Below are 130,561 nucleotides of genomic sequence, written 5' to 3' on the forward strand. Positions count from 1 at the left end.
TCTCTTAGACATATTTTGTAACACATAATAAGACCTTTATTGGCAACAAAATGTGTGTTAGCATAACTTTTCGAAGGCTATAGAAATATTGAAGGATTTCAGCTGTATTCAAATATCATCTCTTCAGCGGCTTAGAGATGCTTTACTGTGAGATTTGCTTTGGAGTTCTTCGGGGCGTCGGAGCTCAGCGGTGCTCGTTGTTGAGTTTTGTCAAAGAAACTAGATGTGCCGTATCTTTTTCTTTTCTTTTTTTTTTCCTCCCCCTTTCTTGATTCGATACCAGTTATCTCTGTTTGGACTTGTGAGAGGAGGCCTGTATTATAAACTGGGACTCCAAGGCAACATTAATCTCTCTAAACAGATGTCTGGATATAAATATGCAGAATGCTCTTCTGGTATGGAGAGCGTGTCTCGGTGTATGTAAACAGTCAGTGAGGGGAAGAGAAATATGAACAGAGAAATCTACAAACCGCAAAGCCACTGACTGGTTGGGTGGCGACAATTTTAGTTTGATGAGTCGCGCCGAGGAGTACGGCGTGCAGATGAAACAGGAAGTATTCCCCAGAGAAAGAGGTGTAAAATCATGTTTTACTGGTAAGTTATTATATTTGGTGTGTGGCTCTGGAAAGTAAAGTGCATTTTTACAACTCGTTGCATAATATTGGTCAACGGACAGAGCGATGTCTGTAGAAATGAACATGTTTTTTGCTCTTTGATGTGGAACTTTTCAAGCATCGTGGAGTACTTGACTGGGATAAGACAATAGCTGCATTTCCATTGACCATATACTGTAATTGCTCATTTTGACATTTTAAAAATAAATTGGCGCAACGGAAATGGGAAATTTTTCAACAAAAAAGTTTGGTGCAAGGACGAGGTGGCTTTTTCTGGCCGTGTCAGAATTGATTTATTTTGCGAATAAAACACTTGTTTCATCACACGAGTCACGTGATCAGCAACAGGCGCAAAACCGTAAAGAAGACGACAGGAAGCAGTGAGAGGATCGGGGAGCGACATTTTTTTTTTTATTTTTTTTTTTTACGACTTGTCGTGTGAACAAACTTATTAACGTGTGATTTTAATCGCGTTTCTTATTTAATGGAAACACCGCAATTGCGAAATTGTGTTTTTCCGATATCAGCGGAGTATTGATAAAGTTTTGCTCACTTCTACAACAAAAATGCAGCTACTGTTGAAGAATAAAGGATTTTTCTTTTCCTTTCTGACGTCCACAAAGGGTAAATATGATGTCAGTTCATAGTCTAAATTGTACATTGACACAATAAAATGCTCTTAAATGCCTAATTTCTGACTATGGGATATGGGTGTTCTTAATAAATGTTGACTTTTTTTCATGTCATTTATACCTACAACCTAAATTATTCAAACTCCTGGCAGATTCAGGCTCAAAGGAATCTTTTTATTTGACCAACACTTTAGTTCTGAGAACTGTGTGAATAATATTAAGATGACTGTATTTTTTTATATATATATATAAATGTAAGTAAAAAGATTTTTTTAACCCAACAGTTAAAAGTGTTTACCTTTTTTACAAATGCTTGCTTTTTTTGAAAGAGAAATGCACTTACTGCTTAAATGGAAAATAATTTATCTAAATCTGTGAGAGATACTAATAATTCTGTAATTAACTTTGTTTCTTTTGAATTCTTCAGGTTTACACTTGGCAATATTTTTCATGATCCTTGGTTGTGTTTAGGTTCTCTTGTGTTTCTATTTATCTTAGTGTCGCTCCATGTTACTTCATTCATTGGTGTTGAGTTTTGGAGTTGTTTTCTTGTTCTGTGCGTCAAACTTCGGACTCATCTTGGTATTGTTCTTTGGTTTTGGTTAGTTAGGTCCATTCTGTTTCTTCTGTCCCTGTTGTTTTACACTTCTGATTTTCTCTCAGCTCTTCATTCATTGATTAAACTCACCTGGTGTCTCTGACACAATGCCATCTCCGCAGTATTTAATCTCCTTGGTTTCAGTCACTCTTTGTTGGATTCTTAAACTCTTCCTGTCGAATGTTGTTGAGAGGATTTCCCGGAGGCGGAGTTTCAGGAAGAGCAGGAGCTTCTTAAAGAGACAGAGGCCTGATTTCAGAGCATAAGTTTTGAAGCGAAATTTATTTTAAGTCGTATTTAATATGTGAAGCATTTTTATGACAACATTCAGTCACCGTCAGTGACTGACTGTGCTACAAAATGTCTGGAAAATACATAATACTGCCCTCTGTAAATTGTACATTTTCATAAAACCTTACAAAATTCTAAATAATCTGAAAGCATGTTTTCATCTCCAACGCACTCCTACAAAACCCATGTACAAGTTGCTCTATGTCATTTCTCCCAGGAATAAACTGACATCTAAACATATTTGGTCAATAATTTGTGGAAAATGCGAATCGCCCAAAGTTTGAGTCCATTCAGTCTCCTCAGACAGGTGCTTTTTTTCCCCTCTCTTGTCTTTGCACACCTTTTTACCTTCACATCTCTGAACCATCTGAGCATTATCACATGCCCCTCTTTTCAAACCACATCTGGGTTTGAAGAGAGGGGCTCATCTCCGACGTCGCCCCTGTCCAAGCCATCAAGTCCACAGTGCAGGGCTGAGCCGTAAGAGGCCTCCCAGGACCTGGAAGGTTAATATTTGAAGGAGCGATGGCTCATAAATATGAGCAAAGGGACTTTTAATTAAATAAGCACTTCTTAAATATCCTCCTGAGCCCACTGCTTTTGTTTAAAGATGAGTGATCGACTGCTATCTCTCCGGGCAGGACCATTAGTTTCGCCACTCCCCGACATACTCCAGCCGTCCCCACTGTCTCTCTATTTTTCCAGATCTGTCAACATCTCTCCTCCCTTTCTCTCTCAATTCCCCTTCCTGCTCTCATACCTCTCGCTCTCCTTCCTTCCCCGCCCCGTCTTTCCAACCCCCTCCCTCCTTTTGCGTGCGCCTGCTGTCAGCTCCCCTTTCCCTTTTCTGTTTTCATCAGTCCACGTCCCTGAGCCTCTCTCAGGAGGCCCATATTTCTCCGAGCTCGTGACAAGGTAATGAGGCCATGCTAAATCCTGCCACGCCCTGGAGCTACATCAGAAGGTGGAGTGGGGGGGCGGGGGGGGGGGGGGGGCAGGTCGTTTCCCGCCTGGCCTGGCCCGGGCCCTGCCCTGCCCGGCTGAATGTCTGCTTCGGCTTTAGCATCTGTCAGCACCTGCTCTGCGAAGAAAAGTTTTCTCTTTTAATCTCCAAAACTATGAAAAGTAACACACAAAAAAAACTTGAGAAAGTTCTCATAATGAAATAACTTCGTCTTTTTTTTTATTCCTCTCTCTCTCTCTTTCGTTCCCTTCTTCTTCCTCCGGAGCTGTAGTGCAGCAGCAGCCTGCCACGGTCTGCTGATTTCTAGCTGGAAGATGGGGATCGGCAGGGGAGCTCAGTCTGGCTGTGGGCAGCCGAGCCACCCACACACACACACACACACACGTACACGCAAAGAAGCAGGTATGCAAGGCCGCTGTGGGTGTAAATGTGTCTTAACACTTGTACCGTGTCATTCTTTACATTTTTGTCTGAGCGGGTTATTCTTGTGCTTGCATGAAAAACGGAAATCTTCATATTCCAGCATAAACTACTTCTATAGGCAGCAGGAGAGTTCCTTGTGTGGGTGTGTGTGTGTGTGTGTTTGTATTGTTCTGCTATGTATTGAAGCTTCCCATGTTTGACCATGACGTTCTTCCTTAATAATCTATCAAGAATCTGTGAAGTTTTTTAAATATTTGTAGCCGTGAGGGTCAAGATGGGCACACTGTATTTCACACCTTCATTTAATGGAAAGCAGGGAAAATCCTACAAATGTTAATGATACACTTAAAAAACACAATGAATGAATATAGAAACATATTATTGTTATTTGGGGGAGACCCTGGGGGTTTACAGTGAAGCAAATACTGTTGCTGTAACTTTTTATATCGCTGTTGGTTCAACATTGTAATTTAGACCTGGAGGTGACATTTTAGTGTTACAAATGTAGCAAGCGTTACATTTGTAACACAATTGTAAGCATTACAATTGTTACATTTGTATCACATTGAAAGAATGTTAGTGGATAAAACGGGTTTTGTACAATTTAATTTAGCAAAAAAGATATGTGTTGGGTTATCCAGAAGTCTTCTTTTAAACAATCGGTTAGCATAGCTAAACAGAGCAACAGCACTAGCTAAACACTTTTAAAGATTATGTTGATTTACACGACTGCTAGGACGTTAGGAGGGTTTAGATCCCTTTAAAGTGCAGATCAATCAAATTTTATTTGTCTCAAAGTGCTTTACATGATAAAAACACAAGGTCATAGAGCACACAGTCAACAACATTACGTTTTACACATCAGATTATTGATTAAAGTTTCATGACTAGGTTTCAAAAGCAACTCTGAACAGCTGGGTTTTTAGTCTAGATTTAAAGGAACTCAGTGTTTCGGCTGTTTTGCAGTTTTCTGGAAGTTTGTTCCAGATTTGAGGTGCATGGAAGCTGAATGTTGCTTCTCCTCGTTGGGTTCTGGTTCCGTGGATGCAGAGCAGAACCAGAAGACCCGAGAGATCTGGAAGGTTGCAACAACAGCTGTGAAATGTGAGAATGTTCTTTTGACATGAACTTGTTTGAAGAAACGAGGAGCAAGAGCTATGAAATTGTAGACGTACAGACGGCACACGCTCAATTTTCCAATATTTGGCTTCGTTATCTCTAAAACGTATAGCTCTGGTTACAACCGCAGTCTTCCCAACGTGCACGCGCTTTCCATGTTGCCTTCATACTTTGCCTTTTTTTTAACTAACTCCCAGTATGGCTCTGTATAAGTCTCTGGCTCTAATGTGTCACCAAGTACTCTGTGTGTATGTATTCTGTAAATCTCTGCTAAAGCCCTTTTGATTCACCATACACATGTACTGAACAAATACACTGTTGTTTTAAACCTGAATACATATATATGCGGAACTAACGGGCAGAATTTTATGTTCCTGCTAACGCCATCTTTAAAAGGTGACACCAAAACATCAAAAAATACATATATAAAAAAGCGAGGTATGCGGACTCCCTGCCACTAAAGTATGATATTTGGGAACTTTATGGTTTCCCATGCAGCTATAGTGACACAAGAGGCTCAGATTATTCAACCGAATCGGTTCGTTGACCCGGATTAACGGACTCACCAGAAAGCACTGCTGACTCAGATTATTCGGTTGACTGGCTCCCACTTGCTTTGTGTGCCGACTTTGACAATACGAGAGTCTTTCAGAGGGTGGTGCTATACAAATACCGGCCAAAAACAAGCACACGTCCAATCTAGAAGAAGAGATCGGCTGTTTTCCCTTCTGGATGTTGATGTGGGATTATTCAGGACACACTCTAAGGTTCTTCTGACATAAAACAGGATGGCGGATGGTTAAAGGTTGCCATTTTTAGAAGGTTTGGAGGAGTCCTTGCTTCTGAAGATGAGCTCAAATCTAGACCTAGCCCAGCTAAGAATGTCCAAACAGATGAGTTGAGTTGGAACGGACGATGGTTGAGAAAAAGCATTGAAAAGAGACGGGGGGGGGGGGGGGGGGGGGGGAAGATTGCTCGTTGGAATATGAATGTAGTTTTTGTGTCCTTTTTTGTCTCTGAGAGAAATAATGATCCACATTAGGATCTCTTCTCACCATAAAGCTTCCAAACTCATGATGCAAAAATCTACAAGCATACACAGAAGGACCCAGTGGGTGAGTGCAGATGATGAAATTCATTTCACACAAGATTTCTTGTTAACAGTAGCGAAGACTGAGGTATAAATTAGGCATAAACGGGAATGCCGCAGGTTTTTTAGAGTCTGGACAAGTTTCCGTCACCTGTTAGACCACAGTTATGAAACCCCAGTCCTCCAGGGAGATAGTCCTGTAACTTTCAGATGTGTCCCAGGTCAAACACGTGGATCTGATTGTAATGCCACTAACAATACTCCCTAGAATCTAACTGCACCATGAAGAGCTAATTCATCCTTTTGATTCAGGTGTGTTGGACACCCAACAGTTACAGAAACTGAGATTCTTTTGAACACAGTTTTATGAAACCTTTATGTTCATGTAAACACAAGATATATTTTTACTTTATTTTCTATACTGTGTAACTGTGGGGACAAGGTGTTGCTTTTACAAATGTGAGTAGCTGATAAGCATCTAAAAAGCTAAAAAAAATAAAAATAAAAAATAGGTGAACTACAACCTAAAATCAGAGCGGAGTTGAAAAGGACCAAAAAGCAGGACAAAGGACAAAGTTGAAAACATCTCTTCCATCAATCATACTAGGTAAGGTTCATACCACACACCCCAACGTCTCTCTGCCTGGCTTTCTAACTCTATGGGCATGACAGATTTCAAGTGGAGCGGCAAAAGCAAATGAGGTGGATTAGCAATGCTAGCCAACAACTGATGGTGTCATGTCATTAAATGTCATATACTGAGCTGGTAGCATGTGATGACAGTCATGAGATTGTCGTCCAGCAACAGTCTTCAGTCAGAGGCCTCTTCAGATTGCGTGCAATGCGAGGCTGACTGCTATTGGAGGTCCTTCCTGCCCACAGGATCAGCATCCACAACAATCCTTTGAAGATATGAGTTATAACAACATTTAGTTAATAAAGTGTTTTCGAATTTGAATGAAAACCCTGAATCTTTTCAATGTTTCTGGCTTCAAGTAAGAAATATATAAAAACCAAAACATGTAGCCTAATCAAAACTGAACTGAATTATTCTTTCTTTAAAAATAAAAATAATAGATACTACTATTATACCCCTAATAAATAGCAAACACACACACAGCATAAACTGGAAACCAACCAGTTTCAATGAGTTACAATGAGTTGAAAACTACGACAGTGTCTTTGGGCCATAGCACTGTAGATAGAAAAAAAGGAGGGTTAACTTTCTGCCAAACAACTCAAAAATCTTCTAGGAAAAACAAGGGCATTTCAGCGTTTCAAAATTAAAAATTTGCAAGAAATAAAACAAAAAATTTTGAGATTAATTCTCAAAAATTTTCTAGGAAAAAAATAGAAAATTTTTGACTTTTAAAACACACATTTCCATTTTTTTCTGGCAATCTAAAATTGTTGCAAATTTTTGACTTTTCAAGTTTAGAAATTTCCTAGTTTTTTTTTTCTAGGAAATTTCTGAACATAGTCTAGTTTTTGGGCAGAAATGTACTCCCCCTTTTTTCCCCCTCTTATCTACAACGGCCCTAACTCGCCGTCGCAGCAAACAAATTAAGACGGAAACGGGAGTAAAGCTCCTCTGTCCTGTGACAGACCGCGAACCACCGCGTGTTCATTAGCACCTATTGATCCGCGTGTTTACCAAACACTCTTAATGACAGCCATGAAAACTGGAACAGCAAACAGACAGATTGACGCGAACCTATCCGCGTGCGGGACGGAGCCGAAGGAAGGAGGCGAGGAGATGGCGTGATGATGGAGGCGGTGGAGAGGAAACACTCGGGGAGGATATGGAGACGATGGTCAGGGCTCGCGAGTATTGGACGGAGAGGTAAGGCGAAGAAGGTGAATGGAGGAGTAGGATTGTGTGATGAGGAGGAGGAGAGAGTGTGAAGTCGGGGAGAAGGAGAGCAGAGGGGAGCAGCCATATTAAAAATGCAGCAGTGGGGAGCAGGCCGGGGATTCACAGTAATTAGATGACAAAACGGCAGCGGGCTGGAGATGAGAGAGAGGGGTCACACACAATGCCACTGCCGCCGGGTAATTTGTAAGTGTCAATCACTAGCCTGCCAGGGGAAAAGCGAAAGAGAGAGAGGCGGAGGAGAAGTGGGGAGAAGGAGGGATGCAGGCAGAGGTAGTGGGAGTGAGACTTAGCACGAGGGTGCAGGCAAGGCCGAGAGAGAGAGGTGGAGAGGAGCTGATTTTTTTTAATACAAGAAATAAAAAGCAATTCGGAAGGAGTCAGGAGAAAGAAAGTGAAAATTTAAAGACAGAGACTGAAGGTGTGAGAGCAGGTATGGAGATGGAGATCCAAGTTTTACGATTTGGTGTGGAATATATATATATTTATATTTAAATGTTCCTGGTATATTTTCTGGCTTGTCAGTGCTTTGAGAGCGACATTTCTCACGTTCCTCTTTTTTTTTTTCCCCCCTCTCCCCCAAATCAAAACATGTCCAGGTGTTGCATCACATGAACCTGTCACGCGTGATCAGCGGCGCTGTAAAGGGACTGCACCTGCAAGATGGTAGCCTTTTCCATCGAAAAGAGGGAAAAGGACTGCAACGTGTTGGTACTTATTTCAATAAGAATACGCTGACAATAAGAACGTAGCAAAGTGCTGATGAATGCTGAAGAGAAAACAGCAGCTAGTTCTGGATGTTTGTGTTGATGACATCAGAAGAGGTACGGGAATCAATACATTTTGTAGAGTCGATGCGTGCTTTGACTCATTTTTAGGAAATATTGAGCCAGAACAGCCTTACATATTTAAATCAACTTTGACGAATGAGTTACGGGTTGTCCAACATTTTTGATGAAATCCATGCAGTGGTTTTCAAACAATTACTTATTAATGCATCAAAACATAAGTCCGTAACCGCTGGTTGTTTTTACAATAAACATATTAAACTGCGTCATTGTGCTGCCTACTGTCACCTGATGCACTTGTAACTTTGTTTAACCAGATGATTCCCAGATCAAGGCTGATCTAGTGAAATTGTCTGATTGTGATCGCTGATCAATTGGTGCGTTATTAAAGTTATTAAAAATTATTAAACGAGGGAAAAACAATGAGTAGAACTCGCTGTTTTTGGTGCCTTATAACTAATGTTACGTCATCAGGAATGGCCATGTGTAATATCTGAAACTAAGGCTTTAAGATGTCTACACTGGATGAAATATTATAAAATGTGAATTAAAACTTTGTGCCTCTTTCAGGGACATTAAAAATGATAAACATTTATCATCTTTCACTTGCAAGTGAGTCTGGACAGATATAATATTGCCAAGATAAGATAACCAATTACTTTTGGTAAGATTACTGTAGAATGGTGGTATTGATGCATTATGTATGTTTTGAGCTAAAATACCTAAAAAGGTCTTTTTGCTTTTAATTAAAGGGACAGTACCACGTAAAATCGACTTTTTTGTGAGTCAATTTTGTTCCCTCATGAAAAATATATCTCAAGTGTTGCCTTGATTTTTTTCATGCTTGTTTGAGAAATCCTTTAGTCTCCCGTAGCAACGTTTTGGCTGTGCAAAACGCCTGGGTGAACCTAGCCCCGCCTGCGAGACCACTCGGCTCCTTCAGACTAGCCAGCAGCCATTGGCAAACTCCTGGTGGCACTGCGCATCTACTGAGCTCATTAAACAAACTGGGTCTCAGTGAAACGCTGGTAAAAACTTTGTTAATGGGTTAATAGAGGAGCCAAGTTGTGATGACTTTCTGAAGGCGGAGTTTCAGGAAGAGCAGGAGTTTCTTAAAGAGACAGAGGCCCAATTTGAAGGTGTTAAATATCAAAGTAAAATTTCTTTTAAGTCATATTTGATGTGAAAAGTATTTTTTTAACATAAAAACATGATTGTGCTATGAAATGGCATTATGTGCCTGGAAAACACATACTGCCTCTTTAAAACAGAAAAGCAAGTGGCAAAAATGACACAACAGATTATAGTTCTAATCATGTGTTTATATTTATTTATTGCTATTTTGTCACATATGAAATAAACACCAATAGCCTTTATTTCGTATGAATTGTGTTTACTAGGTAAATAAACACAATTCAAAAATATATATTAGATATTGTTTTAATTACATGACATTTTTTGCTGCCACATTATCATCTTCGTTCTTTGCCAGTTGTTACTGCACCAACCTTCTTCCATTTGGTGACAATGTTTTTAGCCACAATTTTTCAGCTTAATTACGTTGATAAGTATTTTCTTAAATAATAAAAAAACTACTCAAATGACATGCATTGTTTAATTGTATATTGTTTTCTGGAGATCCTACCCCCTACTTCCAGTGATTTTTGATTCCTGATTTTCATTTAGGCCAGTTGATTCTAATGACATATGACAGATGATGACCTCAAATGATCATCATACCAAAGTAAATATGGATCAATAGCAGATATTGCTTACTTGAGTCATATACAAAATGAAATTTTAAAAAGATAATGTTACGAAATGCATTCAAGGTACAGAAAAGACCTGCATTTATTTGTTGAAATATACAAGCCAGTGTATGGAGGTTTGACATAGTAAGCCACCTGTACACCCTGTACTCCTTCAAATAAATGAAAAAATCTCTACTATTAATTACTTGAAGTCATCGATGATTCATTTTGGTGCACCTGGATAACCAGGACACACCGACCTTCCTCGGTGAACTCTCCAACGGGGACACGTTCGCCGAAACGAAGGCGAACGAGAAACTGGATTAACCTCTACGGCATCGGCCATTTATGTAAATATTCATCATGTTATAGGCTAATTGTGTGGCGTTTTTGTTGCATGGTATGATGGACGGTTGAAAGTCTGTGTGTGCGCGCGCGGGCGACAGGCCTTTCTTTCTTTTCACAGTGGGTACAATGGGGGGCAGTTGTTGGCATCCAGCCAGAGAGTGAGGATCCAACACAATGAGCAAGCGGCGCCGCAGACGGCCGAGGGTGGCACGGCTAACCCGTGTTTTCTGTGCACGCAGATGCGGCGGCATACATCCGTACAAGCGTGCGCGTGGAGGAAGTTGAAGGCACGTCTTTACACATGCAAAATGCTCATGGCGGTGCGGCATTGTGCGCACGAGGCAGGGCAGTGACAGGACATGACATGACAAACCTGACATAAAGGAATCCTCCAGGGTGGGTGAGCGGAGAGGGGAGGGCCGCTGGCCTCTTTATCTCCAGCCGTCCTCACATCTGGACAAGCATTTACATGCGTACGTGTGTGTACTAGGGAACCTGTACACTTTAAATGGCAAGCCCATGCAAAAGTCTACGCTTTTCAGCTATTTTAAATCAACAAAGTGTTGTCACATTCTTAAAATAATGACCTAAGTAAACATTTTTTGCCAATGAAATTACAACTTATTTCTTTCCAAAAGATGTTTTAGGCAAAAAAGAAAAATCACTTGGCAAAAAAAATGACAAGTCATTATTTTAGTAAGGTGACAATATTCAAATCAAGAAATTTGTGGGGGGGGGGAAAACTGACTTATTTGTCTCGTTCATCATTAAATCAAACTATAACATTTGTTCTCTAGGTCAGTTAGGATTGGGAAAATCATTTCTTTATTAGTTTATTTCATTCATTTACAGTTTAAAATGAACATGTCGCATGATGACATTAACAAAAATTTTGAATAGTCAGTTAGGTCAATTCTCTATACCATAGGCAGATAAACATCAATCTACCATCCATATAGATACAGCCAAAACACTATTATTCAAGAGACACCTGGAAACTCAAAATCCAGCGTTTATCGTATCGTTTATCACTTATCATGATAAAGTTCTTCTCATGATACGATTTCTTATTGTTGCCACAAGTTTCAATTAACAATGTTTAAAAACCTCCCACCCCCAAACTGTCAGTATTGTTGGGAATGTTAGTTTTACTATTTTCTCCACTGTTTTTTTTTTTCCATTGAGTTTATCAATAAGTATCAATAAATTAGAAAATATGATTAAACGCACCCACTTGTGGAGCTATGATTGTTCCAAAAGTCACCTAAAATTACCCAGAAAATGAGTAAGAGATAGTTCATATGGTCACTTTTATACTTATCACAATACTTTAAGATATGGTTATAAAACTTTAAATCCATATCGCTTACCCCTAGCATATATGATTCATCTGTGCCTAAAGAAAATAAGACATTTTATTTTGGGTAATTGGAGTAAAAGGGGGCTGAATCCCAGAACACAACACAGATTATTATTATTATTTTTTAAATGCATACGCCTTTCAGGGAATTTTCCCCCCCGCCTCTTCATAATTACTTCATGTTGGTTTACCTGGTAAAAACTCACTGAAACGCATTGAGGTTGGCGGTGGAAACGTGACAAAGTGAGAAAAAATCAAATTAAAAAATAGATCAAAAGGGGGTGTGAATACTTTTCCACAGCCGTTTGTTCCTGTGCTTCACTCGATCCGCATCTCGGCGAGCAAACAGGTTGTCCTCACGTAGAGAAAAAAAAAGAAAGAAGCTCAAAATCAAATTAAACTCAACCAGTTTCAAAGTTCATACAACTGCAAAGGTGCATTAATTAAATCAGCATGAATAAAGGCAATTAAAACATTCACAGCTGAAATACACAGAATAGAAAAATTCATTAAAATCTTAACTGAGATAAAGATAGACCAGCAACCAGTGTATGTGCCGTAATGAAAAGGAATTTTGATCACTCCAACGCGCACGTACACACGTTAAAAAGAAAACTCCTTTGGAAGTCTCTCAATTGGGAAATGATTAAACTCCTCTTCCTTGTTTATACTTCAGTCAATAATTGGCAGCTTATAATCAATAGTTGAATTATTGTTACTTCTGCTTACCAGAGCTCTTCCAGAGGGAACAATGAAGCTTGAAAGGACATCATGCCGAGACAGCCAGCTGGGGAACACTGGGAGTTTGTGTCCATCAAGGTACCGCTGAAAAAAAAAAAAAAGGATTAACTAAGGACATCTTTGTACTTTTATCCTCATCAACAGCTTATGAGAGAGGTTGTTTGGTTACTTTATTTTCTCATCCGCAGCTTTACCAACCAGTCTCCAAAATGTCAGAAGTTGGAGAAAATTGTTATTCGCAATTCCTTGTGGCCGCAACACGTAGCCCAAATGTCAAATCCTGTAATGATTTTTTGTTTTGCTGTAGGCAAATTAGATTTTTAGATGTTAATTTCTGCAAAGACAGACAGAACAGAATTAGTCGAAATGCTAACATGCTAACAACCCTAGCTAACATGCTGAAATTAGCATTTAAGGATAACCAACAATGGCAAAAATGAACTATCATCCTAGCATTAGCAAACATGCCAACTATAAGTTGGTGGAAAGTGAAATGAAATTAAAGAAGCAATATTATGTAAAATTGACTTTTTCTTCTTAAAAATGTGGGTTAACAGAGGAGCCATGTTGTGATTACTTCCTGAAAACAGAGTTTCAGAAAGAGCAGGAGCTTCTTAAAGAGACAGAGGCCCAATTTCAAGGCGCTAAATGACAAAGTCAAATTTCTTTTAGGCCATTTCCTGTCTGAATATTAAAAATAAACACCACAAGTGCCAGAAAAATAAAAAATAAAAATTTAAACAGCTGAAAATCACCCATTGTCTTGTAGACTATTTAAAATTTAAAGGAGATTTTATGCTAAAAATAAGAGGAAGTGGCTTTTTAAACCTTAAAATAAGGCATTTTAATTATCTGCTAAATGTATCCATTATTCTCTAAGAATAATGTTTTACCTAAAGGCTAAACAACTTATGGCATTCCCACGATAAACCCTCAAACAAGTACAGGTCTGCTGAAACACTTAAATGTTTTTTAGTCAGTTCATAATAGAAACAGAGGCGACATTTGTGTGTTGGGACACCAGATAAAAGTTGCCAATTGCACCTAAAACAAAGTCAGAAATTGATTGACCCAATAAAACACACATCCGATCATTTTCCCAAACAGCAAAGTTTCCGGTTAAAAACCAAACGGCAGCGTCGCCGGAAACCGTGAATTTTGCGTCTCACAGCTGCACAGGACCCCTTCGGTTTCGTCTGTGTTTACGTGGGGGCTTGTGTGTAACCTGACAGCCTGCCACCCAACAGGGGTCCGAGCGAGTGTGAACTCCGCTCGTTCCCACAGCTGCCATTAGCAGACGGAAGGATTGCCTCTTGCTAACAAAGTGAATAAATAAATAAAGCTTAAGAAGCCTTGTTTACCTCCTCGGTCTCTGTTGATTAGTGCTACTTAACGAAAAACAGGATTTTCTGTAAGCGTGGATTAGGGTTTATATATATTTACCCAGGTAATTACAGTCATCTCCGCAATCCTGCCAACTACACTGGAAAAACACAAAAATCTTACAAGTACTTTCTGGTCTACTTTCACGTGCAGATATCTTATTTCATTTGAAGTAAGACAAAACTAACCTATGAGTAACTTCTCAGCAAGATATAGGCTCTTGTTTTACGTCAATAATTTTTGATTATTGATAAAATTACTAGATCCACTGGCAGATTAATTTTTACCTTTATAACAACACATTTTCCCCATGTTATAAGTGAAGAAATCTGCCAGTGGAACTAGTCATTTTTATCAATATTCAAGAATTATTGACTTAAAACAAGCGCCTATTCCTTATGTGAGTAAAACGGCTGCTTAGGGCCCCCACACCAGCAGGGGGCCTCCAAGAGCACAAAGATAGCATGATAAAATATCTATAGATACTTAAAATAACATTGAATAAAACTAAGTCCTATTACACAATGAAAAGCAATCTCTATCTTATTCTTATAGTTACACAAATAATAGTTTGGTTTTCTTCATGCTGCTGCCATTGCTGGGGAAATATAAGACATCAAACTTGTCAACTTGTTTACTGTAAATTTAGTGCTTATCAGCTGATGTTACTTTGAGATCATTAAAATAATACGGCACTCTTAAATACCACTCTGCATCTCAAAATACAATTGGTTTGTTTTTCTTTTTAGTTTTTTTTTTTCCTGTACAGTTAAAATCAACAGCCATTTTAACCGGTACGATGTGAGCTAATTATGAATTATGGTAATGATGGTAGGTATGTTGCACATATAGAGGAGCACAGGAATAATAAAGAATCTGGTGTTTGCACCCCATTCCAGGCCATGCTGCCCTGGGCAGAAACCCATATCGCCCTTAATAAAAACCACCTCTTGAGAAAGATAAACCAAATTTGCTGTTGGTATTTCCTTCGCCTCGTGCCACAACTTTACTTTACACATTGTGTTGTCTTAAGTTTTTTTTTTTTTTCCTGCCTTAAAATGGAGGGGAAAAAAATACCCCTGCTTTGTGTTTAAAACAACAAGGCGCCTGATAACGTATATCTCTGTTATTGCGAGCTAAAGCCGTGAAAACCGAGTCCGTACAGGTCACAGTGTTTAATTTAGTCCCTCCTCTCTGTGTGGCATGGAGCCCAGGGGCCATTTACTCCTGCTGAGGACAGTAAATCTCTACGGCCAGATTACAGATATACTGTTTCGGGTTTTAGCTTTCCACTTATTTGGGAAAAGAAGAGAACTCTGTGATTAGGAAGAACCTAGAGTGATAGATTGACTGAGCTCTGATGACTTAAGATATTCAGTCATTACCATTAAATAAACTTCACTGTGTGAGTGTTAGTTCTGATGAGTAAGCACGGTATCCACGACAACCCTCCAGTTTTTTTAACCATTGGATCATTCAGCTTTTGGGCACACAGGAGTGAAATATTGTCAATATGATTAATGTGTTATTCAAAATTTTAGGTTTTGAAAAGTCTCTCGCGCACGGACTGGTTCCGAGAGCAAGACACAGATTTAACACCAAAAAAAATCCTACAATTTCAATAACGCTGTTTAATGTATAAAATATAAGACATTTATTCAATTACACAAGTCAATAAGTCATTAAGCCACCAGGAATAATAAATATTCATTACATTGAAATAATCTAAACAAATTGTGTCAAGGTAAATGACCTTGCAACTCAAATGCTGAAATTTAATAAAAAAGTGACCAAAAAAAAAAATCTAATAAATTTTCTCACTATAGTTTCAGCAGACTGAAATAATTTTGTTAATTCTACCTGACCTAAAACAAGAGAAGCTTGGTCTGATTTAACTTCAGACAGTGAGAAAAAAAATGTGTTTGTCTTTTTATTGGGTAGATAAAAATATCTGCTTTCAAGGGTAACATTTTCCAAATTTAGGCTTTTGATCAAAAACTGTGCTGTTTGATTTTAAAGCACTTTCAAAAATTTTATACTTTTACACTCAGTATTGTATTTTCCAGGAACAAAGAGCCACTCTATATCATAATCAATTAACTATGGTAACTTCTGTTGTTATAAAAAGCCTGCATATATCAAATTGACTTAAAAGAATTTTTACTTTGTATTTTAACTCCCTGAAATTGGGCCTCTGTCTCTTTAAAAACTCCTGCTCTTTCTGCAACCCCGCCTTCAGGAAGTTATTAAAACACGGCTCCTTTATTAATGACATTTTTATCAGCGTTCCACTGAGAAGTAGTGCCTATAATGAGCTCAGCAGATGCACAGTACCACCAGATGTTTGCTAATTGCTGCTGGCTAGTCTGAAGGAGCTGAGTGCTGGGGGGCGGGGGGGGGGAGGCTGCTCTGCAGCTTTGAGGAGGAGCTTCGTCTCAAAGGCGGAGCTAGATCCACCCAGGTGTTTTGCACAGCTGAATGGTTGCCACGGGAGATTAAAAGATGAGAGAATCACGGCACCACTCTGTTTATGTTTTTGATGAGGGAACAACATTATAACACGATGTAAAGTTTGGAAGTCAATTTTATCTCGTTCTGCCCCTTTAACAGATGCGCTTGATGAAGTGGCTGCTGAGTGCATGTTTTAGTAAAGTAACAGGATCAGTTTGTATTTATCCACTATAGGCCATGGCAGATAAATAGTAAACACACACACACACACACACACACACCGCACTTTCCTCATTTTTGTGAGTACGGTATTAAAAATGTACCGCCATGTTTTACTTCGATTTCAAAAATATGGTTTACTTTGGGTTGGTCTACTCAGTATAAAATTCCACTGCAATAAATTTAACTTTATGGCTGCAATGTGAAAAATACTATATATATATACTGTATATATATAGTATATTGTATATATATATATATATATATATATATATATATATATATATATATATATATATATATATATATATATATATACTGTATATATAGTATACTGTATATATATATATATAAGGCTTCTTGATGCACAATGTTCTAGCTTGTACTGCACAAATGCCAGTCAGTTCCTCTCTATTTGCTGCAGAGAGCTCAGCAGATCGAAGCAGAAAGATCCGCATGGCTTGGCCCCACTACAGATAAGTTTTTTTTTTTTTTTAAGAAAAGAAAAAAGGGGGGGTTGTTTTTCTAACTTGGGTAGACTGACCCTTTTCGCTTTGACATCGCTGCTGCTTTTGGAAGGAAGGAAAACAAAGGGGAAAACAAAAGCAAAACAAGACAAAAAGTGACATTTATGGTCTTCAAGTGCTGATGCAGCTACAAAAGGGACAAAGATAGAAGAGGAGGATCAGCAGGGGGAAAAAAATGTTTAGCTGGTGGATGAAAGACTGTAGAGCGAGGAGAGAGTGAGGGGGAGATAGAGACGGAGGACAGAGGGGTGGGTGGTGGTGGTGGGAGGGTGGTGCAACAAGATGGAGAGAGACTGCCTGCACATACTGTCAAGGCAGTTAATATAAGGCGTGGAGATAAGGCCCCACAGACAAACATTGACCAAATCAGGCATTTCAGCAGCGCAGCCCCAACTGTCAGTCAGCCTGAGAGACAGACCAACAATCAGCACTTTACCGCTGATAAGGGCTCTACTGGGCGCGTGCAGGAAATAGCCAATCTGCGGCCGGGGCCTGGAGGAGAAGAGAGGAGAAGAGGAGGAGAGGAGAGGAGAGGAGAGGAGAGGAGAGGGTAACAGAGGAGAGGAGAGGAGAGGAGAGGAGAGGAGAGGAGAGGAGAGGAGAGGAGAGGAGAGGAGAGGAGAGGAGAGGAGAGGAGAGGAGAGGAGAGGAGAGGAGAGGAGAGGAGAGGAGAGGAGAAGTGGAGTTGGGGGGGTTGGGGAGCGCAGGGTGTTGGAGATGATGGAGAGTGAAATTCAGAGAGAAACGTGGACCGAGAGTTCACAGGCTGTTGAGAGGTTGGAGAAAGCAGACGCGGAGGTGGGGGGAATGGGATGATATTCCTCCACACCCAAACGCTCTTGAGGAGGAAGGGATTCAACGGGGGAATAAAAGTGGCAGGGTTTTCTTTCTGTCTTTTTTTCTTTTTTTTAATGAAAGGAGGGGACCAGAGGTGTGATGCTGGCTCTTAAAATAGCGTCTCTTCCCAGGTTTTTGTCACCTGGGAACAGCTTGCTCAGAGAGGGTGTGAGAACTTGGTTTAGACCAACACCTTCCATTAATGATTTGCCAACAGCTTTGACTAGCTCATTCTTCAGCGCGCTGGTTCGCCTCTGCCTTCGCCTCGCGCGCACAATGGCATCGTTTCATCCTCTCTATTGATTAATGGCGCGTAAGAGTGTGTACAGGAGCAGACCCCGAGAGGAGGATAGCGCCAGCTGCTTTAATGGAAGAATAAGTGCGGGGCTATGAAATTCCCTCCCCATAACAAAATAAACACATCCCAACATTAAAAAAATACAAAAAATCTGGACATGGAATGCCTTTGGAAGTCCAAGGAAGCGGAAGGCCGCGCAGAGCGCTAGCTTAGGTATACACTGACCCCTGCAGGCGGCGTCAGGGAACCGCATTCCCCGGGCTTTTAACTTTTGAAGGAATAAATTCCCAGTCGTTTACCTTTTGTCAAACACATTTAGGCTCCTCTGAGCGAAAACTGCAGCGCTCACCCAGCAGCTGGCGAGTGTTTATTTTCGGAAGCGGGAGTCGGAGAGAGAGAGAGAGGGGAGGGCCGTCTGAGCCTTCCTTGATCATGAACCAAACCGCCATTAGCATGACCGCCGATAAACAGTAGGAATCGTAAACAAGCTAATCACCCAGGGCATATTTGTATTCGCATTTGTGTTCGCACGCACTGATGTACAGGGAGGGAGGAGGAGGAGATGAAAGGGTGACGCGAGTGTGAAAGGGTTAAGTCCCATCCCTGGTTGCATGCTGCTTTCCCTTGCTCTGTCAAGCCCCATTAAACCTGCTACACCACAGCAATATGGCGCCATCAATTACAGGCATGCTGCCATCAACGCAGCGCGCGCGGAGAGGAGAGGGAGAGGCAGGGACACATAAACAGGACAAACGGCCACATAAAAAAGCCCCGCAGCCTTCCTCTGTGTCTCCTCCTCTCCTTCTCTCCTTGCACCTTTCACCTCCGAGGTGTCACTTCGTCTGTCAGTGACCAACCTGCAAACAGCAGCAGCAGCAGAAGAAGGAAGAAAACCAGAACAACTTGACGCGCTTCAAGTTCACTGTCACTCATGACAGAGCTGATTTGTAAAGAAGAAGAAGAAGAAAAAAAAAAGGGCCAAAAACAATTCGACGGTGTTAATTGGAAATGTGCCTCTACTGCCCCCTTGTGATAGAAGTTAAACCGTTCAGGTCATAAGAATCAAAATTCAGACACACACACACACACAAAAACTTATCATCTTCCACTCCTCATACTCGCTGCTTTTATTCTCGTTGCCACAAAAGAAGAAGAGAAAGAAACTGTTTTTTTTTTTTTTAAATCAATAAGATCATAGCAGAGTAAGAGCAGTAGCATTGAGCGTTCTTTGTCAGCAACACTTTGAAATCTGCGCTTCCTCTCCCCACGATGCCGAGGAAAACATTCATTTCTCGAGATGTTCCGAGTTATCGGCCCTTCGAGACGAGAAGGACGAAGCCGCCGCTTGGTTAGCGGAACACAGAGACGTTAAAACGGAGATCCCAACCAGCTCAGAAATGATTCGGCTCTTCCTCCGCCGTTTTGTTGCTGGAGAATCTTCAGCCGAAGCTTGATTTGGAGTCTTGAAGTTAAACAGAAGAAATTTCAAGTATCTGGCTTTCTCGACATCGCAACAGCCTGCAAAAGAAGTGAAATATTTGAATGTTCATTGAATTCACAAGCATGTCGCTTTCACTGTCTCAGGTAGGAGTCAGACTGTAATTTGCACAAGTCAAATTTTGCAAAGGGATTTGCAGTTCAAGGAGAGTGACCTGAAGGAGTTATGTAGCCTGGAAGTGTGGCCCCGACAGCAGAGCTGTGCGCTGAGATAATAAAACTTCTCTGCTTTGGTTTTTCCAAAGGTTTTTCTGGCTCTAGAAATTGAACAGTAATTTGACGGGAAAGAGATGCAGCAAATGCCCAAGACCAGGAGTTGAACCCAGGACAATCATATTGAGGACTACGACCTCTACGCTTTACAAACTACCCTTTCTTTTCTTTTTCTAGTATATTTTAGTGGGGTTTTTTTTTTCTTATTTTCAATCCGTTATTCCAAGCCAGTAGCTTGGCATCTGAAATCTGCTTTTGTCAGTAGGACAGCAATTAGACTTTTTAAAAATGTTTTATTGGATCAAGTGTAACCTCGATAATCGTGATCGCTCAGTTCAACTCAGTCCTGCGTTGTGTGAATAAGGGCCAGGAGACAGGATGAGATGAATTGATTTTTATCTGTATGGAACAGGATAACAACTGATCAGGAATCAGGTTCATCACAGCGGGTACAGCACCTTGCGAGGAATAGTATTTCATGTTAGCATCAAGCTAACATAACATTTTACCAGAGCGTTAAACTCAGTGAACCTACCTCGCGCTCATCTCTCATGAACTGGCAACGAGATATCTGTGTTCAGTATATTTAACACTGCCAACCACCAGGAGGGGGTGCTGTTTCACCCATTACACATGAACCCAAACTTGGGAGTAATGACAAGTGGAATTCTATACAACATTAACTATGTTACACAAGCAGTCTTTATTTTATAGTGGTTAGACAAGAAAGAAGTAATGAGTGAGTGGGAAGACATGCAACAAAGATCATCAGGCCGGGACTCGAACCTGCGACATTCGTGTCGAGGACTCGGGTCTCCATACATGGGTTGTGCTCTACCTCTGTGCCACCACAGCACCCCAGCAATTAGTCTTTGTGAGATTATTGTCCAGAGCCGTCTGTCATTTTCTCTTCTCTTCAGCCACAGATCTCTTCTTCGGGCCGCATTTCTTAAGATTTAGCATTGTGGACTCTGGACGGCTGATTTTGCCTGTGGTGAGGCATTTCTGCCCGAAATCTCAGTCTTGGTGTCGTCTGCTCAAACCTCTTGGTTCTCAGTAAAGATTAGCAGTATCCACATGGCTATGTAAAAAGAAAATTCCCAGACGTATTTGTCAAACAACTGTTTGGCGTGTAATGGTTGTTATGGAGACTTGGTGACCCAGTGATGCAACAATGTGCTGCAGTGACGTCTGTAGAGATTTTTCTTCTGTCATCTACCTTACCATCCTCTGTCATGGTGGAAATGTTGTCACAGTTCCACTTGATTCAAACTTTTTTATTGTTTTTATTATCATTTCCTGTCCAGATTGTAGATGGGGGAAGACGACTCTGGAAGTAAACCTGTTAGACGCAGCAAAAGGCTTGAGATCATGCATGACACAGAGCCTGCATCATGCATGTTTTAGTTTTTCTGGAGGCTTGACAGCTGAATGAAAATAATGGTTCATTAGTAGGCCTCTAGATGTAATTCAACTATTTGAATCTGTTGAGTTCAGGCATATTAAAACACCAGTAGGACTCTGTTGGACGTGCCTTGTTTAGACGAAAATGTGTTGGAACGTCTTCGTCAGAGTCTAAAGACTAGACTAAAAACCAACAGAGTCTTTGGAAAGACTAAAAAAAAGTTCACAGATGCTGTTTGTCCACCCTGACTGAGCTTGAATTTAGCCAAGTCTATAGATGTTCAAAGTTGGTAACAAATCAATGTGAAACATTGCAAAAAGTACGAGTGGTTTTGCCAACACAACAGACCCTTTGTTCTTGAAAGGGCAATCACAGGAAATTCTGCTTATTCAGCTAAATTTGTTTACGACTTCACCGTAAATATTCAACACATTGTGCTTAAATTATTACAGCAGAATTAAGAGGAAAGTGAACTATTGTGTGTTGAGATCTGTCAAACTGACAAAACGGATCATTTGGCTGAAATCGTTAAAAAAAAAAGAAACCAAACACGGCACGTTAATCACAGATTTTATTTATTTGAGTTATATGATATAAAAACATGCACACGTCAATGCATTTGGGTTTTTAAAATACAAAAACATAAATATTTGACATTACTATTAGTACGTCACTTAAGGTAAAAGCTCCATTTGTAAAGCAACAACTATATTAATGGACGGATAAGGAGAAACCTTTTGTTGGCAAAACAATCCATCATCCCTTGTGCTGAAAGCATACTCACTAAAGAGGAACGGTAGTTTTACATGTTTAGTATCATTTGTCAAAATGAATGTCAAGATGAAAAAAGTAACATTTCTTTTGTCGTTGACAAGCCAAACGGACATAAAACACTAAAACAAAGAGCAAATAATTCTAACCATTTGAAACGTAAACAGTGACAGAGTAAAACAAATGATTTACATGAAACTAAGCCTACATATTCACATAAGGTCCCACACTGAAGAGGCTCTCATGACGAGTTTATTTGTGACGAAGAGCTGCTGCTGCCTGAGCTCTTGGTCTTCTGCCCTCTGGTGGCGCTTGGCTGCCGCTGCACCTTCTGGCTGGAGGGCTCTCGACTCTTCTCACTCTGGCTTGCTCCGGGTTTATTGCGCACTGATTGAAAAACAACAAAAACATAACCAATCAAACAAACAAACAAATTAGAGGTTAAAATAAAAATAAAGATGATTTTCTGATCTCTGGTTCCAAGCAACACGGCACTTATGGAGTCAGGGAAGGGACTGATGGAGCGAGATGAGGCGCATGTTGCCAAATTTTGATTAATGCTAAATGAATCCAAAATATACAGAGTCTTTGTATGTCTTTGAAAGTATTCAGATTCAATTTATGAAAATATATATTTTTTATTTTCCAGATGTATAATTTCTATCTGCCTTTGCTTAATCTGATAAAAGGTGATAAATAAAAACGGTTTCTCCCCCCCATTTTTCTTCAACTTTTTTATGCTAACATAAAATATTTACTAACAAATGTTTTAGCATAAGAAAAGTCAGGATAATATTTTGTAAATGTCAAGTTATCATATCATTTTTATGCTAACATGCAAATGTTAGCATAAAACATTTAGGCGCTAGCATAAATGCGTTAGCATTGTAGTCTTTTTAAGTTATTTTAGGGAATTTATGCTTTTGTAAATCTAACAATCTCCATTTTTAACTGTTTCTCCATACATTTCAGCCACTTTGAAAACAAAACAAAATAAAAGAACTGCATGGTGAATACGAAAACACTCACGGACGTTCTAGTTTATACATGCTTGCGCGCACAGACACACACACAAACACACGCACACAAAACTCTTTCCATTCAAAACAATCAATGGGATGAGGAAGTCTCTGGCTTTGTATTGTAAATATGACACGAACTGCTATTTTTGAGAAAGAAACCCAGATGGAAGTGAAGGAGAGGGGACCTTGAGAGTGAGCTGAGCTAGCATCTTGGGGACCGTAGACCGCAATCTTAGTGTTGACCCTTGCGGATCTGGGGGCTGACGCTGAATGGTGGGCTGCGGCGGGCTTGGGGCTTTTCCCAGAGACCAGAGAGTCTTCCTCTTCAGGAAGCAGGGGGCACAGAAAGAAAAGAAGCAATTTGCACAGAACATGAAAGAAATTCGAAGAAGCAGTGGCAAACACAGAGGCTATGCTTGGTCTTCATTTCACCATATGGCTGGAAAGCCCTTATCGGCGAAGTAAACAGGGAGGAATTGGTGTGAGTTTGAACTGAACAACAACTTAAGGAACATGTGCGTTTTACAGATCTGAAACAGAAAGTGAGGAGCAAAGAAAAGATTGCGGGAGGAAACTAGTAATAATAACAACAGCACTTATATTTGCCGGGCATCATCACGTCACCAAGGCACTGCTGAGGTATGAACCAGTAAATAGGATTTTTAAAAACACCAATTATTTTTAGGCTCTCTCTGTTGAGACGCACTGATCCGATGTTAATATCTGTATTGGTCTCGATCCATAAGGGCGGATCTATTCAGTTTTGTTCTACGCTCTGTGCTGTGAGGGACGTCTAATTGCACTGAATGAACAAATAAAAGTGCTGTTGTTTTTCCATGTTTGACCAGGCTTGTGAAGGTATCGGTGTGTCTGAGTGTGTCGTACTGGTGCAGAGTTATCAAATAAATCTCTAATTCAATCTGTGTTTAGAAAAAAACTGTTTTCCATATTTATCTGAACATGGAAAACGATAAAAGCAAACTTCTTCAGACATTTAAAGTCTAGGTGGTTGTAAGGTGACTAGCTGTGACGCAGTTCCAGTGCTGTCAATATTCCTATAAAGTAATGTTTATCTAAACAGGCCCTTCAAGGTATTTTAGTTGAAGTCTTAAGACAGCAGCTCCTTCCTTGTCCGTGCTAACTTTAACAAGCACACTGACCTTTGACCTCTGCAGGTGCTGCGGTCGTGCTCGCTGGGTGCGAGGACTCTGCGGAGCTTTCAGTGACTCTCAGGCCCGCACACATCGCCTTCAGCGTCTGGAAAACTGCTTGAGGGGCCACGTTCATCTTCAGCAGGTCCACGATAATCCTGGTCGGGCAACGACGAATCAGTTCACTTCTCCACCGGCAAAACAAAAAGATTTCACATTTCTGCCGACCGGGGACACTCACTTGAACACTTCCTGATCCAATGTGATCCCTGCAGCTTGTGTCAATTGAAAGAGTTCACTCTCTTCAGCGCTGAGGACCTTTTTTTTCTTTATGGCATATTTCTGCACGTTACTTGTGACGACCATCACGGGAGAGTCAGGGGCCGTGGCCCCCGTCTGCTGGGCCTGCTGAGACATCACTGGTGGAAACCTGAATTATTGGCGATAATAACAACTGGATCAGAAAGTGTTTCTCCCGCCCGATATAAAACCATGGCACGTTCGTGCTCCTTTTTTTAAAAATTTTTTTAGGTATTAACTCATACAGGACTACAACACGTTAAATTAACAAACATACCAAATCACAACGCTTCATTCAATAGGATTATTGTTGTCCTGAAAGGAGTAGTTTACCGCTTGTAACGGCATCAGTTGATGAAACAAGACGCGCCCAAAATGCGTCACTGATGCGAAATAGTGCCGCGCGGGATGATGGGATATGTAGTCAGAGGCGCTTAGACCTTGTAAGAGCTCCTTAGTTTATGCAAACTTAGCTGTAGCGTCTATTTTTATAGTTAGCGTAGCTTCCTTGAACAGTTATATGTAAGCTACAACGTCGCCTAGCAGCACGTTAAATAAAAAAAGATAAATAAGCGTATATAGTTGCTTTGTTTATCACACCGTTTCATATTTCTTTTTACATTTCACAATTATGCGCTACTTTGTGTCGGTCCACCACATAAAGACCCGCTAAAATACGCTGGCTTTTATGGCGTTGACCTGATAAAGTGTGGAACTGTTCAAATGATAAAGTTTACACAGGCTAGCTGCGGATGCTAAAAAAAAGTCCTAGCAAACGAAAGCGGAAGTGCTCGGGGGGCTGTCCTCTCCGCTGTCGTCTGAGAATGGCCGCCGCTGCAGCAGGGATAAACAAGCAGGGCGCTGTGGCGACGATGGAGTCCTGTCTCCGGCACGGGAGGGGAGCGAATGGAGGCGCCGTCAAGGTTGGAATAATGTCACTGGACACGAACGGCCAGACTCGGGTCGCTGTGCGGGGTTTCATCGGCTGGTTTTGATGATAATGAGGAGCTAAGGTTGCTGCGTTGGCGTTGTTGGCAACGGATGCTAAAGGGCAATGTAGCTCTTATAGGAACTGCGTATGCATATGTATTTATTTATTTATTTATTTATTTTATCATTAAAGGGTTGCTTTCTGGTTATTCTTGAAGATGTATGTAGAATGTAAGGTATTGTTGGGAAGCGTTGCTGCACGGTAATAGAGCTCCGTGAGCCATCGCTAGTCGCCGTTTGCGCTGGTTCAGGAGCCCTGCAGCTGTTTGAAACTAAAGCTCAGCAATCACAAGTTCACACGTTGTGGGGATGTTATGGAAAAGATGCGCTTTGCATTTTGCATGAAGCTCACAGGAAAAAACAACAGAGGATTAAAGTGAATTGCAACGTTCTCCTTTGGATTGACACTTCATAACTACATCCCTTGAAAGCATCCTTCCGCTTTGGGTCAAATTAATCACCCCCTCTTTGCAGTTGTCAAAGCGTTAGAGGACGGGCAGTTCATTTTTGCTTCGCCTCTTGCAGGTGTTGGAGTGTGGCGTGTGTGAGGACGTCTTCTCCCTCCAGGGAGACAAGGTCCCACGCCTGCTGCTCTGCGGTCACACGGTGTGCCATGACTGTCTCACCCGGCTGCCCCTGCATGGCAGAGCGGTCCGCTGCCCCTTCGACAGACAGGCCACAGAGCTGGGTGAGGGACCGGGAGCAGCTACATGCTGAGCACTGATGCAGACTTTCTGGAAAAGTAAAATAGCAAGACTAAAGGGGGAAATAGTCTCATATACTACAGAGCTCCTTGACTTTTTTTTTGTTCCTAACATTTTGTTATGTTGCAACCACAAACTTCAGTATATCTTAATGGGCCTATGCGTGACTGATTGACACAAAGTCATGTTCAGGAAATTAAAATATTAATGAAAGGGGCATTTATTACCGTTAATTATTTTTGTGCTAGGTGAAATTGAAAACGACGCCTAGAGATGCGTATCTGACCATTGCTCCAATGGCGGGTGGTCATCATTCCCCCCCCCCCCCCCCCCCTCAGAATTATGTTGTTAACAGAAAATGACCCAACACTCATGAGTCCAAATTTGAAAAACAAAAAGTTTTCTTCTTAATGTTTTAATTAACAGTTAAAATACAAAGAGAGAATTGGTTCCACGGACTCAAACACCATACAGGAGTTATAAAGAAAACCTCAACCATACAGGCTCTTTATATTGAAGTAAACTGAATATGTTTTTTTTTTGGGGGGGGGGGGGGTTGTATTTTGATGCAAAAAGTTTTAGTTTGTTTAGAATTGCATACATTAAAAAAATACAGTGGGGTTCACCAGCCCAGAAGAGGCAGAGCACCCAAAAATTGTACGTACTCAAATAACGGCGCAAAAAGTATCCATTCAAGAAATCAAGGCCAAGTCAAATTTATTCATATAGCATGTTTACAACAGCACAGGGAGCACAAAGTGCTTTACAAGGGAAGAAACCAACCAAAAGGTCAAAAACCAAAGGAATCAAAAGCCAAACTTTAGACAGAGGAAAAAGCTTCAAAGACTGTCAGGCTAACAAAGGCAGGTAGAAAGGAAAAAGAATAAACAAAAAAAAATTTACTCGAGTTAAAGTAGAAAAGTATTTTGTAAAAAGGCTGCTTGAGTAACTGATCAATCCATCAATCATTTAGTATTACTAAATTACATCGCCAGATGGACTGAGATATAAATGAAAATGATGCATACAAATAACAAAATCAGGCAAAACCAACATTTTCCAAATCAGTTACTTTTAATATAAAACTTATCAGACTTTAACAAAAACGGCAGGTCTGTGATGCTGAATTGTTGGTACTTCATTGAGTGAAGTTGCTCATAGTTGGTCAAGTGTCCAGATATTTTTCTCCAAAAAGAGTGGCAATGCTGCATTATAAAATAACTCTAGTAAAAGTAAAAAGTACAGTGTTGTAATAATACTCCTAAAACTACATTTCTCTAAGTATACGTAAGTAGTTACCATCCAGATCTGCACCAGACCCTTGAACACTGGTTGAGTAACCAAAATATGAACACTACACAATGACATTGGAAGGTAAATTGTTCTGTTTTTCCAAAAGGGACAAATAAAATTCGGGTTGTACAGTCGTGATTGAAGTCGCACCTTAATGTGGCCCAACTTGTCCAGCTGGGGTCTTTAGACGGTTCTCTTTCAGCGCCACTGCCTCTACAACAGTTGGGGTCACAAATTAGTTTCCGGAAATGAAGCTTAATAATCCAGAATCTATTGTACAGTTTGCACCCTCTCTCCATTTCTTCCAGTGTGCTGTAAAAAATCTTTTACTCAGTCTGTCTGTGTGTGTGTGTGTGTGTAGGGGACTCTGGAGTTTGGGGTCTAAAGAAGAACTTTGCTCTGCTGGAACTCTTGGAGCGCCTCCAGAACGGAGCAAGCAACCAGTCCGGAATGGCCGAGGACGCTCTGAAAGGCGTGGGAGAAGTAAGGCGGCCGTATTCACAACCACAGAGAAATCTCCACGCATTTTAAAGAAAACAAAAACAAAATCCAATCACCTTCTGCCCCCCCATTCCTCAGTGTATAATCCGTTGCGACGAGGACGAGAGCCACACGGCGTCCATGTACTGCACGGTATGCGCCACGCACCTGTGCGCCGAGTGCTCCCAGCTCACCCACTCCACCCGCACGCTGGCCAAACACCGCCGGGTGCCGCTGGCCGACAAGCCCCACGAGAAGATGCTGTGTCCGCAGCACCAAGTCCACGCCATCGAGTTCGTCTGCCTGGAGGAGGCCTGCCAGTCAGGGCCTCTCATGTGCTGCGTCTGCAAGGAATACGGCAAGCACCAAGGACACAAGGTAGGAGGGGTCAGGTTGCGCCCGCAGACGTCGATGTTTTTTATTAAGTGAAAGACAAACATGTTGTGTATTTTGATGCTTTTCAAAAGTTTTTGACCGTGGTTTGCACACTTCTGCAGATGAGCTCATTTTTAGCTTAGCTCTTTTGCTAACTCCTGAAAACATTTATCTCGCTCAGCTTCATTTCAGACAGAAGAATTATCCAAAAAGTTAGTAAAAAAATAAAGTTAGTTAGCACTGCCCTCCACTGCTTTTTAACAGCTAAAAATAAAACAATTGGCGCGACCAATCAAAATCCAAACAAGAATCCGTGGCAAGGCGTCAACGTTGATATTTACAGCTGCTCCTCGTCCGACAACTCGTGAAAAGGTGCTGCTTCATTAAATATTCCGTCTGAATGCCTTCTGTGCAGCACGCGCTTCTGGAAACGGAAGCCAACCAGATCCGTGCGTCCATCCTGGACATGGCCCACTGCATCCGAACGTTCACAGACGAGGTGTCCGAGTACTCCAGGAAGCTGGTGGGCATCGTGCAGCAGATCGAGGGCGGGGAGCAGATAGTAGAGGACGGCGTCGGCATGGCGCACACGGAACACGTAAGGCTTCTATCTTCCACCCGAATTATGGCGCTTCTTCCTGCAAACTTTTTTGTTTTTAAAACTTTTTTTTTTTTTTTTTTACCCCGGGAGATCCCTGGAACGGCGGAGAGCGCGCGCTCCTGCGTCCGCGCGTACTTCGCCGACCTCCACGAGACGCTGTGTCGGCAGGAGGAGATGGCCCTGAGCGTGGTGGACGCTCACGTCAGGGAGAGGCTCATCTGGCTGAGGCAGCAGCAGGAGGACATGACCATCCTGCTGTCTCAGGTCTCCACCGCCTGCCTGCACTGCGAGAAAACCCTCCAGCAGGTCAGGCACCTTCTTTTTTTAAGCAAACGCGCGCAAACAATAAGACGGATTCAAAGGCGCCCTGGAGTTATCGCGTCGTTTTCCGCCGCAGGACGACTGCCGAGTGGTGCTGGCGAAGCAGGAGATCAACTGTCTGCTGGAGACTCTTCAGAAGCAGCAGCACCAGTTCACGGAGCTGGCCGATCACGTCCAGCTGGACGCCGGCATCCCCGTCACCTTCACTAAGGTACCCACTGCCCCCACCTACAGACACTTAAAAAACAAACACCAGACGGCTGACGGATGTCTTCTCCTCCCAGGACAACAGAGTCCACATCGGCCCAAAGATGGAGATCCGAGTCGTGACTCTGGGGCTCGACGGAGCGGGAAAGACCACCATCCTTTTTAAGCTGAAGCAGGATGAGTTCATGCAGCCCATCCCGACCATCGGTACTGCCTCTTTTTAAAAAAAAACAACACGCCACACCAGGCTGCGATGTCAATGATTAACACCTAAATCAAAGATGTTTCTCCTTCCTGTTTCTCCCAGGTTTCAATGTGGAGACAGTAGAATACAAAAACTTGAAATTCACGATCTGGGACGTGGGAGGAAAGCATAAACTAAGACCTCTCTGGAAACACTATTATCTGAACACTCAAGGTATGTTCAGGTTCAGGTTGAGCATTGAGAAAGTTTACTTGTAAAAACAAAACAAAAAATTACTGTCAAGTGGGAATAGAAAATAAACCTACAGAACAGTCAAGCAGACAAATTGATTTTCTCTTAGCATCTCAACTTGTCGTGGTAAGTCTGAGCGTCGCTGGAGGATTTGGGAAAAGTTAGAAAATGTGTATGAACCAACACACACACAGACGTCTTCATTCTGTTCTCTGACTTCAGGCGGTTGAGGCTACCACTAACTAGCTGCTAATACTTCTAGCTAACGAGCTTGCTAGTTGTTTTTTCTTTTTGTACGTCTGCGTATTGGGGTCATTGTAGGTAGGAGTAAAAAAAAAAAGTGCAGTAAATTTCCACCTAAAACCATTCATGCATGTCTGATTTTCAACTTTTGGAGCTCCAAAACTTTACATGTTTTTTTTTTTCTTCTTGAAAACGTGAAATTAATTGCAAACTTTGAAGTTTTTCTTACAAATTTACGACTTTTTCAGCCTTTTCTTTTTTTGTTAATTTCTGAACTTAATCAAAAAAAGTAGTTTTAATCTGCGATGGTCCTGTATGCAGTTGTATTTTAGCCTCTATCTAATTTATCGTAATCTCGTAAAAATTATCGATACGTTATCTTACCGTTTATCTAATTTACCATAACTGTAAATTCATGGGAAGTTTGTTGGACGACGTTTGTCTTTGCTACTAGCTTACTTCTGTTGCCAAACCACAACGTTGCGTTCATTTTGCATTTTGTGTAAAAAAAAAAAAAAAAAAAGCTTTGCACTGCTACAATAGAAAGTGCAGTTTTCTTTTGTACATTTCTGTCGTGATACAAGCCTTATGATTTATTCATAATGGTTACAAAAGGGTTCTTAAAAAAAACCCTCAAATCTGAGTTTGTGAAACCCGCCGTTTGTTCATGCAGCAGTGGTGTACGTGATCGACAGCTGCCACCGAGACCGACTGATGGAGGCGCACAGCGAGCTGGCCAAGCTGCTGACGGAGAAGGAGCTGCGGGACGCCTTGTTGCTCATCTTCGCAAACAAGCAGGTAGCGATGTAAAAGTTTTTATTGTTGTTCCTTTCAATTTGACCCTGTCCCGGCTTGGAAACGAGCCCCTTCACCCTTACGCGCCGCTCGCCTCGCAGGACGTTCCGGGCGCCGTGTCGGTGGAGGAGATGACGGAGCTGCTGAGCCTGCACAAGCTGTGCTGCGGGAGGAGCTGGCACATCCAGGGCTGCGACGCCCGCAGCGGGATGGGTCTCCACGAGGGGCTGGACTGGCTCTCCAGGCAGCTGGTGGCCGCCGGAGTCCTGGATGTAGCTTAAACATCATCATCTTCATCATTAATCTGCCACCAACGCGTCCTGCACTTACTGACCTTACCCCAATCCTCCAGGATGCGGCTGAAAGGCCAGTCCCTCCGTTTCATCTTTTCTCTTAAGTAAAGATGGAAATGCCTCCCCTGGCTTTATTAAAACTACAGACACCTTCTGAACTTTCAGAATGAACCCCCAATCATTCGTGGTCATCACATTTATTTCAGTAACTAGCCTATTTACTCTGAAACGCTCCTTGTGCTGCGACAGTCTAGACTCTATTCTTTCCATTCAGAGCAGTCCTTGTTGTGATTTTTATTTTTTTTTCAGCTTCAGTTCTGTAAGATTAACTCACTAACCGTTAGCTAGTTCAGGTAAGCGACTACAGTGACCTTGTATTGTAAATCCAGCACATCTTTGCAAATGACGTTATCAACAGAGCTGGTAACCAGTTTTCGCTTCAGTGAGTCCAGTGGCTTCTAGTCGGTGTTGATGTTGCCTCATCGCCTGATGTCAGCAACAGCTGCTGTAGTGCAATCGGCTCGTTTCTAGTCGTCTTAAGCTAGTTTCTCCCAAGTGTGTGAACCTGTTTGATTTTCCAGACTGGACTTGAAGGGGTCGCACTGCTTGTTTCCGGTTGAATGGCTTGCTTTCTGTTACAGAGTAACTGTTTACTGAATTTATTTACAGACAGGAAAGGAGGGAGAGACGTAGAGGGGGGCGTTTCTGTGAGCAGATGAAATGTCAGAATTTAACTTTTTCTCCAGTTTCTTTTTTTGAAATCCATTTCCGCCATGAATGGGGGAGAAAAACAAAAGCCCAACAGAAAGTCATGATTGAGGTTCAATCATGACTTTCCAAGTCGGGATCTTGAAATGCTAAATTGCAATTTTGACTTTTAAAAGTGACGAAGCGTAACGTTCCATCTCATAATTCCGAGTTTGAATCTCACCGCGACTTTAAAAGTCGACATCGACGGAAAAACATTTACGTTCGAAGTCGAAATTGACGTCGGATCTTACAATTATGACTTCGAATCTCATATGACTTCCTGTTGGGCTTTTATTTTTTTCTCTCACGGCAGAAACGAACTTCCGCCAGACGAACCACCTCCTGTTACGTTAACCTCGTTGTTAAAGAGAAAACATAAAAAAAATGTGAAACTTTGCGCGTTGATATGGAAGTGCGTAGAAGACGGCGCGCCGTTTTGATCCGCCGCGTGAATCTATGACGTAAACCGAACACTGACACTTCTTAACGACGAACCACGGTTTGAGTTGGATCTTTTATTCATTGCTATGTAATGTTTATTATTTGTATCTATGTATGAAAAGGAGAAAAAAAAAAAAATCACAATGCACGTGTGAAAAAGCCTTTTCGTGTTGTTTGTGAGAACAGAGACGTGGAAGCACAGCACGCAGTGAAACCTTTGTTACAAGTGGACTTGATGACGGCTTTTGTAAATTATAAATAATGTGATGCTGTAAAAAAAACAAAACATTAAACTGTTTGACATCATTTGTACGGCTGAAGTTTCCTCCGTTCAACAGTTGTGTAACCCAGAACTTGATGAGTTAAAAAAAAAAAGAAGAAAAAGTTACAATCCAAAGTTTTCTTTTGATAAGTCTGTAAAAACGGCCGTCACTGTACAGGGAATTGACAGCGAATCATTTGATGGTGATGTTGATGATGCTGATGTCTTCGTAGGGTTTGTCGGTCTTGGGGTTGACTTTAGCGTTGGAGATCCTCTGCACCACCTCCATCCCTTTGATGCACCGTCCAAACACCGTGTGCTTGTTATCGAGCCACGGCTGCAGAAACGCAAGAGAAAGCGAGGAGAGTTATAGTCAGTCTACAGAGTTTCTGGACGAGTCACCAAATTACATTTAAGACTTTTTAAGTCCACCATGGATGAAATTTAAGACCTGCATCGTGACAGAAATGGCAAGAAAATTGCATATTTTGCTGTTTTCAACATCGTTTACCCCTGTAGAGCCAATATTTGTTCACAGAATGCCGAAACAATCGTTGTCGGCACACTGGTGATTAAATTTGCACCTATCCAAGACAATTGCAAAAAAAAGCCTAGCCAGGTTGCTATCAAGTGTTTATTAGCTAACGGTGGTTAGCGGTAGCCTCAACCACATCGAATCACAGATGTCTTTGTGTGACTCAAACTGTTGCTCGACAGCAAAGTCCTGTGAGAAAAAAAAAATTAAAACTAAGCACAAGTTAAATGAAAAATCTATAGAATATCTTTTTTAAATTTTGTACAATTAGTTGTCAGAATAATCAACAGATCGATTGATTACTAAAGTACTTATTTTACTTTAAAAAGTGACTCAAGAAAAAAAAAATATTTTTAATTATATCATATTAAAATTTTCTGTCAACTTTTTAAAAAATTTAACAAAAACACAATGGGGCGCCGCTACCACTGCACTTAGCTAGTTTTCTAGGGGAAATCCCAGCGTGGATATCTGTCTATTTTTCCATTTTTAAATTTTCAACGTTCTGTCGTCGCCCACATTTAACATGCAAGTAACATCTCCATGAATCTGGATGGGGGCCACTTTCAGGTAGTCAAACGTCAAAGTTGAGAGTCGCCTGCTTGTTCAAAGCTTGACAATACTTCAGCAAGTAACCAAAGAAAAAAGAAGTAAAAGTTGAAAACTTTTTAAAAACTGTTTAAAAATGGCAGTAATTCGTGCTTGGCGAGTCGGCCGTGAACGCGACTTACTGTGGGAACCACGGTGACGAAAAACTGGGAGCCGTTGGTGCCGGCGCCTGCGTTGGCCATACTGAGCGTGTACGGGCGGTCGTGCCTCAGCGTGGAGTGGAACTCGTCTTCGAACTCGCCTCCCCAGATGCTCTCCCCGCCCATGCCTGTGCCGGTGGGGTCTCCGGTCTGGATCATGAAGCTCTGTGGAAAACGAGAGGCTCGACTTGGGTTTTTCTTTTTTTTTTTTCTTTCAGATTTTTGAATCAAAATCGGCTTATTAAAGTCCGGCAATCTCCCAAAAAGCAACAATTGTTCCGCCGCTGGTGGCAAAAGTCTACCTTAATGACTCTGTGGAAAATGTGGCCGTTGTAGTAACCGTTCCTGCTGTGAACGCAGAAGTTCTCCACGGTTTTGGGACACCTAAACACACACACACACACACACACACACACAAAAAAAAGCAGAGATGCTTTCGAAATCCTGAAACGTAGGAAGCAGCTCGGAACGCCTCGTGCTCAGAAGTTGAACCTACTCCACGGGGAAAAGCTTGAGGTGGATGTCGCCCATGGTGGTGTGGATGATGGCGCTGTCCGACACTCTCTTGGGCCCCTCGGCCTGAGTGGCGGCCATCACCTCCTCCTTCGAAGGCTTCTCGTTGAAGATGTCTCTGTCCGAGTCGGCGCTCTTCGTGTCCTCTGGTTCTCTTTTTGTAAACTAACAACAAAAAATCGCAATGAGAGATTAAAAAAAAGAAGAAGAAAAGAAGCTGGCCGTTGAAACGAGCCGTCCTGCCGTCTCACCATGTAGAAGCGGTTCTTCTTGAAGGCGGTGCAGAAGATGGTGGGGTCGGGCTCCACGTTCTGCAGGGCGGGGTTGTCGGAGGCCTTCATCTCTATGGTGGGCGCCACCTCCATGGCCTTGGCCACGCCCTGGAACAGACACAGCTGCACCACCCGGATGTTCTCCTGCTTCCCCAGGATACGCACACATCTGGGACGAGAGGCCAGACAGCAGGTCGGTGATTTTTAAGAAATAATAATAATAACGATAATTGAATTTATGTGACTAAAACATACGAGAAGCAAAGTTGTCTAAATGGAAACTAGTGGATTTAATGTAAAACATACTTTTTTTGCAGTTTAAACTGCCCCTTTCTTTAGATGTTATTATTTACAGTCCATTAATAAAAAAAAAAGTTAAAACGAGAAGTTTACACACACCAAATACAGAGACAAGCATGGCTCCGTTTCCATTGGCCATAGAGTTCCCCAATTTGACATTTTGAAAATAAATGTGGTTTTTGGAAACAACATTTAACAACACAAACCTTTTTCGTAAAAGGTTTTGGCATCCGGTTGAAAGCTGAGTTTATTGGTTTATTGTGCAATGCTGCCATGGAAACGTTTTTTTTTCACATCCCGAGTCACACCGTCAACAACCGGATGTTGCCACCGATGCAAAAAAAACAAAAACGAAGGAGGAGATAGGAGGTGGTCAGAGGATCGCGGCGCGGCACGTTTTTCAAGGACTCATCGCGTGTGATTTTTAATTGCGTTTCTTGTTTAATGGAAACGCCGCAACTCCGATATTGTGTTTCTTCAACGTTAGCGGAAAACTGACAAAGTTCTGCGCACTTTCGTGATGGATACGCAGCAACACTCTGAAGTTCAGTCAGACCAAACATCTCTTGGTTTTTAGGTCAGTCTCTGACAGATTCTCTTTCTCATTATTGTGGCAAATCGAAATAATTTTGGTCATTCGAATTGACCGAAAGCAAAAGAGATTTGGTGAAGACAAAAGTGTACGTAAACTTCTGGTTCTACTTGTGGAAGAGACACGTGTTGAAAAAGATGTGATTCTGTTTGCAGTTTCCCCGACTCACATAAACTCACCGCTCAGCAATAAATCGACTGCATGATGAATTAAAATCAGCGCAACAATTTTAAATTGGACAAAGAGAGCCTCCTCTATAATACTGTTGGAAAGCCGCCATTTTGAGAAACGCTGCACACATTTGACACCCAGTACTAAGTAGTTAGTCTGCACTACCTGCCACTTTTGCCCTGTCTAAGATGAATGATTGTTATTTGTTGAAATGTAACCTTGGTTACCAAAACTTCATAACCCATTTTAATTATTTTGAATATTTGAAATGTCTTCCATTTCCAGTGGTAAAATTAAAAGTTTTACTTTATCTTTGAATGGGTGTAGTTAAGCTATTATTATTATTATCATTATTACTTGATTATAGTCTCTATAACTATATTATCATTTATTGCAATCATTTCTGAGACAATTTATCGTCCAGCTAAATGCATTACCCACCGGTTAGTTTCCACGTTGATGACCTTGATGCCCAGCATGGTCCCATAGAGGACGAAGTGGCCCGTCTCGTCGAAGATGATGTTGGTCAGGCGGACGGCGTCCACCTTCTCCAGCTCTCTCTCCACGGCCATCCGCCGGCCGAACTCCATGTCGGGCAGCTGCGGCCGCATCTGCTGCAGCTCTGTGAACATCTGAGCGCGCACAAAACACCAGCGTGACGTCACTGCATGGGTGCGGCGCGGCCTCCTCGGCGCGGAGGACCTACAAGTCGACTCACCGTCAGCGACTCGTCGAACACTCTCATCAGCTTCCCCGTCAGGAAGCGGAAGATCCGGACTTTCCTGTCGGACGCGATGGTGGCCATCTTCTTCCCGTCGGGGGAGAAGGCCAGGCTGACGGGATAGGTTTTGTGCTTGGCGAATTCGTACAAGTCCGTGTCCGTTTTGTACGCCCAGCCCACGTGTTTGGGGAATTTGAACTCGTTGGGGAGGCCCGTCCAGTATTCCAGCATTCCCGCTTTGTCGGCCGACACGATGACTCTGAATTTGGGGTTCAGGCGGATCTGGGTGAGCGGCGAGGAGTGCAGCTTGTCGAAGAGGTGAAGGGGCTCGTTGCTCCCCCTGCCGTCGTACACGAAGATCTTTCCTGTGGGTTTTTCTGAGCAGGCCACGGTGCAGATGGCGTCGCCCGGGTTGTAGATCCACTCACACTGACCCGGATGAAACCTGCAGGCACAGAGAAGAACTGTAGCACAGTCAAAAGCATCAATGTGTCTTTAACTTTGTGCACATTTTGAAACGTTACGGCCACAAAGCTCCCAGTTTACATTTGAGCTCTTTTTCATGCTGGTTTACAAGACAGAGTAGTAAGGCCAAGGTAGGGAAAAAAGTAATAGGCCATGAGAAGGAAGTCGTAAGAATACGAGAAAAAAAGTCGGAATGATTTGAGATATCATGAAAATAAGGCTGTCAAAATTCAAGAAAAAGGTCGTATTAACTTGACAACAATAAAGTCGTAGTAACACAAGAATAAAGTTGCAATAAGAGAAAAAGTCAAAATAACACAAGAAAAAATGTCGTACAACAAAAAGTCATATTAAGGAAATATTCAATGAAAGTCGTAATGATACGAGAAAGTCACACCAATACAAGAACGAAGTCATAATGATATGCGAATAAAATGGTATAAAGGTAAAGTCGAAATAACACAAAAATAAACTCATTATCTCAACTAAGTAATTGTACGTTTGTGGCTGCAACATGAAAGAAAGAAAAGTTTTACTCCAACTCTGTAAATGCATGTAAAAAAAATAAAAATAAAAAAAATAAAAAAAAATAATTCAATCAACATCTTCTGTGTCTTTGACGTGTCGGACTCACCCCATCTTCAGCATGTTGATCATGTCGAAGTTGACCACGTCGAACACCTTCATGGCCTGATCGTCCCCGACGGAGCAGAGCAGGGCTCCTTCTGCGCTCACCGCGATGCTCTCGATCACAGCTGCACACAGAGCAACGACAGCGGTCAGAACCGGAGCCGGAGCCACGGCGGAGCGGGGTTTGGGTTTCAATTCAGCTCGTACAGAGATGGCTGCGGAAGTGTTTCACAAACTCAATTCCCTCGTCCTCTTTCTTCTTCCAGAATTTCACATGGCCGTCCTGGCTGGCGGTGATGATGAAGTCTGTCCTGGAAACAGGGGGGCAATATCACAACACATGTTGTCTTTTTCCAAAAGATTTTTTTTTCAAACATCTACCAAATAAATAAGACCATAATGTTTATTTTTACAAATAAAAAATAAAAAAATAAATATGTAGATATATCTATATATCTACATATAGATAGATAGATAGATAGATAGATAGATAGATAGATAGATAGATAGATAGAAAGATAGATAAGTTATCAATATCGACCCAAATTTTCATATGTGCATCCCTAAACCAAACTTCTTAATTGGTCTGGGAAAGGTTACAGATTCAATTCTAAGGCTTGCGTACAACAAGTTGTCATTATATAATCATAATCACCATAACTGCCATACAATATGGCAATAATAATATGGCAAAGAACTTTTTGGAGTAAAGTAATTGTTGACAAACATATTTCAAATGAACATTTTGCACACAGATGTAATACTCAGCCATCAACGAGACTCAAAAGAACCCAAAACAATATCTAAAGCACTGCAGGTGTGATTAATCTCAGGTAAGGTCAAAGTTCATGATTTAACAAGATGGTTTGCAGTAGTGCAGTCTATTTAAAGAGACTCTATGCAAAAAAAAAAAACAAAACAAAAAAGTCCCAGAAAGAAAGAAAGTCCCAGATCCAACACAACAAAAAGCCAATTCTTCCATCTGGACTGCCTTTGATCAGCTTAAGATCAGAACTTCAAATACTTTTGAAGTAAGCGTGATCAAAGTAGTCGCTCTTTACTCAAAGTGTCCGATGAGTCCTACTTCAGGAGTGAACTGTTCTTGTAGCCAGTCACTTACTTTGAACAGACCAGGTGTGTGATGACGTCTCTGTGCATGTAGCTCCGCTCATACATGGCAGCTGACGGGAGGTTGTCCAGGTAGACACGCTCAAATTCGAGGACTGATGAAAAACAACCAGCAAAGGGAGCAATAAACAGAAGGGTTCATTAGAGAAGACATTAGAAGTTTTACATGGCCGCCATAATGTTGTTAATTCGCTCCTGAAAACGCCACCTTTTCTCTTTTTTGCTTTCGTGGCCTCGCTTGGCATGGGTCCGACCCAGTCTGCATCTTCTCCATCTCCATCCCCATCAGTACCTCTCTCCTTCTCCTGACTATCATCAGCTTTTCGCTTCATCTCCACACTGTTTTCGGTGGCCGCCATTTCTGCGAAGCTTCCGTCTGGTCCTTCTTTGATTGCGGTACTTCCGGTCGGCTCGGGTTTTCAGTCTATTTCTTTTATAGCTCCAAATAATTCATTATAGTGCACATATATATATTTTTTTGTTTTTCCTAATATTGACTTTAAGCATGCCCTTAAACTGGAATATATTCTAAATAAATTTTCTAATTTAATCTGTGACATCCGGAACCAAAAACACCCGTTGTTGTTGTTTCCGCGTGCCAATTATCACGGAGCATTCAGATTAAACCAATGCTCATCCACAGAGGGGTGCTATTGTATGACATTAAACTAAATATTTTTGTGTATGGTGGGGTTTCTTGCTCTATATTCATTCAAGTTTACAAATAAAGATTAGAAAAATATTCTCAACTTTAATCATAACTAAAAGTCATAAAATTAAAACAAAATAATAATTACACTTATTGAAACTCCCCTTAAACTCGGAAACAAATATTACACTAGCCAACATGGTTGTGGGAAGGGAATCATAATCATTTTCACATTTACGAAAAGCAATTCTCGATTTAAGTATAATTCACTTTCTTGCTACTAATTTTTTTATATGAGCAAAGCGTTTAAAGGTGAACTAACACGGTTCTCCCTATATTACACAACAAACGTATTAGCTCCGCTGCAGAATGAGCAACATTTACATCCAGGAGCCTCCCACGAGTGGAAAGGTGGGCGCTTTTCTTGTTAAACCTGCAAAGTTTATACATTTGCGGGGTTTTGACAAATAGCCGTGGCCTTGTCAACGGAATATAATGTGGGGGAAATGCGGAGTGCAGAGTTTCAGGTTAATATGTCTGTCCCCGTGTTGCGTTTTAGGTCCTGTTGAAGACCACAGCAGGGGAGATTGATATCGAGCTGTGGTCCAAAGAGGCTCCTAAAGCATGCAGGAACTTTGTGCAGCTGTGCATGGAAGGTAAGAAGTTACCTGCAGTCATTGCAGAAAAATCACAACTTTACAGCTAAATGATACGGTATCTAGAATACATGACAGAAAATTGTTGTGTTTATGCTCAGAAATAACGCGCTAAAGTCTATCTAAATAGACTTTAGTGCTATTATTAGACTTTAGTGCTATTTAGATAGCACTAAACTATTTTATTCCTTTAAATAGCTGCCATTTAAATGAATAACTACGGTACATCACCTTGCCGTCCTCACCAATGTGCTCTAATGTTATTATTTTTTTATATTTATGAGTAGGGAGCAAAATAATATCAGGTTTTATGAAGGGAGTAGCATTTGTTCTTTATTTAGAAATAACTATGTCTGTCTTTGCACACACTTTTACTAGATTTTTTTCAAGGTAAGGTTTCCTTAAATTGAGCAGACCTCCACATTTATTTTCAGAAGTCTGAACAACCATTAAAACAATAGAAAAATCCAGCTTTTAATTTTATACATTTAATTTAGTGGCAGTCAAATTCTACATAGAAAAAAAAAGATTTACATGAAGACATACCCACTCATTATTTACCTTTGCTGCTCCTCTGTAAACCTCTGGAGGAATATTAATAATAATAATAACAATTGGACATTTTATTTAAATAAGTATCTCAAATGGAACAGCACAATAAAATAAGATAATCATTTATTATTAGTCCCAAAATTGTGAGCAAAATGTAATTTCTTGATAATCAGAGCACACAGAAAAAATACTGAAAAACTATAAGTGTGACTATAAATGTATTTACACATATACAAGTGTTACTGGTGCATCTAAAACAAAAAAAGTAATAAAATTAAAATCAAAAATCTATAATAAATATCCAAAACTATAATGCTTTTTTTATACAGCGTAGCATTTTTCAGATCTCAGTACATACATTTCAATCTGGAGAGACTCAGATGGAGATAAGAAGACAATTAGAAGAGTTTATTGACAAACAGAATTTAAAGTCTTTGGCGCTCGGGCCCCGGCTGGGGATAACGGTTATCGCCACGTTAGCGATAGGCTTCAGATGAGCATCCCGATGCTGTTAGGAACCTCATCCCCCAGGGCCCGGCACTGGTGGTGGAGGTTGAAGAAGGGTGCGGGCCTCAGGACCGGGCAAATGGAGGAGAAGGGGTGGTGGTGGGTTGAGCTCGGCTGGAGAGCGAAGGACACCATGAATGAAGGTCCTTATCAGCTGGGACTTGGTCAATGATTGGACGTGACGTGGCTTGGTCCAGCGTTGATAGGTCGACGATTGTGGGCTGGTTGCTTCAATTAACGGGTCCCGGTGGGGATAAAAGAGTCTTCCAGTTTGAATTTGCGCCTAGGCTTCATTATATATAAATTTACAAACAGAGACATACATCCAGTAGTAAAGTAAATAGTAAGTTAAAGCTCTAACCAGCTGTACCTATGTCAAAACTCAAAGTGCTGCTGCGTTGTTTTGTAATGCGGTTCTGTCTTATCTAGGGTACTATGATGGGACCATTTTCCACCGAGTGGTTCCGGATTTCATCATTCAGGGTGGGGATCCTACCGGCACTGGAACAGGTGGAGAGTCCATCTACGGCCGCCCATTCAAGGTCGCGATGCTTTTTAAAAAAAAAATTCCTTCACTTTTTATAGACATCTACAAATCAAAGACTGTAAAGAAAATAAACTTCATCCCAAACTTAACTGGCGTCAAAATACTTCTTTCCTCCTGAAACTGTTTAGGATGAGTTCCACTCCCGGCTGCGCTTCATTCGGCGGGGGTTGGTCGCCATGGCGAACGCTGGGCAGCACGACAACGGCAGTCAGTTTTTCTTCACGCTGGCGCGCGCGGACGAGCTCAACAACAAGCACACAATATTTGGCAAGGTGACGTTCGAAGCCTTGCATTTCCCCCGTGTTGGACTCCAGATGGAGGTAACGGCGTGGCCCCTGTTTCCCATCCGTCTGCAGGTCACTGGAGACACGATCTACAACCTGCTCCGGTTGGCGGAAGTCGAATGCGATGCAAACGAGCGGCCGCTGAAGCCGCACAAGATAAGAACAGCCGAGGTATTTCACCGAAACAAATGTGTCTAGTTTTCTTTCGTTTTTTGGGTTTTTTTTCCCCGTAAGTTTTGAAGGGTTTGTTCCTAATACCTCCCAGGTGTTACACTCTCCTTTTGATGACATCACACCTCGGGAAACCAAAAAATCAAGAAAGGAAAAGGAAAAGGAGGAAGTGAAAAAATCCCAGTCCAAAGCCACAAAGTGAGTGTTGAGATTTTCTCTTTTTGCTGCCGATGAAGGCCCACATAGCACTGGAAGCTTTAATGAAACAGACATTTTTTTAAATGAATAATAATCATAGAGATATTAATTTTAAAATAAATACCAAACATTGCCTAAACATGGCGTAATATTCTGTATTGTACAAAAACCGATCTGAAAAATCAATCATTTTGGACGTTATTTTGATCCATGTGAAATGAGGCTTTAATAAACTATTTGATCCTGATGGGAATACTTGAGTTATAGCTTTTTGATCATATTAATTTGATCATTGTGTCTTATTTGTCTTTCTTTACACATATTGCCATTGTTCTATAGTGTTATTCGGATAATCAGACAGGGATGCGCCGATTCACTTTTTTCACTTCCGATTTCGATATCTGCAGCCATTACCGATCCGATACAGAAAAATCGGGCTGATTTGATTTAAATAGCTTTTTTTCCTTTTTAAACACAGACATAAATGTACTGAATTACAAATTTATTTAATAATTTTGCTCCAGTACAGAACACTTAAATACACCCAATAGCTTCACAATATTGGTCAAACATGTAAAAACAAATTGAATTTGTTCAGTCAGTACAGTTCGGAGTATGACAGCCAGCGAAAAATAAATAATAGAGACTGAAGCTTACAAAAGCAACAGGTTCGGGGTGCTGTGGTGGCGCAGGGGTTAAGCATAACCCACATACGTAATGAGGCCTTGGTCCTCGACGCGGCCGTCACAGATTCGTATCCCGGCCTGGTGACCTTTGCCACATGTCTTCCCTTTCTCTCTCTTTACCCTCTTACCTGTCTTAGCACCTTCAAATAAAAGCCACCGGAGCCAAAATGACCTAAAAAAAAAAAGAAAGAAAGATAAACAGGTTCACTATCTCGGTCAAGCATGTAAAAAATTAACTGCAACAGACATTCTTTCAAATGGTTCGGAAAGCTCAGTTAGGCACTCTGAATAATAACAAAGCATAACGTTGCTCAGAGCACAAAGCATAGAAGTAGACTGAATAGATCCTCCCTCTATAGGTCAAACACATTCTGACTGGCACTCAATCTAGATTTTTTTTTTTTCCAATATCATGACCGGTACAGATGTCAATATCGGATCGGTGCATCTCTGCAATCGGATACCTTAAGTAATATTTATCTCCGTCATGTTATGTTTGTTGTCGACGATTCGGTGAAAACCTTTTTTTTTTTTTTTAAACTGTTGTTTTTTTTTTGTTTGTTTGTTTTTTTTTTGTAGGAATTTCAACCTTTTATCATTTGGAGAAGAAGCTGAGGAGGATGAGGAGATGGTGACTCAAGTCAGCCAGGTACAGATTTATTCCTACCCTCATTTCAGCTCCATCTTCAGCTACAGATTTTTATCTGTTAAAGGAGCAGTTTTATGCACAATTTACTTTTTTGAGCTTTATGTCATGTTATAATGTTATTTCCTCATCAAAAATATACCTGGAGTTTTGCCTTGACTATTTCATGCATGTTTGAGAAATCCTTTAATCTCCCGTGGCAACCATTCAGCTGTTTTTTTTTTTTAAAGAGACAGAGACCCAATTGTAAGAAGTTAAATTATGAAGTCAAATTATTCTTAAGTCATATTTGATATATATTCAGCTATTTTATAACAACTGAAGTTAACATAGTTACTTAATTGTGCTATAAAATGACACTTTGTGTCTGGAAAAGACATCATACTGCCCCTTTAATGGGTGGGAATACTTTCAGAAGACATGTAATTGGGACAATTGATGGATAAACTGCTGCTTGGTATTTAAATCACTTAATAGGTGATGTTTTTGTAGCTCAAGAGAATTTTGTGAAGACCAAATGAGTGTTTCCACTTTTCTCAAACGTCGTTTAATCGCTAACCTTTATCTTCATCTTTATTATTTTTCCATCAGACGTTGAAGGGAAAAAGCAAAAGCAGCCACGACCTTCTGAAAGACGATCCCAGACTCAGCTCTGTTCCAGCTGTTAAGTACGTCCATGAAACAATCATTACTGAACCTGTTATTTCTTATTTTAAAAATATGCCTGTGCTTATCCTACTTTTAAAAGAGGAAAGAAGAAAGCCAGACCCGGGAATGCGGCTAATGTAAGTCGGACGGAACTCTAAACGGATAAAGAAAGACGAGTCGTGTATCTCTGATTGTGTTCACTTATGTTAAAAAAAAATAAAAAATTATTATTATTTTTCAGTCAGGCAGCGAGGCAGATGACGGCGATGAGGAATCCGACTCTGAAGAGAAGGAGAGGATGAGAGAGCTCATCAGTAAGAAACTTAAGAAAGAGAAAGATGCCGAGAAAGCGGCTGAACCCGGCGAGGCGGAGACAGAGAAGAAGACCAGCCGCAGGTCATTTTTATTTTCACAATTTTAAACGCAGCTTTTCCTAATTTACAATCCCGTCTGCTCTTGGATTTGGTTCCGAAACATTAAAACGGTTAATTCACTTGTAATGTAAGGCGATGACCTGCAGGCGGTGCTGTTGGAGTGCTTCTGGCTCGAGCTAAATCGTTGCCACTAAAACCTGTTTTATTAGAAAGGAACGTAGATGGTCAGTCCAGGTGAGACCACCAGAAGCTTGAGTTATTTTATTCAGATCAGACTGCTCTCATAATTGTCATCTCAGTTTTCAAACACATTGCTTATCTATATTAAAATAGGAAAAAAAGGATTAAAAAAAAAGAGTTATATTACAATAAGACATCTAAAAATGTCTCATCTTGAGACGATCATAAACTCAACCCCGGGATTGTTTGACAAATTTGATGTAAAAAGGTCTGTAAACTCCCTCAGCGCTACCTTGAAATTTCACAACCACATGAAGGATTTTATGGAGGACTTTGGCAGCTTCTGGGCGAGGCCCTCCTAAAACAATCCTGGAGTCGTATTAAATGTGTCTCATTGTGGCAGGAAATCACTGCAGAACAGCAGTTTTGTTGCGTGTGTCGGTTTCTCCAATGGGTTTGTGGTGGATTTTGTTAAAGCTTTCTTTATTCGTTCTTTTTTTTTGTGTTTTTTGACGTGCAAACAATGAACAAAGGGATGCGCCTTTTATAGTTTAAAAATAGCTTGAAAGAAAATATCTCTGTCATTTAATGTGACGTGGTTGGTTTGTAGTAGAAGTAGAAGATGAAAGCAAGTTCTCCTTCACAGGTTTTCTTACCTGTCAGTTTTGGCTCAGAGAAATGTTAGCCGACATCTTTTTAACTTCTTAAGAGAGCCACGTGTTAGAGACGTTTGATAGCTGGTGGTAAATTTGTCAACCTAGGATAAATGTCTTAGTTAAGCTTAATAGAAGGCAAAGAAATTCTGTAAAGTCAGCTGTCACAGAGAGTGACGTGTCGGCTTTGTATGTTAGAAGTGATGTAAATTAGACATCAATTAAAAAAAAAATATCATGTCAGACCTGGTTTTGTACAGTTGAGGCTCACTTACTCTAATAACTTCCAGACAATTACTATGACGTGTGATATCAGAAATAACTTACATGGGGCGTGCCGTGGTGGCGTAGGGCGTAGCGCGACCCATATTTGGAGGCCTTGAGTCCTCAACACGGCCGTCGCGGGTTCGACTCCTGGACCCGACGACATTTGCCGCATGTCTTCCCCCCTCTCCTTCCCTGTTTCCTGTCAGCCCACTGTCATATAAGGGACACTAGAGCCCACAAAAGACCCCTGGAGGGGTAAAAAAAAAGAAATAATTTACAGGAATTTTATTCATTTCAAAAGAAAAAGCCTCAAATATCCAACCGGAATTATGCCGGTGGCTTGTTGACGGCGACAAAAATGTCATGGTATTTTCTCAAAGTTCCAATTACAAAAAGGCATTTATCCAAATATTAATGGGTGTGCGTTTGTGCATTTGAGCGTGTTCGCTAGCATTAAGGGCAACATTAGGGTTTCCCACCGTGTATTATAAGCCTGGTGGGCCACCAGGCTTTACTTGTGCTCCCACCAGGCGTAGCAGTGCTTATTTTTTTAGTTTTTTTTTTTATCATTGGCTTCTTTTTAAAGACCTTATAGTGGGTGTTTAGGTATTAATCTTTCAGTCTTCCAGTAACACATAACTATCAAATGATATTTTCAAATTTCCTGTCAACTTTATACACGGCGGCCGGGTGGATGACTGCCCTGGCGCCCCAAGCACTGGGTTTAGCAAGTTTTCTGGTGGGGGAAACCTTGTATGCTGAATTATATTATGTATGAATTCTAAAATAATTAGCTTTTAACATTATTTTGGGTGAGCTCCTTATTAAATACTAACCGAATAAACAGAATATTGTGGTTTTCTTGCGTTATTAAACTTAGACATGTTTGCAAAATATAACAAAACAGCAACCTCTTATGTTGCTGAATAAAAAAATAAAAGACGGAAAGAATAAAGTATGTGAAACACAGAGTGTGTGGCTGTTCTTGGAGCAAAGACTCCATGAAGTGCAGTATTTAACATCAGCCCTCAAACTCAACCGTGCTTATCCCATCATGCTTTTTTTTCCATCATGGAACTATTTTTGTCTTAATTATCCCCTCCATTTTTGTAGCACACGAATACATTTTTGTTAAGTTGACGCCGCTCCATCATGAATGAGCGCCATTAAAGGTGAAAACTTAAGGAGCTTGTCGAGTGTTTAGATTTCAAAACAAGAAGTGCATTTTGCATCCCACACCGGACTCTGTTTGGATCGTTTTTCGTTCCCGTTACGATATGGGCTCTGCCGTCTTTAACTCTGTATCAGTATTAGGATGATCAGCGGCGCCAACTGCTGGATGGAGGCCAAACTTCAATAAAAGAAAGTCTAAAACTCTGAAATACTCCAAGATGTCTCAACAGATCTTCCTGACTCTTGCTGTCAACGTCCACTTTCCTGAGCTCCATTTCCATACACATAAAAAAAAAAACCAAAAAAACGCACGCCTCAGTTGTAGCTCACTGGACCAACATCAGTCGGCCTGCTTTTGGAAAATAGGAATGTTGGCACGCAATGCAAATTACTTACTCTGTTGAAGCAAACAGCGAATGTGTCTGAGCCAGCAGTGTGTGTGTTGGGGTGTGCGCACGCGAGTGTGAGAAGAAGGTGATGGTCTGTGGGTCAACGTTAGTCCGAAAATGACCCGAGAAGAACGGATGGCGATTTGTCTTTCATCTCTCTTTGATGATGAGGATCACTCTAGTTATTCCTCCTCCGTATCCTCTGAGCAGGTAGCCCTCAACACGCGTAATGAACATAGCCTTCTCTCATTAGCGCTAAGGGGATAAGGAGCCAGTCCTCACTCGGTGATGTGTGTGTGTGTGTGTGTGTGTGTGTGTGTGTGTGTCCTGACTGACAGCCAGCCCGATGCAGGCAGACTGTAGTATATTAAACACAAGTGCAGATTGTTTTGCCACAAGAACTGCAACCCAACACAGTGGTTTGTCTTGGCAGGAAATCAAAAAGCAGGCTGGTAGGTACGGTGTTAGTCCAGGACAAAGGGGGCATTGTTGCAGGGTGAGCTCCGCTCTCCCACCGCCCTGAGCGCTCAGCTACTCTCCGTGCGAGGACGAACAACGACCGCCGTCTGGTCGTCAAGGTAGAAGGGAAAACAAGATGTCATTGAGTCGTACAGAACTATTCCCCTTTAAACTTTGTACATTTTGTCAAGTTGCAACTGAAAACCCAAATGTGTTCTACTTTGTTTGGAGGTGACAGACGTGGACCGACACAAAGCTTTCCAGAACTGTAAATAGAGTTGAAAAATATCCATGGTTTAAAGGGGCAGTATTATGTAAAAACCAACTTTTTTGAGCTTTATATCATTTTATAAAAACATACCTGGAGTGTTGCATGTTTGAGACATCCTTTAATCTCCCATGGCAACCATTCAGCTGTGTAAAGCACCCTGCTCAGAGCTGCAGTTTACAAGCTTCCGCCTCATAGCGCACTCTTCCCCTGTGACTCCCCAACTCAGCTCCTTCAGACTAGCCTGCAGCAATTAGCAAACAACTGGTGGAATAGCACATCTACTGAGCTCATTGTATGAGCTACTTTAACGATGCTAGTGAAAACATCGTTAAAGTGTTAATAGAGGAGACGTGTTGTGACTTCCTGAAGGCGGAGTTTCAGAAAGACCGGGAGGTTTTAAAGAGACAGAGACCTAATTTCAAAGTGTCAAATTATGAGGTCAAATTTCTTATAAGTGACATTTAATATATACAGAATTTTTATAACAACTGAATGTACCACAGTTACTTTATTGTGCTATAAAATTATAGAAAATACATAATACTGCCCCTTTAAAAAAAATATGACTGGATACAATTATGTGTCACATTTTTTCAGATAGATTTTTTTTTCTAAAAATATTTGAAAACCATGCATCATTTTCATCCTCATCCCTCATATAAATGTTTTTCAATCAGCTGTATCACTCTGATGCAATCCTCTTGCTAGTTAAATTCTCTCTACATTAGAGAGAATTGAATAAAACACAATTCTGTCTAAGCTAGAGAAAAGCTCCAGCTTCTCTCATTTTTCTCATCAAAGTTGGGGAACACCGTGACTTTAAGAGTCCTTCTCAATACCAAATGGTTTTCACATCAGGTCAAATCAATTTTGCTTTGCTTTCCAGCCACCAGGTGATATTCCACTGCATTATGCCATGATTGTGGAAACAAAAAAATTTGGAGAGAATGTTGCCAAGTTATGGTTAACTTCACCTGGGCTGAAAAAAATACATGCACACAATTAAATAAGGAATGTGGTCAAATCCAGTAAGGGTCTTAGGTTCAGGGTTTGACACGCCTTTTGTCCCTCCACTGATCAAGTCTTTGTTTTGTGTTTGGAGACGACCGCTTTAATCGAGAGAGCGGCGCTTTATGAAAGACACCACGGAAACGGAGTCCCAAAAGCGATGTATGCGGTAGTCGGCGCTTTTGTTAAGGCCGACGGGGCATGACTGGGGGAAGCAAAACGCTTCCATATGACTCTGGGACACAATGTGAGCTGCGCCCGGCAGGGCCCGGCTCCGTCTGCCGCTTCTGGTAATCGCTTTTCAGTTTCTGCAGCCGGAGGACGGCGATGTGGCTGCAGAGCTTGTTATTCATACTATCTAGAATAGCATTTTTAATGAAGCTAGTGGAGGATGCTGTAGCCATAAAATACAAGGCGACATCCAGCTTTGAGCATTGTCAAAACGAAGTTCTGTTACGGCACGTTCCGAAATAAAGAAGAAGATCGGTTATGGGAGTCCTTCCTCCTTGGGTGAGAATCGGCTTTTGTCTCATTGAGGCAAAGCATTTTCTTTAAGGTCCAGGTTTGGGGACATGCTTAAAGAGTGAATTCTGGCAAGTTAGAAGACATATTAGGAATGAAAAAACACCAATGAAGATGTCTTCCAGGTAGGGATGAAAATTTGGGCCAATATTGATAATTACTGCGGATACCAGCTAACACCTCAGCGTCTCTATGGCTTGCGACATTTGAGGTCTATCCCAACTTTCTGTTGTAATGATGAGCGAAGTTAACATGGCTTTGATAAAGACATGACTGCGTTCCTTCACCAACCTCGTCACCGAGAACAACAGCTCTGATGGAACACAAGTTGCTCAACTGTCTCAATTTTTTTAACATTTGGGATCAAAAGTTAAAAAGACTTACAGACCATGCGATCAAGGGTACATTCACAAAAGCCCTGTTTAGTCTGCTTTAATCGAACTCTGGCTGATGCAAACCAAAAAAGCTAACTCTGGTCCACCTACAAACCTAGGTCTCGGTCAAGCAGACCAGAGACCGCTCTAAAAGTAGGCAGTAGGCTGTTGTGCAGAGGATTCTGGGTAAATGGAAGCAAAACAAACACACGTCTCTTGCGCTAGTGGGAGAATTGGCTTGTGGCCTTTTGCCACAGACAAAAGAGAAATGATACAAACATTAAAATCTAACGTGTCTCATTTTGTGGAGAAGAAAGTGGTGCTCAGTGTCTTCTTCAGAGGTTTTTGTGTCGTTTTCTACAGTAATTCTTAGTACATCGCAGCAAAGAGGGAAGCAGGTTTTCCAAAGGGTTTAGTTGGCTTGACACAATGCAGAGGACATTTTGGTCCCCAATCGAGCCGGGTCTACCGGACTGTCAGTTGTGAAAACACCCTAAGACTTTGTCATGCAGTATATCTTCTTCTTCTTGGGAATCAATTTGGTGCATCTATCCTGCTAGCCTGCATCCCTCCTAGAAATAGTCTAACAAAAGCCGTTGAACTATCTAATATCTACTGAAGCAGCAACAGACAGCCCATCCACCCAAGTTTAAATTATTTCTTGATATGTTTAGCAATTAGTGGTGTTCCTGAAGTACTTGGCTTTGTTTTTAGCTTGCCTTGTAATTTTTATACTTATTTCAGCTCCTTCTTAAATGGAGCATTGCAGCACCCGAGGTGTCTCAAATCCTTAGAAACCGGTAATTTTCGTTTTTAACCATTTGACCTCTAGGGCACCACTGAAGTTGTGTTTTGCTTTTCAGAACATCTTTCTAACATCCACAGCACTTTCAGAGAGCAAACTTTTATTAGGAAAAAGTGATTTAAAGGGGACATCAAGCCCTAATTATCCTGACCAAGGGGCCATAGCGCAGACAACATCTCACTGCGTATAAATTGGCTGCACCTGTCTCTTGTCATTGGTCATAACCCAGTGAGTTCTCAGGGAAAGGTCGCAGAGATCAAGAAAGCATTCTGTGACACTTTTGTGCAGACAACTACTTGAGATAATCCAGTTCTTGGCAGCTGGGTCGTGTATGTTTTGGAACGGCCAAGTGTACACATCTCCAGACCCTCAAATGTGGGGCACTTACTCAATAGTTCCAGGCAGCAATGCGCAACAATCACATGAAGGTTCCATTGAAAGGACAGATTTTGAGACAAAGAATTAGATGCAGAAATCCCAGTCCAAACACTGCTGTATACTTACTATAAACAAGACTTGAAAGGTAAAACTTTACTTTTAAACATATATTTGACTCATCCGAGTGCCGCAGCTGCCATGTTCAAAGCTTGAGTTCCTTGATTTTTGCCAGTATTTACATTTCTTACTGACAGACAACTGTGTCTGTTTTTTGCATTTTGGAAAAGCTACTGAATTTTTCTTATGAACCGTACAGTCATCACTGTACTATTTTTAAGGTTGTCAAATTCCTGTGTCAGCTGTAGACTCCGAGCAGACGCTGCACGGTTCGGGATCACGAGGGATTTCTTGGTCCACTGCCAGTCACCTTATATGCTTTCTTTATGAAAAGTTAATCATCCACAGCTTTCTGGTTTTCACATTTTTTACATTTTCTGAAGGAGTGACAGTAGCTGGCAGCCGCCAACTAGAATCTGGCTGCCAGCACTAGTTGGGAGTCACAAAAAGGATTCAGAATGGCTTTGCCAGTTTAGGCCTATTTATCTGGAAGCGAATGACAAAACATGAGTGAGGAATGAGAAGACGACAGAGGGGTCGGTAAACAGATGGAAAATCTTTTTGGTAATTGCTGAAACTGATACAACAGAAATGTTATTCTTAATTTAGTTCTGAACTGAAACTGAGTTGCAAGCAACATTTCCTTCACTTTTTAAAGCTGCTAGCATGTTTCAGGCATGTTGGTTCTAATTTCTAATCATGACACCAATCCCAAGTTAATGTTTGACAGCAAAATAAAAATATGACAGGGTGATTAGACCAACTGTTGGCTGAGTACTTAGGCATTTTTACCAAATGAGTTTAAAAAAAAAAAAACATTGTACAGTGACAGCACAGTCAACATTAACAGCCAATACGTTGGTCCGGATGTCGATATTACTTATTTTCATGTCCTGGTTTTTAATTTCTTAAAACATTTTCTATAATTAATTGATATTTTTGTTATTTTCTGAAGAGGACTTCATATCCAACTCTGGTTGGGCAGGTTGTTTGGTATCTAAAGAGAACCTGCGACCATGTGTTTATTTTGTTACTTTTGGCAAAACCATCAAGAAGTTAGCCGGTTAGCACCTATCTACAAAGTAAATATAGTGTTACACCCACCGCTTAGCAAACATGTCCAAAGTTAGATGTTTTAGATGTTTTCTTGCTGTTGCTCAGCAAAGTTGGACAACATATTGGGAAAAAAGTTGCTTGGTTTGTTGAATCTCAACAAGTTGCTAAGTCCAAATTCTACAGCTAGACTTTGGAGTTAGCAACATGAACGTGTGGTGGAAAGGATCATTTGCCTCATTGATGTGAAGCCGGCAAATCTCCAGAAACGATGTGATGCTGTCACGGTCAATATGGACCAAAATGTCTGAGGAAGGTTTCAAACACCTTGTTTAATCTTTATGATACAGAAATAAGGTAGTTCTGAAGAGAAAGGGGGTCCCCAAAATCTGTGTGGCATTACTATCGTGGACACAATGTCTCATAAAAATTTTGTTTTCATCGCCTCTGAACAGATCTTGGGATGCAACTTCCTGATTTGGTTAGAACCTTATTTTCTTGGTTACAATCTTATTTCTGACTGATTCCTTGTTTATTTCTCGGAAAAGCCCAGGAAACTAAAAGAGGAAGAGACATGACTTCAAGTCACACACAGCTGTTAATATTTCCCAGGCCCCAGCAGTTGACACCCCTTGGTAGGATGACTCATTGCTTTTCCTCTGACAGAGTCAGAATATAACCAGTGTAACATGAGCTACAAAGAGACAAATCAAAGCCAAAGATAAAGCAAAGAAAATAATAGAAGCAAATGTCAGTCCAGAGAGGCAGATCTAGGTAACAAAAGCTTCCATTGTTTGTTCTGGAGATGCCTCACATGTTGCTGGGCCAAGGGCCAAGACTCTGCAGCTTACCTGTGCTTTTAGGCAAGTCAATGGGATTACACCAGTAGTTGTCAGGCAGTACAAAAATATTATTATTTTCTGATATAAAATTTCTGCTCTCTACATACAGTAGTATTATTCCCTAATTTATGAAGAGGAACGATACCTGGCATTGACGGTCCTGTTGAGTAGAGTGGAGTCTTTAGCCGAGAGGGACAATATCTTGGATCAAGGATGTGCCTTTGCCTGCCTCTGATATCCTGCTAAAGGTTTCAAAGGAAAAAAAGGCCATGACCAGTCACTATAAATTTTAATGTAGTGTCAATTTGAGCAAAGGAAGTATAACGTTTGTTTACTACCTCTGGCACTAACAGCACTGGAGAACGTTTCTTGTACTGGAGAACATTTTTGTGGTTTACTGCACACAATCAAAGTTTGTTGTACAGATTTACTTGCATATTCGATTTTTTGCCAGTGTTTTTTGAAGGGGTGTGGATTTTTTTTTAAATTGGGACAAAAATATAAAACTATGTGCTAAATAGAAGCCAGAAACTTTGGCCAATGTTTTAAGAACTTAGGTGCTCATAAATTTACATCCCAATGTAAAACACAAGCTTTTTGTTTTTTATATCTGCATGGTCTTTTTCTCCCAATTTGCTTTTGACTTTCGACTTGATGGGCTTAATATGAGACTTGATGTTTTCGACTCTACAATTACTAATCTTGACTTCTATCTCAAGGGTATGTTTACCTTTTAACAATGGCCGAGGGTTTGGACTTAATGATCTTGACAGACCTAGTAATCAAGGCTTTAAGCCAAACGATTTTGACATTAGACCCAATAACCAAGTATGTTGACATGAGACTCAGTGGTCTTGACCTTAGATCTGACCTAGACTTTGGACTTAATGTTTGTGACTTTACATCCAGTAATCTTGGCATAAGACCCAGAGATTTGATCCAATAATATTGATTTTAGACCCAGTGGCTTTGACTTTAGACTCAACCATTTTGGAATTAGACCGATTGATCTTGACGTGAGACCCAGTGATCTTGGTCTCTAACCCAGTTGTTTTGACTTTACACTCAAAGATCTTGAATTTAGACCCAGTGATCTTGGCCTTTCAGTCAGTCATCTTGACTGGGTTACCTTAACTAGACATAGTGGTCTTGATATGAAACTCAGTGATCTTGACTTCTAACCCAGTGGATTTGAGCTTAGACTCAACTATCTAGTGTTTAAACCTAGGGATCTTAACTTTAGCTTCAGTCATCCTCAGACCTCCCAACATTAGAAAGGTGATCTTAACTTTAGATGTAGTGGTTTTGACTTTAGAGCTGACGATCTTTACCCTTCATTTAATCATCTCCAATTAGTCTTTTTGGTAACTGGCTTTTCCACTGAATGTTTTTAATGGTCTTTTCTCACATTTCAAATTACATGAATTCAAATTATTCCAAACATTTTTTTAGAATTTAAGTATATCAGTAATGGCTACATTTTTCTCTGAGATGAATTTGAAGTGAAATATTTTTGCTCTATTCTATACAAATTAGGACTCAAGTTTTCTGGGGGAATACCTTGCCAGTAAAAACATATCCAAATTGTCAAAATATCTCATAAATGTCTGAGACGACTTACATCACCTAACATTGTATTTCCATATTTACAACTTGAGAAAATGAAATTAAACGCTGGTTTTAATTGTTATTTTGTGTCACCTGCAATCTTACCCTCCCTCTTCATTGCAGAACTGGTAGAACTGGTTGCAAGCACTTGCAGTCTGCATGTTGTGTCTGTTTTCTCAAAGTTTGTTCCTCTGCTCGCAGTGATGAATTAAAGAAGGAGGTCCGGCAGCTGAAGAAGGAACTACAGGCCATAAAGCAAAGGAGAGAAGAGCGTTCAAACCCTCCTCCTGCAGAAGAAGTCAAGGAGGGTATGTGCATAGCTTTTATTTGTCTGTATGTACATATAAACGTTTACTAGCGCAAGCCATTAAATGTTGAATTTATTGGCGTTCCAGGACAAACTGTAACTGTACATGCATCCTATAATAACTTAGGTGCCTTGTTTTTAATGGCTTAAAAAGTACGCTGTCATGACTCCAGCTTTCAGTGTGAACACACGCTCTAAGAGGGTGGTCCGTGCTGCATTCTCTGCTAATGTACACCAAGTCAGACAACCCTCTGATTTAGTCAATTAGCTGCAGAAGTTTATCCTCTCCCCAGGGGTCTGCATTTTTGTGTTAAAGTTGCTGAAAATTGCATGGTTAGAAATTGTTGAGTGGCCGCCGTAGTTGCACATCAAAACCATGGTGTGTTTTGTTAGCTTGCAGTTTCGGCCAATGCGATTCTGTAAAAAAATTAAAAATAAATTTAAAAAAAACAAAAAACTGACCCCAAATCTCCTCGGGCTCCTCACCACACTGCAGTCTGTCATGCTCTTGTCAAGTTTTTGCGAAGGGGGGGGGAGGCTTGTGTTGCCTTTTTTTTCTCTTTTTTATGTTGGTGCTGAAACACATTTTTAACATTACAAAACCCACTTAGGCACAGAGGTTAGCCTCAGGTTCTGTGTGTGTGTGTGTGTGTGTGTGTGTGCGCTGTTGTGCAACAGCAGAATAGCTTGCAGGGGGTTCTTCTGGGACCAGCCTAACTGTAGGATTACCATCAGCCAAAATGTAGAGGAAACAACGCAATGATGAGGCGTTTAGTTGCTCAAATGTTGTTTTTCTCTCCACAAACACACATGTTTTAGTTTTTGGGTTTTTTTAGTACAGAAACTGAGACCAATCCGAACTTGTGTGATTTTATGAAATATATTTGGTGAAAGAAAGCAGAGTTGGTCTCAGTGTAATTTGATGATTTTCCTGGATGCACTGATTCTATATTAATATCTGTGTCTTTCCTGATATTGAATTAAATTATAGATAGAGTATCGTAATAATGTGCCAAATCCTTAAGGGCAGATCTATTCAGTCTAATTCTGTGCTCTAAGCGACAACATGCTTTATTATTTATTTTATATAATATTTAGAATTCCCAGTTGCACTTTCTGAACCATTTGTTTGTTGCAGTTTATTTTTGCATGTTCGACCAAGGTAATTGGTCAATTTCTTTATAATTTATTTCACACTGACTGTTCTACTCCTAATTGCACAGACTCAACAAATTAAAGTTGTGTTGTTTTTACATGTTTGACCAAGCTTGTGACTCTATTGGGGTATTTAAGTGTGCTGTACTGCTGCAGAGTGATCAAATATATTTGTAATTAATTTATGTCTGTGTTTAAAAAATTTCAATTCAGCTCCATTTTCCTGCATCGGATCGGTATCGGCCGGTGGTAAACCTCAGATATCGGTATCGGAAGTGAAAAAAAGTGGATCGGTGCAACCCTAATTGTTGCGGTGGCCAGCCTTTACTTGCATCCAGCAAGATACTTTTTCACCTACCTTAAGCTTGCTCTTTGTCATAGAAGGTATCCAACCTACACTCTGTGCCTCCTTACCAGCTAAGCCTGAGGCAGGAGTTGAGTTTAAGAGGCTGTCATTACATCTCTGCGCTGGAAGAAACGGTTAATTCCATTAGATGGAATCCGTAGATGTCTCGGGCCAATGACCACTGCAGGGGAGACGGATGTCTGCCCAAGCGCCGTAAATCTCTGTGCTCTGCTCAGCCGCAGACGAGCACAGTGGCGAGGATTTGTTTCATCTCGTCCCACTGGGGGAAACGGCGAAGCTGAATCGCGGGGCTCATATTGACACCACCGTCGCTCGAGCCCTAAATCTCTCTCCGAGTTCAGCCGTCGTCTCGGCGAAGACCTCTTCCTGTGGTCAGCGCGAGCCATAACGCGCATTCACATTCAAATTTTCATAATTGTTGTTTCCGAAGAGCAGAATTAGTGTGTTGTGTGTGGCCTCCGGTCCAAACCCAGAAATCCATATAATATAAAAATGTTAGAACTAGAATACATTAAAAAGCGGTTCTACAAAGTATTTTTCCAACAGAGCCTGAATACAAATGCATACCACATTATTCAGATTCTTTTTTTCCCCTTTGTTTCTTCAGCTAGTTTTAAATAGTTATTACGTGTGTTTGCTTGTTTTCATTTGTTATTATTAGTTAAATATTGATTAGAATTAGTTTATGTTTTATTAGTTATCGTAGTAGTTTGTTCTTTTATACTTTGGTTAATTTTTTTATAGTTTACGTAGAGTATTGTGATTATATATTCATCCTTTGGGTAATGAATATGCAACAGAGGATACTATTTTCGTTGCTTGTAAGGCTAATAAACAGATTCATAAACACGGAAGCAAAACATATTATATCTACAATATCAGTATGTTCTAGTTAGTTTTATAAATGCACATTATTGTTCCTGTTAGCTTTAATTTCCCCCCATTAATTACCGTTTTTATTTATTTCAGTAAACGAAAATGTTTTCCCAATTTCAGTTTTTGTTATTTCGTTAGTTTTAGTTAACTGTAATGACTTTGGTCCACACAGTCTCCAACAGTTGGTCCAAAGTCAATATTTAGACTTTCAGGCTGATGTGCAAAAAAAAAAAAAAAAAAAAATATATATATATATATATATATATATAGCAATTCATATTCTTCCATCAGGGGGCGCTTGTTGTAGTCCACTATTGTGTACAGATTAACTTTCCTTCATCTGTTGTTAATGTCAGATTGTCTTTTTTTTCCAATCCTGCTTTTATATGCAGTGTGTTATTCTTCCTGTGAATTCATTAGTGATTGTTACAGTTTATAAATAGTTTTCTAATGTGATTTATCCTTATATCCTGTCTTTGCAGGAACGTTATGAGCATATTGTTAAGCTTCTAATTGGACGCTCTTTAACAGATGATAAAGAATATCGTTGCCTCACAGCTTGACCTCAGCCCTCTGTGAATTCCCTTCAAAATTGGTCGATTGTTTTAAGAGATAAGGGACGTTTTCATCTCTCAGAAGCAGCGTTTTGTCATTCACAACGGCCTTCGGTTGCTACAACATTAGCAGCTTGATTTGTTGCCCCCCGGAGCCCAGGTGACAGGAGAGGGGCAGGAATGCGGCTAGAAAGGCCATCGAACTTGAAGATAGTAGCTGCTGACAGCAGCTGGAGACGGTGATGTGTGTTTCTCGTGTGGAACCCGAGGGCGTCATCAGTCAGCATCCAGCGTGTCCCGGGAAGGCAGCTGCAGCGAGAAGGCCCAGTAGCAGAGGTGACCGAGGGTGGGATGGAAGGCGATCACTTGTTGGCCTCGTAAATCAATTTGAAGAAAGTTTCCCCTAAAGCAGCACTGTAGAGATCAGTGCAGCAGACAAACCAAAGTTCAAGGCTTTTTTTTTTTTCCCTTCATCACATGTGACGTTTCTGCACAAAATTGATCTTTAAGGCACTATCTTAAGAGATAGTGCCTTTTTGATATTAGAAGGTCATTTTTTTAATACAGGTAACTTCATGTAGTAAAAACTTCCACACTGAAGAGTGTTGCAGTTGGTCTGATCAATTAGAATTTAGGTGCGGTACACTCAGTAGTCAAAAAATGTCCGCCACCAAGCATAAAGCTGTCACATTCGGGTTGCCAGACCGTTTCTCGGTTCATCTCTAGCAAAGATAACAAAACCCATTACTGTGGAGTTGGACAGCCTGAATTCACAGAGGTTAGCGACCACAACCACCTGCAAATATCTGCAATGCCCAAATACGTGAGACCCCTTCTCAAAATGCTTACAATTTCTTATTTTAATAGTTTAAGCACCGAATATATTACAATATACATTAGTATTCACAGTGGAAATTGTCTTAGCACTACCGCAGAAGGTAATGTCAACAGTCTTCCTTGTCTCCACTGTTGGGTTACATCCAATCAACACCAAGAAAAATGAATGGCGCTCCTGGATTGGCTGCTTTACAAATGTGCCAGCCAGTAGCATGTTAAGGAGCTTTGTGCCTAGTTATTTCAGTTTCTCAAGATGCTTTTTTTTCTAATACTTTAGATATGCTGTATCTCCAAATAGGCAGATTTTCTTCAAATTATTTGATAGTTATGCTGCACAAAAAAAAATCTGTGAATAGGTGCGGTAGCAAAACAAATATCACAGCATGTAGTAAGTGTGTGTTCCCAGGTCATGTCATTCAATCTGCACTTGGACTTGCCTACAACCTCAGCAGATATTACTATAGACTAAAAAAACAAAACAACTACATTGCGTTGTAAGTCAATCAACATTTTTCTCCTCTTCTTTCCTTTTGAATGGACAGTTGACAAATGAGGACATTGTTTCCCTTTATAGAGACGGAGGGAGAACTGAATGCCAACGAGTGGAACACTGTGGTCCAGCTGACCCAAAAATAAAATGAAAATGGTCGCCAAAAAGTCCAAATTCGGTTTGCATGAGCCCTAAAATGACACAGTGTCGCTGTCTAATCTTAACAACTACTAACTTGGAGAAATTATACTTTTAAAAATTAAATAAATAATCAAATAGTCTTTAGAAAGCTCTCAAATATTGATAGTTTAAATGGCTGCAGACGTTTCCTACATCCTCTCCAAAGGAGAGATTGGTTTATTTTTATTTATTTATTTATTTGCTTGATGTTCTATAATAAATTGTCTTTTTTGGTTTATGATGGCCTTAGATTGCATGGCTGGCAGGTCAGAAGTCTTCCCTGGCTGGCTAACTGAGAACACCTGGTGGTGGTGTTTTTGGGTGAGCAGCAGAGGTGGGCTGGGCTTAAAGTTGGCCTCCAGGAAATGACAACACTGTTGCTTTCCTCTACCAATGTTTGCCCCTTACTAAAAGAAAGGATTATGCAGCTGTAAGGAAACATAACTGCTGTGTCTTTGTGTTTAGATCGTTTTTAAATGATATCTGAAATCAACTAGCGGTTTTAGCGGTGCTGGCAGCTGACACTTTTACATTCACACTACAGTATTGTTGCTTTGCCACAACATCTGTGTCCTGATGCTGTGATGAATAACTGACTTAAAATGTGATGCAAGAATTTTCCAATATACCAGTTCCAGTGAACAGTGCTACTTCGTACCACATGCTCAAGCTCAAGTTCTGCTTTGGAAACTGTTTTGGATTTCTCAGCACCAACTTCGAACCAAGCTAAATGAAAGACTTGCCTTCATTTGAACCCGTCATCCTTAAACTCAAGAAGATGCAACACCAACACTAACATACATTGTTTATAGCTGCAAACAGCTCTTGTAACATGAAGCTTTATAGGATATATAACAAAATGAGCCATGACTAAAATGTAATTCACTCTGACACAATTTTCTGTTTTTGGGAAGTGTATAACCCTCAATAGTCTTGGCCCTTTGACTTGTTGACAAACAGACAAATGCTTTTGTGAAGTCTGCTTCTTTCCAACTTAGTCAAATTGCCAAGGTGAAGTCATACCTCCCAACCAAAGACCTTGAAAAAGTGATTCATGCCGTCATCACCTCTCTGTTTGATTATTGTAATTCCTTGCATGTTGGACTAAATAAATCATCTGACATCGCCCACAAACCATCCAAAACGCAGCAGCTTGTCTTTCTTTTAACAAGTGCTAAAATATGAGAACATGTATCTCCATTTCTGGCCCCTCTTCATTGACTTCCTGTTTACCTTAAGATGGATTTTAAGATGGGGTTTTTTTGGCTTGTCCCCAATCATATCTCTGTCCACAGGCCAGTAAGAATACTTCGGTCCACCAACCAGTTTCTCTTAGACCTTCCGAGATCCAGGTTAAAATTCAGACGTAATCGGGCTTTTGCAGTTTGTACACATTGGAACGATTTACCTTTTTTTATACAGACGGCAGAGACTGTCAAGTCTGCTGTGTCTTTGCTTCAAGACCCATTTTTTGATCTATGGCATTTGACTCAAACAGAGTTTGAGTGTCTTTTATGATGACAAGTATGGAGTATATTTGTAAAAAATGTTTAAACTTTCCCTTCATTTATATTTTCTTGTTTTTATCATGATTATCTTGCTTTATTTCATTGAATTTTACAGCCCTTTGGTCAACATTTGTTACTTTCGACGTCCGTTTCGCTTGTGCCATCTCTCCCCAGTCAAATCCTCTGAATAAATCACTTCACGAATACCAACACACAAAACAGAAACACGTGGCATCGAAACTCATACCTTCATAAAACCCAGCAGTCTGGTGTTTACTTTGTAACATCGTCTATTTGGCTTCACCCAAACACGTCAGAGGATCCAGCCACCGTCTGCACATCGCGTCCAGTCAGGTAAAACTCTCCTTGTGCTCGCCGTTGGTGTGACATCACATTTTGTTGTGGAAAGAAAGAGCTCCTCCAGCCAGCAGACAGAGCTCACCGTCTGCCACTCTGACTTCACAGGCTGTGTCGGAGCGCAGATTTACGGTATGCTGCTTGACTGCATGAGCTACCAGGGCCAGCATGCGGATTGTTGCTCCTGAATAGTGTTTCCACTCATAAGTTGGGCTTAATTTTCCTTTTAATTTTGTCGTATTATCTGTGGGGTTGCACGTAGCAACATTCATCCTAGTGTGAAAAAAGAAAACCCAACTGTCTGCTCTTACTTCAAACTTTGGAATTTTCACCAAAGACCCAGCATAAGGTCGCCTCTGTCCTAGACCAGAGAAGTGCTTTTGTTAGCAGCTAGGGGCGGGCTCGCTGGAAACAGCAGCCAATCAAAACATTTTGTTTCAGATCGTTAGAATTTAAAGCACGAAAAAGTAAAACCGCCCCTGAAAATAAATCTGAACGTCCGATTAGCGTCAGAACGTGTAACTCTCGTCTCCCTGCAGTTCATTTTCAAATCAAACCCTCCCAGAGTTTAAGTAGGTCAACGTGCCGCTTATAGCTGAGGATGTTCCGCCAAATCCATAAACTTTATTTCTGACTGTGTTCTCGAGTCCTGTTGGTCTTTCAAAATCACCAGGTGGCGATCATAAATCTCGCTCCGAAAGCTGTGTTTAGCTCCCGTTTCCCAGCTGTTGGCGCCGATGAGAGATTAGCCGATCGGGATTGTGAAGCGTTCACAAGCAGCGCTGGTGGTTTCGAAACAGCTTCACTGAACTGACGCTGTTTCAATTCAGTGAAGCTGTTTCAGTGGTCGGGGATACGAGAGCATCTATTTGCAGGGACACAATGTTAATTCGTGTGGTTAAATTGTCTCCATGCACATGTCTCACAAAAATACAGAATAAAATTAGCAAAATAAAAGACTTATAGTGATGTAATGGCTTTGACTTGGCTGTTGGGTGACGGATAAGTCTTTTGGATCCTCACGATGTCTCTTGGCAAACGAAGGATGAATCCTCGTGGTTTCCTTCTTTGGTCAGTAGTTTTCTGGCCGTACAAGTTTTTGTCTAGTCTCTACCTAATGTGAGACTTGCAAAGATGTTGTTCTTGGTTCTATTTTGACCTCCAAGTTGATTTGTATGTAGCACATTTCAGCAACAAGGCAGTTCAAAGTGCTTTACATCAGTGGTTTATTACCACCACGGACCGGTCAAGGCTTGGGGGGTGGAGGGAGGTGTAAGCAATTTTACTGCACCCCCCCATCCCCATACACCTCCCCCCCCCTGCACTCCCAGACTATCGCAGCCTGTGGGGTTTTCCCTGACAGTGAGCGAGAAGGCAGCCTGTTCAATGTGACAGGCAGCCAATCAGACAGCGCAGTGACGTAAAAACGGAGGGGAATCCCAAACAGCCGACTGAGAGCCCGGTCTTGTGCGAAATTCTGCTCCCCTGTGAAAATCTGTCCCCTCCTGTCGGGAGCGCGCATTGCAGCCAGAGAGGCGAATCTGGCCGATCTGACCATTGTCACGGCTCTTCTGATCGATTTGCCAAAGTTAAAGGAGGGGAACCAAATATTTTAGCCACCTGATATAATCCATTCCCACTCTATAACATGGGATTAAATGAATTTACCAGGAAGTGTTTAACTGTGCTTTGGAAACATTTGCTCGTCATTGCACAAAGGTAAGGGGCCTCGGGATTTAAACTATCTTTCCATTGTTACATTATATTAAAGTCCTGTAAGGATAAATATCAAACATAGTTTTCAAAATGTAATTTATTAACATAATACAACATACATAAACTAGCACACCACAGCAAACTCTGGTACCTAAGGCAAACACACAAAGGACTGATAAGTTTTTTCAATTGGTGGGCTTCCGACACATGCCTGATGGAACCACCTCAGGCACATGTCACACTGGATCTAGGAAAGAAACCAAAAATTAAAAACATTTTTTTAGAAAAATGTCTTTACAATTACAATATACAATCAATAATTTTAGATTCCCTTGTTTTCCAACAGCTGGAGGATCACGAGGGGAAATAACCAAAATACAAACACAAAGGAGTAAGTAGACTAAATCAACCTAAATAGAACAAACAAAAATAACAAGAAACTCGAAATAAACATAATTAGACTCACCAATGAAGAACAGATGTGAAAAATAAGGCAGAATTAAATGGAAACAACAAAGGAACCACAAAAGAATCTGAGAAGGACGCTGGCGGAACAGCAGTCTTGGAAGATGCCGGCGGCAGAGCAGGAACCTGGAGGCCGATGGGACTCACGACGAAGCCCTGGAGGTCAGCCTGGAGAACAATAGGACTCGCTACTAAGCCCTGGACGCAGGCCGCGAGACCGACAGGACTCGCCACGAAGCCCTGGAGGTCAGCCTGGAGACCAACGGGACTCGCCACGAAGCCCTGGAAGCAGGCCGGGAGACCAACAGGACTCGCCACGAAGTCCTTTTAGCAGGCTGTCAGACCGACAGGACTCACTATGAAGCCCTGGTGGCAGGCTGCGAGACCAATATTACTCGCCACGAAGCCCTGGAGGTCAGCCCGGAGACCAACAGGACTCACTATGAAAGCCCTGGTGGCAGGCCTTAAGACCGACAGGACTCGCTACGAAGCCCTGGAGGTCAGCCCAGAGACCAACAAGACTCACTATGAAGCCCTGGAGGTCAGCCTGGAGACCAACAGAACTCGCCACGAAGCCCTGGAAGCAGGCCGGGAGATCAACATCGCCACGAAGCCCTGGAGGTCAGAGCCCGGAGACCAACAAGACTCACTATGAAGCCCTGGAGGTCAGCCTGGAGACCAACGGGACCCGATACGAAGCCCTGGAGGTCAGCCCGGAGACCAACAGGACTCACTATGAAAGCCCTGGTGGCAGGCCTTAAGACCGACAGGACTCGCTACGAAGCCCTGGAGGTCAGCCCAGAGACCAACAAGACTCACTATGAAGCCCTGGAGGTCAGCCTGGAGACCAACAGAACTCGCCACGAAGCCCTGGAAGCAGGCCGGGAGATCAACATCGCCACGAAGCCCTGGAGGTCAGAGCCCGGAGACCAACAAGACTCACTATGAAGCCCTGGAGGTCAGCCTGGAGACCAACGGGACCCGATACGAAGCCCTGGAGGTCAGCCGGGAGACCAACAGGGCTCGCCACGAAGTCCTGGAGGCAGGCTGCGAGACCGACAGGACTCGTTACGAAGCCCTGAAGGTCAGCCCAGAGACCAATGGGACTCACTACTAATCCGTGGAGGTCAGCCGGGAGACCAACAAGGCTCACTATGAAGCCCTGGAGGTCAGCCTGGAGACCAACGGGACTTGCTACAAAGCCCTGGAGGGAGGCCGGGAGTCTGACAGGACTCGCTACGAAGCCCTGGCCCCAAGCTCATCCGACGCCTAACTAAAATAAAAACAAAACTAGAGTTTATAATATAACTCTATGATCCTGGCGACAAAGGAATCGTCTGGTGACGAAGGAGACCTGAGTTTGATGGCCTCAAGTTCCCATGGTACTGCAGTCCTGTGGGCCTCAAACTCTCCTGCCAACATCTTTCAAGCATTAAGCTCTTCCGCCATCAGCCCCCATGTGTCCCTTACACCGCAATCCTGTTGTCCTCTAGCTTTTCTGACACCAATAATCAAGCAGGAAGCTTGAAGCCCTCGTGACTCTTCTTAATTTAGAAGTTCAATCTTTCAAACCAATACCTGATAGTGTCAATACACATTTTCAGTAGTTTATTGGAGAATCCTCCGATCACACGACTCAATATAGACCGCTGCTCCTGTGGCTGGTCTGAATCTGACTGAACCTGAATGTCTTCGTGGATTTCTTCTTCAGATCCCTGCTGGCTCAGCTGTTCCATTCTGTTCCTCAGGCTGTGGTTCAGCTGTTCCACTTCGAGCTCCAGGTCAATGGTCATATTCTCCAAGGCAGCGCTTTTCTGCTCCAGGGCAGCGTGTTCCTGCTCCAAGGCGATGATTATATTCTCCAACGCGATGCTTTTCTGCTCCAGAGCGGTGGTTTTCTGCTTCAGGGCAGTGTTTACCTTCTCCAAGTAGGAGCTTTTCTGTTCATGGGAGATTTTTTCCTTCTCGAAGAAGTTGCTTTCCTCCTCCAAGATGGAGTTTATCTGTTTCAAAGTGCAGTTTTCCTGCTTCAGGGTAAATTTTTCCGTTGCCATGGCAGTGTTTTTCTGCCCCAGGGTGGTGTTGTCCTCCTCCAGGGTGGTGATTTTTTGCTCCAGAGCAGTCTTTTCTGTCACCAGGGCGGTGATTGTTTGCTCCAGAGCAGTCTTTTCTGTCACCAGGGTGGTGTTTTCCTGCTTCAGGTTATTCTTTTCCTTCTCCAGGGCAGTGCTTTTCAGATGCAAGGCAGCAATCTTTTGCTCCAAGGCAGTGGTATTTGGCTCCAGAGCAGTCTTTTCCATCTCCAAGGCAGTGTTTTTCTGCTCCAGAGCTGTCATTTTCTTCTCCAGGACGGTCTTTTCCTGCTTCAGGGTATTTTTCTCCTTTTCTAAGGTCGTCTTTTCCTTCTCCAGCGCAGTGTTTTTCAGATCCAAGTCTGTGGTTTTCTGCTCCAGTGTGTTGATATCTTCCTTTAAAGTTTTGATTAGGTCGAACAGTTTTTTTAATTCGTCATCCTTTTCCAGAAGCTGCTTGTCTTTTTCATGTGTAGCTTGTTCTGTCTTTATAGCTCGGATCTTTAGCTCCTCGTTTGTTTTAATCAGAGAATGTCTCTCAATGGACATCAAGTTGACCTCTTTCAAGATGCCTTGGAGCTTTTGAGTCTCTCTAACTAAGGTCTGCTGGTCGGAATCGGAAGACGACGCTTTGCTGCTCTGATTCATTGTTGATCTTTTTTGTCAAAAGTTGCTCCAAAAGTCCAAAAGTTGCTCAATGGTTTTCTTTACTTGTTTGTTAGGATTTGCCTTTTTAAAAGCTTTCGTTGTCAATTTCTTGTTAAAAGAACAATCCTTCTACGTGCTCTGGCTCTCTCGCTCTCTCGCTCTCTCTTCTGTAGTGGTTATGACCGTAGAATTCAAGAGTGCAGCTTTGTGATGCATTCTAGCTCAAAGTGTGCATCACTCTTTGTGACATCATTTTGCGTGATGTCACAAACTGATGTCACTACCTCAGCAGAACCACTAGAAAACTGCCGAAGTTGGAATAAAAACAAACTTTATGGCTGAATGCAGCTCGGCTTAGCTGATGGCTATTGGAGACAGTTCAGCTGGTAATATGTCACCAAGGCCGAAATCCGCGCTTGGGAGACAATGGACTGGCACAGCAGGGTGCGAGGACCAACGGTCAAAAGGAAACATTGTGCCCGAAAACAGAAAAAGGGGAAACGGGCGGGCCTGTTGACCCAGCTGATGCCTAGGAAGCCACCGGTTCCGACTCTCTTTCTGACCAATGTCCGCTCACTGGATAAGAAAGTGGATTTGCTTATTCTTTTATTATGTCTATGGCTCAACCTCTCTCTAGCTAAGCAAGGTTGGTGGAATCAAATAATGTTCTCACTCTTTGGTTACCTAGCAACTCACTCATTCTTTGGTTACCTAGCAACGGCCTGTTGAGTCACTTCCGCAGCAGGAGTTTCTGGTTTCACCTCCATCCCTCATAATTGTGTAGAAATAATAAAAAAAAGAAATAAAAAAACATTGGGATGTGAAAACTATGAATAAAACAAGAAAGTATTCCAAATATTTAAGATAGAAAAACTAATAACAAATTATTGATACAAGTATAAGAAACTTATTTCATGATATTGTAATATTTTTCCATCCTTACCATAATTCGACTATTTCTGTGTTTAAAATCCATTTTAGTTAGTTATTATTTAGGATTATTTTCTGAGAAATTGAGTTTGATTAGTTTGAATGTAATTACTGAAATTCATGGTTTGGGTAATGTTATCATTAACCAAATCTATATGACTCACAACAACATTTAATTTCCCTCTGGGATCAGTAAAGTTGAATTTTGGAGGCAAAATTTTACCAAGTATTTTTGTTGTCCAGTTTCTAGTGAAAATATCTTAGTACACTTAAAATAAGACAAAACTGACTAATAAGCAACTTTTAAGCAAGATGTAGAAGTTTGTTTAAGTAAATAGTTCCTTAAAATTGCTGAAGAATTATTAGTTCCATTCACAGAATATGATACTTAAAACAAAAAAATTTTCCCCAGTTATAAGTGAAATAATCTGCCAATAGAAGTAGTATTTTTTCATCAATATTAAGGAATCACTGACTTAAAACAAGCTCCTATGCCTGAAAAGTTACTCATAAGTTAGTTGTGTCTTATCTTAAGTGTACTAAGATGTTTGCATAATAAACTAAACCAAAACGACTTGGTGAGATTTTGTGTTTTTGCAGTGAGGGAGCTGGAAACAATCGGAAATCATTTTTATTCCCAAAAGATGTGAAAAATTATGCTAAATGATGCACTAAAATAGAGCATACTGAAGTTCATAGTCATAATGTGAAAATTTTTGTATTAATATGATTAATATGTCAGTTATTAATTGGAAGAACAAACACCTGTGTGAGAAGAAAACTCCTCTTCGTAGGAAGCGATGGGGCTTCTGTCCGGGTAAATTAATTTGTTCCCATGTTATGGAGGAGGAACGGATTATTTCAGGTGGCTAAAATATTTGGTTCCCCCCTCATGACTTTGGCAAATAATGAAGAAATGTCACCAAATCCACAGGATTCGTTGTTGATGAAGAGAGGAATAAACAAAGTTAAAGACTTTTTGGAGAATTAGTTAGTTCCCATGTTATGGAGGGGGAACGGATTATTTCAGGCAGCTGAAACATCCATTCTCTACTCTCCTCCCCCCATAATTTTGGGAAATATTTATTCTATGCTTGTTCTAGAATTGCTTTATGTTAATTCTGATTTGTTCATTTTGTTGACGTCTGTTCATTATTTATTTATTTATTGGTTGGGTCGTTGCACATTTAGACATTTATTCCACCTGGTTTTGGACACTGTTGTTGCGGATGGATTTCTGCTCCAGGCTACCAGGGCCAGCATGCGGATTGTTGCTCCTAAATAGTGTTTCCACTCATAAGTTGGGCTTAATTTTCCTTTTAATTTTGTCGTATTATCTGTGGGGATGCACGTAGCAACATTCATCCTAGTGTGAAAACAGAAAACCCAACTGTCTGCTCTTACTTCAAACTTTGGAATTTTCACCAAAGGCCCAGCATAAGGTCGCCTCTGTCCTAGACCAGAGAAGTGCTTTTGTTAGCAGCTAGGGGCGTTATGGGGGGAGGAGAGGAGAGAATCGATATTTCAGCTGCCTGAAATTATTTGCCAAAGTTAAAGGAGGGGAACCAAATATTTTAGCCACCTGATATAATCCGTTCCCACTCTATAACATGGGAATAAATGAATTTACCAGGAAGTGTTTAACTGTGCTTTGGAAACATTTGCTCTTCATTGCACAAAGGTAAGGGGCCTCGGGATTTAAACTATCTTTCCATTGTTACATTATATTAAAGTCCTGTAAGGATAAATATCAAACATAGTTTTCAAAATGTAATTTATTAACATAATACAACATACATAAACTAGCACACCACAGCAAACTCTGGTACCTAAGGCAAACACACAAAGCACTGATAAGTTTTTTCAATTGGTGGGCTTCCGACACATGCCTGATGGAACCACCTCAGGCACATGTCACACTGGATCTAGGAAAGAAACCAAAAATTAAAAACATTTTTTTAGAAAAATGTCTTTACAATTACAATATACAATCAATAATTTTAGATTCCCTTGTTTTCCAACTGCTGGAGGATCACGAGGGGAAATAACCAAAATACAAACACAAAGGAGTAAGTAGACTAAATCAACCTAAATAGAACAAACAAAAATAACAAGAAACTCGAAATAAAAATAATTAGACTCACCAATGAAGAACAGATGTGAAAAATAAGGCAGAATTAAATGGAAACAACAAAGGAACCACAAAAGAATCTGAGAAGGACGCTGGCGGAACAGCAGTCTTGGAAGATGCTGGCGGAGGAGCAGAAACCTAGGAGGATGCCGGCGGCAGAGCAGGAACCTGGAGGCCGATGGGACTCACGACGAAGCCCTGGAGGTCAGCCTGGAGAACAATAGGACTCGCTACTAAGCCCTGGACGCAGGCCGCGAGACCGACAGGACTCGCCACGAAGCCCTGGAGGTCAGCCTGGAGGTCAGCCCGGAGACCAACGTGACTCACTATGAAGCCCTGGTGGCAGGCCGTAAGACCGACAGGACTCGCTAGGAAGCCCTGGAGGTCAGCCCAGAGACCAACAAGACTCACTATGAAGCCCTGGAGCTCAGCCCAGAGACCAACAAGACTCACTATGAAGCCCTGGAGGTCAGCCTGGAGACCAACGGGACTCGCCATGAAGCCCTGGAGGTCAGCCCGGAGAACAACAGGACTCGCCATGAAGCCCTGGAGGTCAGCCCGGAGACCAACGGGACTCGCCACGAAGCCCTGGAGGTCAGCCCGGAGACCAACGGGACTCGCCACGAAGCCCTGGAAGCAGGCCGGGAGACCAACATCGCCACGAAGCCCTGGAAGCAGGCCAGGAGACCAACAGGACTCGCCATGAAGCCCTGGAAGCAGGCCGGGAGACCAACAGGACTCGCCACGAAGTCCTTTAGGCAGGCCTTAAGACCGACAGGACTCGCTACGAAGCCCTGGAGGTCAGCCCGGAGACCAACGGGACTCGCTACAAAGCCCTGGAGGTCAGCCCAGAGACCAACAAGACTCACTATGAAGCCCTGGAGGTCAGCCTGGAGACCAACAGAACTCGCCACGAAGCCCTGGAGGTCAGCCCGGAGAACAACAGGACTCGCCATGAAGCCCTGGAGGTCAGCCCGGAGACCAACGGGACTCGCCACGAAGCCCTGGAGGTCAGCCCGGAGACCAACGGGACTCGCCACGAAGCCCTGGAAGCAGGCCGGGAGACCAACATCGCCACGAAGCCCTGGAAGCAGGCCAGGAGACCAACAGGACTCGCCATGAAGCCCTGGAAGCAGGCCGGGAGACCAACAGGACTCGCCACGAAGTCCTTTAGGCAGGCCTTAAGACCGACAGGACTCGCTACGAAGCCCTGGAGGTCAGCCCGGAGACCAACGGGACTCGCTACAAAGCCCTGGAGGTCAGCCCAGAGACCAACAAGACTCACTATGAAGCCCTGGAGGTCAGCCTGGAGACCAACAGAACTCGCCACGAAGCCCTGGAAGCAGGCCGGGAGAGCAACATCGCCACGAAGCCCTGGAGGTCAGAGCCCGGAGACCAACAGGACTCACTATGAAGCCCTGGAGGTCAGCCTGGAGACCAACGGGACCCGATACGAAGCCCTGGAGGTCAGCCGGGAGACCAACAGGGCTCGCCACGAAGTCCTGGAGGCAGGCTGCGAGACCGACAGGACTCGTTACGAAGCCCTGAAGGTCAGCCCAGAGACCAATGGGACTCATTACTAATCCCTGGAGGTCAGCCGGGAGACCAACAAGGCTCACTATGAAGCCCTGGAGGTCAGCCCAGAGACCAACGGGACTCACTGCTAATCCCTGGAGGTCAGCCCGGAGACCAACGGGACTTGCTACAAAGCCCTGGAGGGAGGCCGGGAGTCTGACAGGACTCGCTACGAAGCCCTGGCCCCAAGCTCTTCATCCGACGCATAACTAAAATAAAAACAAAACTAGAGTTTATAATATAACTCTATGATCCTGGCGACAAAGGAATCGTCTGGTGACGAAGGAGACCTGAGTTTGATGGCCTCAAGTTCCCATGGCACTGCAGTCCTGTGGGCCTCAAACTCTCCTGCCAACATCTTTCAAGCATTAAGCTCTTCCGCCATCAGCCCCCATGTGTCCCTGACACCGCAATCCTGTTGTCCTCTAGCTTTTCTGACACCAATAATCAAGCAGGAAGCTTGAAGCCCTCATGACTCTTCTTTATTTAAAAGTTCAATCTTTCAAACCAATACCTGATAGTGTCAATACACATTTTCAGTAGTTTATTGGAGAATCCTCCGATCACACGACTCAATATAGACCGCTGCTCCTGTGGCTGGTCTGAATCTGACTGAACCTGAATGTCTTCGTGGATTTCTTCTTCAGATCCCTGCTGGCTCAGCTGTTCCATTCTGTTCCTCAGGCTGTGGTTCAGCTGTTCCACTTCGAGCTCCAGGTCAATGGTCATATTCTCCAAGGCAGCGCTTTTCTGCTCCAGGGCAGCGTGTTCCTGCTCCAAGGCGATGATTATATTCTCCAACGCGATGCTTTTCTGCTCCAGAGCGGTGGTTTTCTGCTTCAGGGCAGTGTTTACCTTCTCCAAGAAGGAGCTTTTCTGTTCATGGGAGATTTTTTCCTTCTCGAAGAAGTTGCTTTCCTCCTCCAAGATGGAGTTTATCTGTTTCAAAGTGCAGTTTTCCTGCTTCAGGGTAAATTTTTCCTTTGCCATGGCAGTGTTTTTCTGCCCCAGGGTGGTGTTGTCCTCCTCCAGGGTGGTGATTTTTTGCTCCAGAGCAGTCTTTTCTGTCACCAGGGCGGTGATTTTTTGCTCCAGAGCAGTCTTTTCTGTCACCAGGGTGGTGTTTTCCTGCTTCAGGTTATTCTTTTCCTTCTCCAGGGCAGTGCTTTTCAGATGCAAGGCAGCAATCTTTTGCTCCAAGGCAGTGGTATTCGGCTCCAGAGCAGTCTTTTCCATCTCCAAGGCAGTGTTTTTCTGCTCCAGAGCTGTCATTTTCTTCTCCAGGACGGTCTTTTCCTGCTTCAGGGTATTTTTCTCCTTTTCTAAGGTCGTCTTTTCCTTCTCCAGCGCAGTGTTTTTCAGATCCAAGTCTGTGGTTTTCTGCTCCAGTGTGTTGATATCTTCCTTTAAAGTTTTGATTAGGTCGAACAGTTTTTTTAATTCCTCATCCTTTTCCAGAAGCTGCTTGTCTTTTTCATGTGTAGCTTGTTCTGTCTTTATTGCTCGGATCTTTAGCTCCTCGTTTGTTTTAATCAGAGAATGTCTCTCAATGGACATCAAGTTGACCTCTTTCAAGATGCCTTGGAGCTTTTGAGTCTCTCTAACTAAGGTCTGCTGGTCGGAATCGGAAGACGACGCTTTGCTGCTCTGATTCATTGTTGATCTTTTTTGTCAAAAGTTGCTCCAAAAGTCCAAAAGTTGCTCAATGGTTTTCTTTACTTGTTTGTTAGGATTTGCCTTTTTAAAAGCTTTCGTTGTCAATTTCTTGTTAAAAGAACAATCCTTCTACGTGCTCTGGCTCTCTCGCTCTCTCGCTCTCTCTTCTGTAGTGGTTATGACCGTAGAATTCAAGAGTGCAGCTTTGTGATGCATTCTAGCTCAAAGTGTGCATCACTCTTTGTGACATCATTTTGCGTGATGTCACAAACTGATGTCACTACCTCAGCAGAACCACTAGAAAACTGCCGAAGTTGGAATAAAAACAAACTTTATGGCTGAATGCAGCTCGGCTTAGCTGATGGCTATTGGAGACAGTTCAGCTGGTAATATGTCACCAAGGCCGAAATCCGCGCTTGGGAGACAATGGACTGGCACAGCAGGGTGCGAGGACCAACGGTCAAAAGGAAACATTGTGCCCGAAAACAGAAAAAGGGGAAACGGGCGGGCCTGTTGACCCAGCTGATGCCTAGGAAGCCACCGGTTCCGACTCTCTTTCTGACCAATGTCCGCTCACTGGATAAGAAAGTGGATTTGCTTATTCTTTTATTATGTCTATGGCTCAACCTCTCTCTAGCTAAGCAAGGTTGGTGGAATCAAATAATGTTCTCACTCTTTGGTTACCTAGCAACTCACTAATTCTTTGGTTACCTAGCAACGGCCTGTTGAGTCACTTACGCAGCAGCAGTTTCTGGTGTAACCCTCTGGGTTCCCAGAAATGTGTGTGTTATTGTTGTTTTAAAAATGACAAGGTTAACAAATTTACTGTATGTAAATTAATATCTCAAAGTAAGATATAATTCCCAAGTCTTATGGTGGGAGGTGAAATGAGTATGAGTTCATTAAAAAGAACTTAAACAGACGTAAAAGACTTGTTAATATGTGTTGTTAAAATGTGGTGTTCTGTTACTTTAAGAACGAACCATACGGTATAGTTTATATGAAAAGTAGAGTTCAACACGAGGAGTGACAGACAAGAGTGCTGTGTATACGTTTGCTATTGGGTGATTGCTATTCTCCTGAAATCTGATTGACTGGGGGGCGGGACAAAGGGGAGAGCGAAAAAAAAAAAAAGAGGAGAGAGGACGTCAAGGAGGAGAGTCGCTGGAACTTTGGGTGAGGAGTCGTGGAGGAAACGCTTGCTCGTCGGTGAAACCAGGAGTCGTTGGACAACCGCCTAAGGACCGCGAATGGACCGAGAGCGACGCGTTCGGTGAGCTGAAGGCCGGGGTTTTTACCAAGGAGACGGTGGACCTGGAGAGACCTGCTGCACCTGCGTTGGGTCGCGGTTTGGATTTTCCTCGCCTTCGTGGATAAAGTAGTGCGGGGTTCGACTGCTTTCAGGAGACAGGAGTCGTCGGGAACTTACCTACATCAGTCGCTGTGGGTTGAGGACCCGGGGTGAGTGGAGTCAATATCAGGCCTGCAACGGGGGGTTTTAATGACTATTTTGCCGGCTTTTATTTGTTTTATTTTGTTTGGTGGGCCCACTCATTAACACTGGCTGTTATTGTATGTACATGGTTATAAAAAAGTAAGAACTCATATGTGTTCCGGAATGTTCTAAATAAGTTACTTCAGAACTCTTGAGGTGTTTAACACAGAGGGAGAGTCCCTATTTATCAACCTATAGGTTGATAACGTCTTGTGTACTTTTATTTGTCATTTGTGTTAATATTTCTAAGGATAAGGTCTAGATACGGTTCCCACAGTGATACCTGTGGTGTATTTTCATTCCCATTCTTGAGTTAGTAAATAAATTCTTTATCCTTATCAAGTGTCCTTATTAATGGGTCAGACCTACTCAGTTTCACTGGCTGGACCGTGGGGTGTTACAGTAAGCTTTACGAACCCTGAGCGTTAAATCTAGCATAGATGACAGAAAGCGCTACATAAATGGAGGCACCGCTGGGATTAAAACACTTAAAACAATAAAAATAAATAAGTAAACAATAAAATAAACTTGTATGTGAAAGCTAGACCCCAAGGTTTATTTAGTTAAGCTGTTTTTTATGTTAATGTCTGACCCACATTGCTATCTTAGTTAATTTGAATCTGTAGTCTGAAAAAGGATAAATAAGAATTAATTAGGACTTTCCAAAGCAGAAATAAGTAAGTAAACCATTATCTACAGAATGTCATTGTTGGAAAATTGGTGTACAGGGGAGGGCTTAGATGCGTCCCATGCATTTGTAGTGAAACAGGTCCCTGTCGAGACCACAGTTAGGCACATTGAAGAAACTTTAATGACTATCAAAGCACTAGGACGAGTTAGGGTGAGAGGACGTATGTTTAACCCTCAATCACAGTCATTGATAGTTTTATGCGAGTGTAGTGAAAGAGTACACACAAAAACTATACCTCTGGATGTGCCACCTATTGAAGGAGGTGAACTGTGGACATTGCACGGGCCTACCGATGAAGAAAATGTCAACCCGGAAAAGAGACAAACAGATCCTCTTTCACAAGGAAGTTCCACATCAACTGATGAAGCAGCAGCACCAGAAATGCTGTCAGCAAATCCTATGCCAGGAAACTCTGCAGAGTCAATCATAAGAGCAGTTGGTGAACTGCTAGCAAAGACAATGAGGCCTGCCCAAGAAAGTAATGTCTTCAGGCGTCTCCGAGCATATTCTGGCATAAGTCCCACACCTCCAGGAGAGGAGAGTTTGGATACATGGATGGAGCAAGCACAGCTAATGGTGGATGAGAGTGACTGTTCCATTCGAGAAAAACGGAAAAGGATCGTAGAAAGCTTGAAAGGACCTGCTCTGGAAATTGCTCAAGCCGTACGGACTGATGATCCAGATGCATCCCCAGAGGAATATATTGAAGCTCTGGAAAGAGCGTTTGGATCACCAGAGAGTCCTGAGGATCTCTACTTCTCCTTCAGAGCCTTACGTCAAAGCGCAGGTGAAAGTCTTTCAGATTTTTTACGGAGAGTGGAGCGAAAGCTAACAAAAGTTGTTCAGCGAGGAGGGATAACTCCCAACCTGAGGGACAGTGCACGTGTGGAACAGCTCCTTCATGGAGCCACAGAGTCCGAAATACTGCTACTACAGTTACGTCTAAGAGAAAGAAAGCGTAATCCTCCTCCCTTCCTGACACTGTTGAATGAAATCAGAGAAGAAGAGTTTCAACAATCAGTGAGGAAGAAAAATATGGCTCCTTCAGCTAGATCGATTGTCAGGCAGGTGAGGGTGGAAGATGAAAATAAGTCAGAGTCTGAAGTTCAGGAGCTGCAGGCTCAAGTCAAAATGCTGCAGTCCCAAGTGGCTGAACTCACAACTGGACAGTTGAAAGCCACCTCGAATGCTCAAAAAGTATTCCACACAGATGAAATTAAACCCAGAGAAAATTATGAAGTTCAGGCTTTAAGAAAACAAGTTGAGGATGTGCAACATCATCTCAATATGATGACTGTGACACACACAAATCCACCTCAGTCTAAAGGTGCAAGATGGAGACCGGAAAACCAAGCAAATAAAGTGAATAAAGCTCCCTCTCACCTCAGTAGCCCAAGAACTACTCACACCAACCATGACGAAGAGGATTTCTTCTGTTACAGATGTGGGGAAGGAGGACATGTGTCTACTCATTGTACAGCCCCTGAAGACAATGGCAAAGTCATTCAGAAACTGATTCGTTCTCTGAGAAGGCAAAAAAGAAATAATGAGATAAACAAACAGGAAAAAGAGGCCTCAAGTACCAACTGCTCTGTCAAAAGAAATGCAGTTGAGACCCAACATGCTACAGGCATCCCTAAGGGACTAGTAGGAGAGGCCTCGCTCAGTAAAGTAATCATTGAAGGTCAACCAACCAATGCCCTGATGGACAGTGGTTCTAGTGTTACCATAATATTTGAAAGCTGGTACACAGACCATTTGTCCCACTTACCTCTTCATCCTATTTCCAGCTTGGCACTTTGGGGACTCAGTGAATCCTGCTATCCATACAAGGGCTATATAGCTATGAATGTTGAGTTCTTGGAGGAGGGTTTTCACACAGAGCCAATGACAGTGTTAGCCCTAGTCTGCCCCGACCCTAAGGGTCCAGACCAGGCCCCAGTAATCATGGGAACCAACGCCTGTCGTTTTCATCACCAGCCCAAGACTCCAGATGAAGCTGAATGCCATGGACAGGCTCAGTCATGGCGAGTTTCTGTCAGTACACCAAAGACCTTTAAACAGAAACACCCCTCACACCAGCTGGATGATAATGTTGGACACATAAAATGGATGGGTCCTGGACCTCTGAAGATCCCCCCTGGTGGTTCAGCCCTGGCAGCCTGTAAAGTCATTGCAAAAGTGCCTTGGGAGCAGGATATGTTGGTGGTTGAGCCTCCTGAGCAGCCCTCTCTCCCAGATGGAATACTGGTGCCACCATGTGTTCTCTTACCATCTGACATGAATGTAAACAACTTCTCACTGGTGCTAAAAAACCAGTCAATCAAACCCAAAGCCATCCCTAAGGGCACCATTGTGGCATGTATTCATAAAGCCAACGTTGTGACCGAGTTACACAAAGGCAAAGAGTCAAGTCAAACAATAGATCCTGGATTGTTTGATTTTGGTGACTCTCCAATCCCAAGTGCCTGGAAGGAGAGGCTTGCTCATAAGCTATCAGAGAAAGCCGGAGTGTTCTCCCTTGAAGAATGGGATGTTGGACTGGCCAGAGGAGTCGAACATACCATCCGCCTCAGTGACTCAAGACCTTTTCGAGAAAGATCAAGACGTCTTGCCCCTGCAGATATCGATGACGTGCGAAGCCATCTGCAGAAACTGCTGGCAGCAGGAATAATAAAGGAGTCACGTAGTCCTTATGCTTCGCCCATCGTGGTTGCAAGAAAAAAGAATGGCTCGATCAGGATGTGTATTGATTACCGCACCTTGAACGCACGAACAATCCCTGATCAATACACCGTTCCTAGGATTGATGAAGCCTTGGATTGTATGACAGGAAGCCGCTGGTTTTCTGTATTGGATCTTCGAAATGGCTATTACCAGATTGGTATGGCTGACCAAGACAAGGAGAAGACAGCCTTTATCTGCCCCCTAGGGTTCTTCCAGTTTGAGCGTATGCCCCAAGGCATTACAGGAGCCCCGGCCACCTTTCAACGGTTAATGGAAAAGGCTGTTGGAGACATGAACCTCCTGCAATGTTTAGTATACCTGGATGACCTAATAGTGTTCGGCCGGACACTAGAGGAACATGAGGAACGTCTCCTCAAAGTATTGGACCGACTACAAGAATATGGTCTGAAGGCGTCTATTAATAAGTGTCAGTTCTGTCAACCTCAGGTCAAGTATGTTGGCCACATTGTGTCTGCTTCAGGAATTTCTACTGACCCAGAAAAAATTAAAGCAGTCCTTAACTGGGAGCAGCCTACGGATCTTAAGAGTCTTCAGTCGTTTTTGGGTTTCTGTGGCTACTACAGAAGATTCATTGCCAACTACTCTTCCATTGTGAGACCCCTGACAGACTTAACCAAAGGCTACCCTCCTGTTAACAAAGGACAGAAAGCAGTTGACTCCAATTCAGTCTACCTTAAAAAATCTGAACCCTTTGGAGACAGGTGGACTTTGGCCTGTACTACTGCTTTTAAGAAAGTAATACAGTGCCTTACAAATGCGCCGGTCCTGGCATTTGCCGATCCAACTAAGCCCTACATATTGCATGTAGATGCCAGCTTTGATGGGCTAGGTGCTGTGCTCAACCAGGAACATCCAGAAGGATTGCGTCCTGTAGCCTTTGCCAGTCGAAAGCTGAGAAACTCTGAGAGAAACTATCCGGTCCATCAACTCGAGTTCCTCGCACTCAAGTGGGCTGTGGTCGATAAGTTACACGATTACTTGTACGGAGCCAAGTTCACTGTGAGAACCGACAACAACCCACTGACCTATGTCCTTACTACGGCCAAACTTAGTGCTGCAGGTCATAGATGGTTGGCTGCCCTGTCCACCTATGATTTTGGCATTCAGTACCGACCAGGCAGGGAGAATATTGATGCAGACCTGCTTTCCAGAAATGCAAACTCTGAAGAGGAGGGGTGGATACCCCCATCTGGAGTGAAAGCCCTATGCAAAACTGTAAGTGTTGCTGAGGTCTCTGAAAACATGCGGTGTGTGGATCAACTGGGTGTATCTCCATCCGCCATTCCTGATCTGTATGTGTACCCCATCTCTCTTGGTGAGAACCCAGTGCAACAGTTCAGTATGACGGACCTAAAAAATGAACAAGACTCAGACAAAGCTATTGGAAAGATTAAAAATGAGATAAAATCTGGAAATTGGCCCTGTAGCTTCCAGACGGATCATCAGGAGGCCATTCTGCTACAGCGAGAAAAGGAAAAGTTGCAGATAAAGAATGGACTGATGTATAGGAGAACTTTAAGGCCTACAGGGAAGGAAGTGTTCCAGTTGGTGCTTCCACCAAAACATCGGCTTCAAGTATTAAAGCAGTTGCATGATGACTTTGGGCACCTCGGTATTGAAAAAACAACCGAGTTGGTGCGGGATCGGTTCTATTGGCCGAAAATGGCACACGACATTGAGCATTATGTCAAGACCTGTGGGGTATGCGTGGCTCACAAGACCTTGCCTCGCAAAACCAGTCCCCTACACCAGATCACAAGTCGGGGCCCATTAGACTTGGTCTGTATAGACTTCCTGTCAATCGAGCCAGATTCTCGTGGGGTGGCCAATGTTCTCATTATTACTGACCATTTTACTCGGTATGCTCAGGCCATACCCACCAGCAACCAAAGAGCTACTACAGTTGCTAAAGTTCTGCTAGAAAAGTTCTTTGTGCACTATGGTCTGCCATGCCGAATCCACTCTGACCAAGGTCGTGATTTTGAGAGTTTACTGATCAAAGAGCTCCTTAATATGCTGGGGATAAAGAAATCAAGAACTACACCCTATCATCCCCAGGGAGATCCCCAGCCAGAGCGCTTTAATCGTACTCTCTTGTCTATGTTGGGCACTCTCGAGCCAAAGGACAAACAAAAATGGAGTCAGCATGTGGCCTCTATGGTTCATGCTTATAACTGTACTCGTAATGAGGCCACAGGATATTCACCATACTTCCTGATGTTTGGCCGGGAGGCTCGCTTGCCTGTGGATGTGTGTTTTGGTTTGTCTCAAGCTGGAGAAGAAGTCATGAAACATCATCAATATGTGAACAAACTGAGAAAAGAGCTACGTCATGCTTGCCAGCTTGCGACTGAGGCTTCCAACAAGAATCATCAGAAAAACAAGAGAAGCTATGATAGCAGGGTACGTGCTCAGAACCTGGAGGAAGGAGATCGGGTTCTTATTCGAGCCTTGGGAATCCCTGGAAAACACAAGTTAAAGGAGAAATGGAACCTGCAACCTTATGTGGTGGTTGGAAAGCTCCCTAACTTACCTGTTTATCGGGTACAACCCGAAAGTGGACGAGGTGTAGTAAAGACTCTCCACAGAGACCATCTGCTACCAATAGGGTTTCTGGTGAGGATTCCAGAAATCCCTGAAAGAAGCTGCCTACCTCAGAGACCTTCCACCAGATCCACTGATGTATCTACAGCAAAGTATGAGGTGCAGCATTCCGCAGAGGAAGTGAGAGATGAAGATTCTGAAGAGGAGGAAGACGTCTCTCAGCAGTTCTGCAGAGGAGTTGTCCAGGATGCCTGGTTAACACGTCCTCCAACGGTCCAGTTATTGACCCTTGCTAATGACAGATCTGATGTCATCTCGGAAGGAGATCTTGGTGGACCAACTCTGTCATGCAATGAGGAGGGATTGCTTGATCACTACGCAGTTGTAGAAGAGGACCCTGTGGCGGACACAGGGCTGGAGGTGGGAGACGTCCCAACATCTAGTGTGTCTGATGATGAAATTAACTCTACCAGTGTTCCTGCTACTAAACGACTGGTTAAGCCTGTCATCCGTCTGAGCTACGACGAGCCGGGAAAGCCCACGGACAAGCCATTGGTCATTGTGCACAGGGGGGTGAGGATATACATAACCAGAGATCCTGAGGAAGATCCTACAATTTTCTGTCCTCCGCCCTGCAATGTCCCAGTTCATAGAGTAGCAAGCTGCAGCTTTGTGAGTTTGTAGCATACAGAACTGTCTGATGGGGACATCAAGACATTTAACCTGGGGAGGGTGTAACCTGTTGGGTTCCCAGCTAGGAGGGTTTGTAAACTTTTTTAACACATAGAGTTGTCTAATGGGGACATCCAGACATTTAACCCGGGGAGGGTGTAACCCTCTGGGTTCCCAGAAATGTGTGTGTTATTGTTGTTTTAAAAATGACAAGGTTAACAAATTTACTGTATGTAAATTAATATCTCAAAGTAAGATATAATTCCCAAGTCTTATGGTGGGAGGTGAAATGAGTATGAGTTCATTAAAAAGAACTTAAACAGACGTAAAAGACTTGTTAATATGTGTTGTTAAAATGTGGTGTTCTGTTACTTTAAGAACGAACCATACTGTATAGTTTATATGAAAAGTAGAGTTCAACACGAGGAGTGACAGACAAGAGTGCTGTGTATACGTTTGCTATTGGGTGATTGCTATTCTCCTGAAATCTGATTGACTGGGGGGCGGGACAAAGGGGAGAGCGAAAAAAAAAAAAAGAGGAGAGAGGACGTCAAGGAGGAGAGTCGCTGGAACTTTGGGTGAGGAGTCGTGGAGGAAACGCTTGCTCGTCGGTGAAACCAGGAGTCGTTGGACAACCGCCTAAGGACCGCGAATGGACCGAGAGCGACGCGTTCGGTGAGCTGAAGGCCGGGGTTTTTACCAAGGAGACGGTGGACCCGGAGAGACCTGCTGCACCTGCGTTGGGTCGCGGTTTGGATTTTCCTCGCCTTCGTGGATAAAGTAGTGCGGGGTTCGACTGCTTTCAGGAGACAGGAGTCGTCGGGAACTTACCTACATCAGTCGCTGTGGGTTGAGGACCCGGGGTGAGTGGAGTCAATATCAGGCCTGCAACGGGGGGTTTTAATGACTATTTTGCCGGCTTTTATTTGTTTTATTTTGTTTGGTGGGCCCACTCATTAACACTGGCTGTTATTGTATGTACATGGTTATAAAAAAGTAAGAACTCATATGTGTTCCGGAATGTTCTAAATAAGTTACTTCAGAACTCTTGAGGTGTTTAACACAGAGGGAGAGTCCCTATTTATCAACCTATAGGTTGATAACGTCTTGTGTACTTTTATTTGTCATTTGTGTTAATATTTCTAAGGATAAGGTCTAGATACGGTTCCCACAGTGATACCTGTGGTGTATTTTCATTCCCATTCTTGAGTTAGTAAATAAATTCTTTATCCTTATCAAGTGTCCTTATTAATGGGTCAGACCTACTCAGTTTCACTGGCTGGACCGTGGGGTGTTACAGTAAGCTTTACGAACCCTGAGCGTTAAATCTAGCATAGATGACAGAAAGCGCTACACTGGTTTCACCTCCATCCCTCATAATTGTGTAGAAATAAAAAAAAAAGAAATAAAAAAACATTGGGATGTGAAAACTATGAATAAAACAAGAAAGTATTCCAAATATTTAAGATAGAAAAACTAATAAAAAATTATTGATACAAGTATAAGACACTTATTTCATGATATTGTAATATTTTTCCATCCTTACCATAATTCGACTATTTCTGTGTTTAAAATCCATTTTAGTTAGTTATTATTTAGGATTATTTTCTGAGAAATTGAGTTTGATTAGTTTGAATGTAATTACTGAAATTCGTTGTTATCATTAACCAAATCTATATGAGTTACAACAACATTTAATTTCCCTCTGGGATCAGTAAAGTTGAATTTTGAAGGCAAAATTTTACCAAGTATTTTTGTTGTCCAGTTTCTAGTGAAAATATCTTAGTACACTTAAAATAAGACAAAACTGACTAATAAGCAACTTTTAAGCAAGATGTAGAAGTTTGTTTAAGTAAATAGTTCCTTAAAATTGCTGAAGAATTATTAGTTCCATTCACAGAATATGATACTTAAAACAAAAAAATTTTCCCCAGTTATAAGTGAAATAATCTGCCAATAGAAGTAGTATTTTTTCATCAATATTAAGGAATCACTGACTTAAAACAAGCTCCTATGCCTGAAAAGTTACTCATAAGTTAGTTGTGTCTTATCTTAAGTGTACTAAGATGTTTGCATAATAAACTAAACCAAAACGACTTGGTGAGATTTTGTGTTTTTGCAGTGAGGGAGCTGGAAACAATCGGAAATCATTTTTATTCCCAAAAGATGTGAAAAAGTATGCTAAATGATGCACTAAAATAGAGCATACTGAAGTTCATAGTCATAATGTGAAAATTTTTGTATTAATATGATTAATATGTCAGTTATTAATTGGAAGAACAAACACCTGTGTGAGAAGAAAACTCCTCTTCGTAGGAAGCGATGGGGCTTCTGTCCGGGTAAATTAATTTGTTCCCATGTTATGGAGGAGGAACGGATTATTTCAGGTGGCTAAAATATTTGGTCCCCCCCCCAAGTAAGTTTGGTGAATAAAGAGTAAATATGACCAAATTCACAGGATTTGTTGCTGATGAAGATGAGACTAAGAACAGTTAAAGGAGATTGTGAGAAAAACAATTATCTCCCATGTTATGTATGGGGAACAGGTTATTTCAGGCAGCTAAAATATGTGGTTCCCCCTCACAACTTTGGCAAATAATGAGCAAATGTTTTCAAACTTACATGATTTATTGTTGATGAAGAGAGGAATAAACACAGTTAAAGACTTTTTGGAGAATTAGTTAGTTCCCATGTTATGGAGGGGGAACGAATTATTTCAGGCAGCTGAAACATCCATTCTCTACTCTCCTCCCCCCATAACTTTGGGAAATATTTATTCTATGCTTGTTCTAGAATTGCTTTATGTTAATTCTGATTTGTTCATTTTGTTGACGTCTGTTCATTATTTATTTATTTATTTATTTATTGGTTGGGTAGTTGCACATTTAGACATTTATTCCACCTGGTTTTGGACACTGTTGTTGCGGATGGATTTCTGCTCCAGGCTACCAAGGCCAGCATGCGGATTGTTGCTCCTAAATAGTGTTTCCACTCATAAGTTGGGCTTAATTTTCTTTTTAATTTTGTCGTATTATCTGTGGGGTTGCACGTAGCAACATTCATCCTAGTGTGAAAAAAGAAAACCCAACTGTCTGCTCTTACTTCAAACTTTGGAATTTGCACCAAAGACCCAGCATAAGGTCGCCTCTGTCCTAGACCAGAGAAGTGCTTTTGTTAGCAGCTAGGGGCGGGCTCGCTGGAAACAGCAGCCAATCAAAACATTTTGTTTCAGATCGTTAGAATTTAAAGCACGAAAAAGTAAAACCGCCCCTGAAAATAAATCTGAACGTCCGATTAGCGTCAGAACGTGTAACTCTCGTCTCCCTGCAGTTCATTTTCAAATCAAACCCTCCCAGAGTTTAAGTAGGTCAACGTGCCGCTTATAGCTGAGGATGTTCCGCCAAATCCATAAACTTTATTTCTGACTGTGTTCTCGAGTCCTGTTGGTCTTTCAAAATCACCAGGTGGCGATCATAAATCTCGCTCCGAAAGCTGTGTTTAGCTCCCGTTTCCCAGCTGTTGGCGCCGATGAGAGATTAGCCGATCGGGATTGTGAAGCGTTCACAAGCAGCGCTGGTGGTTTCGAAACAGCTTCACTGAACTGACGCTGTTTCAATTCAGTGAAGCTGTTTCAGTGGTCGGGGATACGAGAGCATCTATTTGCAGGGACACAATGTTAATTCGTGTGGTTAAATTGTCTCCATGCACATGTCTCACAAAAATACAGAATAAAATTAGCAAAATAAAAGACTTATAGTGATGTAATGGCTTTGACTTGGCTGTTGGGTGACGGATAAGTCTTTTGGATCCTCACGATGTCTCTTGGCAAACGAAGGATGAATCCTCGTGGTTTCCTTCTTTGGTCAGTAGTTTTCTGGCCGTACAAGTTTTTGTCTAGTCTCTACCTAATGTGAGACTTGCAAAGATGTTGTTCTTGGTTCTATTTTGACCTCCAAGTTGATTTGTATGTAGCACATTTCAGCAACAAGGCAGTTCAAAGTGCTTTACATCAGTGGTTTATTACCACCACGGACCGGTCAAGGCTTGGGGGGTGGAGGGAGGTGTAAGCAATTTTACTGCATCCCCCCATCCCCATACACCTCCCCCCCCTGCACTCCCAGACTATCGCAGCCTGTGGGGTTTTCCCTGACAGTGAGCGAGAAGGCAGCCTGTTCAATGTGACAGGCAGCCAATCAGACAGCGCAGTGACGTAAAAACGGAGGGGAATCCCAAACAGCCGACTGAGAGCCCGGTCTTGTGCGAAATTCTGCTCCCCTGTGAAAATCTGTCCCCTCCTGTCGGGAGCGCGCATTGCAGCCAGAGAGGCGAATCTGGCCGATCTGACCATTGTCACGGCTCTTCTGATCGATTTCTCATATAATCATGTCAAGGTTGTAACATTCAGTTTAATCGGCAGCTGTTGTTTTAAAAAAAGAAGCAATAACAAAATGATAAAATAAATAAATAAACGAGGTCTTCTTGAGCTGTTTTGTGTTATTTTAAACGCCAAGGGAATCGGTCTTTTCCCAACTTTTGTCACCTAAGCCTGACAAATAAAAGTAAGTCACCAAACACAGTTTTCTAACACGTAGTGTTTTATTTCTAATTTTTCATTGCTGAGGATGGAAGCTGGCTGCTAGCAGGGCACAAAAATTAAGACTGCCTGAAAAGATGAGAGTGTAGACTTTCTGGTAAATCCCATTTTAATGTAAAATATGACAGATTACAGGATTAAGGAAATTTCTAGTACACTACATGCTATCACACATAACATTTTTTGAGAATTTGGAAACAGTTGCTCTTTATTTCCCAAAGTTATGGGGGGAGGAGAGGAGAGATTGGATATTTCAGCTGCCTGAAATTATTTGCCAAAGTTAAAGGAGGGGAACCAAATATTTTAGCCACCTGATATAATCCGTTCCCACTCTATAACATGGGAATAAATGAATTTACCAGGAAGTGTTTAACTGTGCTTTGGAAACATTTGCTCTTCATTGCACAAAGGTAAGGGGCCTCGGGATTTAAACTATCTTTCCATTGTTACCTTATATTAAAGTCCTGTAAGGATAAATATCAAACATAGTTTTCAAAATGTAATTTATTAACATAATACAACATACATAAACTAGCACACCACAGCAAACTCTGGTACCTAAGGCAAACACACAAAGCACTGATAAGTTTTTTCAATTGGTGGGCTTCCGACACATGCCTGATGGAACCACCTCAGGCACATGTCACACTGGATCTAGGAAAGAAACCAAAAATTAAAAACATTTTTTTAGAAAAATGTCTTTACAATTACAATATACAATCAATAATTTTAGATTCCCTTGTTTTCCAACTGCTGGAGGATCACGAGGGGAAATAACCAAAATACAAACACAAAGGAGTAAGTAGACTAAATCAACCTAAATAGAACAAACAAAAATAACAAGAAACTCGAAATAAAAATAATTAGACTCACCAATGAAGAACAGATGTGAAAAATAAGGCAGAATTAAATGGAAACAACAAAGGAACCACAAAAGAATCTGAGAAGGACGCTGGCGGAACAGCAGTCTTGGAAGATGCCGGCGGCAGAGCAGGAACCTGGAGGCCGATGGGACTCACGACGAAGCCCTGGAGGTCAGCCTGGAGAACAATAGGACTCGCCACGAAGCCCTGGAAGCAGGCCGGGAGACCAACAGGACTCGCCATGAAGCCCTGGAAGCAGGCCGGGAGACCAACAGGACTCGCCACGAAGTCCTTTAGGCAGGCTGTCAGACCGACAGGACTCACTATGAAGCCCTGGTGGCAGGCTGCGAGACCAATATTACTCGCCACGAAGCCCTGGAGGTCAGCCCGGAGACCAACAGGACTCACTATGAAAGCCCTGGTGGCAGGCCTTAAGACCGACAGGACTCGCTACGAAGCCCTGGAGGTCAGCCCAGAGACCAACAAGACTCACTATGAAGCCCTGGAGGTCAGCCTGGAGACCAACAGAACTCGCCACGAAGCCCTGGAAGCAGGCCGGGAGATCAACATCGCCACGAAGCCCTGGAGGTCAGAGCCCGGAGACCAACAAGACTCACTATGAAGCCCTGGAGGTCAGCCTGGAGACCAACGGGACCCGATACGAAGCCCTGGAGGTCAGCCCGGAGACCAACAGGACTCACTATGAAAGCCCTGGTGGCAGGCCTTAAGACCGACAGGACTCGCTACGAAGCCCTGGAGGTCAGCCCAGAGACCAACAAGACTCACTATGAAGCCCTGGAGGTCAGCCTGGAGACCAACAGAACTCGCCACGAAGCCCTGGAAGCAGGCCGGGAGATCAACATCGCCACGAAGCCCTGGAGGTCAGAGCCCGGAGACCAACAAGACTCACTATGAAGCCCTGGAGGTCAGCCTGGAGACCAACGGGACCCGATACGAAGCCCTGGAGGTCAGCCGGGAGACCAACAGGGCTCGCCACGAAGTCCTGGAGGCAGGCTGCGAGACCGACAGGACTCGTTACGAAGCCCTGAAGGTCAGCCCAGAGACCAATGGGACTCACTACTAATCCGTGGAGGTCAGCCGGGAGACCAACAAGGCTCACTATGAAGCCCTGGAGGTCAGCCTGGAGACCAACGGGACTTGCTACAAAGCCCTGGAGGGAGGCCGGGAGTCTGACAGGACTCGCTACGAAGCCCTGGCCCCAAGCTCTTCATCCGACGCATAACTAAAATAAAAACAAAACTAGAGTTTATAATATAACTCTATGATCCTGGCGACAAAGGAATCGTCTGGTGACGAAGGAGACCTGAGTTTGATGGCCTCAAGTTCCCATGGCACTGCAGTCCTGTGGGCCTCAAACTCTCCTGCCAACATCTTTCAAGCATTAAGCTCTTCCGCCATCAGCCCCCATGTGTCCCTGACACCGCAATCCTGTTGTCCTCTAGCTTTTCTGACACCAATAATCAAGCAGGAAGCTTGAAGCCCTCATGACTCTTCTTTATTTAAAAGTTCAATCTTTCAAACCAATACCTGATAGTGTCAATACACATTTTCAGTAGTTTATTGGAGAATCCTCCGATCACACGACTCAATATAGACCGCTGCTCCTGTGGCTGGTCTGAATCTGACTGAACCTGAATGTCTTCGTGGATTTCTTCTTCAGATCCCTGCTGGCTCAGCTGTTCCATTCTGTTCCTCAGGCTGTGGTTCAGCTGTTCCACTTCGAGCTCCAGGTCAATGGTCATATTCTCCAAGGCAGCGCTTTTCTGCTCCAGGGCAGCGTGTTCCTGCTCCAAGGCGATGATTATATTCTCCAACGCGATGCTTTTCTGCTCCAGAGCGGTGGTTTTCTGCTTCAGGGCAGTGTTTACCTTCTCCAAGAAGGAGCTTTTCTGTTCATGGGAGATTTTTTCCTTCTCGAAGAAGTTGCTTTCCTCCTCCAAGATGGAGTTTATCTGTTTCAAAGTGCAGTTTTCCTGCTTCAGGGTAAATTTTTCCTTTGCCATGGCAGTGTTTTTCTGCCCCAGGGTGGTGTTGTCCTCCTCCAGGGTGGTGATTTTTTGCTCCAGAGCAGTCTTTTCTGTCACCAGGGTGGTGATTGTTTGCTCCAGAGCAGTCTTTTCTGTCACCAGGGTGGTGTTTTCCTGCTTCAGGTTATTCTTTTCCTTCTCCAGGGCAGTGCTTTTCAGATGCAAGGCAGCAATCTTTTGCTCCAAGGCAGTGGTATTTGGCTCCAGAGCAGTCTTTTCCATCTCCAAGGCAGTGTTTTTCTGCTCCAGAGCTGTCATTTTCTTCTCCAGGACGGTCTTTTCCTGCTTCAGGGTATTTTTCTCCTTTTCTAAGGTCGTCTTTTCCTTCTCCAGCGCAGTGCTTTTCAGATCCAAGTCTGTGGTTTTCTGCTCCAGTGTGTTGATATCTTCCTTTAAAGTTTTGATTAGGTCGAACAGTTTTTTTAATTCCTCATCCTTTTCCAGAAGCTGCTTGTCTTTTTCATGTGTAGCTTGTTCTGTCTTTATAGCTCGGATCTTTAGCTCCTCGTTTGTTTTAATCAGAGAATGTCTCTCAATGGACATCAAGTTGACCTCTTTCAAGATGCCTTGGAGCTTTTGAGTCTCTCTAACTAAGGTCTGCTGGTCGGAATCGGAAGACGACGCTTTGCTGCTCTGATTCATTGTTGATCTTTTTTGTCAAAAGTTGCTCCAAAAGTCCAAAAGTTGCTCAATGGTTTTCTTTACTTGTTTGTTAGGATTTGCCTTTTTAAAAGCTTTCGTTGTCAATTTCTTGTTAAAAGAACAATCCTTCTACGTGCTCTGGCTCTCTCGCTCTCTCGCTCTCTCTTCTGTAGTGGTTATGACCGTAGAATTCAAGAGTGCAGCTTTGTGATGCATTCTAGCTCAAAGTGTGCATCACTCTTTGTGACATCATTTTGCGTGATGTCACAAACTGATGTCACTACCTCAGCAGAACCACTAGAAAACTGCCGAAGTTGGAATAAAAACAAACTTTATGGCTGAATGCAGCTCGGCTTAGCTGATGGCTATTGGAGACAGTTCAGCTGGTAATATGTCACCAAGGCCGAAATCCGCGCTTGGGAGACAATGGACTGGCACAGCAGGGTGCGAGGACCAACGGTCAAAAGGAAACATTGTGCCCGAAAACAGAAAAAGGGGAAACGGGCGGGCCTGTTGACCCAGCTGATGCCTAGGAAGCCACCGGTTCCGACTCTCTTTCTGACCAATGTCCGCTCACTGGATAAGAAAGTGGATTTGCTTATTCTTTTATTATGTCTATGGCTCAACCTCTCTCTAGCTAAGCAAGGTTGGTGGAATCAAATAATGTTCTCACTCTTTGGTTACCTAGCAACTCACTCATTCTTTGGTTACCTAGCAACGGCCTGTTGAGTCACTTCCGCAGCAGGAGTTTCTGGTTTCACCTCCATCCCTCATAATTGTGTAGAAATAATAAAAAAAAAGAAATAAAAAAACATTGGGATGTGAAAACTATGAATAAAACAAGAAAGTATTCCAAATATTTAAGATAGAAAAACTAATAACAAATTATTGATACAAGTATAAGAAACTTATTTCATGATATTGTAATATTTTTCCATCCTTACCATAATTCGACTATTTCTGTGTTTAAAATCCATTTTAGTTAGTTATTATTTAGGATTATTTTCTGAGAAATTGAGTTTGATTAGTTTGAATGTAATTACTGAAATTCATGGTTGGGTAATGTTATCATTAACCAAATCTATATGACTCACAACAACATTTAATTTCCCTCTGGGATCAGTAAAGTTGAATTTTGGAGGCAAAATTTTACCAAGTATTTTTGTTGTCCAGTTTCTAGTGAAAATATCTTAGTACACTTAAAATAAGACAAAACTGACTAATAAGCAACTTTTAAGCAAGATGTAGAAGTTTGTTTAAGTAAATAGTTCCTTAAAATTGCTGAAGAATTATTAGTTCCATTCACAGAATATGATACTTAAAACAAAAAAATTTTCCCCAGTTATAAGTGAAATAATCTGCCAATAGAAGTAGTATTTTTTCATCAATATTAAGGAATCACTGACTTAAAACAAGCTCCTATGCCTGAAAAGTTACTCATAAGTTAGTTGTGTCTTATCTTAAGTGTACTAAGATGTTTGCATAATAAACTAAACCAAAACGACTTGGTGAGATTTTGTGTTTTTGCAGTGAGGGAGCTGGAAACAATCGGAAATCATTTTTATTCCCAAAAGATGTGAAAAATTATGCTAAATGATGCACTAAAATAGAGCATACTGAAGTTCATAGTCATAATGTGAAAATTTTTGTATTAATATGATTAATATGTCAGTTATTAATTGGAAGAACAAACACCTGTGTGAGAAGAAAACTCCTCTTCGTAGGAAGCGATGGGGCTTCTGTCCGGGTAAATTAATTTGTTCCCATGTTATGGAGGAGGAACGGATTATTTCAGGTGGCTAAAATATTTGGTCCCCCCCCCAAGTAAGTTTGGTGAATAAAGAGTAAATATGACCAAATTCACAGGATTTGTTGCTGATGAAGATGAGACTAAGAACAGTTAAAGGAGATTGTGAGAAAAACAATTATCTCCCATGTTATGTATGGGGAACAGGTTATTTCAGGCAGCTAAAATATGTGGTTCCCCCTCACAACTTTGGCAAATAATGAGCAAATGTTTTCAAACTTACATGATTTATTGTTGATGAAGAGAGGAATAAACAAAGTTAAAAACTTGTTGGTAAATTAATTAGTTCCCATGTTATGGAGGGGGAACGGATTATTTCAGGCAGCTGAAACATCCATTCTCTACTCTCCTCCCCCCATAACTTTGGGAAATATTTATTCTATGCTTGTTCTAGAATTGCTTTATGTTAATTCTGATTTGTTCATTTTGTTGACGTCTGTTCATTATTTATTTATTTATTTATTTATTGGTTGGGTAGTTGCACATTTAGACATTTATTCCACCTGGTTTTGGACACTGTTGTTGCGGATGGATTTCTGCTCCAGGCTACCAAGGCCAGCATGCGGATTGTTGCTCCTAAATAGTGTTTCCACTCATAAGTTGGGCTTAATTTTCTTTTTAATTTTGTCGTATTATCTGTGGGGTTGCACGTAGCAACATTCATCCTAGTGTGAAAAAAGAAAACCCAACTGTCTGCTCTTACTTCAAACTTTGGAATTTTCACCAAAGGCCCAGCATAAGGTCGCCTCTGTCCTAGACCAGAGAAGTGCTTTTGTTAGCAGCTAGGGGCGTTATGGGGGGAGGAGAGGAGAGAATCGATATTTCAGCTGCCTGAAATTATTTGCCAAAGTTAAAGGAGGGGAACCAAATATTTTAGCCACCTGATATAATCCGTTCCCACTCTATAACATGGGAATAAATGAATTTACCAGGAAGTGTTTAACTGTGCTTTGGAAACATTTGCTCTTCATTGCACAAAGGTAAGGGGCCTCGGGATTTAAACTATCTTTCCATTGTTACATTATATTAAAGTCCTGTAAGGATAAATATCAAACATAGTTTTCAAAATGTAATTTATTAACATAATACAACATACATAAACTAGCACACCACAGCAAACTCTGGTACCTAAGGCAAACACACAAAGCACTGATAAGTTTTTTCAATTGGTGGGCTTCCGACACATGCCTGATGGAACCACCTCAGGCACATGTCACACTGGACCTAGGAAAGAAACCAAAAATTAAAAACATTTTTTTAGAAAAATGTCTTTACAATTACAATATACAATCAATAATTTTAGATTCCCTTGTTTTCCAACTGCTGGAGGATCACGAGGGGAAATAACCAAAATACAAAAACAAAGGAGTAAGTAGACTAAATCAACCTAAATAGAACAAACAAAAATAACAAGAAACTCGAAATAAAAATAATTAGACTCACCAATGAAGAACAGATGTGAAAAATAAGGCAGAATTAAATGGAAACAACAAAGGAACCACAAAAGAATCTGAGAAGGACGCTGGCGGAACAGCAGTCTTGGAAGATGCTGGCGGAGGAGCAGAAACCTAGGAGGATGCCGGCGGCAGAGCAGAAACCTGGAGGCCGATGGGACTCACGACGAAGCCCTGGAGGTCAGCCTGGAGAACAATAGGACTCGCTACTAAGCCCTGGACGCAGGCCGCGAGACCGACAGGACTCGCCACGAAGCCCTGGAGGTCAGCCTGGAGGTCAGCCCGGAGACCAACGTGACTCACTATGAAGCCCTGGTGGCAGGCCGTAAGACCGACAGGACTCGCTAGGAAGCCCTGGAGGTCAGCCCAGAGACCAACAAGACTCACTATGAAGCCCTGGAGGTCAGCCCAGAGACCAACAAGACTCACTATGAAGCCCTGGAGGTCAGCCTGGAGACCAACGGGACTCGCCATGAAGCCCTGGAGGTCAGCCCGGAGAACAACAGGACTCGCCATGAAGCCCTGGAGGTCAGCCCGGAGACCAACGGGACTCGCCACGAAGCCCTGGAAGCAGGCCGGGAGACCAACATCGCCACGAAGCCCTGGAAGCAGGCCAGGAGACCAACAGGACTCGCCATGAAGCCCTGGAAGCAGGCCGGGAGACCAACAGGACTCGCCACGAAGTCCTTTAGGCAGGCCTTAAGACCGACAGGACTCGCTACGAAGCCCTGGAGGTCAGCCCGGAGACCAACGGGACTCGCCACGAAGCCCTGGAGGTCAGCCCGGAGACCAACGGGACTCGCCACGAAGCCCTGGAAGCAGGCCGGGAGACCAACATCGCCACGAAGCCCTGGAAGCAGGCCAGGAGACCAACAGGACTCGCCATGAAGCCCTGGAAGCAGGCCGGGAGACCAACAGGACTCGCCACGAAGTCCTTTAGGCAGGCCTTAAGACCGACAGGACTCGCTACGAAGCCCTGGAGGTCAGCCCGGAGACCAACGGGACTCGCTACAAAGCCCTGGAGGTCAGCCCAGAGACCAACAAGACTCACTATGAAGCCCTGGAGGTCAGCCTGGAGACCAACAGAACTCGCCACGAAGCCCTGGAAGCAGGCCGGGAGAGCAACATCGCCACAAAGCCCTGGAGGTCAGAGCCCGGAGACCAACAGGACTCACTATGAAGCCCTGGAGGTCAGCCTGGAGACCAACGGGACCCGATACGAAGCCCTGGAGGTCAGCCGGGAGACCAACAGGGCTCGCCACGAAGTCCTGGAGGCAGGCTGCGAGACCGACAGGACTCGTTACGAAGCCCTGAAGGTCAGCCCAGAGACCAATGGGACTCATTACTAATCCCTGGAGGTCAGCCGGGAGACCAACAAGGCTCACTATGAAGCCCTGGAGGTCAGCCCAGAGACCAACGGGACTCACTGCTAATCCCTGGAGGTCAGCCCGGAGACCAACGGGACTTGCTACAAAGCCCTGGAGGGAGGCCGGGAGTCTGACAGGACTCGCTACGAAGCCCTGGCCCCAAGCTCTTCATCCGACGCATAACTAAAATAAAAACAAAACTAGAGTTTATAATATAACTCTATGATCCTGGCGACAAAGGAATCGTCTGGTGACGAAGGAGACCTGAGTTTGATGGCCTCAAGTTCCCATGGCACTGCAGTCCTGTGGGCCTCAAACTCTCCTGCCAACATCTTTCAAGCATTAAGCTCTTCCGCCATCAGCCCCCATGTGTCCCTGACACCGCAATCCTGTTGTCCTCTAGCTTTTCTGACACCAATAATCAAGCAGGAAGCTTGAAGCCCTCATGACTCTTCTTTATTTAAAAGTTCAATCTTTCAAACCAATACCTGATAGTGTCAATACACATTTTCAGTAGTTTATTGGAGAATCCTCCGATCACACGACTCAATATAGACCGCTGCTCCTGTGGCTGGTCTGAATCTGACTGAACCTGAATGTCTTCGTGGATTTCTTCTTCAGATCCCTGCTGGCTCAGCTGTTCCATTCTGTTCCTCAGGCTGTGGTTCAGCTGTTCCACTTCGAGCTCCAGGTCAATGGTCATATTCTCCAAGGCAGCGCTTTTCTGCTCCAGGGCAGCGTGTTCCTGCTCCAAGGCGATGATTATATTCTCCAACGCGATGCTTTTCTGCTCCAGAGCGGTGGTTTTCTGCTTCAGGGCAGTGTTTACCTTCTCCAAGAAGGAGCTTTTCTGTTCATGGGAGATTTTTTCCTTCTCGAAGAAGTTGCTTTCCTCCTCCAAGATGGAGTTTATCTGTTTCAAAGTGCAGTTTTCCTGCTTCAGGGTAAATTTTTCCTTTGCCATGGCAGTGTTTTTCTGCCCCAGGGTGGTGTTGTCCTCCTCCAGGGTGGTGATTTTTTGCTCCAGAGCAGTCTTTTCTGTCACCAGGGCGGTGATTTTTTGCTCCAGAGCAGTCTTTTCTGTCACCAGGGTGGTGTTTTCCTGCTTCAGGTTATTCTTTTCCTTCTCCAGGGCAGTGCTTTTCAGATGCAAGGCAGCAATCTTTTGCTCCAAGGCAGTGGTATTCGGCTCCAGAGCAGTCTTTTCCATCTCCAAGGCAGTGTTTTTCTGCTCCAGAGCTGTCATTTTCTTCTCCAGGACGGTCTTTTCCTGCTTCAGGGTATTTTTCTCCTTTTCTAAGGTCGTCTTTTCCTTCTCCAGCGCAGTGTTTTTCAGATCCAAGTCTGTGGTTTTCTGCTCCAGTGTGTTGATATCTTCCTTTAAAGTTTTGATTAGGTCGAACAGTTTTTTTAATTCCTCATCCTTTTCCAGAAGCTGCTTGTCTTTTTCATGTGTAGCTTGTTCTGTCTTTATAGCTCGGATCTTTAGCTCCTCGTTTGTTTTAATCAGAGAATGTCTCTCAATGGACATCAAGTTGACCTCTTTCAAGATGCCTTGGAGCTTTTGAGTCTCTCTAACTAAGGTCTGCTGGTCGGAATCGGAAGACGACGCTTTGCTGCTCTGATTCATTGTTGATCTTTTTTGTCAAAAGTTGCTCCAAAAGTCCAAAAGTTGCTCAATGGTTTTCTTTACTTGTTTGTTAGGATTTGCCTTTTTAAAAGCTTTCGTTGTCAATTTCTTGTTAAAAGAACAATCCTTCTACGTGCTCTGGCTCTCTCGCTCTCTCGCTCTCTCTTCTGTAGTGGTTATGACCGTAGAATTCAAGAGTGCAGCTTTGTGATGCATTCTAGCTCAAAGTGTGCATCACTCTTTGTGACATCATTTTGCGTGATGTCACAAACTGATGTCACTACCTCAGCAGAACCACTAGAAAACTGCCGAAGTTGGAATAAAAACAAACTTTATGGCTTAATGCAGCTCGGCTTAGCTGATGGCTATTGGAGACAGTTCAGCTGGTAATATGTCACCAAGGCCGAAATCCGCGCTTGGGAGACAATGGACTGGCACAGCAGGGTGGGAGGACCAACGGTCAAAAGGAAACATTGTGCCCGAAAACAGAAAAAGGGGAAACGGGCGGGCCTGTTGACCCAGCTGATGCCTAGGAAGCCACCGGTTCCGACTCTCTTTCTGACCAATGTCCGCTCACTGGATAAGAAAGTGGATTTGCTTATTCTTTTATTATGTCTATGGCTCAACCTCTCTCTAGCTAAGCAAGGTTGGTGGAATCAAATAATGTTCTCACTCTTTGGTTACCTAGCAACTCACTCATTCTTTGGTTACCTAGCAACGGCCTGTTGAGTCACTTACGCAGCAGCAGTTTCTGGTTTCACCTCCATCCCTCATAATTTTGTAGAAATAAAAAAAAAGAAATAAAAAAACATTGGGATGTGAAAACTATGAATAAAACAAGAAAGTATTCCAAATATTTAAGATAGAAAAACTAATAACAAATTATTGATACAAGTATAAGAAACTTATTTCATGATATTGTAATATTTTTCCATCCTTACCATAATTCGACTATTTCTGTGTTTAAAATCCATTTTAGTTAGTTATTATTTAGGATTATTTTCTGAGAAATTGAGTTTGATTAGTTTGAATGTAATTACTGAAATTCATGGTTTGGGTAATGTTATCATTAACCAAATCTATATGAGTTACAACAACATTTAATTTCCCTCTGGGATCAGTAAAGTTGAATTTTGGAGGCAAAATTTTACCAAGTATTTTTGTTGTCCAGTTTCTAGTGAAAATATCTTAGTACACTTAAAATAAGACAAAACTGACTAATAAGCAACTTTTAAGCAAGATGTAGAAGTTTGTTTAAGTAAATAGTTCCTTAAAATTGCTGAAGAATTATTAGTTCCATTCACAGAATATGATACTTAAAACAAAAAAATTTTCCCCAGTTATAAGTGAAATAATCTGCCAATAGAAGTAGTATTTTTTCATCAATATTAAGGAATCACTGACTTAAAACAAGCTCCTATACCTGAAAAGTTACTCATAAGTTAGTTGTGTCTTATCTTAAGTGTACTAAGATGTTTGCATAATAAACTAAACCAAAACGACTTGGTGAGATTTTGTGTTTTTGCAGTGAGGGAGCTGGAAACAATCGGAAATCATTTTTATTCCCAAAAGATGTGAAAAATTATGCTAAATGATGCACTAAAATAGAGCATACTGAAGTTCATAGTCATAATGTGAAAATTTTTGTATTAATATGATTAATATGTCAGTTATTAATTGGAAGAACAAACACCTGTGTGAGAAGAAAACTCCTCTTCGTAGGAAGCGATGGGGCTTCTGTCCGGGTAAATTAATTTGTTCCCATGTTATGGAGGAGGAACGGATTATTTCAGGTGGCTAAAATATTTGGTCCCCCCCCCAAGTAAGTTTGGTGAATAAAGAGTAAATATGACCAAATTCACAGGATTTGTTGCTGATGAAGATGAGACTAAGAACAGTTAAAGGAGATTGTGAGAAAAACAATTATCTCCCATGTTATGTATGGGGAACAGGTTATTTCAGGCAGCTAAAATATGTGGTTCCCCCTCACAACTTTGGCAAATAATGAGCAAATGTTTTCAAACTTACATGATTTATTGTTGATGAAGAGAGGAATAAACAAAGTTAAAAACTTGTTGGTAAATTAATTAGTTCCCATGTTATGGAGGGGGAACGGATTATTTCAGGCAGCTGAAACATCCATTCTCTACTCTCCTCCCCCCATAACTTTGGGAAATATTTATTCTATGCTTGTTCTAGAATTGCTTTATGTTAATTCTGATTTGTTCATTTTGTTGACGTCTGTTCATTATTTATTTATTTATTTATTTATTGGTTGGGTAGTTGCACATTTAGACATTTATTCCACCTGGTTTTGGACACTGTTGTTGCGGATGGATTTCTGCTCCAGGCTACCAAGGCCAGCATGCGGATTGTTGCTCCTAAATAGTGTTTCCACTCATAAGTTGGGCTTAATTTTCTTTTTAATTTTGTCGTATTATCTGTGGGGTTGCACGTAGCAACATTCATCCTAGTGTGAAAAAAGAAAACCCAACTGTCTGCTCTTACTTCAAACTTTGGAATTTTCACCAAAGGCCCAGCATAAGGTCGCCTCTGTCCTAGACCAGAGAAGTGCTTTTGTTAGCAGCTAGGGGCGTTATGGGGGGAGGAGAGGAGAGAATCGATATTTCAGCTGCCTGAAATTATTTGCCAAAGTTAAAGGAGGGGAACCAAATATTTTAGCCACCTGATATAATCCGTTCCCACTCTATAACATGGGAATAAATGAATTTACCAGGAAGTGTTTAACTGTGCTTTGGAAACATTTGCTCTTCATTGCACAAAGGTAAGGGGCCTCGGGATTTAAACTATCTTTCCATTGTTACATTATATTAAAGTCCTGTAAGGATAAATATCAAACATAGTTTTCAAAATGTAATTTATTAACATAATACAACATACATAAACTAGCACACCACAGCAAACTCTGGTACCTAAGGCAAACACACAAAGCACTGATAAGTTTTTTCAATTGGTGGGCTTCCGACACATGCCTGATGGAACCACCTCAGGCACATGTCACACTGGACCTAGGAAAGAAACCAAAAATTAAAAACATTTTTTTAGAAAAATGTCTTTACAATTACAATATACAATCAATAATTTTAGATTCCCTTGTTTTCCAACTGCTGGAGGATCACGAGGGGAAATAACCAAAATACAAAAACAAAGGAGTAAGTAGACTAAATCAACCTAAATAGAACAAACAAAAATAACAAGAAACTCGAAATAAAAATAATTAGACTCACCAATGAAGAACAGATGTGAAAAATAAGGCAGAATTAAATGGAAACAACAAAGGAACCACAAAAGAATCTGAGAAGGACGCTGGCGGAACAGCAGTCTTGGAAGATGCTGGCGGAGGAGCAGAAACCTAGGAGGATGCCGGCGGCAGAGCAGAAACCTGGAGGCCGATGGGACTCACGACGAAGCCCTGGAGGTCAGCCTGGAGAACAATAGGACTCGCTACTAAGCCCTGGACGCAGGCCGCGAGACCGACAGGACTCGCCACGAAGCCCTGGAGGTCAGCCTGGAGGTCAGCCCGGAGACCAACGTGACTCACTATGAAGCCCTGGTGGCAGGCCGTAAGACCGACAGGACTCGCTAGGAAGCCCTGGAGGTCAGCCCAGAGACCAACAAGACTCACTATGAAGCCCTGGAGGTCAGCCCAGAGACCAACAAGACTCACTATGAAGCCCTGGAGGTCAGCCTGGAGACCAACGGGACTCGCCATGAAGCCCTGGAGGTCAGCCCGGAGAACAACAGGACTCGCCATGAAGCCCTGGAGGTCAGCCCGGAGACCAACGGGACTCGCCACGAAGCCCTGGAGGTCAGCCCGGAGACCAACGGGACTCGCCACGAAGCCCTGGAAGCAGGCCGGGAGACCAACATCGCCACGAAGCCCTGGAAGCAGGCCAGGAGACCAACAGGACTCGCCATGAAGCCCTGGAAGCAGGCCGGGAGACCAACAGGACTCGCCACGAAGTCCTTTAGGCAGGCCTTAAGACCGACAGGACTCGCTACGAAGCCCTGGAGGTCAGCCCGGAGACCAACGGGACTCGCCACGAAGCCCTGGAGGTCAGCCCGGAGACCAACGGGACTCGCCACGAAGCCCTGGAAGCAGGCCGGGAGACCAACATCGCCACGAAGCCCTGGAAGCAGGCCAGGAGACCAACAGGACTCGCCATGAAGCCCTGGAAGCAGGCCGGGAGACCAACAGGACTCGCCACGAAGTCCTTTAGGCAGGCCTTAAGACCGACAGGACTCGCTACGAAGCCCTGGAGGTCAGCCCGGAGACCAACGGGACTCGCTACAAAGCCCTGGAGGTCAGCCCAGAGACCAACAAGACTCACTATGAAGCCCTGGAGGTCAGCCTGGAGACCAACAGAACTCGCCACGAAGCCCTGGAAGCAGGCCGGGAGAGCAACATCGCCACAAAGCCCTGGAGGTCAGAGCCCGGAGACCAACAGGACTCACTATGAAGCCCTGGAGGTCAGCCTGGAGACCAACGGGACCCGATACGAAGCCCTGGAGGTCAGCCGGGAGACCAACAGGGCTCGCCACGAAGTCCTGGAGGCAGGCTGCGAGACCGACAGGACTCGTTACGAAGCCCTGAAGGTCAGCCCAGAGACCAATGGGACTCATTACTAATCCCTGGAGGTCAGCCGGGAGACCAACAAGGCTCACTATGAAGCCCTGGAGGTCAGCCCAGAGACCAACGGGACTCACTGCTAATCCCTGGAGGTCAGCCCGGAGACCAACGGGACTTGCTACAAAGCCCTGGAGGGAGGCCGGGAGTCTGACAGGACTCGCTACGAAGCCCTGGCCCCAAGCTCTTCATCCGACGCATAACTAAAATAAAAACAAAACTAGAGTTTATAATATAACTCTATGATCCTGGCGACAAAGGAATCGTCTGGTGACGAAGGAGACCTGAGTTTGATGGCCTCAAGTTCCCATGGCACTGCAGTCCTGTGGGCCTCAAACTCTCCTGCCAACATCTTTCAAGCATTAAGCTCTTCCGCCATCAGCCCCCATGTGTCCCTGACACCGCAATCCTGTTGTCCTCTAGCTTTTCTGACACCAATAATCAAGCAGGAAGCTTGAAGCCCTCATGACTCTTCTTTATTTAAAAGTTCAATCTTTCAAACCAATACCTGATAGTGTCAATACACATTTTCAGTAGTTTATTGGAGAATCCTCCGATCACACGACTCAATATAGACCGCTGCTCCTGTGGCTGGTCTGAATCTGACTGAACCTGAATGTCTTCGTGGATTTCTTCTTCAGATCCCTGCTGGCTCAGCTGTTCCATTCTGTTCCTCAGGCTGTGGTTCAGCTGTTCCACTTCGAGCTCCAGGTCAATGGTCATATTCTCCAAGGCAGCGCTTTTCTGCTCCAGGGCAGCGTGTTCCTGCTCCAAGGCGATGATTATATTCTCCAACGCGATGCTTTTCTGCTCCAGAGCGGTGGTTTTCTGCTTCAGGGCAGTGTTTACCTTCTCCAAGAAGGAGCTTTTCTGTTCATGGGAGATTTTTTCCTTCTCGAAGAAGTTGCTTTCCTCCTCCAAGATGGAGTTTATCTGTTTCAAAGTGCAGTTTTCCTGCTTCAGGGTAAATTTTTCCTTTGCCATGGCAGTGTTTTTCTGCCCCAGGGTGGTGTTGTCCTCCTCCAGGGTGGTGATTTTTTGCTCCAGAGCAGTCTTTTCTGTCACCAGGGCGGTGATTTTTTGCTCCAGAGCAGTCTTTTCTGTCACCAGGGTGGTGTTTTCCTGCTTCAGGTTATTCTTTTCCTTCTCCAGGGCAGTGCTTTTCAGATGCAAGGCAGCAATCTTTTGCTCCAAGGCAGTGGTATTCGGCTCCAGAGCAGTCTTTTCCATCTCCAAGGCAGTGTTTTTCTGCTCCAGAGCTGTCATTTTCTTCTCCAGGACGGTCTTTTCCTGCTTCAGGGTATTTTTCTCCTTTTCTAAGGTCGTCTTTTCCTTCTCCAGCGCAGTGTTTTTCAGATCCAAGTCTGTGGTTTTCTGCTCCAGTGTGTTGATATCTTCCTTTAAAGTTTTGATTAGGTCGAACAGTTTTTTTAATTCCTCATCCTTTTCCAGAAGCTGCTTGTCTTTTTCATGTGTAGCTTGTTCTGTCTTTATAGCTCGGATCTTTAGCTCCTCGTTTGTTTTAATCAGAGAATGTCTCTCAATGGACATCAAGTTGACCTCTTTCAAGATGCCTTGGAGCTTTTGAGTCTCTCTAACTAAGGTCTGCTGGTCGGAATCGGAAGACGACGCTTTGCTGCTCTGATTCATTGTTGATCTTTTTTGTCAAAAGTTGCTCCAAAAGTCCAAAAGTTGCTCAATGGTTTTCTTTACTTGTTTGTTAGGATTTGCCTTTTTAAAAGCTTTCGTTGTCAATTTCTTGTTAAAAGAACAATCCTTCTACGTGCTCTGGCTCTCTCGCTCTCTCGCTCTCTCTTCTGTAGTGGTTATGACCGTAGAATTCAAGAGTGCAGCTTTGTGATGCATTCTAGCTCAAAGTGTGCATCACTCTTTGTGACATCATTTTGCGTGATGTCACAAACTGATGTCACTACCTCAGCAGAACCACTAGAAAACTGCCGAAGTTGGAATAAAAACAAACTTTATGGCTTAATGCAGCTCGGCTTAGCTGATGGCTATTGGAGACAGTTCAGCTGGTAATATGTCACCAAGGCCGAAATCCGCGCTTGGGAGACAATGGACTGGCACAGCAGGGTGGGAGGACCAACGGTCAAAAGGAAACATTGTGCCCGAAAACAGAAAAAGGGGAAACGGGCGGGCCTGTTGACCCAGCTGATGCCTAGGAAGCCACCGGTTCCGACTCTCTTTCTGACCAATGTCCGCTCACTGGATAAGAAAGTGGATTTGCTTATTCTTTTATTATGTCTATGGCTCAACCTCTCTCTAGCTAAGCAAGGTTGGTGGAATCAAATAATGTTCTCACTCTTTGGTTACCTAGCAACTCACTCATTCTTTGGTTACCTAGCAACGGCCTGTTGAGTCACTTACGCAGCAGCAGTTTCTGGTTTCACCTCCATCCCTCATAATTTTGTAGAAATAAAAAAAAAGAAATAAAAAAACATTGGGATGTGAAAACTATGAATAAAACAAGAAAGTATTCCAAATATTTAAGATAGAAAAACTAATAACAAATTATTGATACAAGTATAAGAAACTTATTTCATGATATTGTAATATTTTTCCATCCTTACCATAATTCGACTATTTCTGTGTTTAAAATCCATTTTAGTTAGTTATTATTTAGGATTATTTTCTGAGAAATTGAGTTTGATTAGTTTGAATGTAATTACTGAAATTCATGGTTTGGGTAATGTTATCATTAACCAAATCTATATGACTCACAACAACATTTAATTTCCCTCTGGGATCAGTAAAGTTGAATTTTGGAGGCAAAATTTTACCAAGTATTTTTGTTGTCCAGTTTCTAGTGAAAATATCTTAGTACACTTAAAATAAGACAAAACTGACTAGTAAGCAACTTTTAAGCAAGATGTAGAAGTTTGTTTAAGTAAATAGTTCCTTAAAATTGCTGAAGAATTATTAGTTCCATTCACAGAATATGATACTTAAAACAAAAAAATGTTCCCCAGTTATAAGTGAAATAATCTGCCAATAGAAGTAGTATTTTTTCATCAATATTAAGGAATCACTGACTTAAAACAAGCTCCTATGCCTGAAAAGTTACTCATAAGTTAGTTGTGTCTTATCTTAAGTGTACTAAGATGTTTGCATAATAAACTAAACCAAAACGACTTGGTGAGATTTTGTGTTTTTGCAGTGAGGGAGCTGGAAACAATCGGAAATCATTTTTATTCCCAAAAGATGTGAAAAATTATGCTAAATGATGCACTAAAATAGAGCATACTGAAGTTCATAGTCATAATGTGAAAATTTTTGTATTAATATGATTAATATGTCAGTTATTAATTGGAAGAACAAACACCTGTGTGAGAAGAAAACTCCTCTTCGTAGGAAGCGATGGGGCTTCTGTCCGGGTAAATTAATTTGTTCCCATGTTATGGAGGAGGAACGGATTATTTCAGGTGGCTAAAATATTTGGTCCCCCCCCCAAGTAAGTTTGGTGAATAAAGAGTAAATATGACCAAATTCACAGGATTTGTTGCTGATGAAGATGAGACTAAGAACAGTTAAAGGAGATTGTGAGAAAAACAATTATCTCCCATGTTATGTATGGGGAACAGGTTATTTCAGGCAGCTAAAATATGTGGTTCCCCCTCACAACTTTGGCAAATAATGAGCAAATGTTTTCAAACTTACATGATTTATTGTTGATGAAGAGAGGAATAAACAAAGTTAAAAACTTGTTGGTAAATTAATTTGTTCCCATGTTATGGAGGAGGAACGGATTATTTCAGGTGGCTAAAATATTTGGTTCCCCCCTCATGACTTTGGCAAATAATGAGGAAATGTCACCAAATCCACAGGATTTGTTGTTGATGAAGAGAGGAATAAACACAGTTAAAGACTTTTTGGAGAATTAATTAGTTCCCATGTTATGGAGGGGGAACGGATTATTTCAGGCAGCTGAAACATCCATTCTCTACTCTCCTCCCCCCATAACTTTGGGAAATATTTATTCTATGCTTGTTCTAGAATTGCTTCATGTTAATTCTGATTTGTTCATTTTGTTGACGTCTGTTCATTATTTATTTATTTATTTATTTATTGGTTGGGTAGTTGCACATTTAGACATTTATTCCACCTGGTTTTGGACACTGTTGTTGCGGATGGATTTCTGCTCCAGGCTACCAGGGCCAGCATGCGGATTGTTGCTCCTAAATAGTGTTTCCACTCATAAGTTGGGCTTAATTTTCTTTTTAATTTTGTCGTATTATCTGTGGGGTTGCACGTAGCAACATTCATCCTAGTGTGAAAAAAGAAAACCCAACTGTCTGCTCTTACTTCAAACTTTGGAATTTGCACCAAAGGCCCAGCATAAGGTCGCCTCTGTCCTAGACCAGAGAAGTGCTTTTGTTAGCAGCTAGGGGCGGGCTCGCTGGAAACAGCAGCCAATCAAAACATTTTGTTTCAGATCGTTAGAATTTAAAGCACGAAAAAGTAAAACCGCCCCTGAAAATAAATCTGAACGTCCGATTAGCGTCAGAACGTGTAACTCTCGTCTCCCTGCAGTTCATTTTCAAATCAAACCCTCCCAGAGTTTAAGTAGGTCAACGTGCCGCTTATAGCTGAGGATGTTCCGCCAAATCCATAAACTTTATTTCTGACTGTGTTCTCGAGTCCTGTTGGTCTTTCAAAATCACCAGGTGGCGATCATAAATCTCGCTCCGAAAGCTGTGTTTAGCTCCCGTTTCCCAGCTGTTGGCGCCGATGAGAGATTAGCCGATCGGGATTGTGAAGCGTTCACAAGCAGCGCTGGTGGTTTCGAAACAGCTTCACTGAACTGACGCTGTTTCAATTCAGTGAAGCTGTTTCAGTGGTCGGGGATACGAGAGCATCTATTTGCAGGGACACAATGTTAATTCGTGTGGTTAAATTGTCTCCATGCACATGTCTCACAAAAATACAGAATAAAATTAGCAAAATAAAAGACTTATAGTGATGTAATGGCTTTGACTTGGCTGTTGGGTGACGGATAAGTCTTTTGGATCCTCACGATGTCTCTTGGCAAACGAAGGATGAATCCTCGTGGTTTCCTTCTTTGGTCAGTAGTTTTCTGGCCGTACAAGTTTTTGTCTAGTCTCTACCTAATGTGAGACTTGCAAAGATGTTGTTCTTGGTTCTATTTTGACCTCCAAGTTGATTTGTATGTAGCACATTTCAGCAACAAGGCAGTTCAAAGTGCTTTACATCAGTGGTTTATTACCACCACGGACCGGTCAAGGCTTGGGGGGTGGAGGGAGGTGTAAGCAATTTTACTGCACCCCCCCATCCCCATACACCTCCCCCCCCTGCACTCCCAGACTATCGCAGCCTGTGGGGTTTTCCCTGACAGTGAGCGAGAAGGCAGCCTGTTCAATGTGACAGGCAGCCAATCAGACAGCGCAGTGACGTAAAAACGGAGGGGAATCCCAAACAGCCGACTGAGAGCCCGGTCTTGTGCGAAATTCTGCTCCCCTGTGAAAATCTGTCCCCTCCTGTCGGGAGCGCGCATTGCAGCCAGAGAGGCGAATCTGGCCGATCTGACCATTGTCACGGCTCTTCTGATCGATTTCTCATATAATCATGTCAAGGTTGTAACATTCAGTTTAATCGGCAGCTGTTGTTTTAAAAAAAGAAGCAATAACAAAATGATAAAATAAATAAATAAACGAGGTCTTCTTGAGCTGTTTTGTGTTATTTTAAACGCCAAGGGAATCGGTCTTTTCCCAACTTTTGTCACTTAAGCCTGACAAATAAAAGTAAGTCACCAAACACAGTTTTCTAACACGTAGTGTTTTATTTCTAATTTTTCATTGCTGAGGATGGAAGCTGGCTGCTAGCAGGGCACAAAAATTAAGACTGCCTGAAAAGATGAGAGTGTAGACTTTCTGGTAAATCCCATTTTAATGTAAAATATGACAGATTACAGGATTAAGGAAATTTCTAGTACACTACATGCTATCACACATAACATTTTTTGAGAATTTGGAAACAGCTGCTCTTTATTTCCCAAAGTTATGGGGGGAGGAGAGGAGAGATTGGATATTTCAGCTGCCTGAAATTATTTGCCAAAGTTAAAGGAGGGGAACCAAATATTTTAGCCACCTGATATAATCCGTTCCCACTCTATAACATGGGATTAAATGAATTTACCAGGAAGTGTTTAACTGTGCTTTGGAAACATTTGCTCTTCATTGCACAAAGGTAAGGGGCCTCGGGATTTAAACTATCTTTCCATTGTTACATTATATTAAAGTCCTGTAAGGATAAATATCAAACATAGTTTTCAAAATGTAATTTATTAACATAATACAACATACATAAACTAGCACACCACAGCAAACTCTGGTACCTAAGGCAAACACACAAAGCACTGATAAGTTTTTTCAATTGGTGGGCTTCCGACACATGCCTGATGGAACCACCTCAGGCACATGTCACACTGGATCTAGGAAAGAAACCTAAAATTAAAAACATTTTTTTTAGAAAAATGTCTTTACAATTACAATATACAATCAATAATTTTAGATTCCCTTGTTTTCCAACTGCTGGAGGATCACGAGGGGAAATAACCAAAATACAAACACAAAGGAGTAAGTAGACTAAATCAACCTAAATAGAACAAACAAAAATAACAAGAAACTCGAAATAAAAATAATTAGACTCACCAATGAAGAACAGATGTGAAAAATAAGGCAGAATTAAATGGAAACAACAAAGGAACCACAAAAGAATCTGAGAAGGACGCTGGCGGAACAGCAGTCTTGGAAGATGCCGGCGGAGGAGCAGGAACCTGGAGGCCGATGGGACTCACGACGAAGCCCTGGAGGTCAGCCTGGAGAACAATAGGACTCGCCACGAAGCCCTGGAAGCAGGCCGGGAGACCAACAGGACTCGCCATGAAGCCCTGGAAGCAGGCCGGGAGACCAACAGGACTCGCCACGAAGTCCTTTTAGCAGGCTGTCAGACCGACAGGACTCACTATGAAGCCCTGGTGGCAGGCTGCGAGACCAATATTACTCGCCACGAAGCCCTGGAGGTCAGCCCGGAGACCAACAGGACTCACTATGAAAGCCCTGGTGGCAGGCCTTAAGACCGACAGGACTCGCTACGAAGCCCTGGAGGTCAGCCCAGAGACCAACAAGACTCACTATGAAGCCCTGGAGGTCAGCCTGGAGACCAACAGAACTCGCCACGAAGCCCTGGAAGCAGGCCGGGAGATCAACATCGCCACGAAGCCCTGGAGGTCAGAGCCCGGAGACCAACAAGACTCACTATGAAGCCCTGGAGGTCAGCCTGGAGACCAACGGGACCCGATACGAAGCCCTGGAGGTCAGCCCGGAGACCAACAGGACTCACTATGAAAGCCCTGGTGGCAGGCCTTAAGACCGACAGGACTCGCTACGAAGCCCTGGAGGTCAGCCCAGAGACCAACAAGACTCACTATGAAGCCCTGGAGGTCAGCCTGGAGACCAACGGGACCCGATACGAAGCCCTGGAGGTCAGCCGGGAGACCAACAGGGCTCGCCACGAAGTCCTGGAGGCAGGCTGCGAGACCGACAGGACTCGTTACGAAGCCCTGAAGGTCAGCCCAGAGACCAATGGGACTCACTACTAATCCGTGGAGGTCAGCCGGGAGACCAACAAGGCTCACTATGAAGCCCTGGAGGTCAGCCCAGAGACCAACGGGACTCACTGCTAATCCCTGGAGGTCAGCCCGGAGACCAACGGGACTTGCTACAAAGCCCTGGAGGGAGGCCGGGAGTCTGACAGGACTCGCTACGAAGCCCTGGCCCCAAGCTCATCCGACGCCTAACTAAAATAAAAACAAAACTAGAGTTTATAATATAACTCTATGATCCTGGCGACAAAGGAATCGTCTGGTGACGAAGGAGACCTGAGTTTGATGGCCTCAAGTTCCCATGGTACTGCAGTCCTGTGGGCCTCAAACTCTCCTGCCAACATCTTTCAAGCATTAAGCTCTTCCGCCATCAGCCCCCATGTGTCCCTGACACCGCAATCCTGTTGTCCTCTAGCTTTTCTGACACCAATAATCAAGCAGGAAGCTTGAAGCCCTCGTGACTCTTCTTAATTTAGAAGTTCAATCTTTCAAACCAATACCTGATAGTGTCAATACACATTTTCAGTAGTTTATTGGAGAATCCTCCGATCACACGACTCAATATAGACCGCTGCTCCTGTGGCTGGTCTGAATCTGACTGAACCTGAATGTCTTCGTGGATTTCTTCTTCAGATCCCTGCTGGCTCAGCTGTTCCATTCTGTTCCTCAGGCTGTGGTTCAGCTGTTCCACTTCGAGCTCCAGGTCAATGGTCATATTCTCCAAGGCAGCGCTTTTCTGCTCCAGGGCAGCGTGTTCCTGCTCCAAGGCGATGATTATATTCTCCAACGCGATGCTTTTCTGCTCCAGAGCGGTGGTTTTCTGCTTCAGGGCAGTGTTTACCTTCTCCAAGTAGGAGCTTTTCTGTTCATGGGAGATTTTTTCCTTCTCGAAGAAGTTGCTTTCCTCCTCCAAGATGGAGTTTATCTGTTTCAAAGTGCAGTTTTCCTGCTTCAGGGTAAATTTTTCCGTTGCCATGGCAGTGTTTTTCTGCCCCAGGGTGGTGTTGTCCTCCTCCAGGGTGGTGATTTTTTGCTCCAGAGCAGTCTTTTCTGTCACCAGGGTGGTGATTGTTTGCTCCAGAGCAGTCTTTTCTGTCACCAGGGTGGTGTTTTCCTGCTTCAGGTTATTCTTTTCCTTCTCCAGGGCAGTGTTTTTCAGATGCAAGGCAGCAATCTTTTGCTCCAAGGCAGTGGTATTCGGCTCCAGAGCAGTCTTTTCCATCTCCAAGGCAGTGTTTTTCTGCTCCAGAGCTGTCATTTTCTTCTCCAGGACGGTCTTTTCCTGCTTCAGGGTATTTTTCTCCTTTTCTAAGGTCGTCTTTTCCTTCTCCAGCGCAGTGCTTTTCAGATCCAAGTCTGTGGTTTTCTGCTCCAGTGTGTTGATATCTTCCTTTAAAGTTTTGATTAGGTCGAACAGTTTTTTTAATTCCTCATCCTTTTCCAGAAGCTGCTTGTCTTTTTCATGTGTAGCTTGTTCTGTCTTTATAGCTCGGATCTTTAGCTCCTCGTTTGTTTTAATCAGAGAATGTCTCTCAATGGACATCAAGTTGACCTCTTTCAAGATGCCTTGGAGCTTTTGAGTCTCTCTAACTAAGGTCTGCTGGTTGGAATCGGAAGACGACGCTTTGCTGCTCTGATTCATTGTTGATCTTTTTTGTCAAAAGTTGCTCCAAAAGTCCAAAAGTTGCTCAATGGTTTTCTTTACTTGTTTATTAGGATTTGCCTTTTTAAAAGCTTTCGTTGTCAATTTCTTGTTAAAAGAACAATCCTTCTACGTGCTCTGGCTCTCTCGCTCTCTCGCTCTCTCTTCTGTAGTGGTTATGACCGTAGAATTCAAGAGTGCAGCTTTGTGATGCATTCTAGCTCAAAGTGTGCATCACTCTTTGTGACATCATTTTGCGTGATGTCACAAACTGATGTCACTACCTCAGCAGAACCACTAGAAAACTGCCGAAGTTGGAATAAAAACAAACTTTATGGCTGAATGCAGCTCGGCTTAGCTGATGGCTATTGGAGACAGTTCAGCTGGTAATATGTCACCAAGGCCGAAATCCGCGCTTGGGAGACAATGGACTGGCACAGCAGGGTGCGAGGACCAACGGTCAAAAGGAAACATTGTGCCCGAAAACAGAAAAAGGGGAAACGGGCGGGCCTGTTGACCCAGCTGATGCCTAGGAAGCCACCGGTTCCGACTCTCTTTCTGACCAATGTCCGCTCACTGGATAAGAAAGTGGATTTGCTTATTCTTTTATTATGTCTATGGCTCAACCTCTCTCTAGCTAAGCAAGGTTGGTGGAATCAAATAATGTTCTCACTCTTTGGTTACCTAGCAACTCACTCATTCTTTGGTTACCTAGCAACGGCCTGTTGAGTCACTTCCGCAGCAGGAGTTTCTGGTTTCACCTCCATCCCTCATAATTGTGCAGAAATAATAAAAAAAAGAAATAAAAAAACATTGGGATGTGAAAACTATGAATAAAACAAAGTATTCCAAATATTTAAGATAGAAAAACTAATAAAAAATTATTGATACAAGTATAAGAAACTTATTTCATGATATTGTAATATTTTTCCATCCTTACCATAATTCGACTATTTCTGTGTTTAAAATCCATTTTAGTTAGTTATTATTTAGGATTATTTTGTGAGAAATTGAGTTTGATTAGTTTGAATGTAATTACTGAAATTCATGGTTTGGGTAATGTTATCATTAACCAAATCTATATGACTCACAACAACATTTAATTTCCCTCTGGGATCAGTAAAGTTGAATTTTGGAGGCAAAATTTTACCAAGTATTTTTGTTGTCCAGTTTCTAGTGAAAATATCTTAGTACACTTAAAATAAGACAAAACTGACTAATAAGCAACTTTTAAGCAAGATGCAGAAGTTTGTTTAAGTAAATAGTTCCTTAAAATTGCTGAAGAATTATTAGTTCCATTCACAGAATATGATACTTAAAACAAAAAAATTTTCCCCAGTTATAAGTGAAATAATCTGCCAATAGAAGTAGTATTTTTTCATCAATATTAAGGAATCACTGACTTAAAACAAGCTCCTATGCCTGAAAAGTTACTCATAAGTTAGTTGTGTCTTATCTTAAGTGTACTAAGATGTTTGCATAATAAACTAAACCAAAACGACTTGGTGAGATTTTGTGTTTTTGCAGTGAGGGAGCTGGAAACAATCGGAAATCATTTTTATTCCCAAAAGATGTGAAAAATTATGCTAAATGATGCACTAAAATAGAGCATACTGAAGTTCATAGTCATAATGTGAAAATTTTTGTATTAATATGATTAATATGTCAGTTATTAATTGGAAGAACAAACACCTGTGTGAGAAGAAAACTCCTCTTCGTAGGAAGCGATGGGGCTTCTGTCCGGGTAAATTAATTTGTTCCCATGTTATGGAGGAGGAACGGATTATTTCAGGTGGCTAAAATATTTGGTCCCCCCCCCAAGTAAGTTTGGTGAATAAAGAGTAAATATGACCAAATTCACAGGATTTGTTGCTGATGAAGATGAGACTAAGAACAGTTAAAGGAGATTGTGAGAAAAACAATTATCTCCCATGTTATGTATGGGGAACAGGTTATTTCAGGCAGCTAAAATATGTGGTTCCCCCTCACAACTTTGGCAAATAATGAGCAAATGTTTTCAAACTTACATGATTTATTGTTGATGAAGAGAGGAATAAACAAAGTTAAAAACTTGTTGGTAAATTAATTTGTTCCCATGTTATGGAGGAGGAACGGATTATTTCAGGTGGCTAAAATATTTGGTTCCCCCCTCATGACTTTGGCAAATAATGAGGAAATGTCACCAAATCCACAGGATTCGTTGTTGATGAAGAGAGGAATAAACAAAGTTAAAGACTTTTTGGAGAATTAGTTAGTTCCCATGTTATGGAGGGGGAACGGATTATTTCAGGCAGCTGAAACATCCATTCTCTACTCTCCTCCCCCCATAATTTTGGGAAATATTTATTCTATGCTTGTTCTAGAATTGCTTTATGTTAATTCTGATTTGTTCATTTTGTTGACGTCTGTTCATTATTTATTTATTTATTTATTTATTGGTTGGGTAGTTGCACATTTAGACATTTATTCCACCTGGTTATTGGCCACTGTTGTTGCGGATGGATTTCTGCTCTTTTTTCTCCTTTTTTTTTTACTTTCTAATATTTGTTTTTATCACAGTTAGTGTGAGCAACTCAGTGACATTAATCAGACTTATTTATGTGACTGGTTTCCAAAAAGAAGCTTCTTTTCCCCCCCATGAGCAGTGTTTGTGTTTGTGGAGCTATGATTGCTATGCGTAAAGTTACCTAAAGAAATGGGTAATAAATATTCCCCATCATCACATTAATTGTTATCACAATAGTACAATAAAATATCGTGATAAAACATTAAGTCCATATCGCTTAGCCCTAATCTGTAGAGTAGTTTTCAAAGTATTCTTTAACTTCATTTCTTTTTTCAGGCTATTATAAATGCCTACAATAAGTTGCGTTTTTGTGCTTCTTGGTTTTGTTTCATATGTTATTTCACAGAGGAAACGTCTACATATGCGCTTAACTTGTGTTGCGTTTGCGCGTCGTCTTTCTGACACAGAGAAAAAGCCGAGCAGCGAGGCCGTGGCAGAGTACCTGGAGGAAAGGAAGAAGTACGAAGAGCTCCGGCAGCAGAAACGGAAAAAAGGCTCAAACAGAGAGGAGCAGGTAACGTCTCGCTCACCCAATTTCCCTCCTTGGAGCCGCTCCGTTTGGGATTCCTTGAAAGCCAAAATGGATGTGTAATGAATCCGCAGACGTTGGCCCTGCTCAACGGCTTCAAGTCCAAGCTGTCGTCAGCCATCACCGAGGGAGCAGAGGAGGAGGATGTGGAGGAGTTGGCGGAGGATGACGACAAAGGATGGTTAGTAAGATTCACAGTTTGATTCTGTGTTCAGGTATTTTTTGATTTAATTTAATTTTTTTAAATTGTGGCTGTACGTTTTCCAAGTCTTGTAAATCCAATAAGGACACAGTTAGATCTGTCATGTTGGCTTAGCGGTGTTGTCATAGTCACTGTTTCTAACTGGACAGGGAGATTTGTTCAGAATAGTGTTTATAAGAAACCTACTGATTTTCACAATACAACAGTTTCAAACTCAATGCCTGCTGGGAAAAATAGTCAGCCATTTTTTGATACCGCAGCAATAATTCTTAAAGTTTCTTTCTAATTAAGAGCAAAAAATATGATTGATTACAAAATGACTAGTTTATCTTCCTCAACTAAGGCAAAACCAATAAGTGAGGGACAATTCAGCCCTGGTCTAGAGAAGCAGGCGATTTAAAAGACCATCATCACTGGGCTGTTCGTCTCCATGGAGATAACATTTAAAGAAATAGCATTAGCTCATGTCATCCCGGAGCAGAGTTGGGAAGTAAAAATTACTCTTGCTATGCTTTGCTTTTACTTTTACTCGAGTAAGTTTCTGATGAACTATTGCTACTCTTACTTGAGTAAAATTTCTTCACTGATTGAAGAATAATAATGTTTTAACCAAAAATTGTTTTAACCAAGAACTTACAGTAGTTGCTAAATTTTTAATTTTTTTTAAACTTTTCAGAGAATGTCTTCCTCGGGGCCCTCATCCCTGTTAAGGACCAACTTCAGTGTTTTAAATTCCAGGTTGAAAGCCGTTTATTCCCATAAATTTCAGTTAGTTCTGAAGGGAAGTTTTCAGCTTTGGAAAGAGACAGCGAACAGTTCCCGCCGTGAACCCGACGTCTCTCGGAGCTAAAGCTCGCTTTATGTTGTTATAGATGTATGTGAAAGTTCAAGTTGTACTTATGTGTGTGTATGTTGTGTCTCTAAGTGCGTGCGTGTGTGTGTGTTTGTGTGTGTTTGTCAGGCTCAGAATTTTACTCACCGCCACCAGATTGGCCATCAGGAAATCAGCCCTGACGCTGTGTTTTCCTCTCATATTCTGTTTTTCACCAAAGATCTCAAACGGCACCGAGCGAGGGGTTTGAAAATACCATGTGTGTGAATTTGAGAGAAGTGTCTGCGCGCGGGGAGAGAGATTTTAGAATAACAAAATCTGTACTTGCTATTAGTCGTGAGACGCTCTCGTCTGGCTGTGTGTGGGGGGGCCCTAATGAATTTGCGAGAAGCGTCCATGTGTGTGAATTTGAGAGAAGTGTCTGCGCGCGGGGAGAGAGATTTTAGAATAACAAAATCTGTACTTGCTATTAGTCGTGAGACGCTCTCGTCTGGCTGTGTGTGGGGGGGCCCTAATGAATTTGCGAGAAGCGTCGTCTGGCGCTCGGAGCGTCTCTCGGCCAAAGATACTCCTCACTATGCCAGGTAGGGTGGAGGAGGGGGGCGGGGGGTTGCATAGCAGTCCTAGAAGAAGAAAAAAAAACAGTGGGAAGTCTGTGCCACTCTAGAGGAACTGTGAACAGAATGTGGGTTACAACAGGTCAGAGACTCAAAGTCAAGTCTGGGCCAGAGGAGGTAAACTATTCCATCTGTGTGTGTCTACGGCTCCTGGCTCTCTCCCTCCTCAACCCCTTCCTTCCCTACAGCTAACGCTCACATCCTCCCAAAGTCTGCGAGACGCCCGATTGGCCGACTGTCACCGTCGCTTCGCCGTTATTTGTTACGAAACGCAGGAAAAACAAGCCAAACACCTTCTGCGTCACGGCAGTAGAGCGCGGTTTCGATAAAGCCGCGTATAACGTGGAGTTTCGGCGGCGCGCTGAAGCCGATCGGTTGGCAGGCTGTCATCGCCGAGGCTGGTAGACGAATTACCGGAGGAGGCCCGCTCACACAGCAGGGCTCCATAGGAGTCCGCCAGACTCTGGCTGTGACATTCTAGATGAGCTGTCACAATAAATGAATACAGGAAACACACACACACACACAGAGGCTGATACAGAACTATACCCCAAAATGGTTCGCCAACCCAAAGGAGCCGACAAAAAGGAAGCTAGAAAATACCAAACATGTTGCACAGAGAGAACAGGAGTTCCTCCAGAAAACCTGGAAATGGTCACCAGGAAGTCAGTCCTGATTTCCTTTCATGCTCTGTTTTTCAGAGACGTGTTTGACCTCTGGTGGTGGGGTCGCCAGGGCAATCCACAAGCGTCCCACTGTGTTTTTTTTTTTGCGTGAAAAAATGCTAAAAGTTGCAAAAATTCCAAAAATATATACTGTACGTACGTGTGTGTGTGTGTGTGTGTGTGTGTGTGTGTGTGTGTGTGTGTGTGTGATTTCAGCCGTTCAGGTAGGATCCACAGCGCTGTAGCCTCCTTACACTAAAACACATTCCTGTACGTGAGCTGGTGTTTGCTCTAAACATTCAATCTGGTTTGTGTGTAGATTTTATTCTTCAGATGACTTTGATTTAAAAAAAAAAACAAAAACAAAGAAAGTTTGGGTAGGAAATTTCCAAGTGGGCAAATCATTTGTTTTTCCCCAAAGCACAGAATATGTTACACAGTCTAGAAAGTTGTGGAATTTGATTTTCCAGGTCAGGAAAAGTATGAAAATAAAGATAAAAAGATGAAAAAATATTTGTAATTCCAGGCTGCATTCCCCGTTCCATTGTTCTTCCTTCATTTGTTCCTTTCTTTTGTCTTTCCTTAATTCCTTCCTTGTTCTTCCCTCTTTCTTTCCCTCCTTGTTTGCTACCTTCCCTTCTTCCTTCCACATTCCCTTCTTTTTCCTGAGCTCTTTCCTTCCTTGTGGCTTTTCTTCCTTTCTTTTCTTCTTCAGGAGGTTACTTCCTTACTTGTGTTCTTCTTTCCTTCCTTGTCTCTTTCCGCTTTCTGTCACTCCCTCCTTCCTTCCAGTTTCTGATTTTTTTTTTTTTCTTTTCCCCAAGTTCCTGTTAAATCCTCCGTTTTGTAATCAGGAGGGAAAACTCTGGACTTTGTTAAAAACAAACAAAAAAAAATGCGCTGGGACGTTGCATACTTGTACATTTTTCAGTAATTAATAATCGAATTAATTCTGCTGTTTGTGGCTGAGTGGAGGAGAGTCGTCTCAGTGGAACATCTGCTTGGACTTTGCCCAGACCTTCACGCAGACGAAGCTGTTTGACAGCAGACGGTCTTCTCTTCTTTGTTGCTTCCGTCGTCCGACAGCTGAAGAAATGTTTTTGGTTTGTTATCTGCGAAGTGCCTGACACTGACGTCTCCTCGGAGGAATTTACTGACGGCGGAGAAGAGAAGGCCGGGCTGGAGAAACCGAGCCCCTGGCCGGTCTGCCTCTGCGCCAAATTACGACCACAGCGGTACATGTTTCGCAAACTTAACGAGACTTAAATGAAACCAACATTCAGGTCCGTCTTGTTGCTGTTTGTTTCTGGTGGGGAAGGGGAACAAGGCTGGTCACGTGACAGTAGCCGCGTTTCCATTAATCATAGAATTGCGCAAATTGAAATAACGAAAATAAATCCGCAAAACGGAAACTCGCTCATTTTGAAACACTTCTTGTTTTTTGTTTGTTTTTTATGAAAAGATTTTGCGCTAGGATGAGGTGGGTTTTGTTTTCCCAGCTGTATCGAAATAGATGTATTTCGCAAAACCGTAATGGAAATACTTTTTCCCGCATCACAAGAAGAAGAAAACAGGAAGTAGTCTTCTTCGTGGTTTGTTGTTTGCTTTTTTGGGGGCGTGGGAGGGAGGAGAGGGGGCGATGAGCAGCTCACAGCATCACACAGCCCATAAAAAGTTGTGTCTCATTCTAACATGTTGATTTATAGCTATTCTGTAAAATGGCCGACTACAATTTTCCCCAAAGCGCCGCAGACGTAGCCCCTCCCAAGTAGGCAGGACTTGTGGCTCCAACGTCTAAATGAGACGCCATCGTCTCCTCTGATAGCTGATAGATGATGAGCGCTAACGCCACGACTGAGTTATGAATATATAGCTGTTCATATGTGTTGCTACCATGATTTTTTAAATGACTTATCGCATCAACAAATTCATTCACATGTGATTTTAGTTTTAATTTCTTATTTCATGGAAATAATCACAAAGTTGTGTTTTTTCGCCAACTACAGCAGAATATCGACAAAGATTTACGCACATTCATAAATGGAAACGAAGCTAATGAGAGCGATGCAGCAAAGGATTGTGGGAAGTTTAACTGAAGCAGAGAAGCAGTGGAGAAGTCAGCGGTTTGGTTGTTTTTTTTTTTTGTGGTTGTTTTTCCCCCAAAGCATCGAAAGGACAGTGAAATATATAAACAATATCAGTAAGTATTGGTGATTGGACATAACAGCAATATTTGGCTCAAAATCGGCTGTCGATATTGGCCCATATTTTCACATCTGTTCATCCCTAACTAGAATAATTCTGCAAACAAGAACGGGCCGCATGCTCCACATACTGATACTCTCTCACACGCACAGTTAATAATATTCATTCAGTAAAGCACAATATTTTCTGTTTCTTTTGCTTTGTGTGTTTTGTGTTTTTTTCACTAATGTAATGTACGGCACCACGTATCTTGTACTTTTTACATACAGATTTAACTTACATCAAAGATAAATCTGTATATAAACAAAACGAACAGTGGGCCAAAATTCCTCAAAACTTTAACAGTCGTTGTTGCTGATTCAACCATTTTTTAGACTTGGGGGATTTCAAATTTTTCTTTATTCCCATTTAGTTGTTTTTTTTCCTATGGCGATAATTTAGTTTTCCAGTTGGTTCGACTGGCCTGTAGGCAGAAGCGCTTTGGAGGACTGACTCAGCGGAGGCTTTGAACTCCGCCCGCCTCTCTCCGTCTGGTTTAGGATGGCCCACGTTCTGCAGTTCGACGAGCAGAGCAGGAAAGTCAAGGACGCCAACATGCAGGACGAGGACACGTTCGAGATCTACGACCCGCGCAACCCTGTCAACAAGCGCCGGAGAGAGGAGAGCAAGAAGATCATGAAGGAGAAGAAGGCCAAGAGGTGAAGTCCTGAGGTCAGGGGTCGCGCGCCGTCTCGCCCGGCCACTTTCCCGCCGCTTCGGAAACGTCTTTTCCCCCCAAACAGTCTGTTAGGTTTGAACATCTGGGCTCAGCTAATTTGTGACTGAACAGCTGTTATGGACAAACTGTAGATGATTATTACATGAAATGCTTTTCACTTCTGACTTGTTTGGTTTGCGCTGTGTGTGTGTGTGTGTGTGTGGGGGGGCTCTGTAAAGATTTCCAGAAAGATCAAATAAACCACATTTATGTGAATTTTGGATCAATGCTTCTTTTTTTTTCCTGTTAGTTACTTCTGGACAAACAAAGTCCAAACATGGAGTAAAAAAAATGGCAGATTATTGCGCAATAATTACCTTGTGTTTGAGTCAGAAAGCAATTCATACTCTTAATCTGCTTCACATTTTATCGCTTTAGACAAAAGATTAGGGCCAGTGAAAAAGAAATAACATTTTAAAAAATTCACTCGGAATTGACTGAATTCAGACTTTCTCAGAATCCTGACTTTAATCTTCCGAGATCAAAAGTCAGAATGAATCTGAATTCTGACTTTACACAAATGTTCTACTTTATCTCATCAAATCACAGTAAAATGCGCCGAAGGTCACAGTTGCATCATGACGACGTGGAAAAGTTTGCAGACTCTGAATATTTTGGCAGCAGTTCTAACCTCTAGTTGTTTTTGGATAAGTGATTTGCCACCGCCACGTGTGTGTCTGGGTGTGTGTGTGTGTGCGCTCTTAACACACCATTTCTCTTACTCCGCTAATGGGATTGTGTTTCCATTTTTGTCTGGAATAATAGGCAGAGTTAATGTAGCATTATGGGAGCGCCCGGTGGTGAAAATGTGAAACAGGTGAGACACCGATCCTGTAACCGTGTTCTCCTCTGGGGCCCTTGTCAGGTTCAGATGTGTTACTATTGACTTAGAGAAGCTAAAAAAATAAAAAAGATGACGAATAAGTTGAAGCGTTTAAGTCTGAGTTCAAAGAGTTCTGCATTTTCAGGATAAGTCGTCTTCCTGTCTGCGTGTAGCCTAAAGAGCTCCCCATTTACTGGAGCTTTTATTTAGCCAATGTCATCTTCAGGGGTAAAAATACATTTTCCTCATTTGTTTTAATTATTTTAATGCATGTAAAAAATAATAAAAAAAATCATTACAGGTACATCTTTGGGGATACCTTACGTTTTTGGGGTTTTTTTTATTTCCAAGAAGAGAAGTTGTTTTATTGCACAAATGGTCACGTCCTTCACTCTTTTAAACGTCAAACAATTTTCACCGTGAGGTATTTATTTGATTGAAGATGCGCAGGAAAGCTTTGACTGCTTTTTTTTTTTTTTACAAGGACGTCGCCTGACACGTAAATCGGTAATTGATGGTCGAAGCGAAGGACGGGACAGTATAATCCGTCTTCATGGTGACGGCGCTCCCAGCTCAGAGCATGAAGCCGCTCTTTACTTTGCAGAGTCACTTTAAAGGAGCCGAGATCGTTATAATATTCTCCAGCCATCTCACACTGTACCGCAGCAGATGAGCTCTTATTACCGGTAGCAAGTCTTGAGGTCTTGAGTGTCACGGGTTCCTCTATCTTTTTGTTTGCTTCCTGTGAGTTCAGACTGAACTTTGGCCTTTTTATCAGCCAGAGTCGCACAAGTCATGCCTAATTCCCTACAGCCTAATTCACTCTGGGAATACGCGTCATAAGATTCCCCTCATGAACTCCAACTCGGAAAACAACGTTCCGCTAAACGCCGTCGGCGTCGAAGGCGACATCGATGTAGAGAAACATTGAGATGGTGTCCCGTGTCTTCATTCTCAGAGCAAGAACTCTACCGTCCAAGATATGAGTGTTTACCACGTAAAGCAGGGATTATCAGAGATTACCTTCAGAACCTGGGAGTGGACGGGACGGAACGGCCTCCCTTCAATCCCTCAACAGGTCGAGGTCGTCTGATGCTACGCTGCTATGCCAACGAGCCGGTGAACAACGTGAAGAGAAAGTGGCGTCAAAATGACATTCAAATCATCCAATCCAAGAAACGACACCAAACAAAAGTCAACACAGGGTTTTTGCAGGTTTCATCAGCTCAAGCTGAAGACTTTTTAAGACCTTTATGAGACCATTATGAATTAAATTTAAGGACTGTATTAAAAGTACAAAAGAAAATCACACACGCAGTTGGGTTTTCTAGTCTTGTGGGGATTTTACATTGACTTCCATTTATTCTTCTAGTTTCTATTTTGGCAGATAGTCACCGGTGGCTGTGACCGCTTCAAGTCACAGAAAGCAATAAAGATGGCTGTGCCCAACTCAAACATCTGAGTGACAGAAAAAACAAACAAAGAAAACTACTACATCCAATATATGAGATTAAATAATCCTGCCAGGACAAAATTTAAGACCTGTGATTAACGCATTTAAGACCAACTTACATTTCTGCCATGTATTTAATATATAAATATATTTCTTTTCCTTTTCTTTAAAGTTAAATCCTTTGACATTTAACGTTTTTGTCTGATAGCAAAATGCATTTTTGCTTTGCATTGTGGTAAGAAGTATTGTTACAACTAACCAACCGGACACACATTTTCTTTTTTTTTCTTTTTCTTCCACTTGGTTGTATGCCATTAAACTCTAAAGAAATATGTTCTCTATACTGTATGCCACTTTATGCGCTGATATTAGCTTTATTGCTAGTTAGCACCTACAACCACTAGCAATTAGCACAAGTTACAACCACAAGTCGCTCAACTCTGGTGTGATGTTATTTCTGTTTTCCGAGGCGAACAGATGGACGGGGCATTACTCCACGGAGACTGCAGCACCTTCTGCTAGCTAGCCTCGTCCATTTCCTACATATGTACGTTTGGCAAACCGTTCCTGACCTGTCCACCTGAGACTGCTTGATAAGGTAACTCGAGTTCAAAGGAATAGTGACGACATTGAGAAATCGAAGAAAAGATTCCGTCAATTAATACTGAAGCGTTTTATGCATCATGGCTGCTCGGTCTCAGACGTCCAAGGACAGAGCAGTCACTGCATTTGTCTCTGCTGTCAGCTCTTTGTCTGAGCCTCAGTTCTAAGGACAGCTTTCAGAATTTTCCTAGGTCGCAGTAACACAGCAGACATATGTGTGTGACTGCACTAAAACACCGAGTTAGTGTTCTTTCTGCTGGTTCTGGCTCTGGAGAAAGCCAGCAGCTCCTTTGTCGTCAATTGAGGGAAAAAGAAAATAATGAATGGGAATTAATTCAAACAGCTAAAATGTGTAAGTGGTTTAAGGTCAAATTCAATTTGGTTTAATCAAATCAAGGCGTTTAGAAAAGAAAAGCAGGTCATAAGACCGGTTTTGGTCCAAATTTAGTACAAATTAAACCAGCTCATCCTGGTCATACAGTCATTAGGTACATAAAGTCCAAATCAGGCCAAATGAAAACACGTTACAGTCAAGTTGAGCTGACTTCAAAACATTAAAACTAGTTATCTACAGAAGACCACCTGATAATACTGAGTTGTTCATTTTACAGCCTCTTGATAAGGCATGTGGAAACTGGACAGAGACCAGGAAGAAACCTCCAGCAGAACCAGACTTTGAGGAGAAGCTCGGGTGACCAGATTCCTCGGTCCCAAAGCAGAACCAGAGAAACTTTGGGAAGCCACTTGTTTCAAGTACCTCATTCTTTCGATCACATCTCATGACCACAGGTGTGGGTCAGATGGTTTTATACGTTGCGCAATTACAGTTCATGCGGAGATATAATGAAAGATAACAGAAAGGTTTTCCAAGTGCAGGGTGCTGTGTCCAGGTTTGTCCTCTCAAACAAGCAGATCCAGGACTCCTTCCCCTTTTTTGTGCTTCACTTGGATCAATGCCCTCATGTCTTTGCTTAAGTTTCACAGCCACGTTATAAGATTTATTTTATTCACACAAGCCAACTCTACCTACCTTTTTTTCTTCTTTCTTCCACAGAGCTCAAAATCTACTGAAAAAGTGTTTCTTGTGTTGCACTGAGCTAAAATTAGGACACGGTCTAGTTTGAGTACAGGGAGATGAGTTGAATCGGCGGCCCTCGTTGACGGCGCGTTTGTTGACAGCAACACGTTCCTCCGAAAGCTTCCAGGACGGGGTTCCCGAACACCGTCTGCCACAGAACAAGAATCGATGCCTCGTCTTCAAAAAGCAGTTCAAGAACACCGCTGTGGCTAAAACCAAGGTTACCACCTCCCCCTCCGTCAACAGGAAAAACCCCCAAAGCATCACAAATATTTCACCCCAGAATTGGGGTTGGATTATTTAGCATTGAGTTACACGAGTCCTAGCAAACATCTTATTCCGATTGTAGGAGACACAGCCCAGGAATTCACCGTAAGTATGAAGCATGAAAGATATTTAAAGAGACCCACAATCACATAGCTTGTAATATTATGGTTTGGCAAGCTGGAAAGCCAAACAGTCAGAGTACATGTGCTGCAGGAGTATTTTAGATATTAGCTTTTGTCAGACGCAGCAGTTGATGGTTAAATTTGATCATGTAAGTTTTGGGTTTCCAGCCACCGTGACTGTGTGAGGGATGTTGGTGTCAGTTTGTTGGCCAGTCTAACTAAAATGGACAAACCACGGCTGGATGGAGTGCAGAATGTGGCACAGATGTTTGTGGTTTGCCCAGTAATGCGTCCTGAAGATTTAAATGTTGTTGTGACCTTTCTTTAAAAAAAAAAGAACAGTTTCAACCAATGACTTTGTTTTCTACTCGAATGCTCCAAAGTTTTCGTAGCAAAATTGGCGATCACTTCAAATTCTATTATTATAGATCAAGTATTGTATAATTTTCATTAAAGCCACTGAATTCTGACCTATCAATCATTTGGACATAAAAAAAACACCTATTTTAATAAATGAGGCAGCATTTATAACGCCTGTGACACTAATCCGTACAGTATCTGCCTTTCTGTGGTGTAGGAAACATTTAACACTGTAGCTTCCACAAAAACAGCACTGCGGCTTTCACACACTATGTAGTCATCTTCACCACTGATCTAGATTTAGCACAGCTACAACTCAACTATTGCATCACAGACCCACTGACAACATTCCTTGATCTCAAGCTAATATGTTGTCTGCAAAAATGAAGCTCCACTCACCTCTGCATGCTGGAAGCATGAGGCTGAATGTGACAGTGGCGGCTTCATCTGTCTGAGCTTATTGAGGAACTCAAGGGACTACACCTAATTTTGATTGCCCAGAAATCTACCCCTAGGCAATCAGTTGATCCTATATAAAAGAAATTAAACACAAAAGGATGGCAAAAGCAAAATACCCAATCCTGATGTAGGAAAACTCTATGAAAACCTTACCTATGATCCAAGTCCTCTGAGTACCAAGTATTCAAAGTGCACCATATTCAAAGTTTAGACCCATAGAATAAATGTTTTTTAATATTTCAGCATGATGGGTAAAAAGAACAAACACTACAGACATGTTGGCAAATAAAATGGAAAAGAAAGGCAAAAATAGAAAACAGAGAGGAGGAAAGATGGAGTAAAAGCTTGAAAGGGAGAGAGTGAGAAAAGGCAATGCAAATTGGATTTAAGTGTCATAAAGATAAAATTTTTTGTTGTGCTATTAAATTTCTAGATGGTATTGTGTGTCAGGGCTCTTTGAATCACTATAATTTCAGAGAGCTGGTTGATTAGTTTGTCTGGTGAGTTCAATTAAAGGAAATCTACTTAAGAAGGATGTTCCACATTATTAAGCAGGCCACAGGTTTCAAGCAATATGGAAAAGAGAAAGAATCTCTGCTGATGAAAATCATCAGATAGTGTGGTGCCGTATGACAAGATATGAAAACATTAGATATTAGATAAATTATCTCTGGGAAGGTAGAAGATTTTCTGACATCCTGCAGAGAAATTCAAGCAGAAACTTTCCACAAACTCACAAGTTCAATGGATCAAGAATTGTGCTGTGATATCAAAGAAGGTCCCATGTTAACATGTAACTTGGCCTGTTATGATGTTTTTGATTGAAACAGCTTTTGGTTTTAGTACATGTGACCACTTAATGCTGCACATTCAAAGAATGACCGAATGCAGTTCTTTATAATCCATAAAATGTTTAGAAAATCTGCTGAGCATAATAATTTGGAACATTTCATTTTGAGTTTTTTATTTTTGAAAAAAATCCTGTTCTCATGGGGAGCTTTGTTCAGTAAAATTTGATTTATACTGTAATAGTTCATGACTTGAAAATTACACTGACCATCATTTGCATTGAGCATTTAGGAAAATCTGAGAAAATATGACTTGCATAATAATTTGTAACACTGTGTAAAGTTTCTCCCTGTAAGGAGCCTGACAACATAGTATTTATTGGAAAAATGGGTCTTACAAGGTCAGAAAGGACACACAACATAAGGACATGCAAGACTGGACGCCATACACCAACACACTCTATACCCCCAGGTCCAGGTACCAACAGCCCATCCTGGGTCAGGGGCCCGGTTGTCCAGATGGTGAACCCAGATGGCAAACAGAGAACGGGGCTCTGGAAAGACTCCAAGCTTTTCTCTGCCAGCTCAAATGTGGTGCTAATGCATGTTGCTACAGGATAGTTTAAAGTGGCGAAGTCTCTTTGTGAAGATATTACTTTACAGCATTGTTTCTGTTTCTTTTTAAGGACAGGAACAATCTGCAGATTCGGCCAGAGAAAAAGCAGCTTAAAAGTCCAAAGCAACTTTGGGAAAACCAAAAACTATTAATTGAAATCACTTTATCTGATTACATATTACAAACTGTAAAGAAATTAGGGTTGAGCAGATATTTTTGTGGAAGACTCTAATCCATACTTGGCTGAAATATGAAAGCTTGAAGCAGCACTTAACAAAGTGTCATTTAGGAGCCAAGAGTTGGTGAACTGAGCCAAAGAAGCTGCTGCCAACGCTGCGACTCCTTATCTTTAAACTATGCAGATTCGCCGTCACAAAGGCAAAACGGATCTAAGCAGTGTTGAAGTGTGGTCTTGATGTTGCTCAGAGAATAAACCAAATATAACAGTAAATTCCCAGACATGGGACACCTCTGGTGACGTTACAGCCACAAACTTCAGAGTATTTTATTGGGCTATAGTGACAGACCAGGACTATGTTTTTCTTCAAACTCTCAGTTGGATTTACAATTAAAACCAGAAATGTTCTGTTTGGGCTGAGCAGCGAAAGTGCTGCAAAGGTCAATTGTAATCCAAATGTGTATTATTATTATTATTATTATTAGTATTAACAAAAACAAATAATCAAAATTTCACCAGTTCTGTGCACTTTGCACATGTGTCAGTCGTGCGTGAATTGTACATGTTCTAAGGGTTTCAGAAATGTCACACAATGAACTTCTCATTTGTCCCCAAACTTTAACTTCCTGGTTTATGTCTTGAGATGTTGCCTCAACATTGCTACATAATGCACCAGTTCCACAACACCGCCATACATCTTATTGGGATCAATGTTAGCATGATAAACCAGCTAGTTTCCTGCCCTTTTTTACTTAGAAGGTAACCATGGCAACTGTGGCCAAAGTTGCGTTTTCTCCCACATATGATGTTTTCCATGTAGGGCAAACTTTTGTGCCATTCAGCTGATTTCTCTATTATATGCTCCTTACATCCTTATGAGTCAGGCTTTAAAGTTTTACGCTGACTGCTTCTTCATATAGTTTTGTCTGCGCCATCTGAAAGTCGGATCGACAAAATGAACAGGGGCTTTGAAAGACTTGGATCCAATGAAAGATTTAATCTTTTAATTAAATGAATTGCCCTGAGGCAGATCATTCCATCTTTTACAGCCTCCTTTTTGCCGCAGCGAGGAAGCGGAACGATAACACTCAGTAGAACTTACGGAACCTATAAAAAGAAAAAGAAAAAAGATGACTCGGTGTAATTTTTTTTGCCGCTTCAGCCTATGATTACGGACGGCTACAGGTCACTAAAAATGATAGATCTCAGAGAACATTCGCCTCACGGCGGCTGCCAAAACAATTTCAACTGGACGATCACAGCTTGATCGGATTTTATGAAGAGATTCACCTTTTTCCTTTCTTCTGGGAAGGACATTTGAGCAATTTAATACAACTAGAGAGCACAACTGTCCTGTCATCGTCCGTCCCCTTTAGCTTGTTGTCATTTATTAGCCGAAGGCGAACAGAGCAGTGGAGGATAAATCCTGACATAATTCATTGGTGACGCACTTAATAATGTTCTTGCTGTTATAAAGTACCATTTACCCAAGCGAGGCAGCACACACACGTACCCCATCACAACAGAGAAATGCCCTGGACTTTACTCCAGTGGCCTAAGTGATTGGCTATTGATTCTTCATACACGTAATCCACTTACCTGTCCTCTCTCTGAGCTGACAGGAAGCGCTGGACGGGGACAGCAGAGCAGGAAGGAAATACTCCATGAAGGTGACTTTCCCTCCAGCCAAATTATGATACATGCAAATCCAGAGGACTTAAACCTTAAATAAACTTGTAGCACACACACACACACACACACACAAGTATTGAAGGAACACAAAGTCGTAGAGCTCAAGCTCACCCAGATTGAATACAGAACGTCTGTGAACAGATGTTTCTAAGCAGCCTGGTAAAAGCAGAGGGTCTGGACTCTCAGCGATTGAGAAGGATTGCTTCCTGGAGGCGTGGACTCTGTTAAAAGTTTTATCAGAGTTAAACAAAGACAAATGTTGCCAAATCGCTAACATTTGTCTGTGAGGTATGTCATTTCTATTTCGGTGTCACGAAGCTAACCAGAACTTGTCTGTGCTGTAAAAAGCCATATTGTGTAGAGAGACGTGCCGAGACGAACAAGATGGCTGTTGATGTTAATTCGATGTTCGGAAGATTGGCCAACGAGCGGCTTCGTTCACTTTCTCCGCCGCTATTGATAAAACTACAGGCAGACTACAATTCTGAAGAAAATAAATCCACAGAAAATCAACGTCGTCGTTCACAACTTCTTCTGTTTGCTGATTGGCCCGAAATGGCCCTGATTGGTAGAAACTCTACTGAAGGAATCAAAGTCAAAGGGAGAAAACTTAGATGTATCAGTTAAGGGAGATGAGAATAAAGAGGAACTGCGTAGGGAGGCAACGGCCAGGCCAGTTTTTAGGGGTTGCTACAGATTCTCAATTGGTTTTAGGTTTGGACTTTGACTGGGCCATTCTTTAATTTTATAAATAAAATTTTCTTTTATAAATTAAAATTCTAATTTTCTTTGGGTGGACGTTCAGGATCGCATGTTGGAAAGAAAAAAGAAGTTCAGTTTTCAGATTGGGTGATGCTTCGCAGAGTATTCCAGCTGTGTGTGTGTGTGTGTGTGTGTGTGTGTGTGTGTGTGTGTGTGTGTGTGTGTGTGTGTGTGTGTGTGTGTGTGTGTGTGTGTGTGTGTGTGTGTGTGGGTATGTGTGTGTGTGTGTGTGTGTGTGTGTGTGTGTGTGTGTGTGTGTGTGTCTGTGGCACAGCTGAAGCTTTTCTTCGCACATCCTCCTGGTTCATACAGTGTTGAGGTTTGGGGTTTTATTCTTTTTTTTTTTTCCAAGACCTTGATTGCAAACAGCTCATTCTGAGCTCTCAGCTGTGGGAAAGAGCAGTGAGGATTAACACGACAGAAGCCTGTTGATAGCAGGTGCTGGAGCCGTGACCTTCCCATCCCAGGCCAACATTCCTGCCTGTCATACCCCCCCCCCCCCCCCCAACCCCCTTCCTCTTCAATCCCCCCGTGGGTCTGTGAATCTCCAGCCACACCATCTGACCATCTGGGACTGTTTGTTCTGCAGCGCCAGGTTCGGATGGGAGAGTGTTTGTACCGCCTCGGTCACTCAGCGCGCGGAGTGTGGACCTCCCCGTGTCACCCCAGGTTATGCTAATCGTCTAAAACCCACCAGTTTCGCAACTACAGCGTTTCCACTGAGTTGAGAAATGAAATTCACACAGTGAAAAAATATTGTTCACGAGGTAAGTCATTCATTCGGTCATGATGCTCGCGCTCATTATGAACATGTGAACAGGCTGATTCAGGTGTGATTTTCATTTCTTTTTTTTCTTTTTTTTTTTGACATTGTCAGAATATAGACAAAGATTTGTTCACATTTGTAATGAAAAAGCAGCAGATTTGTTCACATTTGTAATGAAAAAGCAGCTAGCGTTCGTGCTTTGGATGGGAGTTTTTTTTTTTAATCGGCCTTTTTTCCCCCAATGTGCTAATTTATTTTCGTAATTTCATTTTGCGCAATTTTATGGTCAACAGAAACTCAGGATCCAATCCGAGAGCAACGCCACAGCTCCGTGGGTTAAAGCGCTTTAAAAGGACACATGAACTTTCTTTGAAGGATTCAGCACAGCTCGACCAATCGGACCTGGCGCTATCGCCGCATCTGCTTGGCTTCGCTTTGTAGTTCGGCTCCTGAGGTATTTCATGGCTGTTAGGCAAAATGCAGCGGCTTCTCTTAATCTCAGAGGTTTCCATTTGAAGTGCAGGATCACAGAGAGGAGGAGAAATCTGTTCCCCGTCCTCTGCGCACCTCTTATCATAAACAGGCTGCGTCTCCACAAGCAGATGCGCCAGCAGTCACTGTGACCTTTGTCCAGTCGGAGACACATTTTGTACCAGTCAAGGAGACTAATGGGGAAAAAAAAAAAAATGTATTCGAAACTGTCAACACACTCGTCGGAAAACGACTTCAACTCTTGCTGATTCCGTGGGGTTCGGGAGGCTAAGTACACCATGGGGCTGCTAATCGAATGCAGTTGATCATTAGCAGCTGTGTGACCGGCTCGGGTTTTAGCGGTTTGCTGGTCCGAAGAGTCCAGATGTGTGTGTTTACGCAATGCCAAGAAGGAAGACATCAGCAATTGCTCTGAAAAGAAACTGTTGTCCATTAATCTGAGGTGGGTTTGTGGGTCCATTTCCAAACTATTTGAAGGGGGACTCCCTTTGACTTGCACCCGACTATTTAAAGGGACATTATTATGTATTTTCAAGGCACATAGTGCACCACCAAGTAGCTGTGTTAACTTCTGTTGCTATACAAATGCTCTGTCAAATATAAATTAAAAGAAATTTGACTTTGTAATTTAACGCCTTGAAATGGGGCCTCTGTCTCTTTAAACACACCTGCTCTTTCTGAAACTCCGCCTTCAGGAAGTCATAACATGGCTCCTCTATTAACCATCTAACAGCGTTTCTACCTGCATTTCACTGAGACGTAGCTCCTATAATGAGCGTATGTGCAGTTCCAACACATGTTTGCTAATTGCTGTTGGCTAGTCTGAAGGGGCTGAATGAGGCGCAAGGTCGGAAGCTTGGAAACTTGAGCTCTGAGGAGGAGCTGTGTTCTCAAAGGCGGCGCTAGATCCAACCAGGCGTTTTGCTCAGCTGAATGGTTGCCATGGGAGATTAAAGGATTTCTCAAACAGGTATGAACAAATCAAGGCAACACTCCAGGTGCGTTTTGGATGAGGAAATAACATTGTAACGTAATTTAAAGCTCTAAAAGGTCAACTTTTCATGATCCTTCCCCTTTAAAGTTTGTGTTCTGTGAGTCCAGCAGTAGGGCAAAGTTCAAATAAATGATTACATCTCTGACATAATATCATATTCATGTCATAAATGAATGTAAGTAGACTTCTGACCAGCCCAGAATCTCTCTCTGTCTCTTTGTGTTTCCCTGAGCTCTGCAGGTTAGAACTAATGTAATCCCAGAACCCCCACAGAAGCTAGCCCTATTCTCAACCGGTTCTGCTAAGCCAAAACAGGCCACCATTCTCTTTCTGTAATCGGACACCGCGGATTAGACGGAGACGGCGGCATTTCCCAGCCGACTGGGCTTAGTGGCTGTTTATTTGGACTTAATTACCAAGGAGAGTGGAAACCCTACAGCTTCCGAAGACGGAGCCCTTTCAGTCTCGGGCGAAGCAGGAACAATGGCTGAGACGGTTCAGGGAAGGCATTTGACGCTTCTCCCGGTGGTCCACGTTTGTTCTGTCGAGTCTCAGAAGTTGATGAGACCGAAATATTGGATTAAGAAAGGTAAGAATTATGGGTGCTTCCCCTGTTTGAACACCAGCACCCGAGTCGGCGTGTAAACGGATCTCTTCAGCTTTGGTAACACGTTTGTTGACATCATGCCAGCAATTGTTCTCAAGCTGTGGGTGCTTTCCGAGAGTTGAATGAATGAACAAGAGTTTATCACTCCCTAAAACCAGAGAGATGCCAATTGTTCTTATCTGATCTGCAAATGTTTGAACGTGCCTGATGGTACAAGGCCTATGAAAAGTATTTATCTCCCCTTCGATGTTTCACACTTTCATATATCAAGTTGTTGTCAATTTGAGTTGGATTTTTGGACGGAAAACTTATGTTGTCAATGAAATAAAAATGACAGAGATAAAGTACATGAGAGTATTTTACCAACATGTTCAGCATGTAGATTAGTCAACGGGCGAGCATCACTCCTCCCCTTCAGGTCAATATTTAGTTTGGTTGAGTTCACAGCACTAAATCTGTGTCATTATGTAAAGTCAACTTTTTTAAGCTTTACATAATGTTATATTATTCCCCCATCAAAAACATACTTGGGAGTCTTGCTTTGATTTTTTTCATGCATGTTTGAGAAATCCTTTAATTTCCATGACAACTATTCAGCTGTGCAAAATGCCTCGGTAGACCTGGCTTCGCCTTCAAGGATCGAAGCTCTTCCTCTGAACTACAGTTCCCAAGCGTCCGCCTCACAGAGCAGCCCTCACCCGCCGAGCTCCTCCAGACTAGCCAGCAGCAATTAGCAAGAACCTGAGCTCATTATAGGAGCTACTTCTCAGTGAAATGCTGGTAAAAATGTTGTTAAAGGATTAGAGTAGCCATGTTGCGATGACTTCCTGAAGGAGGAGTTTCAGAAACAATTTCAAGGCGTTAAAA

The 130,561-nt window shown here is 42.3% G+C and overlaps 5 protein-coding genes across 7 annotated transcripts; 2 read left to right on the plus strand and 3 right to left on the minus strand.

Moving 5' to 3' along the window:
• Positions 1-21,980: 21,980 nt before the first annotated feature.
• Positions 21,981-25,058, minus strand: LOC102221212 (mitotic-spindle organizing protein 2-like). 2 transcript variants are annotated; one of them, XM_005802451.3, is made up of 5 exons: positions 24,944-25,058; positions 24,608-24,796; positions 24,376-24,524; positions 23,401-23,538; positions 21,981-22,580 (listed from the first exon to the last, which is right to left on the minus strand). In XM_005802451.3, the coding sequence occupies exons 2-5, from the start codon at positions 24,781-24,783 to the stop codon at positions 22,435-22,437; spliced, it is 609 nt and encodes a 202-aa protein (XP_005802508.1). In that variant the 5' UTR covers positions 24,784-24,796; positions 24,944-25,058; the 3' UTR covers positions 21,981-22,434. The 2 variants fall into 2 exon arrangements, with proteins under 2 accessions (XP_005802508.1, XP_005802509.1); XM_005802452.3 differs by lacking the exon at positions 23,401-23,538.
• A 394-nt stretch (positions 25,059-25,452) lies between these two features.
• trim23 (tripartite motif containing 23) lies at positions 25,453-32,896 on the plus strand. Of its 2 annotated transcripts, none has more exons than XM_023338073.1 (11): positions 25,453-25,589; positions 26,182-26,344; positions 28,015-28,136; positions 28,233-28,511; positions 28,924-29,106; positions 29,200-29,415; positions 29,507-29,641; positions 29,715-29,844; positions 29,945-30,055; positions 30,993-31,114; positions 31,213-32,896. In XM_023338073.1, exons 1-11 carry the CDS (start codon positions 25,491-25,493, stop codon positions 31,390-31,392), a joined length of 1,740 nt encoding a protein of 579 aa, XP_023193841.1. In that variant the 5' UTR covers positions 25,453-25,490; the 3' UTR covers positions 31,393-32,896. The 2 variants fall into 2 exon arrangements, with proteins under 2 accessions (XP_023193841.1, XP_005802511.2); XM_005802454.3 differs by having other exon boundaries at positions 25,455-25,589; positions 30,990-31,114.
• On the minus strand, positions 32,655-39,305 carry ppwd1 (peptidylprolyl isomerase domain and WD repeat containing 1). The gene is made up of 11 exons (XM_005802453.3): positions 39,142-39,305; positions 38,926-39,028; positions 38,013-38,116; positions 37,810-37,930; positions 36,708-37,155; positions 36,431-36,621; positions 34,906-35,095; positions 34,638-34,819; positions 34,444-34,525; positions 34,124-34,306; positions 32,655-33,194 (listed from the first exon to the last, which is right to left on the minus strand). Exons 1-11 carry the CDS (start codon positions 39,290-39,292, stop codon positions 33,051-33,053), a joined length of 1,899 nt encoding a protein of 632 aa, XP_005802510.2. The 5' UTR covers positions 39,293-39,305; the 3' UTR covers positions 32,655-33,050.
• A 471-nt stretch (positions 39,306-39,776) lies between these two features.
• Positions 39,777-117,850, plus strand: cwc27 (CWC27 spliceosome associated protein homolog). Its single transcript, XM_005802455.3, has 14 exons — positions 39,777-39,993; positions 40,142-40,238; positions 41,727-41,839; positions 41,973-42,116; positions 42,201-42,299; positions 42,394-42,497; positions 43,763-43,832; positions 44,421-44,497; positions 44,578-44,614; positions 44,719-44,873; positions 55,152-55,258; positions 112,235-112,341; positions 112,431-112,537; positions 117,417-117,850. The coding sequence occupies exons 1-14, from the start codon at positions 39,952-39,954 to the stop codon at positions 117,577-117,579; spliced, it is 1,422 nt and encodes a 473-aa protein (XP_005802512.1). The 5' UTR covers positions 39,777-39,951; the 3' UTR covers positions 117,580-117,850.
• On the minus strand, positions 64,959-67,242 carry LOC111609480 (golgin subfamily A member 1-like). The gene has a single exon (XM_023338156.1). It carries the CDS (start codon positions 66,480-66,482, stop codon positions 65,313-65,315), a length of 1,170 nt encoding a protein of 389 aa, XP_023193924.1. The 5' UTR covers positions 66,483-67,242; the 3' UTR covers positions 64,959-65,312.
• Positions 117,851-130,561: the final 12,711 nt, after the last annotated feature.

The sequence above is a fragment of the Xiphophorus maculatus genome, chromosome 8, assembly GCF_002775205.1.
Source record: "Xiphophorus maculatus strain JP 163 A chromosome 8, X_maculatus-5.0-male, whole genome shotgun sequence".
Classification (NCBI taxonomy): Eukaryota; Metazoa; Chordata; class Actinopteri; order Cyprinodontiformes; family Poeciliidae; genus Xiphophorus; species Xiphophorus maculatus.

Bases quoted from the DNA above. Each gene is read 5' to 3' on its own strand.
- LOC102221212 (XM_005802451.3), bottom strand. From the start codon at position 24,783: ATGTCTCAGCAGGCCCAGCAGACGGGGGCCACGGCCCCTGACTCTCCC. The intron at 24,525-24,607 runs GTGAGTGTCCCC...TTGCCCGACCAG, and splicing joins TTGGATCAGGAAGTGTTCAA to GATTATCGTGGACCTGCTGA. The intron at 23,539-24,375 runs GTCAGTGTGCTT...TGCTTCCTGAAG, and splicing joins AGCACCTGCAGAGGTCAAAG to AGGAAGACTCTCTGGTCTCT.
- trim23 (XM_005802454.3), top strand. From the start codon at position 25,491: ATGGCCGCCGCTGCAGCAGGGATAAACAAGCAGGGCGCTGTGGCGACG. The intron at 28,512-28,923 runs GTAGGAGGGGTC...CCTTCTGTGCAG, and splicing joins GCAAGCACCAAGGACACAAG to CACGCGCTTCTGGAAACGGA. The intron at 29,845-29,944 runs GTACTGCCTCTT...TGTTTCTCCCAG, and splicing joins GCAGCCCATCCCGACCATCG to GTTTCAATGTGGAGACAGTA.
- ppwd1 (XM_005802453.3), bottom strand. From the start codon at position 39,292: ATGGCGGCCACCGAAAACAGTGTGGAGATGAAGCGAAAAGCTGATGAT. The intron at 38,117-38,925 runs GTAAGTGACTGG...CCCTGTTTCCAG, and splicing joins ACACACCTGGTCTGTTCAAA to GACAGACTTCATCATCACCG. The intron at 36,622-36,707 runs GTGAGTCGACTT...GTGCGCGCTCAG, and splicing joins TGTTCGACGAGTCGCTGACG to ATGTTCACAGAGCTGCAGCA.
- cwc27 (XM_005802455.3), top strand. From the start codon at position 39,952: ATGAGCAACATTTACATCCAGGAGCCTCCCACGAGTGGAAAG. The intron at 40,239-41,726 runs GTAAGAAGTTAC...TGTCTTATCTAG, and splicing joins TGTGCAGCTGTGCATGGAAG to GGTACTATGATGGGACCATT. The intron at 43,833-44,420 runs GTACAGATTTAT...TTTTTCCATCAG, and splicing joins TGGTGACTCAAGTCAGCCAG to ACGTTGAAGGGAAAAAGCAA.
- LOC111609480 (XM_023338156.1), bottom strand. From the start codon at position 66,482: ATGAATCAGAGCAGCAAAGCGTCGTCTTCCGATTCCGACCAGCAGACC.